Source organism: Xenia sp. Carnegie-2017, unplaced genomic scaffold (assembly GCF_021976095.1).
Source record: "Xenia sp. Carnegie-2017 unplaced genomic scaffold, XeniaSp_v1 HiC_scaffold_25, whole genome shotgun sequence".
Lineage (NCBI taxonomy): Eukaryota > Metazoa > Cnidaria > Anthozoa > Malacalcyonacea > Xeniidae > Xenia > Xenia sp. Carnegie-2017.
Genome location: NW_025813488.1, coordinates 804144 through 947899, shown reverse-complemented (window position 1 = coordinate 947899; position 143756 = coordinate 804144). Strand labels below are relative to the sequence as shown.

Sequence of the window (143756 nt, the reverse complement as noted above, 5' to 3'; positions counted from 1 at the left end):
GTTTTTAGTTGTGATGTGTGATTTAGGTGTGATGTTTTTAGTTGTAATGTGTGGGTGTCAATTGTGTATTGTCTTTGTTAATTAGTGTGAAGTGTAATGTTTTTACTTGATCGTTTATTTGTAATGTGAATAAGTCGTTTGTAAGGTGCCGGTAATTGCTGTGATCTGTTCAGGGGGGTTTGTTCCAAGTTGGTATACTAACTTTCTAATGTTGTCCATAGTCAGTACTGTAAGTAATGCATTTTCCCGAGTCCCAGTCAATGTTGTGCTTTGTGATTAGGTGCAAACTTTGCTTTTGTTAGTAAAGGTGTTTAAGAGCTGCTGAAAGACTTAAATATTGCATTTGGCTCAATGCTATAGTTTGTCAACTTTTTTTTAATCGTTATACTTATCTGGTTAAGCGTGTTACAATTAGATATTTTCACATTTAATACAAACGACAAGTTTTTTTAAAATAAACATGTTTCAACATCTCATGATGCCATATTCAGTATCGTAAGGAATATTATGTATGTGATGAATATATATATAACAGTAATATGATACTGTGATACAATTTGTACATTTATAAATAGATTATTATATTACAATGAAATAGTGGTTAGAATAGTGGAATATATATTTTCGTTGTTTAGTTGTAGTTTATTTCAACAATATAATATTTTAACTTTATGATTTGTTTTTATAATTTTTCTTTTCTATATTATATCCAGATTGTGTTTCCCTAATTTTATGAGAGAAAAAATTATTATGTTTTTGGAAAAACTGTATTGTCCGTTTTATGTATCTTGTGAGCATAAATCCTATACAAAGTATAACCTATTAAAAATATCTATTTAGATAAAAATATAAAGTCAAATTAATTTTTTTAACTTACTTAAATGAATACATTCCTTCAACTCATCATTGTATCATGCTGTTCTTTAGTGCATAGCTAATTTTTGTGATAAACGATACCAGAAAACATACAAAACAAAACAATTAGCTGGTAGATTTATATATTTTTAACTTGCTGCAAGTCATTAAGATGTGAAACCACAATCAAAAGCTTGTATTTCAAGAAAAATGATTCAACTATGTTATTACCTTGAAATTTTTACACGTTTTTCCGGAAAAAAAAGGTAGCAGTAAAATTGACCAAGAATTTTGAACATGATGTATAAATAATAAACTTTGAATTAGAGACTTCAAATTTATACTTTTCAAACATTTGGTACAATCTAAAATTACAATATATACACAGCAAATAATGATAGCGTATAATGTGTGTGTGTCTAAGGAGGGACTTTCGTATCAAATCTTGTAATAGAAAGTTCAATTTGTTTAATTTTTTTGATACACAGTCAAACCTTTATTGTATCAGGCACTGCAACTTTTGCAATTACTGCTAACCTTTGCCCATGGGTGACTAACCTCAACGTTAAAAACTTGGACACATATCTACAGTTGTATTTTTCGTTGTTTTAATAGTTCTCTCAATTTGAATATTTATCTTGTGTAACCGCATGTTTCATATGCGAAAGAATTTTATTCAAAATAACAATGACAATGATTGGGAACACACCGTAACATCATTGCAGAAATTATCATGTTGAGGAATATTAGATTTGTTATATACTTCGCTGTTTTAACAAAGACACCCTGACACATTAACAAAAACTTGACAAATGCAATGATGGTAATGTACATGTCACCGCCAAAGCTTATTGTTTCTCTAGACGTTTGAAAAAATTGAAATATTCAAATAGAAGTTTATATTTTTATACTGAAACTGAGAAATATCGAGACAAGCTATAACAAACTTTCATTCTTGGATAAACATTGTCTATGAAGACAATAAGATATATTAGGAAAAAACTTAGAAAAAGAAGAAATTTAAAAGCCCATAATACGAACGACAATGAAAAACGAACTACTTACAAAACATATAGGAATAATACTGTGCAATTAAAATAGAAAAAAGAAAGGGTGATGGCAAAGATGAGGGCATAAGTAAAATCGAATTGAAATAAGATAAGTATTTTGAGTTTTGCTAATTGCCTTCTCCTCGTAACGAATTGGCTTGTGCGAAAAATGAAAAATGGCCTTTATGGAAAGAGAAGATATTTTATTTGTGCGTTTAAAAACAAATGTAATGAACAACTTGAGATGGGCAGATGTTAAAAACAGGTGACAGGAACAACATAAGACGAGAAGGTGCTGACTTTCATAAAAACTTGTCATAGCAATGCAAGTGATAAACACACAGTTCCAACATGCTTAGCCAGACAAATTTCTTTTAAAGAATCTAAATGGGAAATTGATGTTGATTCCAAACACAACATTTCATTTTAAAATTGCAATATTATTTAGTTTATGTTATAGAGAGATAGTATGGTCGGTAGTTTTTTTTTTAAATATAGACTGTACATAAGATAAACAATAAAGTTTTTTTCAAAACGAAATAATTTTCTCACTCGTATCTCTAAGAGAACAAAATCTGCATATAATACGGAAAATACAAGTTACATAAAAGATAAAAAATGCAAATTATAAAAACAACTCATAAAATTAGAATATTGTATACTGAAATAAAATACTACCCCTAAACAAGAAAAATATACAATTGTAACACTTTTATCGAGAAAAGTATAACGATTAAAAAAATACTATAGAAATTCGATACGCTCTCACTTGAATAATATAAATATAACTGTAAATAGGTAGCATAATGATTCCTTGTACTGAAGATGGCATAAGCATGCCGAAACATGTTTACTTTAAAAAAACTTGTCGCTCACTTGAAATGCATGATATATATATAGTGTTATTAAAAAATTATGAAAATATCATAAAGTTAGAATATTATATTGTCGAAATAAAATACTGCAACTAAACAAGGATAGTATACAATTGTAACTCGTTTAACCAGATAAGTATAACGATTATAAAAAGTTAACAAACTATAGTATTGAGCCATTAAGATATTTATGTATTTTAGCAGCTCTTGAACACCTTTACAACGGAAACCAAGTTTGAGAGCAAGAGAGTCTAACTAAGCATAAGCAGTGAAGTGTGATCGATATTGTTACCTCTTTACGTTGAATGGCTAAATATAGCTTACAAAAAATGTAGCTAATTTCCTCGCTTATATACTTATGGAGCTGTAAAAACTCCTGAAAGAGTGATTTTAACTCCACTTTTGGAGTTATGCTTACTCAAGAAGCGGAGTTATATTTTTAGAGTAAAATTCACCTCCAAAAAAGGAGTCATTCTGTACCTTTTCATTTTACTCCGCTCTTGGAGTTAAACTAACTCCTTGATATAAACAGTGTGTAAATACTGCCATATATTTTTCTAAACATTTAACCTTATGCCATCACCTTGAAGATTTCGCGCGTTGCAACAAAATGTCAAAAGAGTTCTTTCATAATATTTTTATTTTACAATAGCAATTCATATATTATTGAATAAAACTGGGCATTAATGTACATTACAAGATTAAGTTTCTCATCTAGAAAGTGCATTGCATTGCCAATTAGAGAGTAAAAATGATAAATACATTATATCAATTTATTTTGCCAATTTCTGAAAACTTGACTCGGTAAAATCTTGTGCAAAAATCAAAACAAATTTATGTGAAAAGGAAAGAGTAACGAGTTAAAATTATAAAAAGCCCGTAAGGAAAAACTTGAAAGTTTTACAAAACAGATGACAAGTTCACATTAAGACACGAAAATCTTGCCTTTCGTGTACAAAAATCACATTTTGAACCAATGCAAGTAAGAAACAAACAGTTATAGTCCAACGTAAGAAAAATCTATTTACTTGGAAGTAACAAAAACTGAGGAAGGAACATTTCTATTGCCAAGGACAACATTCTAAATTGTTAACTACATTTTATAGAACACACTTATAAATTTATATGTTCGAGTGTTGTTAAATGCAAAAGAGTTCATGTTGTAAGGAACAGAGAATTGTCGTCCATAACATTGCTATAAAGCAGCTGCAATTTTTTTTCATTCTCCCTCTTTTCACCAAGAAAAAAATTCAGCGTATAATTTACACAGAAAATACAAATTTAAAAAACGTTTTAGCAAAGAAAGAATATTTTAAGACTGACAACAAGATAGTAGAACACAAAAGACAAAAGACAAGAACACGTTAAAATACAAGATATTGCCTTTCAAAAATAACTTTTTGTAGCGTGCGATCGCAAAGCACACAATTCCAGCACTTTAGCAAGATGAATTTCATTTCAAGCAACAAAGTACCTGGATGATTATTTGTAATGTCAAATATAATATTTCAATTTTCAACTAAAGTATATAGAACGCGTTGTCCCATCTATATGTTTGAGTTTACTTTAAAGGATGTAAGTATAACTATATTTCACAGCCCCTAACATCTTTGTTCTCTTTAGACAATACTCTACAAATTTCATTAAAAGTTTCGTGATGGTTCGTTCTGGTTTTCAAAAATACACGAGCATCACTGTGATCAGCAAACAATTCATTCCAGATCATTCTTTGCTTACAAAAGCATTTTTTCTTGAAAATAACTGCCAGGAAAATGACTGTTAAAAACACCCGAAATGCTACCATTACCACAATTTTCTTTGAATTCAACGATACATTTACAACAATGTGTTCCTCTTTCTTGTCATATGACTCAAACATTATACTGCTTTTATACTAGTGTGATTACAAGTATTTAGCCGACACATTACCTCTCAGTCCCATATAATGTCTTTGAGCCAGCCGCTGTACTCTATATCGCGCGCTTCATTACTTTTCCGACCGTCTATTGTTTTGAAAAGAAACAAAAAGGTGTGCACACGTTTTACATAAGAACTCTTCCCAACACTCAATAGAAACGCAATTTCTATACAAAAAGATGTTCATGGCAAATATCATATATACCGTTGTGTAATATTTACCATATACGCTTGTAGCTCGCTAACTACTTCATTATTTAAAATGACTGATGCAATTTGACCCCAAATTTTGTTCTTTTTTCCAAGTCTTACGATCTGAGTTCTTTATGTTTATTATATGATGTCTACCACTTCAGTTTTCTATATAATATAATATTTTCCAAGCAGAAAAATGTAGTAAACACTGATCGGTTGAAATTACATCTGAAACGAAAATGGGGAAAACCTTTACACTAATATTTAAATATATGGTAACAAAACTATACAAAATTTACTATTATTTTATTTATGCGCACTGGTTATTCAGTTAACATCAAATTTAAACGTTTTGAAAACATATTGATGAAAAGCTGCTCTTTCATTTTCATAGCGTTCAAACAAATCAACCGTACATTGAAGCTTCGTATACTTTAACAGCTCTTACCTTCAAAAAAGCATTAAATTGTAGCAGTTTAAACATCAAACTAAGCTCAAAAAAACAGAAAATAAAGAAGAGAGCACTTGCAATACCAACACACACACAAAAAAATAATCTGGTCCAAACCTACTTTTCATAAATCAGTAAAATAAATGTTGCTCGTAGCTAATTTTTAAAACTTTACTGACAAGCATTTTTCAGAATCAAATCAACTGCTAAAATATTTCAACAGAGCAATTAATAATGAAGTGAGTTGCTCATGTATAAAGATTATAATTTTTCTATATAACCATAAACTACTGGGCAAGAAAACTATAAAACATCAAGAAAACCATGGATACCCATCACCTTTGATGCTTGGTACATCCTCGTTTGACAGTTGAGCTTCAATCACTTGCAGTAATTTTTAGCAGAGGGAATTCTTTAGCTTTCTCTTTTTGCATTACTCACTTTTTGTATTCTAAATACTCTCTTATTTTCTGATCATCTCGAGCAGCAAACTCACTACTTGATCAGATCACTTTTTTAATACCTATTTACTATAATTGATATTTTCCGTTTTGTTTTATCTGAAGACTGGGTTATACTTTGAAAAGAATATGTGCAAATTTTCATTTGAAAACCAATTTTTTGTGTGTGATTATTTTACTTGTCTTAAAAAGCTACTATGCCAGCTTATCAAAAAAAGCATTTGTCACATAAAATTAGATAAATAAACATAAGACATTAGACCTTCCGTACAAAAGTAGGCCTTATTTAATCCGAACGATTTGACAGTGTTAGATGTTATTATAATTTATAAAATAGACTCGATGAAATGCTTGCGCTAATTGGTCTAAGGCTGTGTTTGCATTAGCCTGTGCAAAACTCATCTGAGCTCAACCAAATATATCAATCCTAACAATCAATCAGTCATAGAGTATTTGCAAATCGATCATGAATACAATTTAGAGGAGAAATTAAAAATTAAAGGTGTACTTTAAGTTTTTCTATTTCGCATTATTGTTGTTTTTAAAAGAACAAACAGATATTTTTCGTGTTTGCACTGGCGCTTATGCAAACTTCGGAGACGTTTGTAAGAACTTTCGAGTATAATCTGATGATTAAACAAATTCCAAATATTACTCTTCATATAAAATTTCTTGTTTCTTTTTCAAATAGTGAATTAAACATGAGTATTTTATTCGGAGTATGCTTCATATTATATTACTTAAAATTGTCGGCTGTTAATCGACTATACATGTTATAAATAAGATAACAATTTATAAATAAGATCATGATGAACCGTTCATTCACTTGATTTAAATTAAATCAATCAATATATTCAAGTGAAAATTGTTAATTCACATTTTGCACGTACACCACGGTTTAGTGAAGGATTTTTAAGATGAATAGAATTTACTCCATGGACTAATAGTTTATTTATTCAATACTTTCTCTCATGTAGTGATTTTCCCTTTTTTGAGCGGAGGTGCTAGATTACTGTTAAATGTCTTTAAATGTTATAACACTTAAATACCCAATGTTGTAAGCTCCATGACTTTATGCTGAATGTACTGCATTGCTTTTAATTTATGGTATAATCATATCAATTGTGCATGGGCACATAACTAAACATAATTTTCCCAACCTCTAAAGTTGCAATAAATCATTATGATCATACAATGGTAGGTGCATAGCAAAACAATTTTCTTAGTTATATCTATTACATGTTTGAATTTTTGTAAATCAGGCCAACTTTTTAGCCGGATTACAGGTGTCTCTAGTAACTTCGTAAAAGCACTATTGATAAAGCACATTTAATAAATATGACAAGTTTTTTTTTAATTAAAAAGTTTCAAAATCACATGATGCCATCTTTAGTATATAAAATAGAGTGTTATAAATGGTGAAATTGAAAAAATCACAAAAACTACAGATTCATCCCGATAAGCCTGTTTCGTCATTGCTCTCTCTTCAGGGGATTTAATGATGAATAAATACTTAATATATATAAGATGAAAGAAGTCAGAATATTAAGGTGTATGGTTACATATTACATAAGAATGTTTTTTGAATTTATGTCGACAAGAGGTAACAAGTTCGTTGCGTTTATTAAGAGATGATTTGGATGGTTGATAGAGAATGAAGAATTTTTCTTTGAGTCAAAGATTGAAAGAGTATTATGTATGTGACAAATACATATAAGAGTAATATGAGCTTGAAAATTGGTAACCCAGGCATTTAATGTATATAAATGATAGTTTCCTGCTCGCTATAAAATTACTTTATTGAGCTTTTAACTCTGTGCTTCTAGCCTTCTTCAGAATAAGGAAATTATTTATTTGCAGTTGTTTTTAGCTGTAATATGATAAAGTGATACAATTTATACAATTAGAAGTAGATTATTAAACTTGAAAATTGGTAATCCAGACATTTAACGTATAAAAATGAAAGTTTCTCCAGATTGTTGTAAAATTATTTTATTGAACTTTTGACTCGGTGCTTCGAGCCTTCTTCAGAAAGAGGAAGTTATCTATTTACAGTTGTTTTTAGCTTGTAGATGTTTAGAGCATCTAATTGGAATAGCGGATGCATTAATATGATTGGATGGAGTGAAATGCCTTGCCATGGGTTCTGGTGTATTGTGAATAGGATTGGTGTTAATATTATTAAAGTGTGTTTCTGTAGCCTTGGTGTTGTTTGTAGTTCTTCTGTTCTTTTCTTTAGTTGTGAATATATTATGGTACGTCGATATATCTGTTTATTGTGTCGTTGTCTTTCCTGTAATAAGCATCTTTGAATTCGCGTGCGTGTTTTGCTTGTGCACGTCCGAGTAGTTTAGTTTCTGTCCAGTCGAATGTGTGATTATTTGCGTGGATATTTTCTGCAGGTAGTGAGTTTGGGTTTTGTCTTTTTAGGGCGTTTTTGTGCTCTGTGAATCTTGTTTCCATTTTCTTTAATGTTTGTCCAATGTATTGTTTTGAGCAATCTTTGCATGGTATCATGTAGATTGCGTCGTTTGTACCATGGATTGTTTCTAGAGTAATTATTTTCAATAAATGTGGAGTATAAGTAGTTGCGTTCTGTTTTCTTGGCCTCTTCAGTGTTACAGTGAGTGTCGATCCTGTTAAAAAGAGTTCGTATGCAGCTTATTTTGTGTTGTGTTGGGTGATTACTGTTGAAATTGAGTATTTGGTCTGTGTGGCTAGTTTTGCGATGTACTTGTGTGTTTGTTGTACCGTCATCTGTTTTGGTCAGTAGGATGTCAAGAAAAGTAAGTTGTTTGACGTGCTCTTCGTTTTTAGTCAAGGTTATGTTCTTTGTGGTATTGTGGCGTGTACGATTTGTCCAGTTTTGTCTTTCTTAACTATGGCAAAGATATTGCTGACATATCTTTTCATGTTCTGAAGTTTGTCGTTTGTGACTTATTGTGTTTCGAGATGTTGCCGGACGACTTCTGCGAGGAAGGTGGATAGGGGTGACCTCATTGGTGAGAATTAAATATGTCTGTAGTATGAGTTTTAGAAGAAGAATTCAGTGGAGAGGCAAAGATTGAGTAAGTCTAGGATGTTATTTTTGTCTAGTTGTGTTGTAGCTTGCCAAGCTTTTTCGTCTGTGAGTAGTTCGTTTGTAATTTCTTTGGCTATGTCCAGTGGTATGGATGTGAAGAGTGATGTCACGTCGTAGGAATTCATGGTTTTGTCTGGTCGTAGTTTAATGTTGTTAATGTTAAGGACTCTACTAACCTGGACAATCTACATCCACAATTATGTAAAAAAGTTAAATTGTTTATTGAAAGACAACAGCAAATCCATTTGTTCTTCTTTCTATCTCAATTTACGTTTCCTCAAACACGAGATTTATATTTAGCTCTTATCAAAAAAAGATAAATAAAAGTCCACATAGTTGAGTTTATTTTTTGGTCGTTTAAACCCCCAAAAATATTTTTATACGTTATATTAAGATTAACATACTTAGATATAATTTTTTTTAAAAAATTCTATGTCTTGTTTTTAAAATGCAACGAAATCATTGTTAGATTCAAAATTTTTTGTTTTAATTCCTATCTCTCCTTCATAACACTTTTTTGTTTATTAGTAATCTCCTATTTAGCTGTAAACTGATACCAAAATTCTCTATGTTTTTTTATATTTACGTAATAAAATTTAAACGCTTCTTTGAATTTTTATTGCTTGCTATTAAAAGTGTTCTGTTTGTCCGTACTAACCAAAGTGGAATCTCCAAATTGTTAGTAATAGGTTAAGAGGACACTACACTAATCAAACGTGCAAGATTTTATTACTTGAAACTTAGAAAATATTTGATTAGATGTTCTCAAAAACGTTTAATTTTCTCAGACAGATTTGGTGATAATGTAAAAGCCACATAAATGGCCATTTCTGACAGAAGTGTTAAAAAGGGTATTGAATTTATAATTAATCATGTAGATTGCTATTTATTATACTGATTTTTATATGTGGCCGTCAAAAGAAGCCACTATTCTTATTCATGTTTAAAAATGGTTCATTGCAATCATTTGCTCATTATTTTTTTGTTCTCACCCTTTAAATTAGGTAGAAAGAGAAAATATATAGAATAAGGTTTAATGAAAAAGACGTATTTAATTTGTCAGAAATGTCCATTATAAAAATGTCCTATTATAAAAAAACATCCTAAGGAAAAGAAGCTTTCTTGTTAGTTGCCGCAATATTATTTAATATAAGCCTACGAATATATGTATATTATATGTATATATATATAAATTATCACGCATTTAAACTTAATCTAATGACTAACATTAATCTTAACGTATATATTACTCGATAGTATAGTGGTGAGTTATCTTGCCTGTCACGTGGGCACCGGAGCTCGATTCCCCGCCGAGGAGGCGGTCTTATGCAGCTTTTGCTTTCCAAAATGTTTCTCTGCACACAATCGAAAATTTTTTGCTACATAAATTGAAAAGTATTCAACTATCTGATGTTAGATATATTAAAATTTTTTCACAATTACTATAGGCAAAGAAATTAAACTTTAAACATCAAAATCAAATATCAAATTACGTAATTGCTTACCATATTCTTAGAAAGTTTTCGATTTGTTACAATACATATAAGAAAATATAAAAAAAGTAAAAATAGACACGTCTTTTTATAATGCTCATTAGAAGCATTGATTTGGAAATAACAAACTGTTTCAAAGAGATTACCTCACCACCTGCCATCCATTAAACTATTAAATAAAAATCCCACTCACCCATCTAGTTCAAACAAAATACTCAATGTGGAAACTTATCATCATCCTCTTCTTCATCCTTAAGGTTTATATCATCCTTTGTTTTGTTATTAGCTTTTTTTCTTCTGACACTGTGGGATCATCAACTTCAAACACGACAGCCCCTCTGGAATATTTATTAAGGTTTGTGCATTTTTGAAAAGAATAAACATCAGTGGTTTTTTTTTGAAAGAGTTCATGAAGGAGAACAAAAAAATGTGTTGCAGCCAAATATTTTTGTAAAAATAAGAAACGTAATAGTGATTAGCAGAGGACAATTAAAATGCTAAACATGAATAACCGAACAAATGCCATAAATAAGTTCAATAGTAGAATAACTAAATTAATTTTTCCAATAATTAAAAAAAAGAATTTTCATGCGTTGTATATCGTTTACATATTTCTTATAAAAATAGATATAACAGACAAGTAATAAATTGCATACTGCTATGTTCAATTTGTCAATATATATGCATAGAATGTTGGTATTGATGTAGACTGACGTTTCGACAACCTTAGCATTTGTCATCTTGAGAGTCAAGGAGAAGTAAACCGTTTACCGACATATTGAAACCATTTACAACCAAATCAGACACAACGTACAAACCACTGAAACCTTCATTAAAAACTGAACACTAGACAAAATACCCGACAACTATATAGTGGTGTCTTTAGACGTGAAATCACTGTTCATCTGTATTCCAATTTACTTGGCAATAATTTGTACAAAAACACTCATTACAAACACCATGCACGTACTTCCACTACCTACAGAAGACATTATGGCATTACTGAAGCTCTGCCTCACCTCGACTTACTTCCGGTACATTTGTACACGCTACAAACAATTCCACAGAACAGGAATTGGCTCGCCCGTTTCTGTTGTATTTGCCAAAATTGTCGTGCAAACTATTGAAGAACGGGCTCTTGCGACTACATAACATGCCCTACCTTTTTGGTTCCACTTCGTAGATGGCACAATCACAGCATTACATGCAGAGGACATTGATGACCTTCACACTCACATCAATAAACAGAACAGCCACATACAATTTACCAAAGATGTTGAAGAAAACGTAACTCTTTCTTATAAATCATCACAACACTACGACAAGTACTAACAAACATCAAGAACAAAAAACAGCCAAACGAACGACAAGGATCAGTTTACAAAATAAATTGCTCTGACTGCAACACTTCCTATTTCGGGGAGACTGGCAGGAACTTAATCATAAGACACAAACGAGCTATAAAAAAAAGACAAAACTAATAACATTGCCGAACATCACCGACCGACAAAACACAACATTGACTGGGACTCGGCAAAATGTATTGTTACAGAACTGACTATAGACAATGGCTTACATTAGAAAGTTGGTATACTAACGTAGACAAAACCCACTGAACTCATTCACAATACAAACAATCAAGCAATTAACACATTACTTGAAACTAATCCACGATGACAATACACAATTGAAACCCTCACACCCACACAATTCCTGTACATACAATGCGATGACGTAAGAAGCAGATAAGAAATACGGCTAACCTGCCGTTTACACCTCTATTGACGCTGAAGATGAATACCGCTAACGTTGTCGAAACGTCAGTCTACATCAACACCAACAGTCCTTCTTGAGACTCTAGTAACCTATACAATCTTCATCCACAAACATGTTACGATAATCCTGGGTTCAAACCATTTCAATAGGGGGTTCGGGGGCATCCTCCCCTGGAAAATTTTGAAGCCTAGAGTCCCAGAAATACGATTTCCAGCGTTTTGGAATAGCTTTACAACTAATTTTCACAGTGAATAAAATCGCCGTTTTTCAGTTTTTCTCAAAAAATATAAAGGACAAACCATTGAAATGAATATAACTGTAACGCTAGCTGTCCCTGTGACATTGAAGCCGCTTCTCCCTAGTCATTTCACGCAAAGAAGCACACGGTCAAAAAAATTTTAAATTATAAAACACATTAAAACTTTCAAGAAAAACTTCACTTTAGAAAAATATAGATCATTTTTAAAGATTATTAGCCAAGGTTAAATATTTTTGATTCTATAATTATTTAACGTTTGGAAATGCTGAAAGAAAGGTCTATTTTATTGACAAAAAAACCCTACAGAACAACACAATAGAAACTCCGTAAAAAGTAAACATTTTAATAATCTAAAAGTTTCGACAAACACGTTTCGTTGTTTTTATTTAGAGATATGAATACATACAACAGGTAAAAATTATACACATGAAAAAAATTCTGTCTGACATTTCTGCACCAACGGCGTATTACAGCAGCCGATTGCGTTTTCTGATATTTCTACAGTAACGTAGCCATTACACATTCAGCAAATTTCAAACGTGTATTGCATTCAGCAAACTTGTTGATTACTCTTCCTATGTCAAGAATAATTTCTGGGTGAATTAGCATTAAAGCCAGGCCATTTAAACGTTTTTCTATCATAGTGCTTATTTGGTAGGTTTTTAGATTCCTCACTCCTCAGTGCTCAAATTGATCTATTACATTCACATGAGGAGATTGTTAGTGTACCTAAAATGCGAAGAATAATTTGAATATTTTCAAATCCTGGAAATTTTACATGCTTCATTGTTTTCACGATGGTTTCTAGATAAGGCCCACTGTGTGTTTCCCAGTATAAATGTTATTGCCTTAATTCAGCATCTAAACCAAAGGGGTTGTGCAAGTCATCTTGAATAGGATTTTGCAACAATTTCATCAATTCTCCCCAATCAATGCCTTTGTCGTACAGTGTCCCCATATTGAGTGGAACAATAAAGATAATTCTTGACACACATTAACACTGTATAAGTTAAACCTAGTGTTTAAAGATGTTTGAAGTTGTTCTAATAAAGGAATAGTGATTGTTCAGTTATAATGCTTTTTGGAAGAATGACTGGGGGGATGGCTATATTGCATGTTCTTTGGCATTGCTTGATGTAATTCAGTCAACAATGATATAAACAAAAAAATGCAATAGAAAATTGGGGACCTAGTATTTATAAGAATCGTTAACGCGTATTCCTCACTGGAAACTTATCAATTACATCCTCCACGTCAGGAACAAATTCATAATGGATCCGCATTAGATCCAACCCATTTAAACGGTCTTCGACCATCGTACTTCTTTGACATATCTGTAGATTTCGCAGTTTTGATATGGAGCGTTCACATACACAAACGTAATAGAAAAAGTGCCTAAAATGCGAAGAACTGTTTTAATATTGTTAAATCCTGCAAAGTAAACACATTTCAATGCAGAAACAATGGTATTTGGAAATGTCCCAATGTATGATTCCCAGTAAAGAAAAGTTGTCTTAATTCCACATCCAAAAGTTTAGTTTAGTTAAACTTTTTATAGCATTTGGCATTGATAATAATTCATTACTTTATTTTTTTATATTAAAAGAAATTTTTCATTCTAAAATGCAGCAAATGTGTGCTGCTTGCACTGTTAAAAAAATTATAAATTAAAAGGAATATCTGTTTATCTTAGGGTGTTCTTGTCGTCTTTTTACGTTGTTGTTTTGAAGCTCGTCCATCTTCCTTCTTCTTGAAGAACATTTTTGATTTTACACAACTCAACTGGTTTATTTACGTTTACTTTTTTCCAAGTTATTTTTAGTTTTAATTTTAAGTGAAGATATTTTATCTTCTTTGTAAACGTTTTTCATCGATTAATGAAAGTCTTTTGTAAAAACCGACCTATATATTACTATATTTCAATAGTTTTTAACATATAAACTTTTGTTTGAAATTTTACAGTAATTTTTGTATAAATTGGGAAGGAAACAAAAATATATTTACTGCTTTCTCATTATGACTCAAAGACTATGTTTCATTTGTATGAAAGTGGAGAATATGTGGAGTGGAAGGCGTAAACATATTTCGAAAGCCCTTAAAAGTCGCCTAAAATCTTTGAAAACTAAAAAACATATGATAATTCTTTTCTATTATTATATGTTATTATTAATCTCTTTCCCATTTCTAGGATTATAAATGCCTTGTATATCTTAATGTGCTTACAACGTCTTTCGTGACTTTTGTTTTACAGCTTTTGAATTTTCCTGGCTAGTGTGATCGTAATGAGTTTTACAGTTTAATTTCTAAGGCCTTCATTTTATTTGTTTTTTTTGTGAATTTTTTGTTAATGAAGGTTGTCATAAAAATGTATTTTTTAAATAAAATGCAGTATAGTCTTAAAAGTATGCAGAAATATATTTTTTATGATGATCGAAAGCGAGGAATTAAGATAAATTTGATAAAAATTTGCAATGCCTTGTTTTCATATATGTATATCAGCACATTCTGTGTCCCAATTGCAGGAGTCACCATTTTACTATGGTGATATCCAGGATGGCACATTGTTATCAATTTATATATTGCGTTTGCTGCGCATACGCAGTTTAAGCACTCTTGGACATTGAGTTTTATAAGACCTGGAGAGGAAACGTCAACAAAATCATTATAAATTGTTAGCGCGGCCGCGTGGTCGAAAACATGGCGAATTTTTGTGGTCAAAGTCAACGGAGAGACGCGGGCTCATGAAATAAAAATTTTGTCGCCCACCCTGATTTGACCACCACGATTGGGAGTATAGAAAAAATCAAAACTATTTTCCTAACATAAACACTTTTTCAAAATTATATTTATTAAACAATCTGCAAGCTTCCGTTGTTTGCGGATGCTGAAATAGCGACAGAAAAGGAAACATTTCATGACTCCGGTAAGTAGCACAGTTGTAGTTTTACTATTTTGTTTTTGAAACGATACTTGAGTGTTTCTACTAATAAGTTTTAATTTAGAGTTATTTTGGTCCAGTCTTGTTTGTTCTTCACTTTATCGCTCGCCAGACGTGGCAAAGCTGCCAATTTTTATCGTGTTTTGCATCCATCTTGTATCATGATCAAGCTAAACTCTCCTGATTTGAATTGAGTTTACCTCCCAAAAATGGGGCAGAATTTGTTCATATTTATTTTTAAAGATGAAGAGAAAGTTTACAACAGAGTTGTGTTGAAATTGAGTGCAGTGCCATGCAAAGTTAATGAGAACTATGGTATATGCCGTATAATAAAAATAACTATTAAACTACTTGCCTGCTCAATTTGATTGACCGTATAGTGTAGACAATTATCATGGGTTTGGAAAGTTGAATTTATGCAAAAAGTTTTAAAGTACTACTTGGCGTTTCTGTAAATGGAGTATTTATTGTTATGGTAAACATTTTAATACTTCAAAACCAAGAAAAGAAGTGTGTTGAACAATGTGCTAAGATTTGTTTCTACCTTGAAATTTTTGTTCAAAGTAGCTTGTGATTATATAATTATTATGCATGAAAAATTAAACATATTATTGTCTCATCCCAACAAATCCATACTTGGTATGATTCCAGGTGATCCACAAACTCATATCGGATACATTGGTTACAATGAAGTTAAATGTAGAGGAAGCAAACATAGATGGCAAAGAAATTCTTTGTGTCTTATGAAGAATTAGTATAAATCAATAGAAAGAATTCTTTAAACATATTGTAAACAAATTTAAATTGCTCGTGGTCAAGCAACCTAGTCAAAGAAGCAAATTCTGTCTTCAACATGTGACCTTTCCAATTATGTTTAGTTTCTTTGTACAAAATACTATTTTTTAGAAACTTGATTTGTAAGTCTTTCATTAATATTTTTTATCAAGAGATAAAAGAATCAAATTCAAAAGCTTGATGGAAAATACAAAGATTTATCAAGTTGTTTATCATTTAATTCCCAATTATTACTTTGTACATATAAATAATTAGTATTGGTAGCTGTAAGTTGTTGAAGAAAACAGAAGAGTTGTAGTGCTTGGAAGGGTTAGCATTTTTGAAAAATTATATCTTGTTCTTGACATATATTACACAATTTCAAAAGACTTTAAGTAATACACAATAATATCTATAGAAATTGAAAAATTTCATCGCCTACACTGTCAATTAATTATTTTGCCTTCATGCAGCTATAGACAGAGTGTTTTGTCAAAGAAACCAATGCACTTTAGTTTCCAAGTTTGTAATTTCAATGGAAAATTAACGTAGTTCTGTTCAGTAATAGACCGAAGGTTTTGCCAAGCAGTTTACAAAATACAAATTTCCAAACAGTATCATGGTGTTTTGAATTTTTTTCTTTTTTGTAGCTCTACTAGTTCAACATATTTTCTTTATGAGTTTTCAGTGGATTTATGAAGTAATGACAATACACTTATGAACTTTTCCATGGTAAATTTTTGGTTGACTTATGTCGTAGGACTGAAGCAAACATTTTCTTGCTTCCTTAGGAGCATTTTTACGCAGAGTTATCCATTTGAAGCAAGAAAAATAGTTTCACCAAACTGTTTAAAAACAGTCAAACACACAGAAGCATAAAATAATGTATAAGTTTGACGAGATTGACAGGTCCACTAAAGAATCCCGTTTGACTTTCACTTTTAAAAGTTTAAAATGTCACAAAATAACTTAAATGTTACAGGCAAAATATGCGTTTCTCTTCCATCGATTTTTTTTATTTTGATGTGTATGTACTGTGTTTTCACGCAATGCTGAAGCATTGTTTTCACATGGTATGCTGTCGGTATCGTAATTGTTTTTTTTTCTCACTTGTTATCGTTCATATAAACAGTATTGGAAATCAGAAGAGAGTAAATATTGAAAAAAATTGTTGAAGTGGAAGTTTTGACCACCATAATCCGACATCACCACCATGTTTTTGACCACGGGGTCCAGGCCCCTTTTCCCCTCCAGGTCTTATAGTACTCAATGCTCTTGGATTGTGTAGAGAGTCTCGTAATGTGACATTCACTGCTTTCGCGTTATGCAAAGCTCACCTTTATAGGCTTGAGCACTCTAGTGACTCTACAATACAATCCATACAATGTGTACTCGCACATCCTGCGTCACAAGTGCAGAAGTCACCATTTTATTATATTAACAGCTGGAAGGGTACATTGTAATACAATTTGTATGTATGTATATATTGTTTAACAATAAACGTTTCTCCGGATTTTTTATATTTTTTATTATGCTTTCGACTCGGTGCTTCGGCCCTCTACTGAGGATAGTTCTCATACAAGGCAGAATTTCTAGGTTCAAGAAAGCGTAATACAAGAAATTATTTCTCTCGTGGCCATAAGTACGATTTAGCATTCATTCAATTGATTGTTTGCTGCCCACTTTTTTCATAATGAAAGATTCATGCACGAAGCATAACTATCATTATAATTAAAGTAATAGTAATTAGTAGATATTCTTAAAAAGTGCAACACAAGAATGGTAAAACTAGTACTAAAACTTTGTTCGTATTACTAAAAGAGCGAGATTGTTCATACTTCAGCAGCGTTACTGTGTTACACAGAACTGAGAATGTGTTATGACGACAGCATTCCGTAATTAACCAGAGTAACGAAATTCTTGAATATTCTCTATTGTCATGCGGCATAAATAAATGCTAGTGATTGTCGACAAGTGACCTTGATTTTTCCTTCTGAAAATTCTACAGCACTATTGAACTGAAAATTGAGCTTCCGATCTGTTAAGATCTTACTAGATCTTAAATAATTTCTTATATGCTTAATGTAAGATCTTAGAATTTCCCATAAAAATCTTAATAATATCTTTTGAAGAACTTACAAAATTGTCACGAGATCTTGAAGTTTTATCTTAAGATCTTGAAAAGATCCTAAATAATATCTTATAAATTTATTGTAAGATCTTAAAATTTCTTTTGCAATCTATCTAGGATTTTAAATATCTTAGTAGAAATCTATTGACAAAAGTAGTCAATAAGCTCTTGTGAAGGCTTATAGCTTACACAACACAAGAGTTTGTCATTTTACACAATGTTTCACGTTTTCATTCAACACAAGTGTTGATTCTAATGCTGAAGTCATTGAACTGCTTTACCAATTCGGAACGAGTGCTGGGCACAACATAACGAAACAAGAAAAGACCCTTGAAATATAATTTTAACCGGTATAAGTGTTCTGTTTTCGGTACAATGTCCCAAATGCTACTTCTCTTGACCTTAGAGGACAAATGAATCACATGACCAAACAATTTTTTTGGCACTTAATTTAATTTTGTAAAGGCTAGTCGATTCTTCAGTTCTTCTGGTCCGGTTTGAAATTATAAAGATGAAAAATTAATATTAACAATTTCCATGGAAAGCAATGAAATAGTGTTTCGGAAGAAAGTTGTGTTCAAGATACCAACATGCTAACAAATCCCGAGAAGAAACGAATGACAGTTATATATATTACACAAGCGAATGGAGGTTGACCGTTGGAAAGCCCACTTACTATTCCAAGTGAGGACACTTATGCTTGTGTTTTTTACGTATGTTAACCTTACAAGTGTGGACCAAGAAAATCTTAACTGATTTATTACTTTCATGTAATAAAATGAATGAATATGTGTTGAAATCACCTTTTTAGAAACCCTTAAAGGGGCATTAGTTATTGAGGGTGATATAATAAAAGAATACTAGGAAATAATTGAAGAAAAAAAGAATATGATAGATAACTGAAGTCTGAAGTACAAAAAAGCCAAATATTTATTCTAGTAAAAGAAGCATGTTTCAAAATGACATAAAGCCCAGTTGGCCACCATACATGGTTTCAAGTCTTTATGTTATGTTTACTTTTAATTTTGTAAGTCCTATTGATAATATAGGCTCTAGTTTAGTAGGTTGTAGTTATTGTTTGGCTATTTCAATTTACTTGTAGCTTTAATTTCTCAAACTACAACACTAATGTCTTTGACATGGAATGAAAATGCATTTAAAAAAGTTATTGCTTGTATTTTATAATCTTTTCCTAGATATATTATCTGGTTAATACATTGATGAAAGTTTGGGTTGTGGAAAGACAGTGCTTCCTTTTAAAAAGTGTGATTACAAAGAATTTTGCTTTTTCTAAGACCATATGTAATCTGATTCTTTGACAAGCTTCAGTTATCAGACACAAGATGCCTTATGGTTTAAAAGAAATACAAAGACAAAAGGTAGCAATATGGCATTCAAAATAAATCTTGCCCACAGAACTTTGACTCCTTTAAACCTCAATTCAACAACAAATTTAGAAGCCAACACTAACCCAGTTACAATACCAAAACTGACATCAACACCAGCTGATGATATATGGTGCTAATAGTGGGAGCTTGAGAATATAAGCGCACATAGTTCACAACGATATAATATAAAGAAAAAAGTGGAGTAAGTACTCATTAATTATTATCGATGAATCGTCAATGAATCACTTGCTCTCTTGTAAAAGAAGAAAGATTATCTATGTTAAGATTATAAAATTTTATACTTTTTCTACTAATTGAAATTCTTTTTATTTTATTTAAACAGGCATTATTTGTGGCAATAAGAAAGAGCTGTTTGAGGTCATGTCTGTTGATGAGGAGGTTAGGTTGATGTAAGTAAATTAGATCTAATGCAATGTCAATTGTTTCATTTAGTGGAATGTTGGTGAATAAGCTTTGGACGTCCAACGAAACGTGTATTTGTTTTGTGGCAACCAAACACACTTTGTACTAAACGGAATCTTTTACGATCAAATCGACGGAGTTGCAATGGGTTCTCCATTAGCACCATTACTAACCAGTATTTTTATGGGTCACCATGAAAGAAATTGGATAAAACACTACAACGGACCTTACGTACTTTTTTACAGACGCTAAATAGACGATATTTTTTGTATTTTTATCAACGAAAACGATGCCTTATCTTTTTTCAATTACCTGAATCACCAACAAAAGAATATTACATTTACTTTGGACAAAGAACAAAACAAGAAAATACTTTTCGAACAGAACAAGACAAGAAAATACTTTTCGAACAGAACAAGACAAGAAAATACTAGACGTACTTATAACTAAAAACTCTAAATCTAAAACCTTAAAGACATCAATTTTCCATAAGAAAACCTACACCGGACTTTTAATGAATTTTTTTAGCTTCACTCTACAAACCTTCAAGACAGGACTCATAAAAACTCTTCTTCATCGCATTAAAAAAATCAACAACACACAGAGGGGCTACCAACGAGACCTAAACGAATTTATCGGCATTCAGAAACGTAACTCATATCCCTTGCATTTCATCCGCCAAGGAATAAAAACATCTAACAGCGACACTAACTCCAAAACAATTAACAATGAACAAGACCACACACAAGCCAAACCCCAAATCCATTACTTCAAGCTACCTTACATTGGCCACTACTTACAAATCACAAAACGAAAACTACATAACTTGGTCAGACATTACTGCACACACTTAGACATAAAACTAGTATTCTCTTCTTTTAAAATCAAAAACTTCTTCCGCTTCAAAGACCCCATCCCTTTCCTCTTAAAATCGAATGTGCTTACGAATTCTCTTGTGCGGGATTGAATTCTCTCTACATTGCCGAAACCAGCCGCCACCTCTCCACACGGGTTAAAGAGCATATCGCTTCCGATAAAAACTCTAACATTTTCAAACACCTCCTCTCATCGCCTCACTGCAAATCTAAATACTCACAATCCTGCTTTCGTATAATAGACAGTGCCCACACTCCTTCTTTAAAACTAAAAGAAGCACTGTACATCAACAGTGCTTCTTTTAGTGCTTCGTTATCCCAGCTCTAACAAGTAGAGCGTCAGAACGACCTTGCTATCAACGTGTACGGTTGGGAAAGCGGCGTCGTTCCTTTCGTATGAGCAAAGTAGAGAGAGCTCGCAAGACTGTGAATCTCTTACTCGTCTCGGATTCGAAAAAACCCGAGAAATACCACTACACTTGGATCAAGAACTTCAACCGCCTTCTCAACCGGCAATCAAAGGATACCCACCGGCTGCACCTCTGTGAGCGTTGCCTTCACGGCTTCACCAGGCAGGATTTGCTGGAAGAGCATAAGCCTGAATGTTGAGGCATCAATCAGGCCGCGGTTGCCATCAGAATGCCAACCCCCGGGAAAAACGACAAAATCCGCTTTGAGAAATACCACAAGCAGCTCAAAGCGCCCGTCATAATCTACGCCGACTTCGAGAGTCTGGTCTGCAAAATCGAGGGCCCCGCGCTTAACCCTAAAAGAGCGGAACACAGCAAACCACCAGGCACGAGGCATGCGGCTACTCGTACATAGTCGTTCGTTCCGACGGGGAAACGCCTCCACCGCAGCTCTACCGAGGGCCCAACGCGGCCAAGCATTTCCTAGAAGCGCTCCAAGAAGAAGAGCGTAAGATCAAGACGATGTTGGCTAAACCCGAGCCTATGCACATGACAAGAAAGGACTGGGAAGCCACAAGAAAGCCACAAACTGCCACGTCTCCGGCAAGCAACTCGGAGGCGATTCCGTGCGAGACCACTGCTACATTACTGGCAAGTACCGAGGTGCGGCCCACAATCAGTGCAACCTTAAGTTGCGGCTCAGCCCGAAGACGACAACCATACCGGTTGTCTTCCACAACCTGTGGGCTACGACAGCCACCTCATCATGCAGACTATCACAGAGACTGAAGGAAGGTCACCTGCATCCCTAACAACGCTGAGAAATACATCTCGTTCAGTATCGGCCAGCTTCAATTCATCGACAGCACCCAGTTCATGCTCTCAAGCCTGGATGGCCTGGTGAAAGCCAGCGACCCGCGAGACATGCGCATCACAGTAGACTACGAGCCGAACCTCCAGAGGCGTATCCTCCTGCTCCGCAAGGAGATCTACCCCTCCGAATATATGGACGGCTGGCCCCGATTCGACGAAAGAGGCTTTCAACAGCAAGTTCTCCGGCGAAGGCATCACCGATGGGTGACTACGCCTACGGAAAAAGGGTCTGGGACGCCTTCGGCTGCACAAGCCTCGGCGACTACCACGACCTCTACCTTTGGACCGATGTCCTCCTCTACGCCGACGTTTCGAGAACTTCCGAAAGCTGTGCATCGAGCGATACCGGCTAGACACGGCCCACTATTACACGAGCCCGGGCCTAAGCTGGGACGCTCTCCTCAAGCACACAGGGGTAGAGCTCGAACTGCTCACCGACATCGACATGCATCTCTTCATCGATAAGGGCCTGCGCGGAGGCATCAGCATGGCCAGCAGGCGCTTCGCCAAGGCCAACAACCCCAAGGTGCCAGACTACGATCCGGGAAAGCTCCAAAGCTGGATCCAGTACTACGACGCCAACAACCTGTACGGCTGGGCGATGTCGCAGCTGATGCCGACAGGCGCGTTCGAGTGGGTCGCCCAAGAGGATGCGAAGGCGGTTCCGAACCAGACTGTAGATGCAGAGAATGGCTACATTCTCGAAGTCGATCTGGAGTACCCAGAAGAGCTGCATGACGAGCACAATGCATATCCGTTAGCGCCAGAACGCCTGAAGGTCGTCAACGCGTGGATGTCCAATTACCAGCAAAATCTCCTCAAACAGATGTATGGGGTGCGTCTCACGAGGTCGAAAAGCTGGTCCCCAATCTGCGCGACAAGACCCGATACGTCCTGCACTATCGGAATCTGCAGCTCTATCTGCAGCTTGGTATGCGCCTGAAAAAGATCCACAGGGCACTCCGCTTCGATCAAAGCCCATGGATGGAGCCCTACATTTGGAAAAACACCGAACTCCGGAAGAAGGCAAAGAGTGACTTTGAAGTCAACCTCTACAAGCTGCTGAACAACAGCGTCTTCAGCAAGACCATGGAGAACCTCCGAAAGCGTGTCGATGTGAAGCTGCTCGGGCCAAGAGAGACCGAGAGACTCCGAAAACTTATCGCCAAGCCGACATTCAATCAGCATCTCATCTTTGGCGATGCGGGAGACCTCGCAGCCGTTCACATGAATAAAAGCAGTCTGCTGCACAACCGGCCGGTCTTCGTGGGCATGAGCGTTCTCGACCTCTCGAAGCATCTGATGTACGACTGGTACTACAACCATGTCAAGTTTCAAGGCGCAGTACGGGTCGTCAGCAGAGCTCCTCTACACCGACACCGACAGCCTTGTGCTGGAGATCCAGACTGAGGACGTGTACGCCGACATGAGACGCAACGCCGGTCAGTACGACACCAGCAACTATCCCAAAGACCATCCGCTGTTCAGCACAGCCAACAAGAAGGTGCTTGGAAAAATGAAGGTCGATTGCGCCGGGGCGCTTATCGCTGACTTTGCGGGGCTCAGTCTCAAGATCTACTCTATCCTGAAAGCCGATGGTCAGGAGGAGCGCAAAACCAAAGGTGTTAAAAAGGCTGTTGTGAAGAAGCATATCAGTCATGCCCAGTACAAAGAGGCGCTCTTCGAAACAAAGCGCTTCCGCCACGGTAAGTATATGCTGAGCACTCGCGGGCATCAGATCTTCGGCGAGCACGTCAACAACAAGACATCGTTGAGCCCGCTGGACACGAAGCGCTGGATCGCGGCCGATGGGATCTCTACTCTAGCATACGGGCATTGGAACCTGGTGCGCACTTGAAGAAATAAATGCGTAATTATGCTATGATAATTACAGTAGAAGAGCTGCTCCACGGCTAAGCGCAAGGTAGTACCTGGTAGTGAAAGCTTTCATAAAGCGTGACAGGACCCCATCGGCTAAGCCGGCGGTGTTACGGTCCCAAAGGGCACCTCTTGGAGCTCCTCGCGCACAAACGCGCTTGGGCCCATCGCTCAAATAATACAACACGGGCTTCCCGCCCTCGACCACAGCCCGCTCGACCTGGTGGGAGGTCACACTCCAGATAGGATCGGTCGCCTTACGCCGTTTGCCCCCTTCGAGTTCGCCGGCGCATACAAATACCGCATCATATCATCCGATGGCAAGCGTTGCTCTTGAAACCAACTAGATGAAGCGCCGGCGCAGCGGGTTGACTTTAACGCTCTTCTTCCGGGAGGGCTTTTCGCCCGTCAAACGAGTAGTTTCATTATTGAGCGCTTTAACCACCTCAGGTAATCTTGATACCCATTCTTTGTTCCGAGTTCCGGGCTCAGCCAGATCGTGATGATACTGGTAACCGAACAATCGCTCCGCCAAAGTTCGGTTAAATGTTTCTACGACCCCTTGATCTCTATGAACCCCTACCTTACCCCGTCGAATCGTGACATCATTTTTATTACACGCTTTTTGCACAGCCCGCTGAACTCTGAGGCAGGTTCGACCTGTAAAACTTTAGGCCATCGAAGAGGTCCACGGGCATAAATAGACTCTAACGCCTTCTCAACCTGGGTCGCTGTCTTGTCTGCGATCGCCTGGGCCTCCTTATACCGACTTGCTACGTCGACGACCGTCAATTCGTGTTTGAATGTGCGTCTCCCAACTCGATCGTGAGGCAGATACAAGAGATCGGCCTGGTGGACCTCATTCGGGGTGCTGATGTCAATTTAGGTCGGGGAATAGCACTTTGCGCTGTTGCGGGCAAGTAGATCTGCCAGATGGCCTGTTTTGTTAGCCATTTTTGAGCCAAATCCTCGCTGACGCCAACCTCTTTAGCCAGCTTTGGGATAGCAGCACGGCCGCGCCAGTACCCCGCAGGACTGTAGTATGCCTCTGCGAGGCGTTCCTCAACGCTTCCGTCCGTAGAAACGCGACCATGCTTTGTCCGGACGACGGCTTTGACACTACGTGTCGTAGGCGACTTCTCTTTATCTTCGAAATAGTCAGGACCACCGCCAGTGGTCAGAGGTGCAAAGTCGAGCACCTTCTGATCATTGGCTAGAGTTTCTTTGCCGAACACCTCCCTTAATCGTTTTAAAAGCCCCTCTACAGAACCCTCTTATATAAACAGCCGCCCCGCCAGGACAGCATGGCGCTCGCAGACAGCCGTTGCTCGACTCTGCATTGCAAACGTATTCGTAACCATGACCCGCTCGGGAAAGGCCTCCAGAAAATATCTGCGAAGCTGAGCTCTGTATATATGCTTCCTCTATTTCAGCGAGTGCACGTCCAAAGCTATCGAAGACAAGCACATGCGTTCCAGTACAACAAACAGTTAGCCAGTGGTGCCCCCCTTCGACCGGATCATGGAGAGGGTAGATGTTGTCCGTGTTGCTGATGCAAAACTGCTCATCGTAGAGATGTGGTAGGCTGTCGTAGCTACAGACCCCAATGAACCGTCCTCGGGCTCGCTCGGCCTTCAGGAGGCGTTCGATGTCAACCCGCGCTAGAGAGCGGGTAATTCATCATCCATTCCTTATACTATAATTATGCCAGCATAATTATATATGATAGCATAGTTACAAGAAGCACAGCGGGAGTCTAAAAAGCACAAGGGTGCTGCTCGCCAGCGTTAATCAGTTCTTGATGATGCGCCTGTAAACATTCTCGAGGTGTTGGAGCGCTTTTACAGTAAGTGGGCAGCGACCGCAATGAGCAATGCCGCCTTTTTCCCTCAACGCGCACGGCAGTTTCTTTTTCCTCATGTCACAAACGCTTCCCGATACATTGCTCTCCATCCCTCCAGCAAGACATCGGCAATATCGCCGAACTCCAGAAGTGGAAAACCTTTCATTCGCCTTTCAGACCTTGACCCCAGAGATCGTGGCGAACTGCTGCAGCAACACCATGGCAGGCAACCCAAAACTTCTCCGGAAGACCCCATAATTACCTTGATACATTGTTCATATCTTTCTGATTAAAATTAATTAATATCAACGGATAATAATTGGAACAACAACTGGTTCATGATCCCGATCCATCTCAAACTGGACCCTTTCACAGACAACGCAAAAGCGCGAGGCAATCTCACAATCGATTATCAGTTCACGGCAGTGGCGAACAGTCCTATTGCGCTGCCCTCCGACGCCACCACGTCAATCAAAGTGAACCTTCTGTGCCTCGATCAGTATATGTACACAATGTCGAAAGAGAAACGCATCAGCTGGAGTGTTTTTATAGTGTAATTATGCTAGCATAATTACAAGAAGCAACATGGAAGGTGGTGATCTGAAAACGAGCAACCGCCGTTATCGCGGGGGTGACCTCGCGACGACAAACCGCCAATATGGCGGGTTTCTTCCCCTCCTACGCATATTAGGTCTGGGTACGCATCCTCGACCCCGACGAGCGCCCACATCGGCCAGTCGTTCAACAATTAGAGCGGTGCATATCTTTCCGAAATGAATTTTCGGCTGTTATTCCCGGGTCAGTCGTCCCTACGCCATCACAGGCACCAGCGCCTCCTGTTCTTCCAAGTGTTATCGTGCGCAATACCACCACTGGTGGGGGCAAATACCCCGCTATTCCCGGGCTTGAATTTAACAAAAAAGAATGGTTTGACGATCTTCTGCCTTCACTCAAAAAATAGAAGGCAGAATGTTTTGCTCTTGGGTCAGAGCAATATGGGCAAGAGCTTCTTCATGAAACGGCTCCTTGCTCACGTTAGTCCGACAAGGCTGTACGTCATTTCAAACACCTCCGTTGATCAATATATCCAACCTAACACGGTCTTGAAGCATTATTCCGTCATGCCTAAATCGATCGAGGATGCGAGTATAGAACCGGAGTCCTACGTCATCATCGACGACATCGGCGTCATGAATCTCAAATGCGGAACGCAAAGGGAATGCCGCTATAAGTTCTTTACGACGTATAGCCATCATCTGAAATTGAACGTCTTCTTCCTCTCCCAGAGCTTCGACAACATAAAGGACATGAAGGTTAACACAAACTTTCTCTATCTCTTCCGATTCACGGATGAGTCGAACGTGAAGCGGTTTCTTAATTCGCTCTTCGGCGGCACGGGCTATAAACCGGGTCTCATCTTCAAACTGTACGAGAAACTCTTGACACGCTGCGAGCGCCCGATCCTCGCTATGGATTGCACCAATCAGCGATTTCTCCATTATTGCGACGAAAAATCTATTGCGGTGGACTTTCAGTGAAAGTTTTGCTTTCTCTGTTATTACCAGAAAAATCTGAGCAAGAATTAGAGAAAGAAGTTCAGGAGGGATATCACCAGATTTTTTGGCGTATGTTTAAAGTAAATGGAACATATTCGAGTCCTGATCGTCGATGGTCTCCCACAGCGACTTGAGCGAAGGGCGGATGGTTATCTGTCGGCTTTCCTCATCCCAAAAGTGCGGCGGCTGGAGGTCCTCCAGTTTATCGAGAGCCAACCCGAGCACATTATCAAACGCGCTAAGACCTTTATGGAGGTCTTGGGTTATCTTCCCGAAGGGGCCCGAGCAAAGGGCGTTGGAGCACCAAATCGCCACCGAGATTTCATCTCCTTCCTGTGCAAAGCATTGCAGTATATACCAGCCCATCCCCTTGCTAAGTTGGGCTTGCTGTAGCTAAAAAAACCCAAGCGTAAAAGAGCTCTATGCCTTGTTCGAGGGCCACCCTGAGCTTATCAATGAAGAGTCGGTTCTGAGCGCGGTCAAATCCAGGTTGCTGAACTATTCTAAGGATACAGGCCAAGTTCGCGACAGCGTCGCTGATGTCCGTTTGAAAAACCAACTCCTGGCAGTCACTACAACCGCGCCTTCTCTCCTGACCGCGCCTTCTCTCTTTGGCCGTTTTCTGGCGGGCCAGAAGATTCCCGAGGCCTTTCTCAAAAGCAACTATTTCATTCCGCGTGCGCAGCTAATACAATTGTTTACGGAAAACCCTTAAGGGTTTAAAGAAAATCTCAGCGAGCCCCAGGCGGATCAGGATATGCGTCTTTCATCGTGGCTGACTATCGCGTACTTGTGAACAACGTAAACCAACAGTTTCTCAACAGGTATCCCTTTGAGGTGGTCGCTAACGCCGTAGTCGACTTCGGTCATCCCCAGTTTCGCCTGGCGAGGCAGAAGTTGCAGGATATCAAACACATGCTCTTGCGGTACCTGTGTCAGGGCAGAAGTTCGGTGATTTGGCTGTTTTGCTTGAGACCTACTCCAAAACACCCGAGAGCAAAATTATAAATTACCATCGTCATTTTTATGCCTGGAGTCGTCAGAGGCAAGATGACTAGCGATGCTGCCTTTATTAATGCGCTCCTCATTAACGGGAGCCGCATCACTAGCAAGTGTATTGATATATTGAACGCTCGAGGCCTTGTTTGAATGTTTCATGGACATGGCATTTTGGACGACCACTTGGGGACGACCACTTGGGATTTAACGCGCCTCTGCCTCCAATACGATGCCGTGCAAGATCCACCGAGCTCGATCTCTGTATGGGAATACGCTTTTGACTACCCCACCCGTACGCAGCTGGAGACCGTTCTCACCCAAGCTCAGGCCGCCAAGCATCGTCGTTTCGATGGCGCTGTTAGGAGGGTGGGACGCCCTCCTACGCGTATTACTCTGCAGGCAGATAGGGGGGCCAACGGATGGTCTCCGCTTGGCCTGGTTCTCAGCTCGAGTCGAGTGCCTCGCATGGGGATCGCGGCTGCTGTAAACGATGTTGCGACAGTCCGGCGAAAGGTGAACGATGTCGAGAAGACAACTTTCGAAGTGCGCAAGCCACGCGGGCAGGTTTGATCCTTCACAGTTATCGACTCTGCATTAGAGGTTGACACGGGGGCCGTTATTCGGTTTTCTTCAACAGACGCTACCATTGGTTTTATAGTGACATTGCTATTGGAGCAGTATTACCTCGTGTGAGCCCTCCGCGCCCTTCTTCACCTCCGGTGTAGACGGCGTCCCTATATCCTAAGCTGCCTATTGCGAGCGATGCCGGAAATACGTACTGATTACAGAAGATTTCAGAAGTTGAAGCTCGCTTGCACACGGAAATAGAAGCCCGCCAAACGCTCTACAAAAAGTACAAAAGAGCTGTGAACTGGTTAGACGGCGCAGGCAATGCCCTGTCTGCTATCACTGTGGGCAGCGCTGTTAGCGGCGTGGCTGTACTCAGTACCGTCGTCTTAACTCCTGTCGGTGTCGCGCTCGAAGGCTTGCAGCTGTTTGCAGCACGGCCACTTTCGCTGGTCGGATCGTGAGCCGCAGATTGGCCAAGAAAGCTGAAAAACACGATCGCATTCAGACGTCCGCTGAGACCGTGCTCCGAACAAACTCGCTGATCACGAGCCGAGCGCTTCGAGATGGGAACTGCAGCGAAAGTGAGTACCAGCTCGTTTTGGACAAAGCAGAACGCTTCGCTTCGTTGAAAAACGAAATTAGAAGCCAGACAAAGAGGGCTCTCAGTGAACAGACGCGAGAGCTAGAAGCACAAAGCTGGGCGCTGCACATGCGAGCGGACGTGAGGAGGGCATTCAGCTCGGGCGCATGGACGCTCTGAAAAAATCCAGCGTCAAGTGGCGGATGGCGATTCACGCTAGATATAAACTTTGTGCGCCATTGACAGTGTTGCATCATCTTGGTGTGACAGTTTTCATCACCCCACGCCAGGGGCTACAGATCGAAGCTGTGATCATAATAAATCACAGCGATGAACATCTCTTTTGTTTGCGAGGGAAGACCAGTAGTTGAATAAAACAGTGTGTATGAAATAGTGTCGGTGGTATGGAGTGTTTGGCATGTCAAACTGGCGCTATGAGCGTCATGAATTTAGCCAAGCATTTCAATGGTCGGCGGCATAATCGTGCGTGGTTGGCTGGCAAAGCTATGAAATTCATTTGCCACTTGTGTGACTACAGCGGCGGGGATGTGGAATAGCTATGTAAGCATGTCGAGTCGCCTGGGCACCGAGAAAAGCTAGTTGAGGAGCTGATGAGATCTGGGGGCGTCACCGCTTCCTCCTGGCCGCTCCCGAGGAAACTGCAACGGCAAGTTGTGCTTGCGATGGAGCGAGTAGACGCCCACCTCTGCATGTTGGACTGGGTCCTCGAGGGGAACTCTCTCGACGAGTACTAACTAACTATCACATCAGAAATAATTATCACATCAGAACTAATAGACCCGAGGGCCGGCCGCGCGGGCGTGAGGGGTGGCCGGCCATCTTTGGCTCCTGCCGTTGTCCAGGGTTTGGCCTTCGCTGTCTTGTGATTTTCGTGCCGATATATGTGCTTACTATGTGCTTACTATGTGCTTACTATGTGCTTACTATGTGAACCACGTACGCGAACTAGAGCTGGGATGCTTAGATTTGTGTATACTCCTTCTCAAACTAGTCTCTATACTACTGTAACACAAACATGCTACAATTATAAGGGCACCAAATTTGCTTTTATTATTTAAGTACATTTTGCACTATTTTTCGTGATTTATTTAATTATATATGATAATTGCATTTAGTAAGTTGGTTATTTCAAACAACCATTTTTGTGACAACGTGCTTTAAGTTCATTATATCGAATAACCACTTTTACTTCTTTCGATAAAAGTTGATTATATGAAATACCCACTTTTACTTCATTTGAAAAAATTTGGTTACATCAAACAACCACTTTTCGAAAAATGGTTATATCAAATAACCAAAAATTTTGATTCACTTGGCGAAGCAAAAAAAGGCAAAACTTGATAAACACACTCCCCCTTTTAGATTTTTATGTCTTCCGAGAAGTAGCGGTTTTTCCAACCGATCCCAATCTCCATTTAAAATTTAAATTTGAAATTGCTATTCGCGCTTTGTGTTAGCTGTGAACGCTATTAATTAATAAGAAAGGATTTTCCTTTTCAAAGGATTCCGCCAATTCCCAGAAAGGCTCACAAGATCATTGACTGATGTTACAGTGCAAGCCATTCGTGAAACTATTATGAATTGGCCGAGGTAAGCAGCACATTTGAATAAGTATTTTCCATTATCACCATTATGGTATATGGCGATTAAGTTATACTCGGCAACTATTGTCCGTATTATAAAAGCTCCCTCACACTCACACTAAATGAGTGCGACATAAACATTACACTTTGTCTAATCATTGAGAAAATCATATCTCCATGGACAATTTAAATCAAGCAGTCAGTTGAGTGAAGTGGGTTCTCCATTAATTCTGAAATGATTTTGTAGCACCATTTATTCAGTGTGAGTGTAAGTGAGCTTTTAGAATACGGGCGTATGAGTATAAAGTATCCGTTATCGCTTGTTGCTTTCTCACAATTTCCATAATGGTGATAATGGAAATACTTATTCAAATGTGCTGCTTACTTCGGCAGAGTTCGTAATAGTTTCACAAATGGCTACCCCTATAACATCAGTAAATGATCTTGTGAGCCTTTCGGAGGAATTGGCGTAATCCATTGGAAACCAAATTCTTTCTTTTTTAGTTAATAACGTTCACAGTTAACACGAAGCGCAAATAGTAATTTCAAATTTAAATTTTGAATGGTGATGGTGAACGGTCGGAAACCGCTACCTCTCGGAAGCGATAAAAATCCGAAGGGGAAGTGGGTTTATGAAATTTTGTCTTTTTTTGCTTCGCCAAGTGTATTAAAATTATTTTGGTTATTTTATACAACCATTTTGCGAAAAGTGGTCATTTGATATTACTAAATTTTATCAAAAGGAAATAAAAGTGGTGATTTGATATAGTGAGTTAAACACGTTGTCCCAAAAATGGTTATTTCAAATAACCAAACCACTAAATGCAATTATCAGATATAATTAGATAAATCAAGAAAAATAATGCAATAAAGTACTGAAATAACAAAAGCAATTTGAAACTTGCATACCAAATATATTGATAAAGTAAATGGTTTGAACCCGGGAGTATCGTTACATGTTTGTAGATGTACATCGTCCAGGTTAGTATAGCACTGGAGTATCGTTACATGTTTGTAGATGTACATCGTCCAGGTTAGTACAGAGTCAAAAAAAACAAAGGAAGATGACTATCGCTAAGGTTGTCGAAACGTCAGTCAACAACAACAAAAACAGTCCTTCTCAGGACTATACCAACGTGGACAATCTACAACTACAAACATGTAAATATATTGATGCCATTGATAAAAGTCATTCGAGTGGTAATCAACAGTGCTGAACAATCTTATAAATAAAAAAGCCGATTGGTTAATTATAATAAGAAATGAAAAATGTGCAAAGTCATGTGCTTACGAGATTTGATCAACCACTGTAAATTTTTAATGATGCATAAAATAAATAGTTTAACAAGTCAGAGTGTTTCTACATTAGTATTAACAGCTTGCATCAAACGTTTTGTTCTTTCATTACTCAAAGTCGGCCGTCGACGTTCCTTTTTGCATTGGATTAGTGCAAGGACACTGCTTCTATAATCTTTTAGACGTAAAGAATAAACAATTGGATTAATAACAAAATTGAGAAGAGCTATAGGCTCATAGTAATACGGAAAGTTATTTAGAAAAGTTCCAGACTGTGATTTCGACATTCTTGCAACTAATTCTATTTGTTTGGCCACAAAGTACGGAAGCGCAGTCAGTATGATTATCAAATTTAGAATTAAGACGGTCTTTGCAACATCTCTTTGTTTTTTTGTTTGAGGTGGCGAAACAATTTCCGACGAACGTTTCACATACAACTCTTTGGCAATAAAAAATTTCAAAATACTCTGAATAATAACGGCCATTTCTAGTGCTGCTATATTGGCAATGTAACAGAAATAAATCCGTTCATCTTCCAACCACGTGTAGGCGATTTCGAGCATGCCAATACCGCTGGCTATGATCCAGATGGTTAAGCAGAGACCTATAACTTTGCTGTTATATATAACAAGACGAGCTCTTATTGGATACTTAACAATAACATACATTTGTAAGTTTAGTCCAGTTAACAGAATAAAAGATGCACTCATTCCAAACATACTAAAAAAGTCTGTTGTTCCCATTAGGATTTTCATCGTGTCTTTATCCATAAAATGTGCTTCCGCAACAAATATATAGAACTTAGCGAAGAATGATGAACACGCTAGCATGTCTGCAATACCAATATTTGTTATTATAATCCAGGCTCCTTCATGAAGTTTTTTGAGTGGGTCGACAATCATAACCACGAGGAGCAAAGCGTTTAACAAAATTCCTGCACTCGCAAAAAAAATACCAACTTTTGTTGATATTTTGTCGTCCACCTTAAAGTGAAAAAAAAACGATTAGACAAAAAAACATCTAAAATCAACGTAAGTATGCGAAATGTATACCTTTCCAAAACAATATGTCTATAAATAAAATTGTAAGTTAGAAAAACCTAGTATATTTGGGAAAAATTCATGCACTTTGTTCGTTGAGGTCGGGCGCTGTTCAAGGCATTTTTGCATGACAATAAACATGATTTTCATAACTGGTGGACATCATATTATCTCATTTAAGCTCCTTTGAGAAAGTAACTATCTTGATTTCTTCGCTTTTTCGTAACACACTCTCCACCAATGAAATAGTAGGAAAAAGAACTTATATGATTAATAATGCTCTTTGTAAAACTGCAAATCGCTCACCATAAGTTTTTAAAAGTCAGCTTGAAAGAATATAAAAATGCTGGTTATTTGAAAAATAAAAACAACACCACGTGCGCGCTGATTGGTCTATAGCCGGTATGGCATTAGCATTTGCAAACTGAATTAAGCTGAATAAAATCAATCAAAGCATATTGACATTTCAATCATAATATACATGCATGTTAGAAGAAAAATATAAGCATTTTGTTTAATATTTTCTGTTTCAAATTATGTTATTTATTCAGAGAAATAAAAGATTATTTTTGTGTTTGCACTGGCTTATCAAAACTTCGGAGACGTTTGTAAGAACTTTCGATCAGGTGCAGAAACCCTCGACCTTTGAACTCCGGCAGGCGCTGATCTGATTTTGAGTTCTTTTAAAGTCTCCTCAGCTTAGATAAGCATATGCAAACGCAGTAAACGACTTTTATTTCTTAAACGCAAAGTAGTACACCTTTCTATCTTACTGCTAAGATTACAAGATATAAGAGAGAAATTAGCATTTGAAAATTTCACTCAACAGATCTTCTGTAGAACGAATAATGATGCTGATACATGATGGAGAAATTATAGTCTACGAAAAGAGACTTTGGAACTTCTCCTGCAACTTGAAAAGTATTCATTGATTTGCATATTTAAATTTTCTCTTTTTTGAAGTTCACTTCATTCAAAAAGTCTTTCTAAAAGCTTAAACAATTCCGGACTTATGGGACCAGCAAGATACTCGTACATTCAACTAGTATTAAAACAGCGACTAATACACAGATAAATCTTTATTTGAATACAATGCGTCAAACGTACAGTTTGAAACAACAGAGTGCATAGATATTGAACTGGCAAGTAGGCCTAAAGCCGTAATCATCGTTACCTCCTATTTTGACCACTAAATTCAAACATCCATGTACAAAAAATACACCACATAAATTGTGCTCAATCTCAAAAGACCCAAAAGCATAATAATTAGCATAATAATTAGCATAAGAATTAGTATAATCTAAGCCCTATTCATCTCGATCCTGCACTTTCCTTTATAGAAGGTTGCGCATGCATTTCATATTAGGCTACTGAAATATGTGTTTTTTATGTGGTTTTTCCTCTACAGGTGCCACTGACGGCATCATTTTTTATAAGACTCAACTAAAAACTAAATAATATACAATCAAAATGCTTATGAAGTTTTCAAGAAGCAAATTTTATTAAGCAGATAAAAAATAACTCTTCAAAAGGAAAAAAATCTGACAAAATGTGCGAAATCCTACTTTGCACATTGAGCAATTTCTAGCGACGTCATAATCAGATTATTTTCCATAAATATAATGTATTATGTGCAAAAAAACTCAATGGCAAATGTGTCATATGTTTATAGTAGTTTTGCTCAAGAGCGCGCTTTGTGGTGATTTTACTCTATAAGAGTTGACTTATTTATTAAACAAAGACTTGTTCAATGACCTATTTATGGCCTGAAAGCCCAGAATCAAATAAATTTTTACTTAATAAAAACCATGTGTTGCCATTACAAAACTTCAAAATGACACACATATTTGAAGCAAAAAAAAATAATACGATGTTGAATTTTACAGCACGTTGGAGCTTGTATATTGGACCCTAAAATTAGATGGACCAGATGCATGACGACCACATGGCGTTATATACCATAGGTTTAATATGTTAAAGTAGAACTAATTTAAATTTTACAACGTAAGTTTTGTCCATGATTCACGTTCAGTAGATTTTAAACATTTGTATTTTTTTTTATCTTCAAATCTACAAACACATAACTTTTCTTAAGAATTATACTTATGCCTTGCAACAAAGTTAATCAAAGTAGCCAAATATGTTATAATGCACACGACATTGACTTGCTTCTACATTGTTTTAGGAACTTACACTGATCCGTCTTACTCCGTCATGAGAAATAAGCAAAGCTTTACCCTAATTCAAGTTAACCTGTGATATATGTATGACATGTAGCATATTTACAAAGCGTTGGTATAACTAAAAAGTACGTCATTAAATTTCCTTTTCAGTTGGTGCATGTACACCATCATGGCAGCTATTGCATTAGGTGAAAGTGCTCTATCATCAATTAAGATTGTTCCTGTTTTCTAGGTAGCTAGATTCTATTCCTTTAGTGTATTCCTTTTTACAAATATATACGCACTGAAGAGTGTTGAAGAAAGTTGAATACTGTTGTGGGTAACATATGTATGTAATTTATAACCTCCAAATCAATTATTCAAAATATTTCACCTAATAATATGTTTTGTATCTTTTAAGTGCACCTATGCATTTGAATAAAATCCTTTAGAAATATCCTAATCGAAAATGTTTGAAAACATTAGCAATTAAGAACCTTGCAGACGCATTCGTATAAATTATCATGATAAATAGATGTTTGGGGAAAGTAAACTAGATGAATCATCCGTTTTAGATAAATCACCAGTTTCTAGGATAAACTAGTTTTCAACAAGCAAGGTGCATTTACTTTTATAATCTTCCTATATGTATTAAGATGCATTTAAAATTCGCATTAAAAGAAATGTATATGCTTAACATACCGGTATACGCTTTGTCGCCTTGTCGACTGTAGATTTATTTGTGCTGTTAATAACAGCTGAAGACGACTCTAAAGCAAATATTTGATCGATAGGCTGCAAGATTATTACAAAGATCACGAAAAGAGAGTAATCCATTTAACTGCACTTGTTTTGAATTCAACTTTAACGCTTTGATGCTACTTGAGAATGCCTGTTCAATGTAACAAGAATACTTCATAAGACGTCACAGTTCTGAGATAGCAGGTGGTCTTATAATGACAGGACAGGCATTTTTCTTAACTTTTAAGTAGACACAGCAAATTTAAAACCATTTACAAGTGCAAATGTGCGTGCGTGTGTGCGTTTGTGTGCTTTTTTCTTAAGTTCAACAGATAACATCTTCGGGGATGAATGTTAATAAAAAGGTCTTTCAGTTAATGTAAGTACTTGTCAAGACAAGAGTGATTAAAAAGAAAACTTTCAGTTGAATAAAAGGACACATGCTATCCATATTAGAAGCATGTAGATAAAGTCGAGGACTCATGGCTGAGAGATGGTTTGTAACACCAACAATAATAGCAATTCCTTAAAACAAAATAAGTAAAATTTGTGCAGTTAATAAATTGTATATTAGGTATTCTAGATTAGTATTTTAAAATTTTTGAGCATAATTAATTATTATGTTTATTACATAATCCTCGTTCAAGTGCAAAACGTAACATCGTTCATTCAAGTTTCTATTGATTTATCAACAGTATAGAAACAAAGATATCTTAAATTCATAAGGCACAAATGATTGTCGTAACTATTATAATGAAACTATATAGCTAAGGAATCGAAGTATTCAACTACTTTACACTTTTGTTGTCATTGTTTTACTGCTGGGCCCTAACAAAATGAGCATGATTGTCATTTTTGCAACGGAGGAATAAAGATATCAAACTGTTTCGATAATCTTTTAGACGCAATGCATAAACTATTGGATTGACGACAAAATTAACTATGGCAAAAGGCTTAAAATAATATGAAAATATTACCATTAAACCCGAAGTTCCGTCGTTTATTCTGGTTATGTATTCAATCTGTTTTGCTATAAAATATGGAAGGGCTGTAACAATGAGAATAAAATTGAGTATGATGACCGTTTTGGCGGCTTCTCTCTGCTTCTTGTTTCTTGTATCGCTAGTTAGGGTTTCTCGCGGTGCAAGAATCTCTCTTATTATAAATTTCTTCATCAAGACCTGAATAACTGTAGCCAACTCCAAAACAGACACGGTTGCCACAAAAAAATACATTCGCGTATTTTTAGAAATGTCGTCGATTTCAGGTAAGGCTAGTCCCAACGATACAACCCATCAGATCCCAATTATGAACACAACTCTTCTTCTTGTCATGAAAAATCGGCTTTTTACGGGATATTTAACTATCATGTAAGACTGGACTGTGAGAAGTGTAAGAAAAAAGAATGAGCCGATCAAACCAAATTGCCATAAGACATTTGTGTAAATTTGCCACTTTTCGGAGATTTTGATCTCCCACCATTTTGCGACAATTGAAGATGCAACCTTTGCTGAAGAAGCCATTGCGTCAGATATAGAAAGATTTATGATAGTCATCCATGCTCCACGGTGAAGGATCTTCAATGGATCACAAGGATCACCAATATTAGCAGAGTGTTAAAAAGTATTCCTAATGATCCTATAGGTATGAGTGCCATATAAGCCGATCCGTACGTCTTGTCTTGTTCTGTCTAATTTAGAAAGAGAAACCAAGTCTTGACTGGCTTTTTTAAAAAATGTTGAGTATACATTAAATAAATTTGATAAAATATCACTAATTTACCATAAAATGATTGCTTTTTAGATCGGCTTTTATTATGAAATCAATCCATTAAAACGAGGATAAACTTCATCTTATCACATCAAGTGTACTTAACGGGCAAGTAAGTTAATATGTCCGGGCCCAACATTGAAATCATAATATTATACTAACATTCTGTTTCTTATCTACATAAACTCCCATTTTATGTATTTATTTCTCAAAAAGTGTTTTAAATTAAAGTTGCAAAATCATAAATGTAGGGTGCGCTCCAACAGTTATTTGAATTGATGATAAGGTGCAAGCATCATATTGGACGAAGGTTTTCAATATTTCATTCCCAAGTGTAAAGGATACATAACCATAGTGTAAATGCACGTACTTTATGTAAACTGCAGCGAATACAATATATCAAATTAACATAAGCCTAAACAAGCGAGCTGTTTATTTGAGCACTTTTTCTTTAAATTACTAAACATACCTTTTTAAAATCATTATATACATTTGAAGGACCTGTTCTCTAAAGTCTTCACAGTGATCTGGTAATTTTTCCAACGCTGTTGAGCAACTACAGTTATAGCGTTCATAAATTTCATCAAACCTCGCGTCGCAGTTTTCACTTGGTTGAGGAAGATATGCCAATATAAATAACCAAATGAAACGCATAGCAAATATTGTTAAAAACAATTAATCGTACTCTTCTTTGGTTGACGTTCTTGCATTGACAACTCACTGTCATCAGAAAAAAAGATGTAAACATTTAAACGTTTATAATTAATAGCCGTAGCAGGTGGATGAGGAATTGCAAAGAAGCTTTTACTGTGAGAAACACGGGATCTAATTGTACATATAGCAATTGATAAATTTGTGTTTTTAAGTGTGCTTAAAAGTTTTATCAAAACGAGATGTCTATCCTGCCCAACAACCTCAAAAAACGAAGCATGTGGACACCTAAAACGCATAAGTTATTGTTTGATAAAAATAATTAAGATTAATAGCCATGCCTCGGGAACCACTGAGTACTTTAGTAAAACATATAGCAACGGTAACTCCAAATAATGTTAGCATCGATTCAACATTTCGAATTTGAAGAAAGAAGGGGAAAATTTTTAAACACGCGTTCTCCATGTCATGTTATTCTAGTTTTCTTGTGCACTTCACTTCAAATAATTTTGGCAAAGTTTTAACCCTTTTTGTGTTGAAAAACATCAGTATGACTAATTATTTGCGATGTTTCAAATAGACGCACGCTCTCGTTGTGCATCACAAGATATGACATGTGCGTTTACGTAACTATACATTTGAAAAAATATTGCTGATGTTTATCATTTATACGTTGAAAGCTAATTCAATTCAAATTATAGGTCATATAGCATGTACCTGTCAAAGACAATATGCATTTTTTTGTATTATTTAGAGTTGAAAGCTATAGGTATAACATTTGACGTGCATGTGTAATGTTGAGACACTTGCAGTCTCACACTCAACATTTCGTCGTCATATGCACAACATAACTAGCTAAATGACTGAAGTTGTTGATGCTGAATAGTTTATTTTACAGGCTAAGGGCATTGAAACCGTATTGCAGTCAGTATTTTTTCTACTCGTCGAGTTAAATGACTTAAAGTAATATTACAACGGTGAATGCTTTTCATTATCTTCAGAATCTTTCTAATTTATGAAATTATACGGAAATACGTATCATAATCATTTCATCTAATCTGCGTATATATAAAAAAAATAGCATTAGCGTACGTCATAGACCCTCACTTATTCTTTCACGATACTTCTATTTCGTGTGAGTTTTCACATAAAATATACTGATTTATTCAAACTAAATTTTTAGAACAGAGTTAGAAGCCGTTTTTGTCAGCCTTATAAAGCATAAAATTTATGCAAAGCTCAAACGCATGTAACGTTGTGGAGGCAAGCGATTCTTCAATATTGCATAAAGTTATACAACAAGTATTGGTCTGTCAGGTAGGCTAGAGAAAAATTTTGATTGACATGCTTATGTTAAGTCAACATATCTCATGTTATGTGGAGGTAGCTGTATTTCGGCACTTGATCTGTACACATTTTCTAAGCATGGCTCAATTACTGTTATGTTTTGTGTTCTTTTTCATTCAGATAGCCACCTCTGAAGATACTTTTATGTCTTTTCTCTATAAAAATATAATGAAATCATAACCAAATGCATATAAGTCCAATATTATTCCATTTTTCACCTCTACAATCAGTGAAGAAGCCAGCTCGATTTTTTACTCATATAACGCAAATGTTTCAACAATGTTGATATTCATTCCTTTACAAAACCAATTCCATTTACTGGTTTTCCAGCGATTGAACACAAAAAATATTTACATTGTAAAAGTAACAAACGGATAGCTTCGCTACTGTTCACAACAAAGTCTTGTAACTAGATGCTCGTTGATTTAAGTTGCTGTTGTTTTTGCTGTTGTTGTTGCTATTGTTGTTTTTGTTGTTGTTAACTGGCTGAAATCTTAAAACAGTGAACCATTTTTTGCACACAAGTACCAAAAGTAAATCACATTTAGTGAAATCCGTTTGTTTCTGCAATAGCTACTAATTTTGACCATATCAGAATATTTGGTAAGTCTGCTATTGAAAGGCAAGACATGCATATTTTAATTTATGCCCCCTCAATTAAATCACGTTTGACACAACATTGCCATTTAGAAGCTTTATTAGTGAATTGACAAATAAATCGTTTTGGCCCAAAATATTAATGTTGTATGAAGAGGTGATCTGTAGGAAAACTATCTTCTATCTTGTAAAATACTTCCATGCTACATCAATTAATGACATCCAAGTATTTCATAAGACCCACCAACAATTTGTATTGGGTATATTAGTATGGGCTATTTTCAAAATCTATAAGAAGCAATTAAAAATTTAAAAATTGTTGTTGCTAATGATTAAGTTTTTTTAATTCTTTAATTTCTCTCTTACATGTCTTTGTCGTTCTGTAGATGATTTACTAACATTTGCAGCCCATGCCAGTATACTCATTGGCGTAGCGTAGCTAGCTGTCCCACTTGATTCCATTATTGAGGATGAAATCAGAAAACAAATAAATGATTGCACATTTATGTGTATTCAGGTTGATGAAGCATCTGATGTTTCCACCAAAAAGCAGCTAAGTGTTTCAGCTCAGTTTGACAAAAGCAAGTGAAATTATCGAGAGGCAAATAGGATTTATGGATGTAAGTATGAACAGAAATGCCACAGCAATATCACAACTTGCCAAAGATAAGCTTTGTGAGTATTATGATATAAAAGAAAAACTGGTTTTGCCAACATATGATGGTGCTTCTGTCATGTCTGGCCTATCAATTGTGTTCAAGCATTAGCTCGACAAGAGTATCTTTGTTCATTGTGCAGCTCAAACATTGAACCTGGTCCTATGCCAGTAAGCCTCGTCAATTTCTCCTGTTAAAATCTTTTTCCTTAATATAGGTACATGTATAATTTTAATTTCTAGCTAGTTCTTTATTTTCTAGTTTCATAAAAACTGCAGTTGGCATAAGCGGGAACTTTTCTTTTTTAAAGATCTAACACACTAGCTCTCTATGTGAACTCTACACAGCTCTTTTTGTGTATGTGGGTGTGCCACATCATTTGATTTATAGCCATATTTTGACCAAATGGCCGAAGGTCTATAGGCATTTTTATTGAGAAAGTGTAACGCCAGCATCATTGAAATTATTATATTCGAGGGTTATCCATAAATGAATGAAACGCGTTGTTATTATTAACCTCTTAATAGCTGAGCACGAGGCCTTTACGGAGAAATATCGGAGTGAGGTTCTTTTGTACAGAACGAGTCCGTAAGGAGAGGTTTGTACAAGAAGACAGAGGTCCGATATTACCCATGCTGTAAAGACCAAGAAAGCGAGGTTATTAAAATGTTTCTTAAACTGCAAGTTGTTAAAAAAGTACTAAAGGTGGCTCAGTGAAACTTTACACAGGAACAATTGTCCCCTAAAACATAATGTTATTAAAGGCTTATTATTTGACCTGAAACAACGCTTGGTCTTTTTTACGTCCATGCTGTTTTGTACGGGTTGACTTTTTCATCTCTAGTTTTTGTCATTAAAAAAGGAATCGTTTCAAATTATATCGTCTCAGTAGTCAAATTGATTTCCAAGTGTTTTTCGTTCGACTCACATTTGTAAATGGTAAGGTGTTTCATTTTCTTGGCGTTTTGCTGTTTGCTTTACGAAGTTCGTTTACATTTGACTGTAAAATTACGCGTTTTTGGACCGTAATTTGTTATATTTGATACCATATCCGCGTTTTAACTTTTTGGGTAAAACATGGAAGAGCCTCAAAACACACGTTTTGTATGATATTAGCTTATCCGTCCGTCCGCGAATGTCATCCGTCCATAATTTTTCATACGCAGTTATTATCCGTCCGTCCGTATCCGCGTTTTATCTTAACCCATACTTTTTCTTTGTGTAAACCTTAAAGTTTAATTCGTACAAACAAGTTTGAATGTTTACGTCGCTGCGTCGAGCATCCGCATTGATTTGCAGCCAACAAATAGCTCCTTCTTCGGTAAATATCACATGATAATGTTTCTCTCTTGGTTTGTGATGTTGTCGTGGGTTGAGGCGAAATCAAGTGCTTTGTTTAAGAGGTCTTGGTTGATAGACGGGTAGAAGTCTACAATGTCGAAAGATATGAAATTGAGATTTTGTTTGTGTTTGATGGAGTTGAACCACTTGATGACAGATGACGAGTTTTTCCATTGGTTCAGCGAAGTGGCTTTTATGATATTGTTGTTTATTCTGTCAAGTACTTTTTTGCTAATTTTTCCAATTTCAGATTTCGTCGGGCTGATTAGTCGGCAGGTGGGTTTATTTGCGAAGTTCGGTTTGTGATCTTTGAGTGTTATGAATGCGTCTTTGTTAGCGGTGGAGTCTACTCTGTCAGATATACACAGTTGTGATGTGATATTTTTGTCTTCGGTGTGGATGGCTTGTATTGCGTCGACGTTTATTTTCTTGTATGATTTCGTGATATTTTGTTGTAGGAGGTCGTTGTATGCTGGCTTGTCTACTTTTTAGAAGTTTGTTGTTTTGTCGGTTGCGATAAGTAGCTTTTCTTCGTGTTTGATGGCTGTGGTGTTGTCTTTTATTTCGGTGAGAAATGCGTTATGTACTTTTTTAAATTGAACAATACTTGAACAATACTTGAATGTTTTGCCAAATATTTAGGCTCATTATCATGCCAAATATATGGCTCATTAGCATGTCTAGGAACGTAAAATTCATTTTACAATAATGCTATTCAAAAACAGATATAGTCTTTAAAAATTTCTACCAAGTTGTCAGGCATAGACCCCCCTAGAGACCCCCATTCAAACCTCTATGTAATGAGTTAAGTTAGAAATTTGGTACTACAAGTGACAGTTCATAGATATAAAAAAGCTCAGACTTCAAACCATGTAAGTTTATTGTAACCCTTCACCCATCTCCACATCAGTGCCAGCAAATTCACCTTATGAGAAAAAACTCAAAATTTTTTTCTGCCAAAGATTAAGTAAAAATTATCAGAGTGGAAATTTGCAGTTAAGGACAGCTTAATGCCATAAATGTTTATTAGGCATTTCACTAGACTATTATCTTCTGTAAGTATATGCAAGGTGTGCTATATAGCAATCACTTGTAGCATTGTATTTGCAAATACAAACAGAATGTAACCAACATGTCTTTAATTTTGTAATTACATGAATGTTAAAATTGGTTCATGTGTCATGCCTACTGGTTATGATAAATATCTTTTCATAAGATCAAAGCTTGTTTAAATGTAAATCTGAAATAATTTAGTTTAGAAATTATAATGATCATCAGAAAAATTACCTAGTGATCATGAAAAATACTTTGCTGTTTTGCCAAATTTCAAGGTTTATCTGCATACATAGGAAGACATTTTTACTTTATAGAAAATGCTTTTCATACATCAATAGCCCTTTGGAATTTATGGCAGACAATCTGATATGAGCCCTAGATTAACACACCTTTACATCTCTACATGTGGTGTTCAGTTAGAAAAGGGGACAATATGTGACATGGGACAGCATTTCATGTATGTGAAATACTCAGGTTTAATACCATTCCAGTCAAATTGTCAAAATAAAAAGCTTCATGGATCAGAAGACTCAAAATCACAGGTTATAGTAAACAGCTTCTCTTGTAATCAATGTTAGTTTTCTCAAATCTTAAACAATATGTAGTATAACTGTCCAATGATTGAATGATCAATGATCATAAACTGAAAAGCCCCAAACATTTGTTTATGATAAAGTAAATAATAGTATGGCGCCTTATGGCTACAGATTTTTCGTCCATTGAAATATATTTGCAGGAATGTAGGATTTCGCTGCCATACAACGTCCACGATTCCCCAAGCACTAAAGAAATCATAGCTAAAAGTCCTTCGGCAACAACAATTTTAGAAGCATCAATCTGCTTACCATACGCCATATTGACATAAATCTCATCGCACACTCGCATAAATTGACTTTGATATATTACATTCATGCATACACTTCACTTGTCCTTTACTTACGATTTTCGATGTAAATTTCTGCTGATAAAACTCAAAACAATGTTGGCTTTCTTTTGAACATCAATGACTGAAATGTCGCTCGCGAGATCGTCTTTGCCAAGCATTTACAATTTATCCATAAATTTTTCACCCTCTTGAAAACTTCACGGTTTGGACAGCAGCATTCATGTCAATATATGAATTTGTAAAAGATTTCCATAAAATCCATCTGATTGTAGTTTAGTTTCTGTCATGCTTATAAAAATTACTATAAACGATCATTCAATTCAGACAGCGAGCTTGACTATGTTAGTTCAGTTGGCTATCAGTCGAAATCCGTCAAACCAATCACAATAAAACAAAAATGCAAATGAACCAATTGTAAGATAGCAATTGGACTCCCCTTATACGTCCGGCCACCCCTATTATCAGTCGAGATCATTCCAGACTGTCCACTGATCTGGCCATTGACCAATAAAATAAGCGTTTTTGGCGTTCATAGACTCCTTTATCCGTCGAACCAGTCAAGCCACCCCGCTTATCAGTCGGTTATTCCAGGTCAATTAAAATTCAACTGATCTGGTTACCAACGAGATATTCATTGGATTAGTCATTAGTTTTCAATAATAAATAAAGCTGGATTTTTATCACGAAGTAAATGCGATAATAAAGTAAGAATAAATAATGTTTTTTATTAATATGACTAGGTAATTTTTGAATTTCAAACGTCAGTCGCGCGACGGATTTGACATACTCTAGATCCGCCCCTGGGATCATCTTCATCATGTCGTTTTCGAATTGTTTTAAGTCGTCAATCGGTGGAGGGTTTTTTGTGCTCTTGAAGCCATATGTGTCTTTAGAAGCTGCGGTGGATCTCAGGTTGAGAAAGAAATGTCTTCCAACGCATATTACTTAGGAAGGACTCAGATTTTTCGATGAGTCGTTGTAGGTATTCCTTTGATGATGGTAGAATATTCTTGATGCTGTAGTTGAAGTTTAGTTTCTCCATTGCAGATTACCATACAGTGCTCGACAAAATTTTATATTGGAGAGTAATAGGAAGTTTTGTTTATTTGAATCTCCGTAAAAACAGTGCTCGATGCTTAAGAGTAGAGTGTAAATATTGATGAGAAGAAGAAAATACACAAAAACTACAATTTCATCCCGACAAGCCTGTTTCGTGATTTCTCACTCTTCAGGGGATAATATTAAATGAATACAAAAGCATGTGCTAGATTATATATACAAGACTCAACAAACGTAACGTTCACTTAACGTTCACTCAACAAACGTAACGAACTTATCTCCTCTTGTCGCCATAGACACAAGACACTTTTATCCAATTTGTAATCGTACACCCAATATATTATGTCATTCTATCTTAATTTTCACCCTAACTTCCTCTTATATATACAATCTAGCATGCTTTTGGAGGGCACATTGTATATACACTTTGTATATTTCGCTCACTGCGTGTGCTTAGTTTGAGCACTTTAGGATTGTGTAGAGAGTCTCATATGGAGACGTTCACTGTGTTCGCGATATGCAAAGCTCACCTTTATAGTTTTGAGCACTGTGGTGACTCTACAATACAATGCATACAATGTGTAACCGTAGGTCCTGTGTCCCAAGTGCAGGAGTCACCATTTTATTATGGTGATAACCGGGAGGGCACATTGCATATACGGTATATATATATATATATATATATATATACCGTACATCTCGTGTCCCAAGTGCAGAAGTCACCATTTTACTATGGTGATAGCCGGGAGGGCACATTGTTGTACACTTTGTATAGATTTTTTTGAAAAAAAGACATTTAAATTTTAAAATAGTATTTTTTTACAATTACAAGTATTTACAAAAAAAATGGGAAGGCGACAAAGAGAGGGAAAAAGACAAAAAAGAGGGCTTATAAAGTTTTCTAGAATTCGCAATACGCTTAATTATGGATTTAAAAAAGCAATAAGTAAAAAGCATTTAGCCTTAAAATCTACAAAAGCTGCAGGTGTTTTAGCAAGGTCAGGAATACTGGGTTTTAAAGCAAAAAAAAATTGTAAATTCGCCTTTCATGGAAAAAGCATTTGAAATTGCAAATAATCAATTGGGTAAAGGTGCATTTAGAGGAAAAATATATGTAAAGGTTAAAGAAGAAGAGATCAAAGCTAGACCATTGTTAGCGCCAATACTAGGGTGAATATTTTAATTGAAATAAATTTGTGTGCTTAATTAATTCATTAAATAAAACATAATTTATGTAAAAATATTTTATTCAATAAAAATATTATTTGTATACAAAATATTTTACTTTTAACTTTTTTATTCCAATACTCTTACCATATGTAGTAAATATTTCTTGGTGTGGTTTAATATTTTTTAGATGATTTAAAAAATATTTAAATTTCCCCAAAGTAAAATCGAGTTTTTTTTTTAAGCATGAACGTTGAGCATCATTTGCATATCTTGCTGCATCATCATTTGTTTCATTAGCATTAACACGTTTTCCTTTTTTGCAGATTGCATATTCTGCTAAACCATCACCATATTTTCTAATTATTTGTCTTAAGGAAAGATGTCTTCCAGTGTAGTTAGCAACTTTTTTTGTTTTTTGAAACTGGATTTTTATATGCAAATGATCTTTTTCCAACGTTAGGAATATTTGAAGTTTTAATTCTTAAATTAACTTTTTTTTGAAGTGATTCCAACATAAATTACTCATTGAATTTTCCATGACATTGTTGTTTTCTTCTTATACTTTGTTTCATTTTTTAGTAAATTAATCTTATTGCAGCATAAAATTCAATATTTTGCTCAGAACATTCAATTAATTTCTCAATTTTAAACACATATCAGAATGTCTTGATTCGAGATTATGTTTGTCTTTTTTAAGCAAAAAATTTTGTTTTTTATTGCATTAACATCATAATATCTTACAGAATTATCATCATTATTGTCTGATCTCCAATCTTGAATTGATTGTTGAAATAAGAAAGGTGACAATAAAATAAATTTATCATTATCCTCCATTTCATAGGTACAAGTAGTACTGGTTCTTTCATTAGTATTTATTTCTTCCTTTTAACTTTTATGTGAAAAAAAATTTAACTTCTAATTGACAAAGTGTTTTCCAGCCATTTTATTAATTAATTTTTGCAATGGGTAACTCTCTGTGTAAACCATCCAACAATACACCACTTAAAAAATTAAATTTAAACTACATCTGTATAAAAGGTTCCGAAAATGAAACTGATTATCATCATATTGTAGATGGTAAAGGAAAAAAAATAAAAGATAAAGAAAAAGAAAAATCATGTCAAAAAGAAAAAATGAAGAAATTGAAGAAGAAAGAAGAGAAAAAAGAATTATTTCAAATAATGAAATAATGAAAATGCTATAATTCATACAAAAATTGGTGAAAAAATTGAATACATCAAAAAAAAATAAAAAATTAACTGATTTATAAAATATAAAAACCCTTTTTACATTAAATGGTGAACTTAAGGATCACATATATCAAAATTTTATAAAAAAACAATTTCAACAATTTACCCAATTTTTTAAAACAAATTTCAAAAATGTTACAATATTTGCTTAATATAGCAAACTTATCTGTAAATTCTGAAAATGATTTAGTTCGATTTTTTTCGAAAAAGCTCCATTAACATCTTTTTCGACAGCCTTATTACCTTAAAGGAATTCACTATAAAACGATTATTAGATTTTTCTAAACCTAAGTAATATTTCAAAATTTTTAAATAATGATTGGGAAAGTAATGTATGTATTATGATTGTGCCAAATCAATATGAAAATGAGAAAATCTCATTTAGGAAAAGGACCAATTGGGAAAACAAAACAAAAAGCTTGTTTATAACTTAAATTCTGGTGATGATAGTAGGGGGAGTGGTAAAAGAAATCGTCCATTATTGAAGCATCAAGGAGAAATTTGAAATGGTGTTTTACAAATAAAGTGTGACAAGTTACAAATTCAAATTAAGAATTGTTGTTTTGCTGTGGCTGTATTAATTGGGAAAATGTTAATTAATGATGACGATAAACTATCTAAATTTTAAGAAAATTTAAATAAATCAGTTGAAATGGTTACTGTAGACGAATTTAAAACATTCTATAAAGAAACAAAATTACCAGAAGGAAGAGTTTCCATTAACCAACTAAATATAACTTACGAGAACTATTAAAAAAACATAATTTTCGTCTGGTAATTTTTTCTGAAGATAAATTAGGTACAATCAATTATGATTCAAGAGTGGCTAATCACGAATCCTTTCACATAAGTGATAAAGTTATATTTTATGGTTAAATGATTCTCACTATGATTTAATCCTAAATTTAAAACTTTTTCTAACTTAAAAACTAGATTCATTTTGCTTTAAATGCATGCCTTATAAAAAATTTGACGAGTATGTGCACTCTCATATATGTAAAAATAAAGATCCATGTTTAAAACGCTATTTGAACTGTAAGAAAGAAAAAAAAATTTCTATTCAATGCACAGAATGTAATATAGTTTTTAAATCTACAAATTGTTTTCAAAATATCTGTTTAATAAATTGTTTAAAAATTAGAACAGTGTTAAATTCACTCCTTACCAAAAAAATTTTTTTAATACATGTAATAAATTGTTCCTATATTTTTTTTCGTTAAAAAAATGTCGTTTTTCATGATTGTCAAAAAACATATTGCACTCATTGTAGAAAATATTTGGAAAAGCAACATAATTGCCACATGAAACCTTTAGGCTTTAATAAGTATGAGCGTACACCAACATTATTTTTTTGATTTTGATACCAAAACTGATGCAAGTAATTTAATGATACCATTCTATTGTGATGTTTAGAAAATATGTTGTAAATGCGAGAAAATTCCTTCTCACAAAAATTTTGAGTATTTTTTACCCGATATCGATTATATTACTGACTTATCAATTGATCCCATTGATTGCTGTGGCTATCGTCAAATTCAATTTGATTGTAATTATAATGATGTAACATCACGATTTGTTCATTTTATGTTAGAACAAAGAAATTCTGTTTGGATTGCATATAATTGTGCTAGATTTGACATAAAATTTTTATTAAAATGGAACTCCACCTTCACATAATGTTGGTTTTAAAATTTGTCTGTCCCGTGAAAATAAATATGCGGCAATTTTTTGTTCGTTTGATTAAATATTTTCACAAAAAAATGAGTTGAAATGCTGCAACTAGGGCATCCGGTGCGTGGGAGCAGAAATATGTCAGCGGCTTGTATTTGACGTCATGTGGTAATTGCTGCTCAAAGTTTTATGTAATGTCATTGCACAGTCAAAACAAACTAGCATCAAAATAATTCTCCTAATCACAAAATGTTTCTTCTCGAAACGTCAGAGTTTTTATTCATAGGTATATACACAAGCAACTTTTATAGCTTACATGCAAGTATTGAGCTGGTTATTTGTATTCTGTTTTAATAGAACGGTTTCACATCCATAAAGACCATTATCGCACAGTTTTCGCACTACATATAGAATTTGAATGTCAATTAATACTATTTTCAAAAATACGAAGGTTTCTTTGTGTGGAAACTGTGCGGTAATGCCGTTTGCTTCGTTTGCTTCTCCTCCAAATTCAACCTTAACTAGGGTTTCTACTGATGTGAAACCATTCTATTGCCCTGAATAAACATTGAATGATAATAAACATGGTTGTGTCATTTAGATTCGTTATGGTTAGAAAATAATCCTACATAAAACCATTGTAAAAATAGCCTTTCGTACATCAAATTTAGGTGTAGTTTCCTTGACGTAAAGTATGAACTTATAGTTTCCTAATTTTTTGTACATAATTTCCCTTTTTTAAGTCAGATTTTGGACAAAAATTTATTTCCTACGCACGAAACCATTGGTATAAATAGAAGTAAAATTAGAGACTACGCAGTAGAATTGTTATTGGATAAGAAAAGTCGTAGTTCTTTCTTAATAAAAATACCATAACTAAGAATCAGAGTGCAGATCAATTTGTTGGACGAACTAAATGAATTCTGCGACAATGGTCAACTGTTGTGTTCCGAGTTGTACAAATTACTCGTCGAAGTCAAAATCTTCAGGTGTTAGCTTCCACCTTATTCCGAAAGACCCCTCACGTCAAAAGGCATAGATTACTAGAATAAGGAGAGAAAATCTACCTCCTCTCCAATACTGTTACGTTTGCAGCGAGCACTTTGCTCCCTTGGCAACCTCCTCACATAGCAACCTTTAAAAAGGCGACTGAAGCGGGATGCAGTACCACTGATCTTTCATTTGACCCTTAACCCAGTAAAAAGCGTCATTCTAGCGAGTATCGTACAGAAAATCGTCAGGCTGATTAAGACAAGGAGGAAGTTAGTAAAAGCATTTCTTGTTAAACTTTAATCAAGAAAAAATTTATACACTAAAGTATACTCTAAATATTTCTATTTTTTCTATTTTCAGCTTTCAAAAATTTTAGAACAAGTACAAATATTTTCTCAATGGTTGAGCCTGAAGCAAATGACAGTTGTGTTTTGGGTGAGTCGGACAGTCCTGAAGCATTGCTAACTAATTATTTCAAGCCAGAAACCAAAGATGCGTCAACACAGTGTTCATTTGTTGTGAGGAGTTTACATCCCATGGAAGTCCAAACTGCACTGTTGATGCAGAGGTTCAAGTTGAGGAATCTTGCTTTAAAAGCAATACCTCAATGTATAAACATTGTCATTCTTCAGACTTTGAAGAAGCATCATCACAGGTAACAGAGGAGTCTTTTGATAATGCTCATTATGACTGGTTCACTCAGGTGTCAGAAGACTCTGCAACTGATGATGAAGCAATCCAAATTGAACCCCAAGAGGAAATGAAATATATTGTGTTCAAGTCCTGCCTTATTAGTCTTCTTTCAAAGTGTCTTTCTTGAGGAGAGACAGTTATTGAATGTGAAGAAAACACTGTAGGTAGTTTGCTACAATTTAGTCTTTTTTGTACAAATGGTCATCACACAACCTGGAGATCTCAACTACACATAAGGAATGCCCCAGCTGGAAATTTGCTTTTGGCTTCATCCACTTTATTTAGTGGAAACACTCATGAAAGTATCAGCCAATTTGCATCTTTCATGAATCTCGAACTTATTGGAAAAACCAGTTTTTATAGCTTTCAAAAGAGGTATCTTTTTTCTGTTAATTATAAGGCTTGGAAAGAGGAGAAATCAGCTGTTATTTCTGAAGCTAAGACGTCTGGTAGTCTTATGTGAATGGTGATGGTCGATGCAATAGCCCAGGGCATAATGCCAAGTATGGTACTTATACAATGATTGCTGACTTGACCCATTGGATTAAGTCCATTTCTAATCATCCTTGGTGAGGCTCTGCAAGTTGTAAAAAGAATGCAGAAGAATTGGTGGAAAAACGGAAGTCTGCCCTTTACCACATTTCCAACAAGCATTTCTGGAGGGAGAACACATATTTCCATCAATGTTGCCACCAACAATTAACAGAAAGAGAAACAAAACAGAAGTGGTGATCTCCTACTTCACAAGCATATATTGCTGCAAAGAAGGCGATATGTGACAAGAGGCTTCTAAAAGACCTGCGGAAGCTATCTGAGTTTTTTTCACACAGGAGAGTAGGAGGTTTACTATTCTCTTTTACTGAAATACTGCCCAAAGAGAGAGCATTTTTCATTTCCTGGAATGGTAGCCCGCACTCAGTTAGCAGCATTAGATCACAACAACAATATTAACCGTGATAAAGCAGTCATTAAGTCATGCACAAATAAAGGGCAAGACCGTTACAAAATTATTTTTGCTAAAACAAAGAAGCAATAGTTTGTAAAAGCAATGAAAGAAAAGAAAGAGTACCAGTACATTGATAAACTACTTGCCGAGGTTGTAAATGCATGAAAAACTGAGGAGATTGAACTTGTACATCATGGGGAGAATCTTCCAAAAAACATTTCTAAATCATGTCCACCCAAGAAAGAAGTACTTGTAAAGGAACATCAGTCTAGATTTGCATAAAATTTCATGGTGATGTTAGCTATGCAATAGGTTTTGCCATGCCCATATAATATGATGTTGAATCAGTGAAGACAAATTTTGTACTACTTAAAAAATGTTCATTCTTAAATATTAACATAGCAAAACCTTTGCTATAGCTAGTTTTACCACTGCGTTATACAAACTATTTATGTAATTAATTATAGTTATATTATAACCAGTGTAATAGCCAAGCCACATTTATATTTTAAAACATAATTATTCGTTTCTTTGTAAATCAGTTTTTATTTTTGTGATAAAATACCTTTTGCATGAAAATATGACCTCAATGCTCAAGTTTTTAAATTCAATACAATATTTAGTTTATAATACGCTCGGACGCTCCCCAGTAATTTATCTTATTTCCTTTTTATTGTTTTAATTTATGTTACCATAATTTCTAATTAGCAGCAATTTTAAAAAACACTTGAGAAAAACGACGATTTTTTTGAAAGCAAACATGTTTGCTTTCAAAAAAATCGTCGTTTTTCTCAAGTGTTTTTTAATTTATGTATTATATATATAAACCTTGTATCACCTATTATTTCACTTATAATGAGGATGGCATCATGAGATGTTGAAACATGCCCATTTTTAAAAAACTTGTCGTTTATATTAAATTTGCATAGAGAGATTTGTGATGGAAAGTCCCCCATTTGATTTGCGTTTAGTGGGGAAACGACGGGATCGATTGGAAAGTGGGAACATTCATTACCTACAGAGATCAGCGTATTTGGATCATTCGTCAATCTTCAACAGGATATACAAGAATTGCAATTGCACGCATTTGGTGACGCCTATAGTCAAGAGGTTGGGGCTGCAGTATATGTGGTTATAAAACAGCGTTCTTGGACAAGAAAAACTTGTTAAGGGGAAGAGTCAACTTGCTAAGAGAGGCACGACAATTCCTAGGCTAGAATTGGTCGGGGCTCATATGGCGACAAATCTTGCAGTAAACGTACGAAACGCATTTTGCCCAAATCCAGGGCCAACAATCCACACCTGGGTTAGTAGCTTGATCATTCTTCAATCGAGTTCGAAAATTACAAGAACATCCCGAGGTTGAATGGCCTGACGTTCCCACATTGGAGAATTCTGCTGATATTGTTAGTAAAGTAGGAACCGTGGGAGGGGTAGAATTGTGGTGGTCTGGACCCGAAGGGTTATTCTAGCGTGCCCAATGGCCTGTTCTACCATTGGTTAAACCGTCGCCAGAGTTTAATTCAGAAGGTAGGAAAATCTGTGAAGTGATGTGCACGACTCAATCTGATGTTGTATCTGATAATTTTGAAAACCTTCTTGAAAAAGGGGACTACCATCAAACGTTGCTGGAGTGCGCATAGGCGTGAATAATTGCAGAAATCAGAAGAAAAAAGTTGTGCCGTTGGCGTATTAGAAAGCAAAGCAGTGAAAATTTGGTGGATCAAACGGGTGCAATAGCAGAATATATTAGGGGCCAACTACTCTAAAACGAAAGCTTCCTTGCGTCTTGAAAAAGACAAGAGGAGGATATTAATATGCATGAGAAAAATTCCAGGAAGTTTCCCAATCTATCTCCCAAATAATGCAGAGTTTACGAAGAAACTGATGCATCGTGTCCGCTCCGGAACACTCCATGGAGGAGTAGAGTTAAAAATAGCACCTCTCAGAGAACAGTATTGGGTGCCTTATCTAAGGACTCAGGTAAAGAAATTTGCAGCTACTGCTTGGGGTACAAACGGTAAAGGGCAAAGGCAACCGCACCTCTTACACCTGGCCCCTTACCCAAGGATAGAAGTAACCCAGGGACAGCCTTCAAAGTTGCTACAGTTGACTTTGCCGGTCCTGTGAGATATTTAAAATCTAGGAAATGTTCTGGAAAAGCGTACATAACAATCTTCGCTAGTAGTTTGTCAAGAGAAGTACACCTGGAACTCATAGGAAACTTGGAAACATCTACATTCATCACATTTTTAAAGAAAAACATAGCCCGACGTGGGCATCCCAGAGTCATTTATTGGGATAATGGTGGGACATTTGTAAAGGCCTCTGTATGGTTGAACAAATTAAGGAAGGACTCTTCGTGGGCTCCTCGAGACTCACAAAATACAATCGAAATTCGATTTAGCCGCGCTCCTAGGTGGAGTGGACAATTTGAACTTTAATTAGGGTGATAAAGTCAGTCATGTTTAAGGTAATTGGTGCTGGTCGTCTGAAGTGGAACGACTTCGAATAATTAATAATGGATGTTGAAATTCAAGTTAGCCGAAGACCTCTGTCTTATGTTGAGGATGACGTGGAGTTAACAGTATTTAAGCCAACAACTTTGTTGTACCAGCGGACATGTGATTTACCGGTTGAAGACAACTGGACGATTAAAGATGGTGACCTTAGAAAACGTGTCAAGTACCTTGTGACTTGCAAGATAAATCTTTAGAGACGATTTAAGAGAGATTATTTATCTGCGCTACGAGAAAGACACAATATGACACACGGATAAAGGAAGTTCGTTCCTAAAGTAGAACGCGTTGTGATGGTGTTGAGCGATAGCAAAAGCAGGAGAACGTGGCTATTTGCTGTGGTAGAAGAAATTTACCAAGGAGTTAACGCTGTTTTGCCAGGTGTAAGAGTGAGGACCAAGAATGGAGGATTGGACAGACTGATACAACACTCATATCCGTTGGAAACAAATTGTGACTGCCCCCAACCAGGAGGGAAATTATTGAACATCGATTCACCAGAGTTTGTATCTCGAGAATAGCTGCAGTAGTTGCTGGCGAACGCATACAAGAAATCGCAAGAGACGAAGCAGACTGAATTTTTACTATGTTCTTAAAACTTGATTTTGTTAAACATATACATCCTTTACGATGTATATCGGGGAGAGTAACGTAAATGGACAGCCGGAGGTAATTATTAATTCTAGATGAATCAATTGTAATACATAGGCTGAAAAACATGTTGTTGTTGTGCGATTGAGTTAATGCGAGTGAAAGTTGTAAAATGACGGTTTGTGAGATATATCGTAAACCTTACCATAGGGAGGCTGGTAGTTTGCGAAAAAACCGGTGATATTTATGGCCGTAACACAGATAGTCGTCCCAGTAAAGTAAATTTGTTTCATTGCATTAGTGGTGCATCTAGGTTTCGTCAAAATAAATTATTGCTATATGTTTGTATTATTAACCTGGACGATCATCATTTACAAACATATAACGATACTCCCGGGTTCAAACCATTTACTTTATAAATTATTGCAGCAAATTTTGGAATATATTTACATTTATAACCCCCTTAGAGACAAGTCAATTCGTAAATTCTATTCTTTAGAAATTCAAAACATATTTAGGGCTTTTCTGATAGTACTTTTAATTTTAAATCAAGCTGCTATAATTAGTTTTGACGAATGTTGGATGACTGGATCTGCTACTGCATTCCATCTTAATATTGACGGGCACATTCAACATCTTGTTGTCTATAAACACACGTAGTTAAAAAGAACTGCTGGTGTGAGCAATAATATTTTAATAAAGTAATTATTGTTAGTGCAAAGTGCATACACATTGAAAGGAGTTATAGCTAAAAATAGTTATCCTCACTAGTATATAAAATAACTGGTAGACCTCCTCTTCCTTTAGTTCCAGCTTTGCATCCGCTATACACGCTGTTTATTATTTCACTAGACTTTAGCGTGAATGATCATTAACACTTTAAAACATTACTAGACAAAGACTGAGCTGTGATATTTAAATATTTATTGTAATTTCTGTGCTTTTTTATGATTGATTATATGTTCTTGTGTTTGCTTAATTGAAAAATTATGTACATAGAAGCCATGAGCAACACTCATACTTGTTATTTAAGATAAGTATGATAATAAGTAAAACGAAAATCGAACCTCCAAGTCCAGAAGGAATGCCAATTAAAACTATACAGAAAAAATAAAAACAGTTTCAAAGTGAGATGGATTGCATCCCCATAAATTAGTTCTTATTGTGGAATGAAGTTTTGTCAGTATGTCGGCACGCGGAACGTAAAATAAAGCTAGTGATACGGGGGGGGAGAGCACAGATAAACAGAGTTTATAATTAGAGTATTCCAAATTGAAGAGCGTATTTACCATTAAAAAGCATGTTGAAATAAATTATATTATTTTCGGTATTGTTTCGTCTATGTTAGATAAGAATCTCTTGAGCTACACAACTTCTTCATAAAACAAACAAAATGACAAGGATATTCTTTAGAATTAGTCTAAAAGTGCATAGGTAAGGCCAATTTAATAAGAAAAGGGGCTAAACTGTCAAAATTGTTGAATAAACCAGTAACTGTGGGTTTGCGATGAACGGATGTAGAAGAGTCTATCAGAACTTTATAAAAGCTAAGTCCCAAAAGATTGCAAATCCGGTATTTGCATGTTTTTCCTAAACTTTGCAATTCTGATCTTTTTTATCGGCGCCATGTTGATGATTAATTTCTTTATTACTTTTCCTTATAAATTTTATGTTCCTTAGTTTTTAGATTATTTCAACTATAAAACATCTAAATATTTCTTTTAATTGCAAGACTGAAAATGAAGGCACACTCCGCTTTATAGATATTTTAACTCAGCCCTTTGATAGCCGCTTTTCTATATCCGTTTATCTTAAAGCCACATTTTCTGGTTCATTAAACAATTTTGACAGTTTTATCCTTTTTTTGAACGTGGCCTTATATGAACACTTCTAGACCGATACTTCAATATTTCCTCGTCATTTTATTATTTTCACGAGGAAGTTATCAAGCTCAAGGGATTCTTATCTAATCATGGATATCACGGTAGCGTTCATTCATAGCTACACTCGCACTTTTTAAACTGCATTTTCCCTACACCAAACACTGGCAACAACAACTCAGACGCAAACCCTACAGAAAACAACATCATTTACTTTAGCATGCTTTTAACAGGAAGCTTTGTTCGTCTACTTTCCTGCACTTCTCACTTTCCTTTATTTTACGTTCTGTGAGCGGTCTGTCTGCTTTCTTGTCCTTTAAAGACCAGACTCCAAAACTCCTGAGAGCTCACATAGCTTACAAAATTATGTTTCAATGCGGAGCATTGCATGTAAGCCGGCGCCATTTTTATACATGAATCTGAGAACATTTGTGAGTCTTGTCTTTGACGAGAGAAAAATGAAAAACAATTCCATTGTCCAATATCTATAAACATAGTCACGAAACAAGACATTTCTCCTCTTTTGAAAATTTTTCTAAACTACTTTCCCCTCATTCTACTTTAATCTCGAACTATTAGTTCGTAAAAGCTTACTTGTTTCAAATCGTAAACATTATCAAGCATGAAGAAGCATAAAAAGAAAAAGCATAGAGCACGCAATATAGTTTGAGTGTTGGTATTTGCTTACGCTTTTTTTTACTCTTCTTTACAACACCGCTTTTTTTCTCGTTCCTACCACTAACAACAACTCGACCTAAGGAAAGGGAGAATTATGTTAAATTTTTTTTGGACGATACTTGTTTTATTATTTAAATTAAACAACTAAAGTCATACCAATAATCATTAGCTTATGCAACAAATGTGAAAAGAATTATCAAATAAAAAAACTGAAAATATTTTGTTTTAAACAATAAAAGAAAATTTCTTATATTCATATCAAATCTGCATGTCTGTTTGCTATATGTACCACGTGTCTTCTTGGTCTAAGATACAACTAAAACAAATTATTTTTCTATGACTTTAGATCTTTTTAATACTTGATTTGCAAGTGTAAGGCCTGTTTCTAATGTCAAAATTTGCATGCGCAGAACGCATTAAAGACAAAAGATAATGAGATGAAATACCTCAATATTTTTTTAAATACGTTCGTCTCATGTAAAGTTTGACGTTTGAAACGGGCCGAAAGGATTAAAACATTCTTGTCAAGAGTTGTTGTTTAAGAATTTCTTGATATATCTTACAGTGTAGCAAGCTGTCAGGGTGTGCAGAAGCTGGTAGCAGTATCTCAAACAGAAATAAACACAATACGTCAAAGATGGCATATGTTAAGCCCATTATAGCTGTCCAAATTTACATTTGCTAAATGCATTAAAAACAAAAAAGTTATATTAATATTCAAAGAACATGAAAAGAGAATGCATTGAGCATAGAAAATATTAGAAATATCATGTTATTTGCTTACGTCTGCTGTTACTTCTCCTTCTTCTTTCGTTTGAAGATGTATATCACTATCACTGTCAGTGATTTTACCTGATGCAAGGAAAGAAAAAATGTTAAAATGTCAAAATGGACGATAAGGATTTTGTTTGTTAAGTAACAGAAGGCATTCTTGTCTTCAATTATTCTTTGGATATACAACTATAAAAATATTTTCTAATAAATGCAAAAGAAAATTTGGCTAAAAATAAATAGTATATAGATATATATTATTTACAGTCATGGAGGTCTGTAAGGAGAAAATCATTTTCAAGAGATCTCAAAAGCATCCCAAAGCCAAAGTGAAACTACTTTTTAAGTAGTAAAAACCAACCTTAATGGTAAATAACATTTTTTATTTTTATTATGACATAATTTATATTGTAAAATGACCGATGCGTCCTGACGTTGAAAATACAAATGGATCAATTGATTTCATTCCATCTGAACAGGGAAAATTCACTCTAGCTATGATAACAGCCATACATCGCGAAATAATATCACTTCTGCACAACGGTCAAGATGTGGTAAAAGCGCTATTCCAGACAATCAGATTGCTGGAAATAAAAAATGTTGCTTCGTATGCTCAAATAAAAAAATGAATATTCACATTTTCAACTCTTAGAATTAACAAAAGGAAAATTATTATATTTATTAGTACTTTAGATTTCCATTTATATTTTTCTTTGTGCTATTTAATGTAATAAAATCTAATTTCTATTCATGAAGCTTAATTTAAATTTTGACTTATTTATTAATTTTTCTCTTACGCCTTGCATCACTAATTTTTTTGAATGATATAAACATTCTTATGAGTTATGACAAAACTTTACATCAATAGTTGCCACTTAAGATTTTCTTACTTTTTGCCACTCGCATATAAGAATCTGAAATTTTTCTCCAAGCCAGAGCTGTCTGATGTAAACTTTACAAACATGTAAGAAAAGGACGAAGTTAAATCGATGTTTCCCGAGCAATACTTTCCCAAGCTTCTCGATGACTGAGAAGAACCATCAAATATTTCAATGGAATCACAATTACATTCTGGACACATTTCCAAATTTAGAGAGTTCATAGTAAAACGAAAATTCAATTACTACACGAAATACAAATTTTGAACTTATACTACATTTATCTGACATTTTTCTCAATTAAATTTATTTTGGAGTGTATGGTGTCAAAATCACGAGTGTATCATTACATGTTTAAAAATTTAATCATCCAGAATTGTAGAGACTTGCAGTAGCAGGTCTAGAGTAAGTCAAAATAAATTACTTCAGCACATTTTGGCAATTATTTACATTTCTAAGTGGCGAGAGACTTGCCGAGCGGAAATCGAATTCGTGTGATAAAAATTAATGCCCAACATAAAGTTCTGATTAGAGCCATAGAAATAGACCAAAAAAAGACAAATTGTAAAATTAAATTTATTGTAACGTTTCGTCTTTACTCAAGACATCTTCAGACAAATAATAAATAGGATGTTAAGACAAGATATTATATTTACAAAAAGGTGTTAAATTACTACTAAAGGAAGCGGTGTCGAATGGATATATGATAAAGAAGTTAGGAAGTAAAATATAGAGAAATTAAAAGAGGTTAAGTGGAATGGAGTTTCCTTGCACATTAAGTGAAGGCTTGTATTTATTGATTAAAAGGCTTTCATGAATGGAGAGTTCATAAGTATCGCCTCTTCACCAACTTCCACAGCTTCATCCCACTTACTTACAAACTTTCACTAGTCTCCTGCTTACTTCACCGCATCTTCAATCTTTGTTTTACTTACGAAAATTTTCATACACAACTCGAATTTACCAGAAAGTCACTCACCAAAAACGGTTTTCCTTCACGTATAATTGACCAAATCACACGTCGCTTCCTTAACAACACCTTTGCCCCTAAACCACCTGTCTTGACTGCTCACAAAATGCCCATCTATTTCTGTATTCCTTTCACCGGCATACACTCCCTTCAAATTCGCACACAAATCAATAGCCTTTGTGCTGCAGCCTTCCCACATATATCTATTAAATTTGTTTTCCGCCCTTCTCAACGTATCTCTTCTTTCTTCCCCTTTAAGGACAAAATTCCCAAACCTCTGAGATCTGGTGTAGTCTATTTATTCAAGTGTCGAAGCTGCAACGCCTCGTATGTGGGTCAAACCACACGTCATCTACACACCAGATTTTCGGAGCACTTGGGAATATCCCCCTTACAGGCAACCAAGTTTCCCACCCTGCATCATCAAGCATTCTTGCTCACATTAACGCAACTGGACACACCCCCAACTTAGACGACTTTAAAATAATCTCCTCTTCCAACGATACTTATGAACTCTCCATTCATGAAAACCTTCTAGTCAAGCCTTCACTTAATGTGCAAGGAAACTCCATTCCACTTAACCTCTTTTAATTTCTCTATATTTTACTTCCTAACTTCCTTATTATATATCCATTCGACACCGCTTCCTTTAGTAGTAATTTAACACATTTTTGTAAATATAATATCTTGTCTTAACATCCTATTTATTATTTGTGTGAAGATGTCTTGAGTAAAGACGAAACGTTACAATAAATTTAATTTTACTATTTGTCTTTTTGGTCTATTTCTATGGCTCTAATCAGAACTTTATGTTGGGCATTAATTTTTATCACACATTTCTAAGTGCCTTAGAGGCAACTCCAATGGTAAAATTATATTCTTTTGAATTTCAAAACCAACAGTGTTTTTTTAAAGTACTTTGAATTTAAAATTAAGCATCTATAATTTATTTTGACTAACGCTGGATCCGCTACTGGAGACTCGAACCGAGAAGGACAGTTGGAGTTGATGTTGACTCAATTTTCGACAACCATAGTGATAGTAATAATTAGAGGCAACAGAGTCACTTTACACTTAAGATGACTGCCGTTGTTGAAAAATTCAGTAAACATCAACAGTAACAGTCCGTCTCTGGACTTAATTTGTTCTAATATCAACTTATTTTTGTTTTATTTTTTCCTTCACTGAAGAATAATCATCAGTTGTTATTTGTATATTTTATACATATTCCTATGAACAAGTGTTTAAAAGCAAATCAACACATTATACTAGTAGTATACTGAGAAATCTTGGATTGCTGTTGCTGTTTAATATTCTAACCTTTAGCCACTCTCACGTACGAAATTGAAAACGAGTTTCCTTTTACTGCGCCATTAGAATTGAACTTTATATATAGGTAGGATGCAGATGAATTCAATGTAAAGCTCCGTGTGCAATACTTTCCTAGACTTTTAGATGACTGAGAATAGCCATCAAATACTTCAATGAAATCGCAAGTACATCGTGAGCAGCTTTCTAAATTTAGTGATGAACTAGTGAGACGGATTAGATAACTTGAAGAATAGGAGTAGGTACGCCAGCATCGTGCAATGTTATTGGAATATTTTAAAGGATGATTGGGACTGTATATTGTTCCAGAGCTGTCAGTGAGAGTTGTCGTGTAGGTACATTGTGCTGAAATTAAACAGCAAAAAACAAAATTTAACTTTGAAATTTTGTATTTTTTTTCATTCCGAAGAAATTTTCTTTAAAATTTAGCGACGGGCAATGAACATTTATCTTAATTATACTAGAGCCATATGTGTTGTTTTATTTCTAACAATATAAAACGTCATTATGTAGAATGGCGATTCAATTCTCGCTTTGTCAAATTTTACATCTTGCTGCTACCTCAGCTTTTCTACATTATTATCTGAAAATTTGAAAAACTATATCTTAAAACGAATTTTTTATTAATGCAAAACCTATTTCCGGTACTAAATAATACAATATATTTTTCATAATTCAAGATTGATAGCATATAACAACAAACCCAAATGTCTGTAACATTAAAGATGGGTTGGGATAAAACACGGATAAGGATGCGGATAAGAGGGTAATACACGGAAGGGATAAAACACGCATGAGGGGATGAAACACGGATAAAGGGATAAAAGATGGATCTTCTTCAAATTTTATGTCATTTCAAGTGGCGGTGTTTAGCAAAATTATTATGAAAATATTTTGCCTCAAAAATTATGTGCTAGTGCTTAAATTTTTCCATGTGCCAAAATTAGGAAAGTAAAACCAAAATGTTTTAGAACATCTCTCGAAAAATGCGTCGCAAAAATAAATTTTGCATGTGAATATAGTTAGCATAAACGCTCTCTGCCATAGCCATTATGTAGACATTGTTTTTCTGCCTGAGCATTGAGAAAGTCTCTCCATAATGTCTCAAGTTGCAGGTTAAATGTAGCAGGTAAAATGAAGTAGATTTGCAGTTTTAAAAGTAGATGTTCATAGAAAAAAGTTTATGGTGAATTCTCTGGGATTCTTTTTTTTCTGTACATGCACACTTGAATGTGCTCTAGGAATCAGCGTTCTCTACTGTTAACACTAAAATATATACTTAGCGCTGAAAATGAATGATTTGCGTTTGTTATACATATATCTTTACCCTATAGTTTTACACTTATCAACCCTATAGTTTTATACTTACCAACCGTATAGTTCTATACAATTATCTACCGTCTGTGAACTCAATTAGCCATTCAATAAACTATTCGCACAGAACTAGATATATTGTCAACTTGACACTTTCAATATATTATTGGATTGAAGAGCGCTGTCTATTGTAAAATACATTTGAAAATGATATACTTACAGTTTGTAATTTATACTTTGTGATACACCCATGCAGTTGTCAAATCGTACAGCAGTAGACAGCAAGTTTTTGTATCAGAGATTACTGCCAAAATTAAGATATTAGACCAAATTATGAGTATTTTTATTTGAGTAAAGTATACCGCCAGTATCGTTGAAATTCTATTATTCGACTGTTATATATAAATGAAAGTAATGCGTTGTTAAAATAACGAATTATTATTAGTTTGGAGGGCATAAAATTTTAATGCATTCGAAAATGTAAAGATCCAATTTATAAATTATAAGACATGGTTAGACAATATGTATAACTTACACTATCCCATGAGTTATACCCATGAGTAAATCTTGAATATTTAATGAAGCTTAATTGGTTCATGAATCCTGATTCAACCAGAATCAACCATGCAGTTGGAGTCTATTACAGTGGGAATTGACCATATGGGTACATCATATGGTATAAGTAACAACTTTTTAGTTCTTACTATTAAAAATGTAAGTATGGCCTGTTTTATACGTCGCATTTTACATGAGTTGAATTCATTCAAAACAAAAGATAATGAGGAATTTTATCTCATTTTCTTTTGTCTCTAAAGCATTCGCCGCATGTAAAATGCGACGTATAAAACAGGCCTATGTCATTTTCAAATGAATTGGAGAATTTTTATTATAACTTGTATTAAGCGGCACTCTTGGGGATTTCTCGTGTGACCGCTTAACTACATGCCAAATAACAACATGCCATAACAACACAATATAAAGCAATATTTTCTTAGTTTAAACTGGAAAATAGAAAATAATATAGGTGAAAATGTCATGGCTCAAACTGTTGAAAAGTAATCAATTGCAAGCCGCAAGTATGTCAAAAGAGAAGGTGGTTATAACATATAAATTCCGTGCGTTTATCTTTTTCTTGGAGATACGTTTTCTTGTCAATAGTTGAAGAGACGTAAGAAAAATTCAAATTGCTGATGTAATTGACTACACTTTTGAGTGATTACGGAAGATAAATACATTATAAATACATGTATACAATATATTTGACATGTTCCAGGATAAATATTTAGGTATATATTTTATTATGTGGTGTATTTACCTTATCTGACCATTTACTACAGTTTCAAAAAATTAAAAATTAAGTTTGCAACATTGGGAAAAGTGACCGTGTCCGCTAGAAAGAGGTGACTTAATAAAGATCTCTTTAATTGTTTTTATAATATGAAATTTTTGGGACTTTGCCATATGACCGCTTAATACGGTTCTGCTTAATACAAGTTCCATTGTGTGTGTATATAACAAACACAAATCATGAATTTTCAAAGCTCTAAGAATATATTTTAATGTTAACAGCAGAGAACGTTGATTCCTAGAGCACATTCAAGTGTGTGTATACAGAAATAAAGAGTCCCCGAGAATTCAGCTTAAACTATATTTCTACGAGCATCTACTTTTAAAACTGCAAATCTAGGCGCACAGCTCTGTTATAATGCTTTCCAATCAATACTTTGTCAATAGAGACTTCAGCAACTATTTCGCTTTGTACAACAAGTTCTCGGAGACCAGCATCGCCAAGCAAATTCCAATGACACCGATCCAAATATGATAATGTGTGAATATTCTATTATTATATCCCCTGATGAGTGAGAAATCACGAAAAAGGCTTGTCCTGATAAAATTATAGTTGTTCTTATTTAATGAATAAATACTTAAATGTTTAAAATATATATACAAGATGACGGAGGTGAGTATATTAATTAAGGTGTATAGTTACAAGTTAAATGACGGAAGTTAGCGTATTAATTAAGGTGTATAGTTACAAATTACATAGGAGTGTTTTGGATCTATGGCGACAAGAGGAAACAAGTTCGTTGCGTTTGTTGAGGGATGATTTGGATGGTTGGTAGAGGATGAAGAATTTTTCTTTGAAGCAAAGGTTACATCTTTTACTAGCGCTGTTGTAGGGTTTGCTGTTTGTAATGATGTTCCATGAGATATCGTGGTCAATGTTGCTGTCTTTAATGTTCCAAATGTGATTACTGAGTTTGGTCGAGTTTCGTAGTCTTTTGTAGCGGAAAGAGGCAGTGTGATTTCTATGCCTAGTCTTAAATTCATTTTTTGTAAGTCAATGTACGTCTCACTTGTGTTATTGTCCTTGGCTTCATAGTAGCTTGGTAAATGACGGATGATCGTAGGCAGTTTCCATTAAGTGGGCAGTTTTGTTTCTGTCGGTAGTGGCATGTTTTTGTATGTGTCTTTTTGTTCGCTGTGTTGCCTTTAGTTTTGTCTGATGTTCTCAATATATGTTTGATATGATTGTCGATTATTTGTTCCATATTGCTCATGCAGCTAGAGTTGAGTTTGATGGTGTTACGATTAATGAAAAATTCAGTAGAGAGGCAATGGTTGAGTAAGTCTGCGATGTCATTCTTGCCTAGTTGTGTTGTAGCTTGCCGAGTTTTATCGTTTGTTAGTAGTTCGTTTGTAATTTGTTTAGCAAATTATTTGTTTAGTGGTATGGATATGAACAGTAATGTAACGTCCTAGGATATCATAGTTTTTTCTGGTCTTATTTTAAAGGTGTCAATGATGGCGAGGAATGTGGTGGCGTTTTTAATGGTGTGAGGTGAATTTTTGACTCGTGGATAGAGAATTCTAGAAAGATATTTTGAAAGTTCATACGTGGGTGATCCTTGGAAGCGTTACAATAGATCAAAGCGGGTTGTTTTTTTGTGGATATTTGGTAGTACGTAGAAATTGGCAGTTGATGCGTCATTTGGTCGGATTCTTCTGGAATTGTTTTCGGTCAGTTTCTTATGTGTTTAAGTTGTTTCAGTTTCTGGTTTTGCTGGGTTCTGCGTGGAGAGGTTCGTAGGTGGTAGTGTCTTATAGGGTGGGTTTTGGCTTTGTCGATGTATTCTGATCTGTCCATGATAACTCTTTTGCGTTATTTGTCAGCTCGTAATATGATTATTTGGTCGTCGTTTTGTAGGTTTTTAATTGCTTTTAGTTCTTCGTTGTTCAGAGTGACTGGTGGTTTTTCGCCGAGGTTAGTAGTGATTTTGTGACGAATGTCTTCTATTGTTTGGTCAGGTCGGCAATGTAGTCAAATTTTATCGCATCTTTGAAGTTGAAATTTGATCCTTTGTTTAGAATTTTAGTTTGCTTTTCTGTTAGTGCTTTGCTCGAGATAATTTTGACCCATTCATTTATGTCGGGATGGAGTAGTTTGTGTCATCTTGATTCTTGTAATTTTCGATGAAGTTCATGGTGTTGTTTTTTCCTATACGTGGATGTTTCTTTTTTAATGTCTTCATTAATTGATTTGGAGTCTGATTGTGTCGTGTATCTTGTTACGGTTAAAATCCTACGCACCATAAACAATACCACAAAAAACATAACCTTCACTAAAGACAAAGACCACGACAAACAACTTACTTTCTTCCATATCCTACTGACCAGAACAGATGAAGGTACACAAAACACACAAGTATACCGCAAAACTACTCACACAGACCAAATACTTGATTTCAACAGCAATCACCAAGCACAACACAAAATAAGCTGCATACGAACACTTTTTAACAAAATCAAGACCTATTGTAACACCGAAATAGCCAAGAAAACAGAACGCAATTACTTATACTACACATTTATAAAAACAATTACCTAGAAACTTTATAAACAAAACTATAAACAGATTACAAAACAAAACACAAACCAATAAAAGTAACAAGAAACCCGACGAAACAGTAAAAATCATCACATTACCATACATAAATGGAACATCAGAAATGACTGCCAGTCTTCTTTACCATTTAATATTAACGTCGCCAATAAACCTACACAAAAACTAAAATCATGTTTCACCAAACGTAAAGTCAAAACAACGATTCATGATACAACTGACGCGATCTACATGATACCATGCAAAGACTGTTCAAAGCAAGGCATATGACAAACCTCAGAGAAAATCGAAAAATCGAAACAAGATTCACAGAAATCTTATCTTGTTGAAAAGAAAGAGAATGAATACAATTATTTAATAGTCACCCCTGATAGACGGAAGGCAAAACAACTTTGTCACGTAAATATGTTAAAACTGTATTATGAAAGAGAATGTACCGAGGTAAAGAATGATGTAGGCATGGTAACCACATTTGAGACACAAACAAATAATAGTTTAAACAATAACAATAATGATGGAATAGAACTCTACAATCTGTCTGAGTTGATCAAACTACACAATTTTGATGTACTACAAAATATGAAATTACAACTTGGTCATCTTGACAAAGGAAAACGAAAAGACATTGAATCTCTTGTTGAAAAATTCCCAAATTTGTTTCCTGACATACCTTCACGAACCAATAAAATTGCCCACGACGTAGACATCGGTGACGCAACTCTCATGAAGGAGCATCCTTATCGCCTTAACCCAACAAAGCAGAAATATCTTGGTACAGAAATTTCCTGCCTTTCTGAGAATGACTTCATTGAACCTAATCAAAGTAGTTGGAGCTCACTATGTATTCTTGTTCCCAAACCTGATGGAAGTTACCGCATATGTACTGACTACCGAAAACTAAATCACGTGACTAAACCTGACAATTACCCCATTCCACGGATGGATGATTGTATTGACTGAATTGGAAATGCTAAATATGTTTCTAAATTTGATTTACTAAAAGGATTTTGGCAAATTCCTCTTACTGAACGTGCTAAAGAAGTTTCAGCTTTTGTTACACCACATGGTCGCTTTCAATACAACGTTATGACATTTGGCATGCTTAATTCTCCTGCAATTTTTCAACGGCTTATCACCAGTCTCATTGCTGACATTGACGGCTGCGATGGTTACATTTAATGATTACACACAAATTCTTCCAACGTTTAAGTGAAGCTAATCTAACAGTCAATTTGTTAAAAAGTGAATTTAGTTGCGTCCAAGTTACTTATTTAAGACATATCGTGGGTCAAGGTAAAGTTAAACCAGTTGATGTTAAGGTACAAGCTATAGCCAACTTTCCAGAATCAACTACCAAGAAACATGTCATGCGTTTTCTCGATATGGCAGGATACTACCGCAAGTTTTGCCTAAATTTGTTTTCATTCACTGAACCATTGACTAAATTGTTACAAAAGAACGTTAAATTCTCCTGGACAGAACAGTGTGAGTTAGCTTTTGATCAGTTGAAAGCAATGTTGCAAAGCTCACCCATACTATCTGCCCCAAACTTTTCACGTTTGTTTAAACTAGCCGTTGATGCCAGTGATACAGCTGCCGGAGCAGTGTTACTACAAGAAGATGACGAGGGAATAGATCATCCAGTTTGCTACTTTTCCCGAAAATTTAATAAAAGCCAACGAAATTATTCCACCATCGAAAAAGAATGTTTAGCTCTTGTCCTTGCACTTCAACATTTCACCGTTTACGTCTCCTCCACCGACACAACCCTGATTGTATACAGCGACCATAACCCATAAGTATTTCTGCATAAATTACGTCAAAAGAATGAACGATTTTTACGCTGATGTCTTATACTGTCGTAGTACAACACAGAAATCCGTCAAATCAAGGGACATGACAATCTCATTGCAGATTGCTTTCACGACCGTAGAACATTATTACATTTCGGTTTTAAAAGAAAGCCCTTTTAAAATGGGAAGGCCATAAAGTTTGTGTCTATGTAAAGATTTGTACTGATACTAATGATGACTCGATGCAGATGTGAAGCTTCAAACTGCATAAACCATTAGGTTTTATATAACTTAATGTTTAAATCATGTCATACTTTATCAATATATTTAAGTTGAGTGTTGTTTGAATGTTACTAATATCTAATGCACTATACTGAAGAATTGAAGATTCAGATATGAAACCTTTAAAGTTACTGTACTGTATATTTCTTCATTATAACAGTTTTTGCTTTAACAAACAGTTTGAGCTTATTTACCTATTAAAGTAGAGAAGGGAGATTTATCATATGCATTATTGCTGCTTTTTTTAAAAAAACGTTTTTTCACTTTTCAAAGCTTTTCTACAATTTTTTATTTCTTATTTCTTGATGATATAGAGGTAATATAATCCAATAACTTTATAATTTCTAAAAAGATTTTAAGCTTCTAGCATAAAAGTACACTAAAGATATTTAATTCATTTGGTTTTATTGCCTTGCTATAACATATCTACTTGCACTTCATCATTCTTGTATGAACAAAACACCAGATGTGGATACTCTGAGAACAAAATGCACTACCAACTGCTTATGAAATTTATTATTGAGGTGAAAACTGGGTTAATCATTAAAATTGTGCACTTATATTGCAAATATAGGAAAAACAAAACAAAGTGAAAAAGAAGGGTAGAAGTTTTAAAACTACAATTGAATTATAAACACCATTGGAAGCATAAGTGTTTTGATGATTATTTGCATTTTGCCCAATTCATATATCAATACAACAAAATCAAAATGTGCTAAAACTTTACAGGTATTTGATGCAGTTTCACTTCAGAACATCACAAAAAGGTTACTTAAAATAATCGCCAAAGCGCAGCTTGGTAGTTTGACCAACGAATAAGTTGAAGCAAACTGTCACACGTTGGTGGTAGTTGCTCATCTGAACACTTTCCTGTCTTGAACAACGAGAACCAACATTGTTGACGTCTTTAGAATTCTTGTCACCGTACAATTAAAAAAAAATCTATTTAGTTGAAACACACAAGTTCTTCTGACAGGGGAAATGCACTTTTTAAGGAACAAAATGAGATCAAATATATGCAGTTACGTAGAAGAATGTTCCACGCTGTCTTTTTGCCCTTACCAAAAAAAGAAAGAACTAGTGCTGTCACATACTTAAAATAAAATTTTGAAAGTATTGATTACAGTATGCTATTCTTTCACTTATTATTATAGCAACATTGGGACGGGGCGAGTGGCTGAATGGCTAATTGCGTGAGCTGTAAGCCAGATGGCGCGGGTTCAATCCCGGCTCGTGGCACATCTGGTAATGTGTCTGTAAACCTAGCCCGGGTTGACCAAAGCCATGTGAGGGAAATTTGGTAGAGGAAACTATGTCCTCGGATGGACTGTATCTGCATCTGCAATGTTGCAGCCTTGTCACACTGTGTCACGCTGATATCAGCATTGTAGTTGCGTGAAAGGTACGAGTGATTGTAGTCTGGTCAGCTACTTTCACTATAATTTCAGTAACCAGGATGTTCCACTTTGTGGAACCCTCATACGTCGAAATCGACGGAGTCCATTATTATAGAAACAAAAGAAAAGTAGTGAAAACATTGGTGTTATAGAATTACCAGTAAAGACATGTAAACCTAGACTAAGATTTCATCTCTTTCTTCTACAATAGCTTGTATAGAAACCAAGCGATAGTTGTTTCCCGTTACAGTCATGAAGCATATTTCTTTGTTAATTTTTCATTGCATGGCGATCGACAACACAAAAACGTCTGTATCTGGGCTTTTGATTATGATTCTTTCGTTGGTTTCTTTAGCACGATTTTCATGTAGTAAGAGCCGAGTATCAGCTTCCTCGTGATTACACTCCAATTCATGCATTTTCCTGAAATCCACTTTATCCTCATCTGATCTAATTCAAGTAATGTGACAGTATTTCCTTTTGACGTTACATACAAAGATGACAGATATCCGAGAAAGATATTGTTTGCTTGTACTTTAAACTTGTACATTAAAATTCAATAAAGTACTTATGTCTTACTCTGCGTATAACTGAAAATCATGACGCCGTAGGGCATGGCTATGTATCCAATACGGTGACCAATTCTTTTTGCAAGATACGCCACTGTGCCAATATATATTAGCAATCCATGCATAAGCTTCTCTAAAACTATGTTCTGCATCGGAAATACAAATATTTACTCTTGCCCACGACTAGAAATCTTTTTTTAACTTCAAACCAACCTGTGTTTCCTAATTGCTGCCATTTTTCATTCACTTCCATAGTAAAACCACATATAAGCAAACGGAACAAGTTTTTTTTATTATATCGAATCGAAAACAGTTCAGAAGACTGCATGAAGATCATCAAAAATAAACTTACGTGCTTTTAATATGCTCGTTCTCTCTGCAACTGCGGTTGTAAACAATTATTTTCTAACGAACACGTTCTTGATATGTGTTAAATGATTTCTACGCTTTGAGTTTGGACTAGAAATACTATGTTCAAAATATCGTCACCTGTAAAATAACGTCCCAAAGGCAAGTATATTTGAAATCAAGGACCTGGTTTGCAGCCAGCGAAACAAAGTCTATTTCTGTATATAGTTTAACTTAACTTTCTTTAACATGCTTACGAAGAAAACAAATTTCTTCAACTTTTTCCTAGCTCTTTTATTCAGTGTTTCATCAGCATTTTTTAAGTATAACAAAAATCAATGAAAGTATTGTCATTCAAAACTTTTCAAAACTCAAAAAGATGAATCGTTGTATTTAGTTACAATTAATAGCGATTGTCACTAAATGTACTGACGTGTGTGGATGGCGAGGTGCAGACGGGGATTACGGCCAGTTTGTTTTTGGCAAACTTGGAGTTCAGGTTAGTAAGTAATTCCAATCATTGAGAGCCTGACTACTCCCGAGTGCACCTTATCAACAACGGTTTAAGGTTTTAACGCTGATGGGAAATTATTTTTGGATGATTTCAAACTAGAGCTTGCATGATCAAAACCCAAACGGAAACCTTTGCAGAAGCCATTTAAAACATAATAAGCTTTGTTGCGATCTGGATGATTTGAAAGCTGTACTGCAAACTGTTCCGTTTTTACAGGATTTACAATATAAACTGTAGAAAATAAAATGTCAAAAAAGTTTAGATTAGGATTAACTAACAGAGACTGCTCGGAATCACTCTCGCTGATCGCGCCTTTCATGGTCATTTGAAATTTGGGTGTGGGGATTTCGGTCCCGTTTACGATTTGTTTCTTGGCAATGCACTCGTATACGTGACCCTCCAAAGTGGTTTCTATCCCATTAGTGGCAAAATCTACAGCAATCAAGGCAACTGTTGCAAAGACCTTGATTTCACGGTTAAACAAAAACGAAAAATCGCCTTTTGAAAATTTTGCTTCGTCAAGTCCGAATGTCTTAGGAAATTTTGACAAGGGTATTTCGAAGAAATTTAATGAATCGATGATCCGAATTTGATAATCTTTAGCTACAGTGTATATAACATAACAGAAGGCCAATCACTCAAAATTTCGACACATTTTTCCATTGCGTATTTGTGACTTCGGCTTGACTCCAGCAGGATTTTTTACAAAATATATATGGAGTTTTATCGCAAGAGAATGTTGTTTTGCTAAAAATTCACGTTCAAAGGGAACTTTTGCCGAAATTTTTACCAGGAGTGGTCATCTTGTGAAGGAAATAAGGTACAAATCTTTTGTAGTACAAAACAAATAGCTAAATAATATTTTCACGCGATTTTATTTCATAAATTTTGGAGTATGGACTAGTGTCCTCTATGTAATGGTAGTTTATTTTACATTTTGTACACCATTACTTTACTGTTTGTATCATACTTATGACGCAAGTTTTCCATTCCTATGATAAGTAAAACATAACAAGATCCATGGTATACGAGATGAATTTATTTCGAAATACTTGAATGCGCTTTACTGCTCCATGTCTCAGTCTTGGAGACTTTGGAAGGAGAAATTACAAATGCTAAACATATCTTGCTTTTTTCGTATCTATGATTTAATGATACTTCTTATATTTGTAGAAATAAAGAATGGTGCTAGATATCCGCAATTTCATTTGAAAAGTACAATTTGAAAATGTTGTGTACAAACTAACAAACAGTACTTTGGACTGTTTAACTTAATAAAATCGAAATGATAATGTTTAAATGATTATCGATTCTGAATAAAAGAATATCTGTTAAATATACACATTTGTACATGTATAATCCAGCAAAGTGCGAAGATCGTATCTACATTTAATTTCAAACACCGCACTGCATATAACATTCTTGCATATGACATTCCTTTCACGGGAAAGCATCAGCCCAACATAATGACCTGCTCTCCACTGTGTGACTTCATAGCTCAGTTGGTTAGAGCAGAGCCCTCTATAGAATAAGAGTTGGGACAAACGGTCTGGGGCGAGCGCGGAGCCGCCATTTTGGTTCCTACTTGCAAAGTGAAACTATAAGAATACTATTGGAAATTGGGTTTATATGCAAAAGAAGAAAGCAATTTAAGCTTATTCCATGGTAGTATCAAATATATTAGGAATAATAGCAAGCTCTTTGCGTTTTTTAACGATTTGCGGCAGACCTGATTTAATTTCATTGGTTTGAGCTTCGCTTGCGGTTTACTATTTCGTGCTTCAAATTGATCGTGACCCATTGTAAGAAGTATTTTTCGTACGTGAACGTGTTTTCTCGGCTTATGTTCCGACTCTGTAACAAGTTTTCAAGATCTTTAAGCTTGGGGGCAAGTGGCAATGTTATCCTGGCATCAGTGTTATCAAATACTTGGACAAGACTTTGTTCGAAACTTTGAATCATAGTAATCATGCAGTTTTGGTCCGGAGAGATTTGTGTTCAAGATTTGTAACAATTTAATGGTAATGAGTGGTTTATACCCCCCAATTTAATCCAAGCATGATATTTTTTATTCTGAAAGATCACAAAATATTCTTGTTCAGCAGAAAATGGCAGACTTTACTTTTTAGTTATTGAAATATGCAATAATTTGACCAAGATGCATTGGCCTTAAACGTTTTATTCCTTTATATGAAGTTATTTTGCCTTTATCACTTTGTAAAGTATTAAAGTTTATTTCTAATAAAGTTTGTTAGGGATTCTGCTGAAAATTTTGGTGAAGCATTTCTTTAAAATGAATATATTATTTCTATAACATGAAATTTTCTGTTGTTGAAGAACAGTCTGTTTGCTATAAATGCTACTGTTTGTAGTCTTTTATACAGCATATGAGTCTGATCCAATCTTTAATTTAGCAAAGAGTTAATTTGTTGGTTGAGGAATGACAAAACTTCTGTATGTGTTTAATGATCACACAGGGGTGTGTTGGGGGCTCAGCCCCGTTTGCTCAAATTCTATGCCTTGTATTGCCAGTGAAATATACCATGACCTCTGCGGTGCCGGTGCAGTGCTCTGACCAACTGAGCTATGAAGTCACACAGTGATGAGCAGGTCAATTTTGTTGGGTTCATGTTTTCTCGTGAAAGGAATGTCATACGAAAGAATGTTTTTATGCAGTGCGGTTTTTGAAATTAAATGTAGATATGATCTTCGCACTTTGTTGGACAATTTAAGCAATTGTCTCATAAACCTGAAAAATTCAGGTGACTCAACGGGATTCGAACCCATAACCTCTGCGGTGCTGGTGCAGTGCTCTGACCAACTGAGCTATGAAGTCACACAGTGGTGAGCAGGTCAATTTTGTTGGGTTCATGTTTTCTCGTGAAAGGATTGTCATACGAAAGGAATGTCATACGAAAGAATGAATTCGTTGCCTTGGCTTTTGGTGGATTGTGGATGTGATTGGTGTTGATATTATTCGAGTGTGTTTTTGTAGTCTTTGTGTTGTTTGTAGCTATTTTGTCTTTTTTCTTTAGTTGTGAATATATGATGGTATGTCGATATGTCTGTTTATTATGTCTTTGTCTTTACTGTACCAATCCTCTTTTAATTCGCGTGCATGTTTCGTTTGTGCGCGTCCGATTACTTTAGTTTCTGTCCAGTCGAATGTGTGGTTGTTTGCGTGGGTATGTTCTGCCGATGGTGAGTTTGGGTCTCGTCGTTTAATGGCGTTTTTGTGTTCTGTGAGTCTTGTTTCGATTTTCTTTAATGTTTGTCTTATGTATTGTTTTGAGCGATCTTTGCATGGTATCATTTAGATAAAGACAAGACCCTGAAATCCAATAAAATGTATTTATCAATATTTATGCCTGGATTACCAATTTTCAAAATTAGATAATAGTCCTACAATTATGGACGGGTTTGAAAACAAATCAAAAAACAGCGATATTTGCCAGATTTTCTAAAAAACGTGAAAGGTTTGAAACGAAAAGGATGCAGAAACACTAAAAAAGCCGCGAACCTGGCTTTGACCACATATAAAACACATTTGAACGAGACTAACTTGAATAACCTGTCTGACAAAATAGATTAGCGAAGAAGTGAACAATGTTTCATATTGATATGTTTTAATAATACTACAATTTGTGAAATTAAAAAATAAAACAATTATTGAATTTGTTTTTCGCATGATATCAAGAATTATTCTGTCCTCGCTCAATGTTATCTGCAAACGTTGACCTTGGTCTGAATAGCTCTTGATATCATGCTCAACCTAATCCAATAATTGCATATTGTATTGGCTTGAGCTGAAGTGTAGATACACTCTTCACATCACTGAAAATTTTGGAGTCAACATATTTTAAAACGGGCATGTGGATATCGCAAGATAATATGCGATACAGTGATGCTCTTGCTTCTATTGTAATACTGCATGAACTGCATAAGCCGTGCAGATGATGCTACTTACTTGACATTTTACTCTCGCTCACTTAATTTGTCTGGATACCTGAAGTATAACTTTGGTAAAACTCCATGATATTGTAATTAGACTTTGAATAATGTAAAGCAATTAAAATCATATAATCGTAGTGGAAAACAATGTGATGTTGATGAATATTTCGATGCGGCGAGTTTGGAGAGAATTAGACAGTTCTAGTTACATAGGAAGTTACAAAACTATGCGTCTCACTTTATGGCTTGAAGTTATAAGTGTTGGAAGGCATGTAGTATACAGCAAATGATTAAGAGATCAAGACAAAGAACCTTCTTCTTCCGCAAATCAATTTCTGGTAGTTTATCAATGGATATGACAAACTGAAGCCTAATAATTTGTTCATTTATAGAGGTATTGATGGTTACTGTTGCAAAATTTGATTGCTAAAAGCAGCTACGTCTAACAATAATTCGAGTGTCGTTGTTAAATATTATTTTGAAATTTGTTCGTAAGTAGGGCGGTTGTCCTTACACTGTTCGTAATGACTGTGGTGCTGAGAATGTGATTGCTGCGACATTAAAAAGCTATTTTTTAGATAGCAAATCTGCACATGCTTATTACAGTTGTTCCCACAACCAAAAAGTCTAGGGTTGGGGGTCATATTTTTGAAGGAAGAGTACATCGTTGGAAAGTAAACTTCTTCAAGAATACATGTATGATGCAATTTACAGAGCTCATAGATAGATAGATAAATTTATTGAACTACGCTGGTATCGTCTGAAAAAGCTTATTTCTACAATAGGCGTGTAAAATATAAAATACAGAAATTGTAATTGTAACCATAAGTGCAATACGTAACTGAAATATAAGATGATGTATATACTAAATAATACTACAAAATAATTATATAAAAACTGGAAGATGAGATATTTTAAAATATAAAGCAATATTTACAACCGACGAGTAGCAATTTTTTTCTAAAGAGAAACGCGTTTTACACTCTCTCAAGTCAGTAGGCAAAGAATAACATAGAGCAGCTCCATCAAACATAAAACTTTTTTCATATTATTAGTTCGTGGTCTAGGCAAACGAACTAAGTTGTGGCTCCGAAAAAAATTATAGTTTAAAAGCTCATTTTTGAAAGTAAATAAGCTTTGGACGAAATTTGGCCCTGTGTTATTTAGCGTTTAGAACATCATTTTTGCTTTCCTATTAAACCACCGTTCTTTTAAAGGTTCCAAATCTAAAGCATTTAAGGCAGTTTCTTGACTACATTCATTAGGCAAATTTGCCATTAAACGTACTGCTCTACTTTGAAGTTTTTGTAAACGTCCAGATTGAGTTTCCTCCAAAATACTCCAAAAATTTGCAACAATAATTGAAATATGGATGTACCAATGCGTTACATAAACATTTAACAATGTTTTGATTAGGAAATTGCTTTATTTGTTTAAAAGCATAAGACCAGATGAAACCTTTTAGCAGATAATTTCTGTATTCATTTTCCAAGATAAATTTTCATCTTCAGTAACACACAAAGCCCTATATTGGGTAACTTGTTTCATTGAATTGTTGACAATATTAAATTTTTTTTGAAAATCACGGATTTTACTAATCATGGGTCTAGATCCAGTTACAATAAATTCTGTTTTTGACACACATAAGCTCAGTTTATTTGCTGCTAGCCATTCTCTTAAATTTACCAAATCTGAATTTTCTACATATTCGACATCTCTAATTGACTCCACTACGGCCGTGATGTTTGTATCGTTTTGGTATTGTTTTTATCAAATCCTAGCAAAATATCTTCTAAATTCCATTAGAAAAATCGTTATATAAGAGAATTCAGCATTTCTAATGTTTCTGAGAGACTTATTGAGAGTGCTACATTGTTGAGGAATGCCTTTCTTTTGTGAGTATGCATTTCATTGAAGATATTGACACAATTGAGATCAATGATTACCAAGGTTATTTTCTAAAGTGGTAGAGGTAAATATTTTGCAACTGCTTACAGACCGATGCTTTTGCTTTATACCATCAGTCCAAACAGCTTGCAATTAAAGATAAACGATATATTTTGTTCAAAAAGTATTTCTATGAGGCTTTTTTATTTTGGGCCTTGCAACTAAACAGTGAAAATATAACTTTATCAAATATGTATAAAATTAAAACTGATATTTTGAGAGCTTCAAACAACTCATTTAGTGACAAAGTCTTGGTAAGTTTTGACCATTTACAGTTGAACACCAGTACAAATCCAACATTACTAGAGATTTTTACATCAGCGATTTCGTTACCGTTGACTGCAAGTATTGTGATTGCAGTGCTTATTTGGTTTTTAAGTAATGCATATGACATTCTAGAGGAAACCTAACAGGCTAAAAGTAAGGACAAATCTATGATAAAATAAAAACCAAGAAAAGCAATAAAGGTTTTAAAAGGTTTTTAGTAAAATTTGGTCTAGCTTTTATCGCATTATGCAGCCATGTACGTATACCTCCATTTTGCAATTAAGTTGTGTTTAGGAAATGTTTAATGCTGTGCTTTAAACAAGTTTTGAACTTGAGATATAGTGAATCAAAAAGTATCTACATTTGTGTTAGCAGAGGGAGTAATAGGCAATTTGCAGATGTGACAGTTAAACTTTGAACCTTTAAGGCACAATAAGAACGTGCTAGTTGCGTGTAAATTTTAAAATAAAGTAGTCCATGAACCATGTTAATACTTTGTAGACCTAAGAGACACAACGCTTACATCTTGTTAGTTTCTGTGCATAAGATTTGTATGAATCATTATATCAATCATTATCTTGCGAATATTTTTAGCTAAGCCATTGTGTTGAAAACTTCTGGCCATGATGTTTGTTCAAATGCAGAGCAAGCAGCTCACATATAATTTCCAAACACTAGCAATGTACAGGAATTTGTAGAATTAGGTCATAAATTAACGACTTTGGAAAACACTTGCAATCCATTGATAAACATGATCTTAAATACTAATTAAAGAGTTTGTGGCGTTGACAAAGTTAAAAACTGTTTTTAAAATTTCAATTTTCATGGTGAATGGCCAAAAACCAGTGAATTTTAAAAAGAGCTCTTTTACAACTAAAATATCACCGAAATAGCTCTAAATAACCCTTTATAAAAACTGGAAGGCATGATGCATTTCGGCACAGTATTCATTAGGTGTCAACGCCTGCTAAATGAATCAAACGATTTATAATGGCAACAAAAAGAGAACATTATCTCCCAATTAGAAACTTCATCGCTTCACTGATCAGCTTTCAGGTTCTCCCAAAGGTCTCTTCGGTTTGCATAAGCCTGTGGAAATACAGTAAACATCTCTTATTTCTTAAGTCATGCATGAGAACTTTTGTCTCGCAGGAATTTCTCTGGCTGTGTGGTTTTTGCGGATTTTTAATAGGGAAAATATGAAAAATATGTTATTATTCTTTCGAGAGCTATTTATGTTGCTTTGAAAAAGCCATTTTACAATAGAAATAGAAAACAGATTTTCTTGTTTCTATGTAGCAAAAGAAATAGTTGTGAATGTTTAAAATTACGGTGAAATCTCTGGGAAAAACCTCGACTTCGTGCTTCTGCTATGCATAACATAGAAAATATTTTGTGTGTAGTTATAAAATGAAATATAGACATACTACATGAAATTAATTGCAAAAATACGTTCAACTGTCAAGAATGGTAAATGGAGCTACTTATATTGTTGTATTAGATATTATAATATTTCATTCCATTCAATAGAGAATCAAAAGAAATGGCACATATAAATGAAAGAAGAACTAGAAAACTTCATTCATATGTTTGCTTGCATCAACTGAAAACAATAATAAGAATGTGTTCTCCCTTACTGTAATATTACAGTATGAATTTAATGATCAGCAGGCGCAAGCACGCATGCGCAATGTTACGTTTTGCTACGATACGTTACGATACGTGGCTAGTGGGAAACCAGATTATACGTCCATTTGGAATCTTAACATAATAATAACCAATTAATTTTTAATTAGCCATCCAAAGCGACATTTTTCCTAATTTCCAGCAATTTGATAGGCTGTCTGAGCTGGCAACTTTTTACAATAACTACCCGTAAGCAGAAGCGATATCTTTTTCGTTATGTATTTGTTCACAAAGTGAAATGTAAGTTTTGAAAATTGGTTTAAATGATGAAAAGCGATGTAAATTGATGAACAAGTAGGGGAAGTGTTGTCAGATGAAAGTGTGCAAAAGCGAATTTTACTTTGAAATTTACATCATACCAAGATTGAATAGGGAGTTTTAGCAAGAGTACGACTACGACAACGAGCACGAAGTTTGACCGTGCAAGAGAATGGCACGAGGAAGTTTGTTGTCGTTGTCGCTTCGTCAAAATTTTGCTTTAGTTGTAAACAACAGAACGAGCCTTTTTATTGTGTAAAACACCGACGTTTGCGAAGCAGCTACGGCTCTATTTGTCAATAATCATATCAAAGAATCGATAATACTGCTTTTTCGAGAATATAAGACTCTTTAGACTGAAAAATCTTCCTTATTTTAAGTTTTATGTGCGATATATTTGTACTAATTTATTCTTTGTTTACCTTTCACTTTGCGTACGAAATACATGAAAGTTTTGCAGGTCATATTTTCCTTTTTAATGTACATCTTTGCTCAAAATGGGTTCTAAATTAAAGCCTGGATGCTCAAAAATAGTACTGTAAACTAATTTCTTACAGAATGAAGAAATATACCTACTTTCTTTGCTTAAAAAGACATCGTAGTTGCGACTACGAATTTTTTACAAAACGTACTCAGATTGATGATAGTAGCAGATAGTGTTTTTGTTGTCGCAACAATTTTGTCGCGCCAAAATGACGTAATCGTACTCGTAGTCATACTCGTAGTCTTTGTTAAAGCTCCCTAATGTCACTATCCAGACGAAGCAAAGTTTGAAGAAAACAATCCATATTTAGGCTCATCATATCTTTTTCGCAATATATTTGTTTGCGAAGTGAAATGTAAATTTTCAAATATGATTTAAAAGCGATGTAATTAATTTGTTCTACGAGAAAGCAAAGTATATTCAGATGAATGTTATCACAGCAAGAATGAATTTTACTATCCAGACGAAGCGAGGTTTGTAGACAACAATCCAATTTTAGTCTCAACATCAGGTTGCATCGGGCCATCAGCCATTTTACAAAGCGGATTTCTTCATCATAAAAATAAAAAGTAAAGTTTGGCCTTGAGACTTTGTGAAAATATTTTTCCGTACGGACCTCCCATCCGTTAAATAACATATATATATCGCCAACTATTTTGTCAAAAAGTAACGATTTTAGCGTTTGAACATTTCATTTGCAACGACATTTTGCAAAAACAATCCGTCACGCAAGTAAAAAAAGTCCACGCGGGACACACGCGATTCAGCATAGCAGCTTCAAATTGGCTTCAGTAAAGTGTAGGCATTTTAGGTGTAAGAGTTATGGTTCCAGTCTACTTACAGCTCATTGACCAAAACTTAACGTGCACGCCTTAGCAATAATGAGTTAACGGTTAGTAACATCAAGTTTTAAAACTATAACAAACGTTAAATTATGCACACCAGACAGTCAATTACAAATGGCTGTAAAGTTGTCAACTTTAATGGCATGTTGTTTATATTTTCACCATAAAAATTCCCGCATCACTTTGGTCTTGGGCTTGCACTGATCAGCTCTCGAGTTCTTCCAAAGATCTCCAAGGTTTTACTTGCTATAACTTGAACAAGATGTCGGCATAATGCCATAGAAACATAAGCGTAGGAAGCGGTAAGCAAGGGTGTTTTAGAGCCCTAAGTTTCGTAATTGGAGAGGCTCAGCCCCTCCCCTAGAATGAAGGTTAACATTATCCAAATCTATAGTTCCTGACATTGTAGTAGAATACATATCTTGCAATAAGCACAACCACTCGTTAGATCCGGTTATTATCCTTTTTTTTTTCGGAAATGTATTAATTGTGCTATACTTGCTTGTTGCATATTGCTCGTACTATATATGTTTTGTAATGAACTACCACTAAATAATAAAGATTTTTCAACTTGGTCAAAGTGCTACATTATTACAGGATTCCAGAATATTTGGAAGTTACAGAGCCCTTTATAACTTAAAAGAATAAGGGTCAGGTCAACTAATAGTCAACTTCGGCCCTCCCCTAAAATTTAAATTTACTATGCCAATGCATAAAAACGCTATGTCTTTTGTCGCACTTAAATACAAAGGTGAAGGGGAGCAGGTGAAAATGAGACTTCAGCGTTAAGCTATGAAAAATAGTTGTCAGAGGAACTTAACAAACAGTGATATTGCAGTTTAATTACGGCTTTGAATGCCAACGATAAATGTTAAACAGGGGCGGATCCAACTATACTAAACACCTGCAGCAAAATTTTGTCGTATAAAAATTTTCTTTGTCAAAACAATCAAACCAATGAAGTTCTTTGTTAGATTCGAACTAACTAATAATAGCTCTCGTTTGAAAGCCAATTGGAGATTGCTAGACTTGGAAACAAAGCAAACCATCTAAAAATTAGCAGGAAATGCAGAACGCAGCAAAATGGCCGAAACGCAGCAAAAATTGTAATAACTGCTGAAATTCTCGTATCGACTGCTTTTTATTCAATATTTATTGTAAAATCAGGAATCAGAGTTCACAACTGGGAAAAAATAACGTAACTCTCATAATGAATATGAAATTTGCATTAGTTAACCATTGCCAAATATCATTTTAATGACACATGAAATATGCATAAATTTTGAAAATCTTACGTGCAGCGTTTGCCCTTTTTGCTGGACCCTAAATCCGCCACTGATGTCAAACTTAAAATTGAGAGGTGCAGTTCAATATTGAAATAACTAAACCCATAAACAAAATAACAGTTCATGAATGTTAATAAATTATATATCACAAACAGAAAGCCACCTAGCAACGACTTTTTTCATTAATTTGCACGTTTCTTTACGTGTGAACGCAGCTTTTTCTTCGATGGTGGCAATATATGTATAATTTTGAAAGATGGAGGATTCTTAATGGAGGCGTGTTTATTCGTTTCTGCACTAACTTCAACGAAAAACTTTCCATTCAAAGTTCCTTCTTCTTAAGCTTGGTTCGTAGTGCATGGAGATCATAAATTTGAATTGAAATTCGCTATGTCTTTATAGAAAATCAAATCTCACTTTAAATATTACTAATTAAACATTGTATTGACTTAAATCTGCTAACTGTCCAAATTTGCCTCTTGGTTACTGAGCAAGCAAGTGCTTACTAACCGCCATAAAGTTTCTCTTTGATGTTGGTCTGTTTTGTTCTTTCTTTCCCTGTATATTTATTCTATGCTAACAACTTGTCACTGCAGCTTTACAAATTTATCAAATTTTGTTAAGATACAACACGCAAAATTTTGAGTTATATTTTCATACACGCTGTAACTATAAACATTGCGCATAATAATTTATGTTAATATTTGTTTGCCATCTTCAGCCTTCTTCGCAAAATAAGAAATTTATAACGACGTTTCCATAGCGCGAGTCTATGAAACTTGGCAAAAATTTATGTTCTTAAACTCATTATAAAGATAATACCATGTATGTCTTTAATGACCAGAAGTGTCACATTGGTTGGAGATTTTTAATGGCTATTTTATTACCTGTCTAATCTCTAAAGACGCCATTCATTTACCCAAGACATGTAATTTTTTCCTTGAACTTCCTCGAATGGGAATCAGTTCAAATCTCACAAGTGTAAGCCGAATCGCAGTTTTTTCTTGCTTCTACTCAACTTACCTTAGCATACGCATTATACTGTTCAATAATCTGTTTTCTTATCTCTGTATAGTTTTCTGGTGGTTCGTTGGTTGGTATAGAGTAATTGCAGTTATATAGTGTATAAACGACATCAAATATCGCGTCGCAGTTTTCACTTAGTTCAGGAAAATTCAGCAATACAAATAATAAATTGAGACTAGTAGACACCATCGTCACAAATCATTTAATCTCTTCTCTAGTAAACGTTCTTACAAAGACAAGGTCGACAATAGACTGCCATATGAAAGAAAAATGTTTTTACATTAATTCTTGATACTCATTATGGGTGGTTGACAGCCAAAAGACTATTACCAGTAACCAAATCGATGGCATGCATGGCATTCAACAAATTTGTGTTTTTTATGTTAAATTATGAAAACAAGATGTTTTGCTTAAAGTAAAACTCACACCCAAATTTTATTTTTCTTTTTAAATTTTGCACTATTTATGGAACACAAAACTTGAAGAGTTTTTTATTCGGATAAAACATCGCTTTTTATAAGCTCGCAAAGTAAATACATATTTCTCCTATGCATGACGTCACGAAGTGAACACAAATTTAAAAAAAATAACGTTTTAATAGAGACAACCAAGAGACTTATTGTGTATAGTCCCCGCCAATGTGTTTGTTGTACGCCAGTCGTTTGTTCTTGTGTGTGTGCCTCCACTCCCATTCTACAAGATGTGTTTCTTCCACAAATATATTTGGCAGTATACATTTCATATTTTTTCCTCTAAGATATGGTCTTTACCATCAGTGAATGTTTGATGCGTAATTTTTTGAAGTACAAAATTTCATATGATGGTACCAAGTCAATGCTCAAAGGGTTCTTTTGCACGAATTTGCTGATGTTTTCATACGATTGCTTATCTATTTTAGCTCATTGTTATTATTTATTATACTCGTGTAAAAGTTATCTAGCCTCGAAAAGGGGTGAAATGGAATTCGTTTTCTGAGCATTTTCTCCATGCTCATTCTACGGCCTATAATTTATTACCGAACTGTTTCATTCAGGGCTGGGTTACAGTGCTATTAACACTGCTTGGTCAGCCTTATCTTCGGTGATCATTCAAAACGCTAGAATCTCATTCGGTAAAGATCCTTTGGTTTGCAGATTTCTAAAAGGAGTATTGAACTAAAACCATGTTTACCAAAATACTCTAAAATACGAGATGTGAAGAAAGTTCTCAATTACCTAACACAATTTCGTCCCGTTGACCAAATTAAATTTAAAGATCCCACAATGAGCTTAGCCTCATTGCTTTGCTTATTGGCGGGACAGCGATGTCAAACTGTTAACCGAATTGATGTTAATTTTATTCGGTTTACCGATGATCGATGTGTTACTACCATCAACCACGTACTTAAACAGACCAAGGCAGAGAAACACCAAGCTCCTCTGTACTTACGAGAATACCCGGATGACAAGAGACTGCGTCATAAGTTACCTTCAAGAATATATTAACCGCATAAGTACTTTGCGAAAAGAAAAATACCGTTATAATTTTTAATAAACAACATAAGGTAGTGACCAAAGATACTGTTGCTTGTTGGATAAAACCTATTTTCAAATAATCCTGAATTGACACAGACGAATTTTCATGACACAGCACTCGTACCGCTTCAACTTCTTGTGCTAAGGCAGCTGGCTTATGTTTACATATAATATCGTGCAATCAGCAGGATGGTCCAATTCTGGTACATTCGCAATGTTTTATTATATACACATAGTTAGTGATGATTTCAGTCCAGTTATCCTGAATAGCATTTGGTAAATGCTACTAAATGTTGAGTTGGATTCATACGCTGATACGCACATAGTAAACAGCTGCAGGACTTTGAAATCGCATGTGACTCCGTAGTGACGTCGACTGATGACGTAGTATAATTCTTAAATTAAACGAGTTTTACCTGTGAGTTGAAGTTTGATTGGGATTCTAATAATCATCAGTGGGGAACGAAGGAGTCACATGCCCTTATATTTTATTCACACCCTCCCCTCCCGTCACTCTTCGTTCTTTCTAAATAGTATGTTACAGTGCTTTGTTTTTCGTGAGTAGGGTTGGGCTTTCTTAATGATTTGCCATTTATTGTCATAAAGTTTGTCGGAGTCTTTAAGTTTCGATTTATATGTGTTTGCTCAGTTCTGTAGCGTATTGTTTTGATTTGTTGCGGAATGAAATGGTGTGGTTTAAATACAGAGTTTCGAAGGTGTTTTCTGAAAGGACCGATGTAAGTTTCTTCCTCGTTGGCTAGTGTGTTTGTCAAAATGGTTTGGTAAATTACTCCTTTTGTATAGAATTACACAAATTCAAATTATTAAATTTTATTTCGCGTCGTCTTACACAATGAACAATATCCTCCGTTTGAAATTCTCATTGTTGCCTGAAGTTTTAGCTTGGCATTGTTGTAGTTTGGCAATTCTAGTGGGCAGTTTGTAGTTGCCAGTTTGTAATGGGCAGTTTGCAATTGTGGTTTGTAATTGTAGAATTTAGCTTTCTCCTTGTTATGGAAAAGGGCTGCTATTTACTAAGTTACTGTGACAACTGTTACTGTTACTAAAGTAAATGGTTTGAGCGCGGGAGTATCATTACATGTTTGTAAATGTAGATCGTCCAGGTTGGTATAGTCCTGAGAAGGATTGTTTTTGTTGTTGTTTGACTGGCGTTTCGACAACCTTGGCGGCAGTCATCTTCTGAGTCAAATGAGGAATAAACGTCAGGTTAGCCGTATTTGTTATCTGGTTCTTACGTCATTGTATTGTGTGTACAGGAAATGTGTATTGTCATTGTGAATTAGTGTGAAGTGAAATATTTTTATTTTTAGTTGTGATGTGTGGTTTAGGTGTGATGTTTTTATTTTTAGGTGTGATGGCTCTTGGCGCTCGTAAAAATTTTTAATTTTATTGAAGCGCTTGTCAATAAATGGATAGTTTTCAAAAATGTAAATGATGCAGAATTGATAATTTTAAAAAATTAATGATGAATTAGCTACGATTGATTGATTTGCAAATTCTCTTTAATTGGTTTTAATGATTGAAGTCAGATCAGTTTGCCACATTTGCATGGGGCTATCTAAGCTCAGCTACCGCGACCAATCATCTCATTTTTTAAATAAAGTGTTGTCAATTTATTGCTATGTTGACAAAATGCAGATATTTTTGGACTACGGTTTATTTAAACTCTTGTTCGTTTACGTAAATCAAAGAAATCGAATATCTTGCAAATCTCTAAAAAGTATTTAAACTACTTAAACTAAAGCTGAATGTAAAGAAATGATTAATCAAATACTTCAACTACTTTACACTTTCGTCGACACAGTTTTACTGGTATCTCTGGTTAGAGTAAGTTGATTGGCTTTTTTATGGTAGATGAAAATATAAAATAAACTTTTGCGATAATCTTTCAGACGTAATGAATAAACTATTGGATTCACGACAAAATTCATCATGGCAATGGGCTCATAGTAGTAAGCAAACTTGACTGTCAAATCATAATTTCCATCACAAATTCTTGTTATATACTCGATTTTTTTGGCAATAAAATATGGTAGGGCTGTAACAATGAGAACAAAAATCATTATGATGATGGTTTTAGCGACCTCTTTCTGCTGCTTGTTTCTGGTATTGTTTAATAAGGGGTCTCGGGGAAGAAAAATTTCTCTAATTATGAATATCTTCATAATTATCTGAATGATTGTGGCCAACTCTAAAACGGAGATGTTTGCAATCCAAAAATACATTCTTTTATCTTTAGAAATGTCGTTGATTTCAAGTAAGGCGAGCACCAACGATACAGTCCACACAGTTCCAATCATGAACACAACTCTCTTTTTTGTCGTGGCAAGGCGGCTTCTTATGGGATATTTAATTATCACGTAAGTCTGGACTGTTAGGAGCGTAAGAAACAAAAATGAACTAATTACCCCAAATTGCCAGAAAAATTCTGTATATTTTTTCGAGTTGTCGGTAACTTCAATTTCGAACCATTTTACGATAACTGAAGATGCCACTCTTGATAAGCATGCAACTGTGTCAGATACAGAAAGATTTAGGATCGTCATCCATGCTCCACGTTGAAGGATCTTCATGGGATCAGAAAGGATCACCAATATCAGCAAAAAGTTGAAAAGGATTCCTACGGATCCTACAGGTATGGTTGCTACATAAACCCATCCGTAAGTCTTTTCTCGTTCATCCTGATTTAAAAAGAAAAAGGCATGTCTTCAGTGGTTTTAGTGAAGTGGCTTCCATGCCCTGACTGAACAATAAACTTCCACATGGCTTCAAGGAGATTGGCTTTGAAAACTGTCTTTGAAGAAAATATGAATATCAACAATGTTTTTTCAAGCGAATATTTACATGAAGATGCGCGGAATATTTTATTAATGTCCTATTATGCACGAAGCCAACACATGTTTACGTAGAAAATGGCATGTTTGCTCTCGAAGACCTTTTTTAAAATGTAAACATTTCGTAAAAATGTTAGCTGACATTCACATTGTAAACCACAGTAAAATAGTCGTATGTATGTGTTTCATTGACAAACTGAATCACAATGTACACATTAGTTCCTACTTTCCAATGTTTCTTTTTTGTCGAGCAGTGAATTCATGAACTGAAAAATTGCCTTAGTTTATTGAATCAATCAAAACTGTATGAGTTTAAACTATACTTGCTCTTAATTTCTTTTTCTTTCAAATATTAAACTTACCTTAGCATAAGCATTAAACAGTTCAATTATGTCTTTTCTTATATCTGTGCAGTTTTCTGGTAGTTCGTTGGTCGGTATAGAGCAAACACAGTTATATTTTTTATAAATGCGGTTAAACGCAGTGTTGCAGTTCTCACTTGGTTGAGGAAAATTCACCAATACATATAGAGCAACGAGACTGACGGTGAGCATCATGGCTGAAATTTTCGCTTACTCTTCTGGACTGAGAAAGATGTTTTCGCAATAACAACAGGCTGTCTTCTGAAAGAAAAACGTATAAGCATATATAATTATATTTGTTTCGTACGTGTGATTAAATTTAAAATTCTTACATTTCAAGCACAGCTTGCAGACTGATTTAAATTAGCCAATCCAAGAGCTCGAAAATAAAGTATTTGATGAGCTATAGTTTTTCTGACAAATTTTTAACGATGAAATTTTTAACCGAAGAATCTTTATAATAATATATTATTATAAGAATATAAATATTTGCCTCAACCATACAAAAACAAGTTATATAGACGATGTAAGTTCTTCTTTTCCTAGTAAAAACTAATTATTATTGCTTTGTAAGTAAACTTTCACTTTCAATTAAACATAATATAACGTATTATTTGCTCAATTTCATCAAACAGATCCCATGCATAATGTTTGCATGAAGTTTTCGTTGAATACATCGATTCAAACAAAATATTTTCGGCCTTTTAATTCCTTTTTCGTTGTGAACTTGTAGTGTATTCTTTATAACGTATTTACATGATTATTTAATTTATAAAATGCCATTGCTCTGTGTTAGTTTTATGAGCTAAAAATACATAAGTTTAGAAAGATAGCAGAGTAAATAGATAACAAACAATATAGCTAAGGAATAAAAAATTTAACTATATTTTTCTGATATACAAACAAAACTTTTGAAATTACGTTCTTATAAATTGATAACTTTTTCTTTTCTCAATGTTTAACATGATCGTGCCACTATCATTTATGGAGGATGTGTATTTTTTCAACAGAATATCTTAGGTTAAAACTTACACGAAGCACGTTGGATAGCTGCTTTGAGTTGCGTGGGAGCAGGTATCCAATAAGTAATTACTTACTATAAAAGGTGGTTATCAGATCATTAGCTGCGTTATTTTGGGAGACTATCACTACTGTTTTAGAATGATAGTAATGTAATATTAGAGTAATAGTATTCAGTATACAATAATGCATAATGTCATGATGTTTTAACTTTTAATATGCTTATCCTCGTCATAGTGTGTTATGACTGTGCGTAAATCTATTTTAAACATTTATTAAAATAGTGGTCATTACTTGTAAGATTTTGAGTTATGATCTGTCATCTACAAATCATTTCAGTTCAACATTGTGAACATCTATGTTACTTTCATAAGATGACGTTACGTATTTCTTACGATTTTATGGCTTCAGCCCTTTCAATAGAGCTCCCCCTTCCTCCCAGGACACCTCTGATAAATTTAATTCTACAGCACTTGGCACTTATTTATTATGACTTAAACCAAAATGGAATTTCTTATAGACGTTACACGAATTTGTTTTGCTGTCAATTACATAAGGTCTCCAGATAAATTGTTGATCGGTTAATTGAATGACGACAGTTGTCATATATTTTGCATAAAAACTATAGTTTAAAATTTCTTGACAGTTCCATGCACCTGCTTCTGAAAATTTAATAATAAAACGAAGCAGTGAACGTATTAGTCAAATATTTTCCCTTACTTGGTTCTGATTGATGTTTTTTGTACATTGGCAGCAGACCATTTTCTGAAAAAAAGAAATAATTAAATTAACGTTTGAAAATTTAAAAGATACCTTAAACCAATTGTTCTAGCAAACTTAATGAAATTGTATATATTTTATTTTCTACAAGGAATAGAAAAGCAATGCCTTGCATGTTATTACTAAAAGGAGCATATTTAAAGACGTTTTTAACGACCCTTCGATGTGTATGTATTTAATATTAGAGCTACGATCAGTGACTCTAAATTGACCAAACGATTAACCTCTTGCAAAGCAGATTCTTCGGCAAACAAAATAACTCATTAGAATGTTAATTTAATTCCTTGCAGCAGCCAAATATCGTGCTGTTTCGCAACTGGAGAACACGATTTAGGATATTATGCTTCAAGTTTTTATTTATATAGCGGCGTAAGGCGACCATGTTTGTCAAACATCATTAACCTTAAGGATCTTACCTAAGGTTTCGTAAAAACTCTATATCCGCAATTTTTCCTAGAAATTTCGCACACAGAAAATTTGGGCAATATTTTGGGTAATCGTAGTCAATGGGGAAATTATGCTCACTGTGTTTGCACATGCCCTTTAATCAACTGTTAAAAATATGTTTTCTGAGCTGGGCATGTTGTGTGTGTGAACAAGATTATTATCCAATACCTTTGCCAATAATGGGAATGTGAAAAGATCACTTAAATATCTTTCAATAAAGAACAGATCTCTGGTGGGTCTAAGCAGTCTGAATCCACAGAAAAAAAATTTTCCCTTTGAATTAAGAGGATTAAGTAAACATGCTGCATTAGCTACAAGTGCATCGATCTACCGACCTTTCTTTATTTGAGACAATTCATGAAACCTTATTAGCAAGGAATTTAACAACATTTGCTCTGTCAACCAATATGGAACAACTAAATGATGTTTTATTTCCAAACTAGATTAAATTAAGAGAATTTAACTCATACAGACGTAAAGGTTTGTTTTCATAGCTACAACTTTTCACTAGATGACATCTCTTTCTTAAATTATGACATCAACAATAAGTCAATTAAGTCAAAGAGCTTTAAAAAAATTAAAAGTCTTTTGTTTGTTTACTTAGCCATTCTGCGTGGGAAGAAAACTTGTTTATGAATCAGACTAATTGCAGTTTTTAACTAAAAATGGTGGAAGACATCAACAATCGCTAGATTAATAGATGAAATGGAACCGTCAGCAATACTCAACTCAAAGGCAACAACAATTGGAGCAATGAAGTAGCTAATAAAGAACATTGATTAGTCTATTTTCTCCAGAGCCACCCAAAACAAAGATAGCGACTAAGTATTTCAAATTTTGAGCTAAAATAACGAGAAAAGAAGGATAGGAGAGATCAAATTATGTTCGAATTATGTGCATGCACAACTCTTCTATTTGTTATGACAAGGCGACTTCTAATGGGATAATTAACTATATGTTTGTAAATGTAGAGCGTCCAGGTTAGTATAGTCCTGGGAAGGATTGTTTTTGTTGTTGTTGACTGACGTTTTGACAACCTTAGCGGTAGTCATCTTCAGAGTCAAATGAGGAGTAAACGTCAGGTTAGCCGTATTTGTTACGTCATTGTTTTGTGTGTACAGGAAATGTGTGGGTGTCAATTGTGTATTGTCATTGTGAATTAGTGTGAAGTGTAATGTTTTTAGTTGTGATGTGTGATTTAGTTGTGATGTGTGATTTAGTTGTGATGTGTGATTTAGTTGTGATATTTTAGTTGTAATATCAGGGTGTCAATTGTGTTTTGTCATTTTGAATTAGTGTGAGGTGTAATGTTTATAGTTGATCGTTTGTTTGTATTGCGAATAAGTCATTTGTAAAGTGCCAGGAATTGCTGTGTTCTGTTCAGGGGGGTTTGTTCCAAGTTGGTATACCAACTTTCTAATGTAAGCCGTTTTCTATAGTCAGTACTGTAAGTAACGCATTCTACCGAGTCCCAGTCAATGTTGTGTTTTGTGATTAGGTGATGTTCGGCAATGTGATTAGTTTTGTCTTGTTTTTTTTTGTAGCTCGTTTGTGTTCAGTAAGTTTTATGTTTAAGTTCCTGCCATTTTCCCCGATATAGGAGGCGTGGCAGTCGGAGCAGTTTATTTTGTAAACTGCACCTTGTCGTTCTTTGGGTTGTTTTTTTTCCTTTATGTTCGTTAGTACTTGGCGTAACGTTGTGATTGGTTTATGTGCGACACGTATGTTGTATGGTCGTAAAATACGCGAAATAGTCTCAGACGTACTTTTGATGCAATGTAACGTTGCTGTTGTCACTGAGTTCTTCGTTTCGTTGGGTTCGTTGGGCTTGTAAGTGTTGCGTTTGATGAAGTCAGAGTTAAAATTGTTTTTTGTCAAAAACACGTTTGAGATAGTTGTTTTCAATGTGTAGAGCGTCCGGTGAATCAAATATGATTTGTGCACGTCTTGTTAATGTTCTGAATGTGGTAGCTTTGTGCGATGTAGGGTTGTAAGATGATTGATCTAGTAGTCGGTCAGTGTGTGTTGGTTTGCGATAAACTGTTATTTTTAGTTTTTGACTGTTCTGTTTTACCAAACAGTCGAGAAAAGGAAGAGTTCCGTTTTCTTCGACATCTTTGGTAAATTGTATGTGGCTATTTTGTTTGTTAATGTGAGTGTGAAAGTCATCAATTTTGTCTGCATGTAGTGCTGTGATTGGGGAACCAAAAAGGTAGTGCATGTTTGTAAGTCGTGAGCGCCCGTTCCTCTATAGATTGCATTACTATTTCAGCAACTACAACAGAAACGCGGGTGAGCCCATTGCTGTTTTATGTAATTGTTTGTAGTGAGTACCTTTGTACTGGAAGTAAGTCGAGGTAAGACAGAGCTCCAGTAGCTCCATAATGTCTTCTGTCGGTAACGGCGGTGCGTCCATGGTGTTTGGACTAATTATAGTCCATGTTTTTGTATGTGTCTTATTGTTCGCGGAGTTGTCGTCAGTTTTGTCTGATGTTCTCAGTTTGTTATGATTGTTGATTATTTGTTCGATATTGTTCCATCAGCTGTAGCTGAGTTTGATAGTGTTACGGTTGAATATTTTCCTGAGTTTATGGTCTATGGGTAAGTGTTTGTCGATTAATAAAAGGAATTTGTGGCCAATGTTCGTGTGGACGTTTTTGCTAAATGGAGGGTTGTACCAAAGTATATTTTGTCAAAGTCTGTTTTCCGTTTGGTAGTAGCGTATGGGTCAAGTTTTAGTGTGTATCGGTATCCGTTTTCGTTAAATCCCCTGAAGAGTGAGCAATCACGAAACAGGCTTGTCGGGATGAATCTGTAGTTTTGTGATTTTTCTCTACACCACTACACATATTAAAAAAGCGTATATACCATGTGCCCTCCCGGCTATCACCATAGTGAAATGGTGACTCCTGCACTTGGGACACAGGACGTACGGTTACACATTGTATGGATTGTATTGTAGAGTCACCAGAGTACTCAAACCTATAAAGGTGAGCTTTGCATATCGCGAACACGGTGAACGTCTCCGTATTAGACTCTATACACAATCCTAAAGTGCTCAAACTACGCCCATGCAGGGGGCGTAATTGGTTTTTTAGTAAATTATGCTTGAATTATGCCAGTTTTCACAATCTATGCTAGTTTTTTTAAAAATTGTGCCAGTGAAAAATAATACGCTCAAAATGAAAAAATGTACATTATTTGTAAACAAAAAAGTTATAATATTCAACAATCACGTGTTTTTGCCTAAATTCTTCTATTAACACGACCTATATTCTTCTGTTAACACGACCTATATTCTTATGTTAACACGACCTATATTCTTCTATTAACACGACCTATATTCTTATGTTAACACGACCTATATTCTTATGTTTCAATCGGACTATATAGATATATTTCTCAAGTTTGATGCTTCATTCATCAAACAAGGCTTTCTGTATAAAAATGTTGTCTTTTGTTTACGTTTTAATACAACACAAGGGATTTTAAATTTTCCCGCCATTACGCTAAATACAACAATGTAATTTATACCAACCAACCCATCCCGAAATAAAATGGCCAGCTTGAAATAACCGAATATGTGTTTATATGCTTAACAAAACGATTCTATTAATTTAAGTTTTGATGATTTGTTTGTATAATGGAAAAATATACAGTAAAACAAAAAACGTAATTCGTTTTCATCTTTTCATTGTGCTATGTTTTTTTAACGTTTTTCAAATAAAGGGAGTAATTCATCTAACTTGAGCACTTTGGTGGAAACCAATGAAGAAGATGAGGGTGGTGAGAACATGGAATTAGGCAAGACTCCAATACCAACAACATCCACCCTATAACAATGTGAGCATTTAATTGTGTTTATATCCATTTTTGTATTCATAGCTTATAAAGTCTATTTGTGCATTGTGTTGAACTTAATTCACAGGCGAAGAATCAAGAACATTAAAAAAAATGACCAAAGACTCAAGGAGAGATGAAAAATGATGTTCAACAACTTCATGTTGAGGTTATCCAACTGGAAGAACGTAGTTTCACTGTCGTATGGTTTTACAAAAAGAGCCAATGTTTGGATTAAATTTAAGTAAATGTAACTTAAATCATATTTGCTTGAGTAAGTTGTTATGAAATTTAGGTAAATATCCATATTATGCTTTCAGAGCTTTTTAATTAAAAATTGGAAAAATTATGCTCGTTTTCTACAAACTATGTTAAAAAAAGAATTAAGTAAGTCCTATTAAAAAGTCCTATTTAAAAGCACAGATTCAATAGTGCGTATACTGATATTTTCCTGTTTTGCTAGTATACTTTTCTACTTATTTGTCAGACCGTGTGAAACCGTAAATTTGCCTATCTACTTGCGAAATAGTTTCACTCACTGGTTTTACTGGACACTGACAAGGATGTCTTTATCCAGTGGTCAGGGGACAGTACGTCATTGCTGGTTGGTGACCGCATTCCATCACAACGTCGGCTCAAAAACATAATCTTATTCCTTTCCTGTCAGATGTTTATTCATATATCTGCTTCACTATCACAAACATGGAAAATAATATCGAATGAATTTTAATTTCAAAAGCTACTGCTCCAATAAATAAGATGTCTAATCAACATGAAAGAGGTTTGAGTCTTTTTGTTGGAAATATTACTACGTCAATTTTTATCACAATTTCCACATCAAATTTTCCAATGCTAATTAACCGATTCAATCAAAACATTCCATTTATTCTTATGATCGTGTTATTTTAAATCAATTTATTTCTCTCACCCCTTCTTGATTTGTGTCGCCGATTTTAGTGTGTTTCTTGTAGACTGCCTATTGCTGATTATTAATTATTCCTTAATCAGAATTTTCGAGAACTTATTTTGTTTGTTACTTGATCCTTTGGCGAACGAATTTTATTGGTTTAAAATATAATTTGAACCAGCCAATTTTTACTTGAAACCATGTTCGAGGCCATGTATGTGTATAGACTCTAGTTCAATGCCTGAGTGGTAATCTTTTGAGAGCAGCATGTGAGATTCTAATTTCAATAATTCAAGTTGCTCAGTGGACTGTGCAGTCGAATTGTACTCTTAAATATTATACACAAATACATTTCTTTTAGCTTTGTCAAAGTCGTCAAATGACGACATCAACCTTTCCATTGAATCTGGAAGTCTTGAGCAATTGATTAAAATTGCACTAAAAGAGTTTGGTAAGTTGACAAGTTCGCAGTAACATCTACACAATTGAATGAAGGAGTTTTCTAGAAATAACTTTCCCCCTTTCTTCTTGAGTTACTAATTCATAATGCTATAATTCAATAGATGAAAATGGTTGTGTGGTGTCTCCTCCATCTGTAACAATTGTTCTTCTTACCATGCATGGTTGGTATGTGACACCAAAAGAATTCCTTGCAAAGATTATCAAAATGTATCCAACTTAGTGAGATGTGATTCACATTTACATAAAATAAGATTAATATAGAATCCCTGTCTGCTTTATGTTTTCAAGCTACTCAAAATATTTCACTTTTATTTGATGCAATTATGGTTGGGTTTCACTTAATTTTACAGTCAAACTTCCTGTAAGCAGACACCCCTGGGATGTGACCAGGTGTCAGCTCAGGGGAGATGTCTCTTTATTAGAGGTAATAGCATCCATTTCCGAGAAGTGTCTGGAAGTAGGGGTTCGACTATATAGTTTGAAACTTAGATTTGCAGTCAAAAGAACATATCAAACCTCTTTTCATGGGAAGTAATTTCTAGAAACCCATAGTTAATACCTTGTTTGGAATGTTTTGCTACATCTGATTTCATGAAGTAAAAACTATATCCGATTGATTTGCATAGCTTAAGCAAAAATAAACATCGGCCAATCTTTTGCATTAAAATGGCTCATTTTAACAGGAGAAGAACACTTTTTCCATCACTAAGCATTCAGATTTCTGAAGAAATGAATATATTATGGTAATTCTTAAATATTTACTCAAACATAATAGTTGCAACTAACGTTACGCCTTTAGTAAAGAACTAAAATGAAAAATATATTTTATATTCTTGATGAAAATGCTCAAGTTATTCTGCCCTCGTGAACAAATTCTTTAACTGTGACAAGATATGAGTCACAATTTGGTTCAAGCGACGTGCTTTCAAATGATGACGAGTTGAGTGATGACTCAGATGTATTTGGCTCTTCTCAGCTGTTAGAAATTCCAGAAAATTCTCCTAGGTTGACAAGCATTGTTGAAACCAATGAACTGAATGATGATAACGATCAGTCAATCACTCCTGAAGTTCCTGTAAACGATGCAGAAGATACGATGAAGGATGAATATGTAACAAAGCCTGAGGGCTTGCTTCAAGAGGTCACATCACAAATCACTTCCACTGATGCAACACAAGTTAAAACTTGTGTGGCTGATCATGTGAAAGTCGGATACAGCGATGCTGTTTCGGAAATACCAAAATTGAAAGTTACGTTCGATGACAAAGAATCGCCAGAGGAACAAGACTCTCCTATTCTTGATGATCATTCCGTTCACAAGTCGGATGATGAATCTAGTAAAGTAATATCTTCCTCAGCTAATGACTCGGAGGATCCTCCTGTGAATATGTGGATACTTTGTCAGTTTTTGCAGTAAGTCGTTCGCTCTCACGACTGCATTCTTAAAGTCACTCACACTCATTGAGGACGACTTAGAAATTGCGCCCTCACTGATCAATGACAAAGTCGTTTTTCCATGTATAGCAAGACGTTTGCTGGAATAAATACCGTCTTGAAATACTTGAGGGACGATTTTAAAGTCCCATTTAGTGAGTTTCAGTATAAACGAGCTTTTAGTACAGGTGTTAGTCTCATTGAGCTACTTAGAGCTACTTAGAGTAGGGTTTCATACTTATTTGCAACTATGTTAATTCAAAAGGAACTGTAATATCTTTTCAAAAGTAATGCAAAGTCGGAATACAAGAAAATAGAAATGAAAATAGAAAATATACTATTCTTCAATATCGGGTTTTTCAGAAAGCATTTTGTGACATGGCTATTCATGTGTTTGTAGTTATTGGTTGTCAAAGTTTTCAAGCCAGCTTCGTGCTGAGGACAGCATCCTTAGAGATATTGCGCAGCTTAAGAAACGTCTCATTCGTCAGAATCCTCGTTGCGAGAAAGGAATAAAGAAATTGATTGGAAGGACAGCTCTGTGAGTAATTTTCGTCTTGGGTGGATTTGGTGGGGTAGGGGCGACTAATATACGAAACAACTCAGCAAAAGCAAATGTGATGATGGCTTAAATAAACGGACCTCCTAAAATCTCTCAGTTATTATGTAAATTTAACAGATTTTAATGAAAAAAATACTCGGACATGCTATGCCCAACGAGTAGCCACTGAAATTTAATCCAAACAAGAGCACAGCCCCCTTTACAAAGCATTCGTAGATCCATCCACGATTTTCTTTTCTTAGAATGCTTTTATTTAGCAGAATCTAAAGACCAATAGTAACGATTTTGTTGTAACGATGGGCTTTTTAGGCCACTGGAGGGGGTGGGGGAGTTATTGAAGTAATTTTGAACCTTATTTTGAAAAAAAAAAGAAATTTAGCAAAATTTATATTAATCTATGTAATTCTTACTTTGGCGAATCTAGCTTTGGTAATTGGAGGGAGGGATGGCGTATTTATAGGTGCATGCTATAATATGTAGAAAACACTCAAATTCATTTTAACTTATTGAGTAGAACATTTATACATGAACAACCCCCACCCCTTCCTTTTCTTTGATCGAGCTAAGCAGGCTACGTAACTGAGTTTCGCAGCATCTATCTACGTTTTAAACTAAAATAAACTACATATTTTAACATGAGAATGATCAAGTGCATTGTACGTTTATGTGCTTGATCATTCTATTGTATCAATGTAAGTTGTTTTTTCTTTTGTTTTTAACCTAGCTTACTTAAAACGATCGTGTCACTTACCACTATTCAAGATTGCTTCCTTCCCTCACGGTAGTTAGATATCTAGGGGCTTAAATTCCAAATTGTCGTTATTCATTGCTAAATTGCAATAGGTTGGGTGTCGTACTCTATTTTATTCATTCCAAGTCGAATTTATCCTTTTTAAACGTTTTTTGCAGGGGTGCAGCTGATCATATTCACTCAACAAGATTGATAAGACAGAAAGAAGTAGCGAGAACAAAGTCTCTGGCATTTAATGATCTCACACCTAAAGATATAGCAGATCAGTTGACACATATCGACTGCAGATCTCTGAAGAAAATTCCTGTATGTTCTCAATATTGTATTTTTTGGTGTGCATTTGCCTATATAGAAATTTTAGTCTGTTTGAGATGTCACAGAGATTTATCTTATAACATTTGTTAAAAGAGATGACGTCATTGAAATGTCAGTCAACAGGAGTGATAAATGAAGATATATCACAACCCCGATATTGCAAACAAACAAATGAGCGTAGCGAACGAGTTTTTTTTTCAATCCTTCACATTTGCAACGAGTGCATAATAAAATTCGTACAAACAAACCAACCATGAAGTAATCTTTTTACAGTAACAGAAATAATCCTGAGAAGGATTGTTTTTGTTGTTGTTGACTGACGTTTCGACAACCTTAGCGGTAGTCATCTTCAGAGTCAAATGAGGAGTAAACGTCAGGTTAGCCGTATTTGTTATCTGGTTCTTACGTCATTGTATTGTGTGTACAGGAAATGTGTATTGTCATTGTGAATTAGTGTGAAGTGAAATGTTTTTAGTTGTGAAGTGTGATTTAGGTGTGATATTTTTAGTTGTAATGTGAGGGTGTCAATTGTGTATTGTCATTGTGAATTAGTGTGAAGTGTAATGTTTTTAGTTGGTCGTTTGTTTGTATTGTGAATAAGTCGTTTGTAAGGTGCCGGTAATTGCTGTGATCTGTTCAGGGGGTTTGTTCCAAGTTGGTATACCAACTTTCTAATGTAAGCCGTTGTCTATAGTCAGTACTGTAAGTAATGCATTTTGCCGAGTCCCAGTCAATGTTGTGCTTTGTGATTCGGTGATGTTCGGCAATGTGATTAGTTTTGTCTTGTTTTTTTTTTTGTAGCTCGTTTGTGTTCAGTAAGTTTTATGTTTAAGTTCCTGTCAGTTTCCCCGATATAGGAGGCGTGGCAGTCGGAGCAGTTTATTTTGTAAACTGCACCATGTCGTTCATTGGGTTGTTCTTTGTCCTTTATGTTCGTTAGTACTTGTCGTTAAATTAAATGAAGATATGATCTTCGCACTTTGCTGGACAATTTAAGCAATCGTCTCAGGACCTGAAAAAATCAGGTGACTCAACGGGATTCGAACCCATGACCTCTGCGGTGCCGGTGCAGTGCTCTGACCACTGAGCTATGAAGTCACACAGTGGTGAGCAGGTCAATATTGTTGGGCTCATGGGTTCGAATCCCGTTGAGTCACCTGATTTTTTCAGGTCCTGAGACGATTGCTTAAATTGTCCAGCAAAGTGCGAAGATCATATCTTCATTTAATTTCAAAACACCGCACTGCATAAAAAACATTCATAGTACTTGTCGTAACGTTGTGATTGGTTTATGTGCGACACGTATGTTGTATGGTCGTAAGATACGCGAGATAGTCTCAGACGTACCTTTGATGTAAGGTATCGTTGCTGTTCTCACTGAGTTGTTCGTTTCGTTGGGTTTGTTGGGTTTGTAAGTGTTGCGTTTGATAAAGTCAGAGTTATAGTTGTTTTTTTGTCAAAAACACGTTTAAGATAGTTGTTTTCGTTGTGTAGAGCGTCCGGTGAATCACATATGATTTGTGCACGTCTTGTTCATGTTCTGATTGTGGTGGCTTTGTGTGATGTAGGGTTGTAAGATGATTGGTCTAGTAGTCGGTCTGTATGTGTTGGCTTGCGATAAATTGTTGTTCGTAGTTTTTGATTGTCATGTTTTACCAAACAGTCGAGAAAAGGAAGAGTTCCGTTTCCTTCGACATCTTTAGTAAATTGTATGTGGCTGTTCTGTTTGTTGATGTGAGTGTGAAAGTCATCAATTTTGTCTGCATGTAGTGCTGTGATTGTGTCATCTACGTAGCGGAACCAAAAAGATAGTTCATGTTTGTAAGTCGTGAGCGCCCGTTACTCTATAGATTGCATTACAATTTCAGCAACTACAACAGAAACGGTTGAGCCCATTGCTGTTCCATGTAATTATTTGTAGTGTGTACCTTTGTACTGGAAGTAAGTCGAGGTGAGGCAGAGCTCCAGTAGCTCCATAATGTCTTCTGTCGGTAATGGCAGTACGTCCATGGTGTTTGTAATGAGGGTTTTTGTACAAATAAGTGCCAGATTAAGTGGAATACTGGTGAACAATGATTTCACGTCAAAAGACACTAGTATATAGTTGTCCGGTATTTGTATAGTGCTCAATTTTTTAATGAAAGTTTCAGTGGATTGTAGCTTGTGTTTTGATTTTTTTGTAAGTTGTTGCAGTATGTCAGTCAAGTACTTTGAGAGTTCGTAAGTAGGCGAACCACAGAATGAAACAATTGGTCGCATGGGTATTTGTGAATTGTGAAGTGTTGGTAGTCCGTATAGTCTGGGTGGTCGTGGTACTGAGCATCTGAGTCGATAGTAAATACTTTCAGATATAATGTTAGATTTTCTCATAGAGAAGATCTTGCTGTTAAGTTTGCGTACTAGTGATGGTGTTGGGTCTCGTTTGAGTTGTTCGTACGTTTGTCTGTCGTTAACAAGGGTGTTCATTTTGTTAAAGTAATCATTCCTGTCCATGACCACAGTCACGCGTCCTTTGTCTGCTGGTAAAATGACGATGTTGTTATCGTGTTTTAGTCGTTTGGGTGCTTGTTGCTCGTCTTTTGTCAAGTTGTTGTCTCGTATAGAGGACGATTGTAAAGTGGAGGCTATCATGCTTCTGATATCGTCTTTGGTTGTCTCTGACAAGTCTCTTTGATACGCTAGGACAGCCTCGACACTTGATACTATCGTCTCAGTCGGGATTCGTCTAGGTGTTATGGAATGTTTTAGTCCGTAAGATAGTAGTCGCGTTTCAGTTTCGTCTAATGAGCGGGAAAAAATATTCCTCACCCAGTTACCGTCATGTTTATGTCTTGTACGTGTTTTAGTTTGTTTTAAACGTTCAGGTTTTTGTTGTTGTTTGATTTGGTGTTGTGTCTCTGTCTTGTTTGCTCGTTTCTCTGCAATAGTTTGTATCGTAGAAAGTAAAGTATCACTTACTTTCGTTGGTATGAGTTCCTTTAGTTTGTTCAGTCTTTGTTCTTGTTGTTGGATGTAGTCGTATAGTAACTTGTAATATAAGGTTGAAATAAGGGCAGATACTGTAATTTTTAATATTATCTATGAAAATATTTTCTACCACCTGAAAAGGAGTCACTTTTTCTTTAGAAAGTAAGAACTTATTTTAGAACGTGTTTAACTTAATTTCACGGGCACTGTTTCATGAGAAGAGGTCTGTTTAGGTTAACTTGAATAATGAAAGCTCTTATATGCAGGGGTTTACTGTATTGTAAAAAAGATCTCGTTATAAGTTTTGTTGATGGAAGTTTTACCAATAGAAGTGGTACAAGCTACAATTAATGGTTTAAAAAATCCCTTTCTTTGCAGATGTCTGAATGGAAGACTTACGCTCGAAAACCGAAATTAAGTACCGTTCCTTGCCTTCAGAAATACGTCGGTGTTTTTAATGGTTTATCACGTTGGATTGAAGCGATGGTATTAAAAGGGGAGAATCCTGCGATGCGAGCGCATATTATAGAAAAATTTCTGAATGTTGCCCAGGTATGACAGTTGGTTATTTACATGACGAACTGTCTTTTATTTAAGGAATAAAACTTGTTTACTGTGTTTGCGCAGGCTTACGTATGCAAACCGAGGACACCTTCGGGAGAACTTGAGAGCTAATCAGTGCAAGCCCGAGACCTAATGTCGAGGGCTGCATCTGCTCGAGAGCTCTCTTTAGTGTCTTTAAGGTTTGCGTTAGCCAGTGCCAACACGAAAAACATCTTCCATTTTTTTTATAAAATAACAATAATATGAGACAGACAAATTGAAAACAAACGTTTTAATTTTTCCTCTTAAATGTATTCATGATTGATCTGCAAATTCTCTTTGAAAGATTGATTGAATGATTGATTAATTGATTAATTTATTAATTGGTTGATTGATTGATTGATTGATTGATTGATTGATTTATTAATTGGTTGATTGAATGACTGATTACTGATTGAGTGATTGATTACTGAATGATTGATTGATTTGTTTGGTTGAGCTAATTCAAAAACATCTATACATCAATCAGCGCACGCGATGAATTTATTTTATTTATTTTATAATGATTAATGTTGAAGCATTTCTTTGTGTAGTGTTTACGAAGTCATCAAAATTTCAATAGTCTGATGGCAGTAGTCGGTGCTTTGAACCACAGTGCTTTGCGGAGGTTACACGACACCATGGCAGTGCTCAGTGAGAACAAAAGGAAGGTAATTTTCATTTTCACAGAGCGAGAACTTGATCTTTAACCATTCATTGAATAAATAACAATTAGTTTCTAGAGGAAATGACAGAATTCTTGTCCTCAGAAGGAAACTACTCCAAATACAGACGCGAACTTATGAAATGCAGTGGATTTTATGTACCTATACTGTAAGAAAATCTTTTTACATTTCACGAGGAGTAAAAGGGATTGATGTACTAACCACCGCTTTCTTTCTTATCTTATATGTTGCCATGGAAACTATAGAGGTATCATAATTACCATGACATTTTATGGGTTTAAGTAGTCAAGCTACAACGTCTTATTTTATTAAGGTGTACATTTAAAAGATCTCGTTGCCGTGGATGCTGCCCTGCCTGATTACGTCACTGAAGAGAAACTAATCAATTTTCAAAAGATGGTGAAATTCTACGCGGTCATTGCCACATTAATGAACTTCAAAAATATGCTCCCCCCTGCTCCATCTAAGTATGAACTCATCAATATGCTGCGGGTGAGTTGTCTCTGTATTTAAGTTATGTTAACTGTTCGATACCTTTTGTACCTCGTTTGCGCCACTTTTATTTGATACACATCAAGACAGATGTATGAATCGTCCCAGTTTTCTATCCCTGTAGAATGCAAAACATGTCATTTAGCTATCTACTGAAATTCGTGTGCTGCGGCGGGAAAATGTATTGGATGGATTAACTCCTCTCAGTTACATAAGAAAGATATTTAACAACGTTTATACGCACAGATACTGCAATATAAGTAAAGTAAGGATAAGATTAAGTAGTTATAGTGTTGTATAGTAGCATAAAGTTTAACATATATACTCAGAATATGATGTCCATCATTAAATGAATATTTGAGGTGAAAGAGAGGAGACTATAATTTAGTGATTTATCAAATCTATTACCAATTCATTGTCAGACTAAGTGACAAGCCAACACTAGTTATATACTATAGGTTAATTCGCTTATGAGGTTAATTATTAAGCGGATATTAATCAATATATTTTATATGTTATACGATATATGTTATGTTCTATGTTCTATGTTATATGTTATGTTATGAAAGTTTGAATCGTATATTCGTCCCGTAAAAACAGGTATTGCAATGCAAGACTTTATTTAAAAATTATATTACGAGCTCGAAATTTCTATGAGTGACGAGGGCAAAGCGCGAATGAAGTATTAGCTACCTTATTGAAATCGAGAAAAGTTGTCTGCTTGTTTCTGTAGAATCTTACTATCCACCAAGGTTTGTTGTCTCAGCTACTCACAGGTAGCGGTCAGTTTCTGCTCGTGTAGCTTTAACTATACGAATAAATTTGAAAACACACGGCCTATGAAACAGTTCTACTTATTTGTTTAGTCAGCTTTCGACTGTTCTTCGATTGGAGTGTTAAATTAGTCTTGACTTGTTAACTATTCACAAGGAAAATTGATATTATAGTTCTCCTTAATTCGTTGTTTTATATATTTTTTGACATATTTATTAAAAAAAAGGACTACTCTTATATAAGGCATATGTAGTTAGTGTAATTAAACTAAAGTTTAATGTAAATAACTTCTCTCGTGGTAAAAATCAAATGAACTATCTAGTAAATTGTCAGAAACATGAGAAAAACGCAAGACAGAAGCCATGTTTTTTTAGCTACCGCTGTCTTTTGAGAATCAGATAGCGAGTGAAGTAACCAATCAAATTCAAGCATTTGCATTAGAATACCAGCATAATTGTCTCGATAAGATTAAAATTTTGGTCTTCTATAGGTGTCTATTCAAATGACCATCTCAGAAGATGAGTTGTATGAGCTATCATATGCGAAAGAACCGAGGAAATCTACTACAGTGAGTTTTTGATACATAGCTGCCACGTTTTGACTTGATGTTTGTTATCATTTTGAAGAAATGGAGTATTATGGCTTTCTATTAGCTACCTCGAGTCACCACGACAGCCAATTCTGAACTGTTTGCTGATTGGGCATCAGGTCGCGTAGCATCTCCCGATTCGAAGACCATCGACAAACACGTGGCCTCTATGGTCGAGGTTTGTCAAACTTCAACTCTTCGAATAACTTTACTTATTCTTGAGGTCAGTAAGTTTATTGGAAAAGTCAAAACATTTTTCGTCTTACCTATTTCAGGCTGTTTTCAAATTTTACGATCGAGACAGCGATGGGAGACTAACTACTGAAGATTTTGAGGCGATCTCCACTAACTTTCCTTTTATTGACGCATTTGGTGTTGTCGATGCCAACAGGTATGTACGATGTATACATTAGGTCCTTCATTTAACAAAACATAGTCGTTCATGCGGTTACTGAATCAGTTTGAGGATTCATCTCTATGTCTGGATGTAATTTTTTGATCAATACATTTATTGTTTCGTTTGTCTATAACCTTGACCATCTGCTTAAATTAAATAGTTAAAAATAGAATAAATCAAGATATCATGCAATTGTAAGCGCTCAAAGCTATCACAAACATCAATAATATTTTGTTTTGTCGAACAACACGAGAAAGCTGAAGCACTATACTTGTATTTACTCCAGTTAAGTTCTCTCTGGTCACACTGTCACTGTGCTTTAATAATTAAAAGGTAAAGCAAAAAGCGAATAAATGTGTTTTAATTTATTCCAAAGCCATCGTCAGAGTCATCAGAGAATAAATACACGCTTGTAAATACACTTGAGTTGCCAGTTATCATTTATTATATACGGATGAAATAAGCGGATGTAAACACGAACTCAATTTATCAGTCGTGTCAACAAAATATCGTACTAAAGTAAACGGTTTGAACCCGGGAGTTTCGTTACATGTCTGTAAATGATGATGGTCCAGGTTGGTATAGTCCTGAGAAGAACTGTTTTTGTTGTTGTTGACTGACGTTTCGACAACCTTAGCGGTAGTCCTCTTCAGAGTCAAATCAAGAGTAAACGTCAGGTTAGCTGTATTTGTTATCTGGTTCTTACGTCATTGTATTGTGTGTACAGGAAATGTGTATTGTCATTTTGAATTAGTGTGAAGTATACAAACATTAAAAAATATCCTACTGTTCATAAAACACTACGAATGATTTAAAAAGTTGTCTTAGCAAAAAAGCTCTGAATATTTTACAAATGCAAGCTTAGCAGATGATCACACATATCAATTATATTTCGTTTTTTTGAACGTCACTACCACACATTTTGAAAGATTTATGTTTGTAATGTTTGTGTAATACACGAACCTTTGAATATATAATGTAATTTAAACCATACGCATCAATCTACTAATATATAGCTGTCAAGCTACCTGCATGTACGCTCTACACACTGTTATAACGTTATTGCTTGCACGTATCTTTGAACTGAATATAATTGGAAGGCTATCTTTAGATAAACATGCCTTGTACTTGCATTAAGCCAAATTTTACCTGCAGACAGGCTTGTAAAACCCGAGTTTTTGCTCAGCCGAGAGATTGCTCAAATAAGTTTTTTGTTGTGAGTTTTTTAATCCTTTCCATTTGCAAAAATGATTTAACGCTTTGCTCAATCCCGACTACCGGGCTCATATAATCAGGGCCTTAGCTAACTGTCGTAAATAAACCATAAATGAACTTTCTTTGGGCCGTGCTTGGAAAGATTGTGACTAGTTACACTTGTGGGTTCGTATTTTGGTGGGAAATAGCCTTCCTGTTATATTCAGGTAAATGACACGAACACGCATTATATTTGGACAGACACCATAGCAATCATTTACAGATTAAAATTCTCAAAAATTTAGCATTTAACTTAATGTTTCAGTGACGGTGTTGTAACTAAGGAAGAAATGAAAGCCTACTTTTTGAAGGCCAACTTTCGAGCTTTAGGAAGAGATTTTGTTCATAATTTTCAAGAGACGACCTATCTTACCCGCAGTTATTGTGAACACTGTGGAGGTGTGGTAAGTAAACTTTACTCGATTAAATTTAACGAAGAACACGTTTTATGGCATTAATTAGCCTTTAATAACCAAGCTCGAGGTCTTTACGGAGAAATATTGGACCGAAGTTTGTTATATGACATTATTTGATTTTTAACGAAGCTTGCTTTCTTTGTCGTTTTTGCTGTTTTGTACGGGTTGGCTTTCACGTTTCTAATTTTCGTCAGTAAAAGAGAAATCGTTTCAAATTGTATCTTCAGGAAAGTTAAACTGTATTCCGAGTGTTTTTCCTTCGACTCACATTCGCAAATGTTTTTTGTTTCGTTTTTTTGCGTTGTTTTGATTGCTTTACGAAGTTTGTTTACATTTAATTGTGCAATTACGCGTATTGGACCGTGGTCCATTAAGGAAAATATTGGACCCATAAAAATGTTTCTGAGCCGATCAAAGCTTACTATTTCTTACGAAGTGGCGCTTGCCATATAATGAAATATTTTAACGGCTGGGTATTTGCTGAGTTGACCTTACCTCCAAGATGTTTACATTGTATAACATGCTGAACCCCCGTGAAAATTGTTCGAGATAATAACCAAGTTAGTTGCTAAGTTAATCTTCACTTACATTAATTCATTGAAGAACGTTTTGAACTTCACTAGAGTGTTGTATCGGTGGAATAGTACCAAGTATCCACCTCCCCCCACCCCCCCATAGTCAATGGGCTCGTAGCTTTTTGGAGAAATGTATAAAATGGGAAAAAATTCTGTTGAAGAATTAATGATTCAAAAATGTGTTAATCGATCAATTAGGAAGAAAATTAAATGTTAACTGAAGTAGCATGAATAATATTGCGGAAAATGCATCATTTTTGTTGCAGGATATCCATCTACCAGTTGTGTTGCAAAGTAGCTTTGTTGATTTTTTTATTCCATCTATTTCCATGCATTTGAAAAAACTCGTTACGTCATTTGAAGGTTTTCACTTTCTTTTCACGCCTTTCATTCTGCCTGTACGATTTCCATTATGCTCAATTCTGGTGAAGGGCTTTACCATTACATCCATGAACGTATTTATTTTCGAGATCCTTTGAAGCAACCCCATTTGTGTGTTCATGGTGAATGTCATGTTGAACTTACATTGAAATATTTTGCTTGTAAGTTTTCATTTTAAAGATTATGTGCAGAATTATGTAAATAAATCAAATTCCTCATCATCAAGTAATCTATTGATACGTAATTTTTATACGAAGCTCTTTTTTTATCAGCGTATTGTGTACGACAATGTCCAACGTTACGCTGTATTTGTTTTTAGTTATGGGGTCTGATAAGACAAGGACTCAAATGTAAAGGTAAATGGTTCGACTTTGCATTCTTATATTTAACGTTTCTTTACTCTTTTAACTCAATACTTGAGAAACAAACAAGACAATTTTTGTATTAACTGTAATATTTTGATTACAAATTCATCGTGAGATTCCATTTACAATTTAACTGTGGCTTTACTTATATGTGCGTTAAAACAACGTTTCAACGGAAATACGGAAGTGTGAATTGGATGAGAAGGATTAGTTGATTGGGTGGATGTGAAATCAAATAGTGACAGTTCCTTGCTGGCTTTAAAATAAAAACTGTCTTGTTTGTTTCTCAAATATTGAGTTCAATATGATCTTTTTATTCGGAATATGTTTCATATTATACAACTTTGCTACCGCTTTCTCATAGTTAGGTGCTTATAGGGTTTCTTTATTCGTCTTGCCTATCCTCGCTTTTTTTTTAAATTCATAGCATCTTTTTTAAAACTGCTTTCTTCATTGTATAATTCAAACATTATATTGTTTTGTTTATTTTACCACATTTTCTTCCAAATTGACTTCTTCATTGTGTAATTCAATTCCTGTTTCGCTTAATAAATTACGTTTTCTAAAAAGCGTGTCCGATTTAGTTTCCCATGACATTATTTTGGACTTGATCACTCCTCTCCTCGACTTTTTCTAACTCTTTATAGATTGTGGCATTACCGTGCACAAATCTTGCAAAGATCAAGTGGTAGTCGATTGTCACACAAGAAGGTCATCTGTTCTCTCCAATTCTTCCGGTAAATTTGCTCGATAACTGAAAATTTTCCTTTCATCTGATATTAAAGGTCTTTATCTCTCTATTTCTCTTCAGCAACTGCCGCAAAAGCAGAAGCAGTCAGAAATCGTTTAAAAAATAAGAGGAAATCTCGTCTAATTGTTGAAGAAACTGAAAACTTGCTACCAAGAAGAAGCATTTCTGTAGATGATGTTGATGCTGTCAACGATGAACCAAAGAAAAATGGCGAGGTGGGTCTTGTTGGTAGTATTCTTTTCTTTAGTGCCCATGTTGCGCGCATAGGTGATTGTGCACTTATATTGTCATTGTGTAGGTAAAGTATCAGTTATGAGTTCGTATGTTGCATTGTTTTGAGGGGTAAAGGTGTATGACTTTGTTGTGGTGTTCATTGGAAACATGTTCATTTCGCAGTGTTTATCGTTTCATTTTGTAGTCATGTGCATGAATCTCCATTATGTGTTATTGACCGTATTTCATATATTTCAGCCGGCATTTTGATGTTTGCCTTGTTTCATGTTGTAGTCTTGTAATTCGTTGGTCTCCATTAGGTATTGGTGCATAAGGCTGTGTCAGTGAGCAAATATGTTCACTTTGTTATTGTCGTTGTAAAAAGTGTATATGTTTGATTGTAGTAACCATTAATGTCGCCATACGTGAGGTTATTAAAACTGTTTATGTCTCCATAATATCTTCAGACGAACCAAGGCAACTTGGAGCTGATAGAAGAGAACAAAAGGTTGAAAAGGGAAAACGAAAAATTAAACAATGATCTGAACGAAGAAGTAGAGAAAGTACGGAATCTCGAGTCACAATTGAAATCTGTGAGACAAGAGACAATGATGTATGTACTTGCGCAGTTAGATGCTCTTCAACTCAGACGGAATACAGCTGTTTAGCCAATGTTCATCGTTTTCACTTTGGATGAAGAAAATGTTTCATGCGATGTTAAATTCACCTCCTTCTAAATTCATTTCTCATTCGTAATTGAAGAAAAACTTTTCGTTGTAAATTACCTTACAATATTGACTTGAATAAAATCTAGAACGCACTTTATCTCTTCGTGTCAATTTTTTCGTTACATGCTTTTTGATGTAAATCGTCCAAGTTAGGGAAATGTTGAAAAGAATTGTGTTGATATTAATTGATGACGTTTCGACTCCCTTTGCTGTAAGGACTTAAGTCGTCGTAACGTTAGTCAATACTGGCTGGAGCTTAGCCACTGCAAGTCTTGGTCCTGCTATGTAACTAAGGACCTTTATCATTATTCATTTCTATAGAAATCTAGTGTTTTCACATTAAGTGAATACAGAAAAACTTACGTAGCAGGATCAATTTTGCGGGCTGGCTACGCCACTGAATACTGAGAAACAGCAAAAGAGAAAACTTAGGAACGAAGAAAAAGCTTCTGGAATTGCCCCAGACCACTGTGAAACTGAAATTAGCATAGAGGATATTATAGAGCGCTTCAAAAACAAAGGAAGCTAGAAAAAAGGAAAAAGCTGCGTTGGAAACAGCAAAAGCTGTTGAAATGAGGAATTTATCCATTGAAACAGCTGCTAGCCAAGAAAAAAAAGCTGAAACCAACTATGAAGGGGAGAAACCTAAAAGAAGGGTATCTTGTAGTTGCAGTGAGACTATTGCTTATTTGAAAGGAAAAGCTGAAGTAGATGCAGAGCTCAAAAGAGAGAAACTGAACTTAAAAAAGCCGAAGCAGAGGAAAGGAGAATCCAGCAGCAAAATTCATTTGCCCAGCAGGAAGCTTTGACAAATGCTCTAAATAATGCTAAGGCAACCAGCAAAGACAACAAGAGCAGCTTATGCAACAAATGCAAGTCCAAAATGCTTCTCTGCTTACATTAATGCAAAACTTTGCTAAAAATAATAACTGATTCAACTGTTAACATTTAAGAGTTTAAAGCCAAATGTTTATTGCTTACAAAATATTTATTAGGAAGTGTTTATTAGGAAGTTATTTTTGTTGGAATGAACCATTGATGAAAGGTTTCATAAATTCATGTACTGATAAATTCTTTAAGTTTTTTTTTGTATGGACATATAAATCAATTTTGATTCAGTCAGTGAATAATAGACCAGTTGAAGATGAGGGTGCAACTAAACAAAAAAAGAAACAACTTATGCAATCTCTTTGGTTTTGTCTTGGTCGACAAACTAGGCGAACAGTTCCATCAATGAAACCAAAGCAGTTTAACAAAGCACCACTTTTCTGATACACAGCTTCACAATATTTTTTCAGCTGGTTAACAGATAACCATGGCTGATTGAAATTTGACAGCAATTGATGCCATTCTGTATGAATGTGATTCATTACTGCATTACTCACCATGCATAGTTGTGGGACCGATCTGCCAAATCTAGGAATCATGTCCAAGTAACGGCAAAGATATGCAAAACAACTTAGTACCATACACAAAGCCTCAAGGAGATTTACTTTCAGCCCATTGTGGCACTTGAAATTCGCTTTATTTCCAATATGGCAGGTCAGGACTTTTGCCGTATGCAAGTCGTACAAAAAAAGAAACTCTTTGTCGTTAATCAAACCCTGTTTGTGTTTTGTCAATGATTTTCACCTCCACTTTTCTTTATTTCAAGACTTTCTTTGGCAGACTAAAAAGTAGCAGAAGCTTATTTTGTTCGATAACAAATTAACATGACGATCAAAACAACACAATTTGTGTTGAGGTTTATTAAATTAGTAAAATGTGTAGTCCTGTATCAAAGGAAAAATACAAAACGAAAACTCAATGAATCATGTAATTATTCCTTTAGTTTCAAATTTTATGGTTTGTCAACTATTTATATAACGTAAGACTATAACATAAACATATCACCATTACCTACACTTCAGGTATAGTAAAAAACTGCATAATAATATAATGGGAAAATATCCAGCTAGTTATTATTTAGGTGCAACAATTCTCAGCAAAAATAAAAAAGGTTGACCATAGAATCTAGATGGCTGAAAAAGAAAGTAGACAATACGACTATCATATAAGGAGCAATAGGGATTCGTCAAAGCTGAAAAACGTCAAAGCATAGACAAAAATTACCAAAAGTCTGTGGGATTTTTTTTTGCTTTTTCTGCGTTTTTGAAAGTTCCAGGCATACCTAAACGCTCAATCCACCAGTATATTGTAGTTCCATGTTAAGTACACAATCCTACCAAGTTTCGTAAAAATTGAGCAACTTTCCCAGTAGAAAAATGTGTTTTAAAGAGCATTTTTCATACCATGAAAATATACACAACTGCAAATATATATATACAGCTCAGTGTCATAAAAAAAGTTCAAGATCCTTGGAAAAGGATTCTTAAAAAACTATTTTCTCGAGTGAAATGTGTAAAAATCAAGTTTATTTTTCAAATACATAACACCCTATTCTTGTGCTGTTCGTATAAAGCATATAAAGAGAGAAAAAAATTAACTCATTGCATATAACGGACCGATTAACTTGGTATAATGTATTAATTGTTAAAAGCAATCGTCCACGATTCTTGCCGATTATGTTTCTCCTCGAATTATCTTGCTGAGGCATACGCTAAGTACGGTAGATACAATTTTAAAGCACAAAATGTGTCTAAAAACGACAACAAATCATTTTTTCACTGTTTTCAACTGCCAACAAGCCAAAACAAACGTCGGTCGCGAAGAAAACACGCATTGTTTCAGGGGGGAGTTTGGCTTCAAACAATCATGGGAAAACTATTGGAGTTATCGTTCCAGTTGTTATTAAGGTTCACTGGTCAGTAGTTGTTGGTGTTGACAACATCTTTATGCAATTCAATATACGTACGTACCCTATTAAAAATAAAGATTTTTAACTAAATTTGGCTAATACAACAAGCCAGTTCTTAGCATATACTGAACAGAAAGGAAAACTCAACCGATTTCTAGCATTTCATACTTTATTTAATGGCATCATCGAGTAATTTGAATGAAGCAATGTCGGTGGACAATATGGAGGAAATTCTTGCTGGTGTCGGCAGACAAGAAGCTTTAAAACGTAGAGCTTTTAAGAAGCGCCGCAAAAGAAATCAAACGAAAATTTTTTACCTGTTGGAAAATGCGGGCAAAATAAGCGAAGAAAGCGATACGACTGATGAAGCTTTGAGGGATTATATGGAAAACATCGCAGCACAAAGTGACTCAGATTTGGAAAATTCTATTGCTAAACGTCTTTCTTCGTTGCGTTGCCAGCTAAATAATCTAACGAACGGCTGTTCTGACGCTTATCCGAATACAGAGAAAGCGGAGAGCGACTCATGTGCCGAAATTAACTATCACAAAAAGAGAAGAAAGCGAAAACGTAAACTGAAGAAAATGTGTAATGGCAGCAGTATAAGTAATAATTATGGAGGCTCGTCTGTAACTCTACAACCTAGCATGCTGAAGATGCCTTTTTCGATGAACGTTGATACCACTGAAGCTCGAGATATTAACAGCAGTAAGCACATCATTCTTAGAGCTCATCGTAGCAGGTTGAATGATGACGACTTCTTGGCAGATGCTGAAAATGGACACACAAGCAGTTGGGGTGAAAATTTAAACAACTTGCCAATGTCTATATCACGTTCCATGGAATGTTCAACATGGCCTGAATTACCAGACATGGAGGCCTGTCATGCAATGGATAGGCAATCAGAGTCTTGTAACGAGAGCATGCATGTTGTGAAGAATAGCATGTCATCGAGCAGTGATGAAGATGTTTTTACCAACGATGAAGGTCAGTTTGGTGATGATGAAAGAGAAGAAAGTTGTTATGAAACAGATTCCCAATGCAATTGGCTGCATACTGCTGCAAACAGTGATGATGATGAACAGAAATTTCATAAACTATATCGAGAAACTTTGGAATATCTTAAATCAAAACCTTTTTTTCTAGATGAAGACCAAGGTAGTGCCATTGTTGTTATTTCTTTTCCAAAAAGTGATGCTTAATATAGTGTAAGACTAGTACACTAAGGGGGGGAGGGATGTGGAGATATTCAGCTTTTCCCAACTGATTTTTCATGGGCAGAATTTCTGAGGGGTGCGGGGGGTGCTGTCTCCAGACATCAAATTTCATGCCTTTGAATAAATTCAACCCTCTGAGAAACATTTTAACCCAAAGTTTTCAGCAAACAAAACTGGTACAGTTTCAACTTTCTACACTGCCTTTGGTTACTGCATGGCTAGACCACCCCTACGATATAGACCCTCACTTTGCCTTATGTCACTTCCTTATCAGCTTGCCCTTCTAAAATTTTTAGATCCACTCAGTAAAAAGTATGTAAATTTGTTCATGCCCCAATTAGAATTCTAATTTTGCTCCTGAGTTAATGTTGACTTTTTTGTATTTCAGTTTCAAATCCACGAACATCTGGGTCCAGTTTTTTAAGATCTGAGGTAAATGAAGGAAAGGCTTTGCCTATGATTGAGTGTTTATTATTTATTGTAACTCTGCTGTTTTAGATGGGGCCTTTAACAATGCTCGAGGTTAATAAACGAATAAAGAAATTCCTGCAAGATCCTACTAAAGTGGAGTAAGTCTAATTGACATACAATTTTCGTGTTATACATTATGTTAGTAGTCAATACTAAAGAGTTTTCTTTTTATTGGAGGTTACGTCTTGCACATGTCAAAAGGAAAGATAAAGAGGAGGTATGTTTTCTTTTTGATGTCACCACTTCACTCCAACGTTTACTTTGCTAAGGTTCTTGAAATGGCAACCAACACTCAACATCAACAACAAGAGTCCTTTTCAGGAATCTACTAACCTTGATGATCTATATGTACGAATATCTTATTCATTATGTAAATGTAACTTTTTCTGTTGTATGGCTTATGTGAAAAAGAAGCAGGACCTGTGTTTTTTCTTTGGTTTTTGTTCTTTGTTACTTGGTTTTCATCTTTGTTAAAGCATGAAACAATAGACACTGTAAATACTAGATGATAAACTCATAACAATTGGTATAGAAAATCTTTTTTTAAACATCAGCTCACCACTATTTGTACATTTGGCTATAAGCATGTTCTATCTTTAGTCTATGTTCATCACTAACTGCTCCACAAAATTATAGCTCAATGCTTTTCCTAAGCTTAGTCAATAAAATTTGTATAAGAAACTATGTCCGGTTAAAAAATTTTAAGAACAAAAGAAGAAGCAGATTCTGAAGAATATAGCCATCTCAAAATTTGATATTTGAATAAGAATAAGAGCCGTAAAATTGAGTGTTGATTGTCGACTTAAGTTAAATGCCTTCATGTGATGCAATGAAACAATACTTAACACACTAATGGGATATATATATACACATATACAGATAAACATTTATATGTAAGATTTTTTAAATTCTTTCTTCTTCAGTTATCTCAGCTGGCAGAACTCTACTCTCTTCACTGTAAGATGGAAGATTCACCAAGAAGGGGAACAGTGATACTTATAAAAACCAGGTGAATGAAATGAATATACCTGTATTACAAGATTTTTACATCGCTTTATTTATTTATTTATTGCTTTAGATTTTAAAGCACAATTTTAAAATGAAGTTAACAACTACCAGTATAAGTCCGGTTTTTTATGAAAGTGGTGTGAAACTAAAATAATTCATCAGAAGTCCTGTGTATGTTGGTTTGTGATATGTAGATGTTGTACAGCTGTCATGGGATTTTGTTAGTAAAATGTCAAGAAATGGCAGTTGATCTTGTTGTTCAGTTTCAAATAAAAATCTAATGTTTGCGTGCTGTGTGTTAATGTAGTTATAAAACTTCATGGCCCAGTTTCGTTGGTAAAAACACAAAAATTATCGTCAACGTATCTGCTGCAATAAAATAGTGGTTTAGTGTCGTTGTAATTGTTTAGCCAATTTCGTTCATGTGAGCCCATAGAAATGTCAGCCAGTATGGGTGCTAAGGGAGAGCCCATCGCAACACCGTCCGTCTGGTCATAAAATTTTCCATTAAATAAAAAATGCATCTGTGCTGTTGCTATTAAAAACAGTTATGTGAGGTCTGTCCTGTTTATACTCAACTAGGGGTTGTGAGTGAATATTACGTCAATTACTATGTTGATGGTTTCATTAAATAATATGTTAGTGAATAGGCTTTCAACGTCGTAGGAGATGAAGAGTTTGTGACAAGAAGTTAATGAGTTGAAAGATGAGAAGTTGTCGAGGAAAGTGAAAGAATCTTTAGTGGAGTGGTCATCTCGTATGAGTGGTGTTCATAGAGAACTAAGATACGTCGCTAAATTATTGTTGTATGCGTTAATTGATGAAACTATCGGTCGTAGTGAAGGTGATTGTTCTGGTTCTTGTTTCTTGTGGAGTTTTGGTAAGCCATAGAAGCGTGAAGGTTGAGAACCTCTGTGGAAGATTTCATTGTAAACTTTGTTGTTAATGGAGTCATTCTTTATTCTTTACATCTTTAGAAGCTTCCTTAACAGTCGTTGTAGTTTGGCTTCACGTGATAGTGTGTGTTGTTGTTAACTTTGCTGTATTGTTAATGATTTGAAGGCAGGAGTTACGATACATTTGACGATCCATAATTACGACTATCCATTTTACTCATGTAAAACCAACTATTCACCCTCTTGCTTCAAAATCATTGACACTGCCGACACCTCATTCTCCCTTAAAATCAAAGAAGCACTCTACATTAAAAAAACTAACGCTGACCTCAATGTTCAAGTTTTTAAATTCAATACAATATTTAGTTTATAATAAGCTCGGACGCTCCCCATTAAGTTATATTATTTTCTTATTATTGCTGTAATTTATGTATTATATTACTTTTGTATAAACCTTGTATTATTTATTTCACTTATGCTGAAGATGGCGTCATGAGATGTCGAAACATGTCTATTTTAAAAAAATTTGTCGTTTTTATTAAAAATGCGCAAAACAGCAGAATTAATGTGACTTGTACCCTTCATAAACAATTACAATTGCAACAAATGGTGATAACCTTTTTTATCATTAAAGGAGCACAAGTAAACCAGCTCAGTCAGCTTTGTGTCATTTACTGGGCAGACCATTCAGAGAAATGTACAAGTATTTTATTATTGTCGATTTTCATTATGAAATCTTGTTAAAACATTATACGTACGAATGTTAATCACTTTGGTTGTACGTATGTTGTATAGGCACGATTCTCACGTTTGTAGCCCTGGAATCGATGTCAAAAGACGAAAGAAGGCATCATCCTTTGTTCATGGTGAGAGTTTTTTGTGTGACTTTTTGTGAGGGTATTTTTATTGTAGCAAATAGTCTCATTTTAGTAAGTATTAAAAATTACCATACCCTGATAATCAAGCGCCGGCTAAGTAAGCGGAAAATTACCGTAAATGACTCCTGCCATACAATAACTGTTACACCTGGATGCGAAACAATAGAAAGGGATGAAGTGAACTGTTGATGTTGAAATATAACACTTCAAATAAGTATCATATTTGATGCTTTGGCCAACCAAGCTTTTACTGTATATTGATGGACCAGATTTGGTTGCAGAAGTAGACTTTTCTTATTGTTTAACTTAAAATGCCCCCATTGTAATGTGCACCCAAAATGGCTATCTAACTACGTATGGCTGCTAAGCTTTCAAAGCATTACCGTAAAATTTATTGTATGAGAAGGATTAACCCTCTAATGCCCCATGTGACAAATGTGTGACAATCAGGATGCCAAATAAAATCGAAAAGAGAAAAAGTCCGGTCTCTTTCCTTTGAGGTCCTATGGTTGTCAGTGATTTTGATGGGAGATTTTTCATAATTTTTATATGCTGTTTTCTTATTGTAGGTTTAGTCGGTGAAAGTGCTCCACCTTTGAGTGCAAATAATACTGGTTATAGAATGTTGCAGACCATGGGTTGGGCACTGGGTCAAGGTTTGGGACCCACCAGCTCGGGGATACGCGAGCCTGTAGAAGCATTTAAACGGCCCGGGCGTATTGGCCTGGGACACTCTGGTGCATCGTGAATTGAATAATAACAAAGACATGCAATCAAAGAAATTTTATCGAACAATTGTGTACAGTCGAATTAACTTGAAATTTTAGCCATCTTTTAGATTTACTCGCAGTGTGTAACGCTGTTACTGTATCCACCCTTTTTGTATGGGCAAATCATGAATTTAAGATTCTCTTATTAAACAAAAGAAATTCCCCATTTCAGGAAGCTCTCGTTTTCTTTCACAGTGCATTAATCTTTGCCTTTTACTTAACGTCCAATTTTTCATAAAAAAGACGCCATTCATATTTTGTATTTTCGCTAATGCTAATACAAAACTAAAGCAAGTTAGTTTGACAATCAAAATCGAGCAATCCTTTAGATACGCATGCCTCAAAAACGTTTTATTACGTATGCTTTTTGCAACCGCATTTCATGAACAGGAACATCTTCGTATTAAACGATGAAATTGCGTCAGTTAGGTTAACTCAGACTCTCCTTCGCATCGCACAAATTTTCCGTGGAGGAGAACAACAGAATGAGTTTACAGACTAATTTTCTCCCCTCTTCTTCAAGGCGTGGTCACAGAATATGGAATATACCGAAGGGCTACTCGTGTCTGACTCTTTGATGTTTTTGTCCTCACGCATGTTGTGCTGCGCATATCAGATGCCATTATCCAGAAAGATATTTAGGGCTTTTCACTTGTTCCCAACCACTAAAATGACCCGACGTCATTTCTTATATTGAAATATTTTTCATTACGAAGAAATGACGTCATGTTATTGCAGTGGTTGGAAAAAAAAAGTAAAAAACCATATCTACGTATCTTGTTGTAATAATGGCGGCCGTGTGGACGCGGTGCAGAGTTGAGTGGCCCTTCTGTATGATTATTATTCTGTGGCCGGGTCCTATCCACGACTTTCAAATAACAGTAAACTTCTCTCTCGTTTTCACTTGTGCTTATAAAACCTGAAGCACACGAGAGCTATCAGCTGAGCTAAGAACTCGTGCCCTTAAGCTCGGGCGATAGCTCACTGTGTGTGGAAGAATTTTACAGAATTTTACTGCTCGTACAACCTTTTCTCGCATATCAAGCAAGTTTGATTCATTTTTTTTTGCCACGCAAGGCAAGAATCACACCATTTGTGCTGAATGTGAGTTAGATACTCACATTTAACTTAAAGCTCTACGCTTGATTAATTAAATTTTTAATTAGTTACTCGGGCTACTGTACGTAAGCCCAGTACTCTTGTAAGATTACGTAAATCACGCGTGACTAACACAAGTCTTTGAACCAATCAAAATCCTTGTGTCACTAATGACACGAATAACAAAACTCGTTTTAAATACGATATTAGTAAGGGTTAGAGCATGGTCACGCATGTTCTATGAGATGTAAAATCCTGAGCTTTCGTATATCGATACGATATAAGCACATACTTTGATTCTGAGGTTAGTTGTAGGTACGAAGAGCTTCAAAAGCACGCACGTTTGGCAATTGACCCTCGTGGCTTCGGCCATATTCTAAAAGAATAAGAATGTGCAATAGCAAATATTTATTCATGACGTATGGGAGACTCCATCATAATTTTACCCAACCAATCGCCGTACGCTTTTTTTTGTGAAACAGGTGATGAAGATAAATTTTCAATTCGGTATGCCCATTAATTCAGGCAGACTATAGCGATGAACATTATTATTTGTTCTTTCTTGTCTTATCGTTTCTGTATCGGTATAGCCTGTTGCACTTGATTCATATTATTGATCGTAAATCCTGACCATGTTCAATATAGCTAACACATCTTTACCTATCAGATTATACCAGTGAAATTAGCTGTGACAGATCTCTCTCTTATGACTTCCCTGTCAAAATTGGACAATGAAATTAGATTGATAGAAACTGTAAATAAATAAATAAATAAATGAATTGGTTTTACTCAAAGAAAGCACATTGCAGTTAAATACAACTGAATTGCGTGCGATTTTACATCAATATTAAACAATAAAAAGGAGCAATCAAATTCAGATCGTAAAAAGTATGGATAAAACTGACAAATATTTACAGGAAAAACTATTTCAAAAATCTATCAGTTTTTATTAGAGGCAGTGTGCACCGTAATTCCTTGTTGATGAAACAGCGTTCTGGGAAAAATTTAACAGTTTAAGATAAGGATTTTTAGTATTAATATTATATAATTTGAAACAGGCATGTCTTCGACGATCGCTTATAAGAGTCAAATTTGCTTTATCTAATTGGTCGCTATAAAATAAACCAGAATAGATTATTGATGTAATTCTTCTTTGTACTCTTTTAATATTGTCACTAAGATATTTTGGCAAAGAAAAGTGGAATGCTTCACAACCAAATTCCAGGACGGGTCTAACACAGCAAACGAGGAAACGAGGTGATGGTATCTATCTGATAGTAGGGGTATAAGTTTGTTAATAATAAATCAAGTGTATTTGCACCTCTTGTTGGTATCCACTCGAACTAAAGTTGAATTTAATACTTCAAATTTCATTGTTATTTGATAAAGGAGGATGGTAAATAGTAGCTGTAATTAGGCAAGGAATACCTCTGGGTAATCTGGAGTAACGTACATATGAACCCATATTAGCTCTGAATTAGAGCTTTCCAGGTTGTATAATCGACAAGTTTTATACTTCGAGTTAATAAACATGCAAACTCCCCCATGTCGTCTTGAAAGGCGATCCAATCTTTCATTATTATAGCCAGGAATGTTGATTTGGTTGTTATCAATAAAACTTTTAAGCTATGTTTCTCTTGTAATAAAACAAGTCAGGACCATTCATTTTAGTAAAAACGCAAATTTGTCAATTTTAGGTAAAGGTGACATAAAATTGGTCACTGCTATAATGGGTGAAAAAACACGAATCTAAGTTTGTTTCTTAAAAGGAGGTCTGAGAGATGTTTTTTGCTCTGTTCTAATGGATGTGAATTACATTATGCATGAATTGTCGAGATTTACTTATCGAATTTTGAGTCAAAATTTGGTGAGTTATTTTCACAGGGATGTTTGCTACCAAAGGGAGTTGGTTCCTTGGTTGTCATTGTCTTGTTATCCTGTAAGTAGACCGTATCGAGGTATTACAGCCACTTCAAAAAGTAGAGGTGATGTGCTGTGCGATATGAAGGAGTTTTTGTAACCCAGCGCTTCCAAAAAGGACTTCAAATCGACATGTGATGTTTAATTTCTTTCACCACATAAAATTCCTGGTTGTGATGTTGATTATTGTGGTTCTTATTATTAAGCTCAAAAGCTTCCTGATCGGGGACTGATATCACTTGTGAGCCCACATCAATGTGAGTTTTTTATGCTTTTCCCAATATTTCTCTATTTGTTTGTTGAAACAATAGAGCCCCCTGTTCAGTACAGATACAGTTTTTAGATAAGCTTGGCATTCCTTTTAGTTGACTTTGACTGACTAAGCGAGGGAATGGATGGTCGACTGAGAATGTTTCTTTACATGCTCTTTCATGCTTTTTTTTATTACTCTAATTGTTTGTTAATGAAAGGAACAGTGTTTCTTGTATTAAGTTCAGAAGAATGTTTGAAAGGGCTTGATTTTCTTGTTTGGCGTTGGGTTTTCCGGCTTTTGATTTTAATTGTTGGTGAAGATGAAGTTTTTTCTTCCCGAAAATTGGAATAGGCTGTAGTAGTGCGATGGACATGTTATCAAAAGACGTGAAAAATACTGATATATAGGCTATAGCCATTCTCTTTATCAACAATTATAGTCATAATAGCAAGGCTTATTACGGTGTCACAGTGATATAAGTATCCCCGTGTTTTGGGTATCCACGTACTTATGTTTCGGGTATCCCCTGCGAATATGGCTGCCGTGTTTAAGTATGTCTGCCCGACCACCCAACGTTCACAAATCACTAGCGATATAGGAAATAGTTTCCCTATTCTTGTTCCACTATTATGTTAATTTCAGGAATGTCCAAACAATGGATTATGACAGACTTAGCAGGAACAAACTTAGTTACATGTTTGTAAATGAAGATCGTCCAGGTAGGTATAGTCCTGAGAAGGACTGTTTTTGTTGTTGTTGACTGACGTTTCGACAGCCTTAGCGGTAGTCATCTTCAGAGTCAAATGAGGAGTAAACGTCTGGTTAGCCGTATTTGTTATCTGGTTCTTACGTCATTGTATTGTTTGTACAGGAAATGTGTATTGTCATTGCGGATTAGTGTGAAGTGAAATGTTTTTAGTTGATCGTTTGTTTGTATTGTGAATAAGTCGTTGGTAAGGTGCCAGTAATTGCTGTGATCTGTTCAGGGGGGTTTGTTCCAAGTTGGTGTACAAACATTCTAATGTAAGCCGTTGTCTATAGTCAGTACTGTAAGTGATGCATTTTGCCGAGTCCCAGTCAATGTTGTGCTTTGTGATTCGGTGATGTTCGGCAATGTGATTAGTTTTGTCTTGTTTTTTTTGTAGCTCGTTTGTGTTCAGTAAGTCTTATGTTTAAGTTCCTGCCAGTTTCCCCGATATAGGAGGCGTGGCAGTCGGAGTAGTTTATTTTGTAAACTGCACCTTGTCGTTCGTTGGGTTGTTCTTTGTCCTTTATGTTCGTTAGTACTTGTCGTAACGTTGTGATTGGTTTATGTGCGACACGTATGTTGTATGGTTGTAAGATACGCGATATAGTCTCAGACGTGCCTTTGATATAAGGTATCGTTGCTTTTGTTACTGAGTTGTTCGTCTCGTTGGGTTCGTTGGGTTTGTAAGTGTTGCGTTTGATAAAGTAAGAGTTATAGTTCTTTTTGTCAGAAACACGTTTGAGATAGTTGTTTTCGTTGTGTAGAGTGTCCGGTGAATCACATATAATTTGTGCACGTCTTGTTAATGTTCTGATTGTGGTGGCTTTGTGTGATATAGGGTTGTAAGATAATTGGTCTAGTAGTCGGTCAGTATGTGTTGGCTTGCGATAAACTGTTGTTCGTAGTTTTTGATAGTCATGTTTTACCAAACAGTCGAGAAAAGGAAGAGTTCCGCTTTCTTAGACATCTTTGGTAAATTATATATTGATGTGAGTGTGAAAGTCATCTATCTCGTCTTCATGTAGTGCTGTGATTGTGTCATCTACGTAGCGAAACCAAAAAGGTAGTGCATGTTTGTAAGTCGTGAGCACCCTTTCCTCTATAGATTGCATTACAATTTCAGCAACTACAACAGAAACGGGTGAGCCCATTGCTGTTCCATGTAATTGTTTGTTGTGTGTACCTTTCTACTGGAAGTAAGTCGCGGTGCGGCAGAGCTCCAGTAGCTCCATAATGTTTTCTGTCGGTAATGGCAGTACGTCCGTGGTGTTTGTGATGAGGGTTTTTGTACAAGTAAGTGCCAGGTTAAGTGAAATACTGGTGAACAGTGATTTCACATCAAAAGACACTAGTATATAGTTGTCTGGTATTTGTATAGTGCTCAGTTATTTAATGAAAGTTTCAGTGGATTGTAGCTTGTGTTTTGATTTAGTTGCAATGGTTGCAGTATGTCAGTCAAGTACTTTGAGAGTCCGTAAGTAGGCGAACCACAAAATGATACAATTGGTTGCATGGGTATTTGTGGTTTGTGAAGTTTTGGTAGTCCGTATAGTCTGGGTGGTCGTGGTACTGAACATCTAAGTCGATAGTAAATACGTTGTGATATAATGTTAGATTTTCTCATAGAGAAGATCTCGCTGTTAAGTTTGCGTACTAGTGATGGTGTTGGGTCTCGTTTTGAGTTGTTCGTACGTTTGTCTGTCGTTAACAAGGGTGTCCGTTTTGTTGAAGTAATCATTCCTGTCCATGACCACAGTTACGCGTCCTTTGTCTGCTGGTAAAATGACGATGTTGTTGTCGTGTTTTTAGTCGTTTGAGTGCTTGTTGTTCGTCCTTTGTGAAGTTGTTGCCGGGTGGGGATTACGAAAACCCTAGTGATTTTAAGGCAGATTTCCATTCAGTGCAAATTGTCGCGCGATCGACTTTTTGCGATCACTTTCGTTTGAATTGTGTGCAGCAGTGTGAAATTCTTCCGGTCGAGAGCTTACAATTGAAAAGAAGTGATCGGAAAAAGTCAATCGCGCGACAATTTGCGCTGGATGGAAATCAGCCTTAAGTACGAAGATACCAAAACAAGGATTACCCATATCACTGTATATACATAATATATTAATCCTATTAGGATTAATTTATTATATATATACTCTCATATCACTGTGACAACGGTAATACATGTATATATGTATAACCCTCCCTACGTAACGCAACTAGCAATCTGCATAGTTCAATTTGGCAGAAGTTTGATCCACATTGAGCTGAAACCGTATTTTGTCAAATCTCGTTAACATGCAAAATTCAAACGTCGGGTGATTTTAAAAACGCCTTGAATCAGCGGTCCAGCGAGTCGGCGGTTTCTTTCATGATTCAAGATGGCAGACAGTAGCAAAGAAAAAGTTGAAATAACAGAAGACCGAATACAAGAAGCAGAAGAAGTAAAAATCAAGGCAAACGAATTTTTTAAAGGTAATTGTCTTTTTCTTGTTGCTTTGTGTCTAGAATGATTATCAAATTTTGCGAATTGTAGATGGACACTATCAAACGGCGTTCGAACTATACAGTTACGCCATAACGTTGAATCCCACGTGTGCAGTTTATCATGGAAACCGAAGCTTCTGCTCTATAAAACTAGAGAACTATGGTGATGCCTTAAATGATGCTAACAAAGCCTTGGAAATCGATAGAACTTATATCAAGGTATAAATTGTGATGTGAGTGAATTTCATTATAAAGTTGCTGTGGTTTGGTTTGAGTACGACGAGAGAATAGAGTACGTTGTATCTTCATGATTAACATGAGTGAAAAATTTGTTTTCCGCCTTTGTACCTAAGAGCAGGTTAGGTTCAGAAACACCTTAACTACTGCAGACATCCTGAAATATAGTCTGGCTTCATCCTTCAGGCTTGTAAGGGAGAGCGTCGCTCCTTTTCAATACCGCTAGAATAGTTGCATGTGTTTAAAAAAAACGACATTTTTGACAAATCATTCATGATATCTGCAGTGTGCCCATGAAACCATGTTATTTACTTTAACTACATCATTGATTTCTATCATAAGCTCAATACATCAGCCCAACATATTGACCTGCTCTCCACTGTGTGACTTCATAGCTCAGTTGGTTAGAGCACTGTACCAGCATCGCAGAGGTCATGGGTTCAAATCCTGTTGAGTCACCTGAATTTTTCAGGTTCTTGAGACAATTGCTTAAATTGTCCAGCAAAGTGCGAAGATCATATCTACATTTAATTTCAAACACCGCACTGCATATAACATTCTTGCATAAGCTCAATACAGTAGACCAAAAACCATTTCCAGTCAACAATTTGAAAAAGTAAAGAAAATCTGACTAGACAAGTCATCTTGATATACTAAAATATGTATCAGTAGAACATTCAAATAATACCATGAATTTTCGACTTTATTTCAAAGCCATCCTTAATTTTTTCTGCTTTACTCAACATAGTACATTTCAATAGTGACATCTCACCATTTTGTTGTTGATAATATTACATAATATTGTGATGAATTCAAGAAAAGTAGATTACTGGTGGAGAATGTTAAAACTGAGAAGTGAATCACACTTAAGATATCTTTGCTACAGCGGTTAGTCATACTAAGTTAAGGACTAAATCTTATTTCATGAATTTCTAAGTCCTATTGTGCATGACGAGCTAAACCACTAGCTTTGCCACTGCCTGCAATGAATGGTTTAACCATTTGTTATATTGTATTGTTTGCTATCTATGTTTAGGTCTTATACAATTCATGTGTGTCTGACTAAAATAATTTTGAACAAAACTTACCATAATTACAGAAGAATAGATCCATGATACCAGAAAGTTTAATTCTTTCCACTGTGATTAAACATTTTTGCTATATAAAAAATGCCAATTATTAAAATGCCATTTAATCTTAAATTACCATTCATCTTATCAACATGTTCGTCTGCCAACTATAATAGCATGAAACTATTTAGCGTTGGTAACCCTGTTGAAACAGACTATGAGTGTTGTTGTGTTGTAAAAGATGATGTGTGTAGTCCTTTTGTAACAGATTATGTGTGTTGTTCTTTTGTAACAGATGTGTGTTGTCCTTTGGTAACAAATGTCTATTGTCTGTTGTAACAAATGTGTTGTGCTATTGTAACAGATGTTGTGTATTGTCTTTTTGTGAGAGATGATGTGTGTTGTCCTATTGTAACAGATGTTGTGTATTGTCCTGTTGTAGCAGATGTTGTGTATTGTCCTGTTGTAGCAGATGTTGTGTATTGTCCTGTTGTAGCAGATGTTGTGTATTGTCCTGTTGTAGCAGATGTTATGTATTGTCTTCTTGTGAGAGATGATGTGTGTTGTCCTGTTGTAACAGATGTTGTGTATTGTCCTGTTGTAGCAGATGTTGTGTATTGTCCTGTTTTAGCAGATGTTGTGTATTGTCTTGTGAGAGATGATGTGTGTTGTCCTGTTGTAGCAGATGTTGTGTATTGTCCTGTTGTAGCAGATGTTGTGTATTGTCCTGTTGTAGCAGATGTTGTGTATTGTCCTGTTGTAGCAGATGTTGTGTATTGTCCTGTTGTAGCAGATGTTGTGTATTGTCCTATTGTAGCAGATGTTGTGTATTGTCCTGTTGTAGCAGATGTTGTGTATTGTCCTGTTGTAGCAGATGTTGTGTATTGTCCTGTTGTAGCAGATGTTGTGTATTGTCCTGTTGTAGCAGATGTTGTGTGTTGTCCTGTTGTAACAGATGTTGTGTATTGTCCTGTTGTAACATCATGTGTAATTTGTATTGTCATGTTGTAACAGATGTGTGTCCTGTTGTGATGGATACTTTGTGATGTCCTCTTGTAATGAATGCTATGTGATGTCCTTTTATAACAGATGATGCGTAATCCAGTTTTAACGAATGCAACGGGTTGTCCTGTTATCGAACATTATAATGGTAATCCTTTTTAAGCTTCAATCATTCTTTAGTATTTTTTTATTTTCTTTCACTGCTATTCAGGCATATTATAGACGTGCTTCAGCCAATATGGTATTGGGAAAATTTAAAGCCAGTCTTAAAGATTACGAAACGGTAATTCATAATTTATTCCCTCAATCCATTAAAATGAGCTGTGTCCATCTGTTTGAATTGCTAACGGAGGGGTTTCTTCGTTTTTAGGTTGTGAAATTCCGCCCTAAAGATAAAGATGCTAGGTTGAAGTATACGGAATGCAAAAAAATTGTTCAAAAACAAGCATTTGAAAAAGCAATTGCTGTCGATCACAATAAAAAATCATTTTCGGAAACGCTTGATGTCGACTCCATAGGTTTGTTCAAATATTTGTTTGCCTGAGCAACGCTTGGCATTCTTAGAAACTAGCTTTGAGATAAATGTTGTATTAGCTATATGCGTGGACAGATCTTTGAAATCAATATTTTATGCTCGATCTTACACTTTAAATGATTACAGATATATATTAAAAGACGTTCCAAATGCAATGAAGAATAGAAAAGTTCTTAACTATTTCTTCCCCTCCCTTGTCATACATATAGCAACAACAACAAAACTGTCTTAAACTCTACAAACAAAATAACTTGTGAAGTAAAGTTTAAAAGAGCTGTTTAGAAACCATGCGTAACTTCTCAGGTTTTTTGAAATAACTTATTGCAATTTTGAGTCAATTTTTAAGCCAATATTTTTGTAAAAGACAAGAATGACGTCACTAGTTATGGGTTTGTTACCAATAAAGGTTTGCGAAAATGCGTCGTTTACAGTAGCACTTATTTTCTATGCAGTTCTTTTAAGAACCGTTCTATTCACCATCGTTTCTGTGACGTCTTTTAAAAGTAAGTTTAAGTTATTTAGTATGATTATGATTTATATATAATTGACCAGACGACAATTTCGTTTAACATAAAATAAAACATAATCAGAGAAAGGACTTAAATAAAAGTAAACTTAAATAGAAGTTATAAAAGTTCTTGTTTCATTACTTCAATTTAAGTTTACAAGATGTCCTTTTTCTGATTGTGTTTTATTTTATGTTAGATCTTTTTACGCATGCGTCTGTTGTCCCACATTAGGTTGCTCAAGTCATCTTAATAAAACTACCTGCATGATCGGTATGCAATGCGGGAGTAATTCAGATACATGACAAGTCTCGAAAAATGACGGTGTCATCACTCTACTCCCTACATTGATGATGCTTTCTGATGACTACAAGATTATAAGGCGATCTTGTGGACAGATACGGAGCACATATTCTCAAATACTCTCATGCTGTTTAGTTGCCTAAAACTCGTGCTACCGAATGTTGAGGCCCGAGTTTGAAGATTGAGTCTCACGGTTATGCTCTGTGCATTGGTGTTTACTTCTTTTACTGAAATTCCGCTATCGAATGCAGAGTTGCATTATTAATTAACTGAAATATTGCATAAAAATGCCTGAATTTAAATAAAATCCATATTTGACTGTGCCGCGTTATGAAGATGAAGATGATTTGAGTTCAACAACCTGATCATGAAGAACAGGCTGTAGTGCAAACTGCTACGAACCAACTCTACCCTCGTAAAAACCTTCGTACATCGATGGACAAACGAACTCAAGGATTGTTTTCTGGCCAATCAAATATGAATAAATCTTTATTTAATTCATTTCTTGTTATTTCTTTTTCATTTCTTGGCCGACCGCGCTTAGGCGTCGATTTACCAAACTTATTAGTCGAAGTAGACATATCCCTGCATTGAAAACCTAATCTGGCGCCGTTTTAGAGAACCAATCAAAATCTTTGTTAGATCGTTTCACTCTTGAGCGTCACTAACGATGCGTATAATAAAGCACGATTTACACCTATAAAATATTACTACATGCGAGATTATACATGCTGTAAATTTTGTTGTGCTGTTTGGTTACTTTTTAATACGCAAATAAAACAAAACACAGTTCACCAGTACCCCGAGTGAACGCCTGATAGGTCTCTTGTTTTTGTTAAAAGGCATCGCTATGTATTTAAAAAAGAGATACAAATGACATGAAGTTTAGATGCAAATTTTTTTTTCATTACACAAGGCACTCCTTTACGCATTCTAGTTTCAAATTCAAATTTATTGGTTATCCCCACGATAGCCAATAATCGCTACAATATTAATCATGTTTCGCCGCCTCTTTAAATTTAGCATGTCAATGAAGATAAGACTTCTTGGTTGTTTTGTAGTTGTTGAAAGTAGTTATGATGGCCCACACTTGGAGGATGGCAAAGTGACGCTAAAGTTTTTACAGGAACTTCTCGAGAGATTCAAGAACCAAAAGAAAATTCATAGAAAATATGCATACACGGTAGATTCTAGAATGTTGCCAGAGATATGTTGTTATGTGGTGGCAGTGGCGAAGCCAGCCTGATTTTTTACTCCTACAATGCAAATTTGTTGGCAAAATTATTACTCATTTCTTAAGAAAGTTATTTCCATTCATCGTTTTTCCAGTGATTGAACACAAAAATATTTACATTGTAACAGTAAACAACGTGCTGGCTTCGCAACTGTTTGCTTGTGGAATGGGGAAGTGAGCGTTAAGAGAACGCCATGAAAATGATTCTTTCTTAAAAAGGTGTATTACTTTTGTTTTCATCAAATCATCTCTAAAATTGTAAAACGGAACCCTTTGGGGCCTAACCCTTACCCCAGTCCTTAATCTGAATACACCCCACAAGTAATTAATTTACTCTGACGCAGTTAAACTGGTGCAATACATCTATGAAAGTTGCATAGATCTTCTTCTTATTTCATAAAGATTTTGATAAATATAAAGAACTATTTCCGTGAAGTCGATACTTTATGTGATATTTTTATACCGAAGGTACGTGAGGAGATCGTTTGCCGTTGATCACATTGTCACAAAGTAACAACATTGAAGATTTCTTCCTTTAGGATAAAAGATTTACAGTCTGCGGAGACATCCATGGTCAATTTTACGATTTGTTAAATATTTTTGAATTAAATGGTCTGCCTTCGGAGAACAACCCATATGTATCCTTGAAATGAATATATGTTATTTACAAAACAAAACAAAACAAAACAACTATTCGCTCAAGTATTCACTCTATAAGATTCCGGATTCCGTTCAAATATCGTAAAACTTCGCAAGCAGCCACACCCAATCAGATTGCAGGAAAGGCAAGGATTCCGCCCGCTGCTGTTTTGTAAAAAAACAAAAGGTTGTTATTTTTTTACAAATCAGCAGCGAGAGGAACGTAGGTTTTTCTGCAATCTGATTTGTTGTAGCTGCCAGTAGAAGTTTACGATATGTTTAGGGTAAGTAGTCGAGGGAAGGGCTGTTTTGTTTTGTGTTTCTTTGCAAAAGAAGTTGTCAGCCAACTATTGATTGGAATAATCTGTCTTAAGCGAAATTTGAGTTCTCCAAAGTAAAGTGAATTGCAAGTTTTGATTGTTTACTTTTCCGCCATTTGTTGAATCTAACTACGCAATCTAACAAGACTGTTGCCTTGAGCAAAAAAATATAAATCGTTTTTTTTCCGTTTGGGTCAGTTGGGATGGAAAAATATTTTCCTTTGGTCTCAAAAAGTCCCTTGATCTGCGGTCTCGGGTGCTCTTTTATACATTGGACGAATATTTTTTCCATCCGAACCTCCCAGCCGGTAAATAACGTATATTTTTTGACGGTACTATTATGTCCTAAAACCTTTTCTTAACTAGTCTTTAGCTATTTAACGGAGATTTTGTAGACAGAGGCTCATTCTCATGTGAAGTTATCTTTTCTTTGTTCAGTTTAAAACTTTTGTATCCCGACTGTTTTTTTATGTCTCGAGGTACGATGAAAACAACCCAAACATTTTGATAGTAAATAAATACATAGCGCTTCGAAAACTGCAGAGAATGAGGGTGCGACCTAAGTTCGTAATGGATTGTGGTACTGTTTTGTGGCATGCCTTCTTTTTGAAACAAACATATATTACATTGCAAATGCTCTAATTACAAACAAACAGCAAGTTTGAGCATATAACAAAGAGCTTTTTCTCATTTCAAACATTTTTTCATACTGTAACAAGACGCTCATTTGAGCGTTAGTCGAATGGCCGAACCACTGATCTGAAAATAGACTGAATAACACGCTCCGCTATTCGCTATTTTCTATGAAGTCGGAGCCACCATATTGGAAGGTCCCTCTTGATACGAAAAAGTAATTATAATGTTAATCATAATCACGTTCCCACAAAATCTGCTATGTTTATACATGGCTTTAAGTTCTAAAAATAACAGAAATACGTCGTTAAGAAAGCTTTGTGGTATATTAAAGTTAGGTTTCACTCATCGAATGGGACCTACCAATCAGGTGATAACAATGTAAGCACCCGATTACTTTGGCTTCAACTTTTTATTGGCGTTGTATTGCAATGTGCTATCTAGTTTATTTTACATATCTATGGGCCGAACTAGCCGAAGTCAAGAGGCCGCCGGAAAGGCACGCACAGGATACTTGTGGATAACTATTGATATCCGTGGGATAATTAGGGGCAAAACAGTCTCACGCAACATAGTTAAAATCGGCCTCTATGTTTTTAGTACTTTTATTTTGACAAGGGTTTCGCAAAAACATTGTAGATATAATAATTTTATGGCTTTTGGGGGTTAATTTTCTTTTTTTTGTACAATTTAAATACAAAATTATCCATTTTACATGTCTTTCACATCGTCGCCATCTTTGACTTTTTGTTGTGTTTACATGAAGTATTTTAATTTGTGAACATTGACAAAGATCGTACATCCGACAAAAATGCGTGCCGAAAGTTATAGTCGCCTGCCCTGCGACTAATAATAAACTTCGAAACTGGCGTCCCCCAATACGGTACCGTGATGCTTCACGAGTTATAACTGGCACCCGGACTCCCTTTTTTTGTTTTTCAAATTGTTCATCATATCTTTTATAGGTAATCATGAAACTGTTTCAATGAATCAGATGTATGGGTTTCAAGGAGAAGTCAAATCAAAATATCCTTTTAAACAATCTTCGTTATTATAGATTGTCTTGTATATTCAGTATTTTAAATAATATCAGCAGTGTTAAGTATTACATAGTACTAAATGCTAGAACTATATTCCTTCCCCTTCTCACAAAGCTTATAGATTATTTTCTTAGTTCGAAGCACAGCATAAGGAATATACTGAAGAGCCACTTCGCTGTGCAACTGACTGTTGTTACCTACTTTATCATTCCTATTGGTCAAAAACGATAATTGACTGGCTGCTATTATGGTAATCACATACGCATAGCACAAATGATTTCAATCAAGTGACCCTTCTGTGTATTCCTATTCGTGTGACTGAATTGCTGAAAGTCGCTGAACATTCCTCGAGGAATGTTGTGGAATTAGAGGTGTAGCTAGCCCGAGAATTTCTCCTGTTTTGCAAATTTAGTTTTGTTATGTGTATGCAAACAATAGATTTCTAAAAGTACTTAATTATGCTAATGTTGTGAAATAGCATAATCAAATTTGTCGGCTGGCTGCACCACTGACTGGAATGACGGCAATCAATGGCGTTTCAATTTGGGGGAAGTCTGATGGGTGCCGGGCCCCCAAAAAACAGAGACTTCACTTGGCTTCTGACCGCAATATGGGTTGGTTAATATCGTATAAGGATTGAGGTAATGCATCATTACTAAAAGCACACGCATTCATTCTTAACTTCTCTAACATATTCAGCCGATATGGTCGAACTTTTTACAGAAGTGTACAACTGGCTTCCATTGGCTCATCTCATCAATAATAAAGTGATGGTAAGTGACATCGAACATAGGACAGGAGTGTAGAGGGGGTGCGTACCTCTCCTGACCTTGACTAGAAAGGATGCATGAGTGGTGCAAGTTTCCCCACAAAGTACTACACCATTTGCTCATCATTAGACCACATTGGACATTCAATTACACTCTATGACTTATCAATAGCGATGTAGAATATTCATTAACGCGAAGGAACAATCAAGAGCAGTTGTCGAAAATCAATGGCATTGATTTATGCCGCAAAACAAACGGGAATATTCTAGTAGCATTAACTGGCATTCAATAAAATTAAAGGAAAAATCATTGAGAGAAAACAGATATTCAAATAAACATGTATGTACTTTGTACGAAAGATATCTGCCCCAACAGAAATAGTCTGTGCCTACGCAACTGCAACACCGCTCTCCTCTGTCATACAAAGTACGTTTAAGGTTATTTGAATGTCTGCTTTATTTAAGCGATCTCTCCTTTGATTTTATTGAATGCACATTAATGCTACGTAAATATTTCCGATTGTTATGCGATATATATCAACGCTATTGATTGTTTCTTTGTGTTAATGAATATTCTACTGCGCTATTGACAAGTCAAAGCGTTAATTGAGTTTCCTTTAGTGTCTACTTAGCAAATGATGAAATAAACCAAACATTTAAACAAAAGTCGATGATATGTGTTGAGATATGTTTTGAATGAAGAACAGTTCAAAAATCCTCCCAAACAAAAAAGATAATTAAACTGAACAAGAAGAGTCTGGAATGGCACGGCAATAACTAGCCAACGAAATCTAATCCAGACACGGATACTTCCCTACATGTCTATCGTGGATACATGCCTTACGTTAGGATGAGCGCTTACATCGTTATTTTCAACATGATATGTTCTTATATTCTCAGGTAATGCACGGTGGATTATTTTCTCGTGATGATGTAACTCTTGAGGAAATAAGAAAAATTGATCGAAATAGACAACCCCCAGAGCAAGGCAGGTGACTATAGTTCCATGTGGCATGACTATGTACATTCCCCCGAAGCAAAGCACGTGACTGAAATCCCATGAGGTATGACTATGTACATTCCCGCAGAGCAAAGCAGGTGACTGAAATTCCATGAGGTATGACTATGTACGTTCTCTTAAAGCAAAGCAGGTGACTGAAATTCCATGAGGTATGACTATGTACATTCCCCCAGAGCAAAGCAGGTGACTGTAATTCCATGAGGCATGACTATGTACATTCCCCAAAGCAAAGCAGGTGACTGTAATTCCATGAGGCATGACTATGTACATCCACCCAAAGCAAAGCAGGTGACTGTAATTCCATGAGGTATGTCTATGTACATTCCCCCAAAGCAAAGCAGGTGATTGTAATTCCATGAGGCATGACTATGTACGTTCCCCCAAAGCATAGCTAGTGACCGAAATTCCATGAGGCATTACTGTGTAATGGAAAATTTTTGCAAATAACAATTCTTTTGATGAATGTACAAGGTGACATTGACTGCACATGATCACTGTATAATGGGAACTAACAGCAGCATGTTGCTCAGTGTTTTTACTGCGTCACGATGGTCACAATGTCTGTACATGTTTGTCACATTGACCTTAAAAAATTAATATATACATGATGACCTGACTGTATATGATGACATATTCTGTCATTGGTGACATTGACTTCCTACGGTGGTATTGACTGCTCCGGATGACATTGACTTCCTACGGTGACAATGACTGTTCATGGGGACAATGACTGTCCATGGTATGTTGACTTACCTTGGTGACATTGGCTTTCCATGGTGACTTTGACTTCCCATGGTGAAATTAGCTGCCCATGGAGACATCATCTGTACGTAGTGATACGGGCATTATATGCTGACTTGTAGACTGTACTTGGTAATTTAGACCGTACTTAGGAGCATGACCCTACATGGTGATATGGTCTGTACATGGCATTAATACATATCATTAATTGTGTAATCCTCTTTCATAAGGCTTAATGTGTGAGTTACTCTGGTCAGATCCACAGGCGCAAGTAAGATCCTGTATTATGCATGACTATTTTTTTAGTACTTAGGGTCATGCTTGTTTTCTTAGGATGGTAGATCTCCTAGTAAGAGAGGTGTTGCTATTCAATTTGGACCAGATGTTACTGAGAAATTCTGTTCTCACAATAATTTAGGTAACTTGAATGGTATTTGTGTTTGTATTTTTAATTCTATTTGTTTTAGGGGTATTTATGCCTTGACAAACCTTGTCTTGTTCTTCTAGATTACATTATCCGAAGTCATGAGGTGAAACCTGATGGATATGAGGTGGCACATGGTGGTAAATGCATCACTGTTTTCTCTGCTCCCAATTACTGGTAAAATATGACCTATTGCAACACATAACAAAGAAGTAAATTACGCGCTTAGTCGTCATACAAGTTGTTCCTTGTTGACGAAGACAGATTTAAATGTTTGTATTTTTTGCATTACTTTAGTGAAAATTCTCAGACAAGCGTGTTCCTTTAGTACCACTCAGTAATTCTCGTTACCATTCGGTGCCCTATATTATCACTCGGTGCCCTATGTTACCAATTATTCTGCATAAATGAATGATCGTAGACTCATTGCTTCCATTTATGTAGCTCGCGATATTTTTAAAGACATTGGAAATTATTTTACAAATGATTTGAAACGTCTCTGTTTTCATTTATGTGCCTGTCTGAGTGTGTAAGATAGTCCTTATAATTTCCTTAGTTGTTAGTTTCAGGCTTATGAAGAACAAGGTGTCTCATAAAAACCGTTACCCGTATAAATTATGTACCCGCTAAAATTATTATGCACAATAATGTAATTAGCATTTGTACCTGTTTAATGAGCTTAACAGCTCTGGACAACGACCTAGAACCCAATCTACTAGATATCTGACTCCTCAAAAACTCTATAGTTACGAGTGAGACAAGCCGCCATCTTGAAAGGTGGCAATCCTGAGTTCATATACTGTTGCAAAGTTAGTAGTCTAGGTTTAATTTTTCAAATGTTTGATTAAATTGGGTTTTTAAACCTTCTTTTAACTTATTTTTAATTTTGCTTTTTGCTTTTTGCCACATTTCAAGATGGCGTCCTTTCCTGAACTTGTCACGGTAGTTAGAAATCTAAGGATTGGGTTCTAAATCATTGGTTCTGCACCTCTGGGATTTCATAGGGTTTGTAAAGTTTTAAAAGGTCATAGTTAAAGCAAAACAAGTAAAATACTGTCATGCACTTATTTTCGTCCCAAATGTATTTTGCAAAAGCTTTATAAATTCAAAGTGACACTAACTGAGTCATCAGTCATTAACACAGCCACAAAAACGCAATCATATTTTCCATGAATTGCAACGAACATGGACAAGCGTGTAACTTAACCGTGCAGATTTAATTTTAATGCACGCATAATTATTTGTGCAGGTTCTGTTTTTGGGGGGAGACACCCTGCAATTGCAATTCCGCGTGGCTAATATAAGAATCGTAATTTTTCAATTCATTTTTAGCGATCAGATGGGTAATAAAGGAGCATTTATAACCATGGGTAGTGATCTGAAACCTCAATTTACCACCTATAATGCTGTGGTACGTATTCCACTATTTATTTTCTATTTTTCATTCTATACATCTTCCTGTCGCCTGTCATTTCTTAATATCAATGATTTAAAACCCAATCCCTTAGCAGGCACGTAGACAGAACGATAATTTGGGGTGAGGGCATATTCATATATTTATTTTATAATCCGTAAAAAAACATTAAATTTCAAAAGAAACTAATACGGCATATCATTCATACATGAATTTGAGCCTCCCTCCCCAATTATCGTTCTGGCTTCGTGCCTGTCCCCTAGATCTCTTACTACAAGTGAAGAAGGTGAGGCAAGGACGTCATTTTGAAAGGTGGCAAGAAGCTAAACTCTTAATAAAAAATATTGGTTAAAAGTTGAAAGAAAAGTTTAAGAAAACAATCCAATCAGACATTTCAAAAACAAATCATATATGATATTAACTCAGGAAGAGTATAACATCGCTGAAGAAGCAGATTTTATTTATCAGTTTAACCACCTTTCTATATGGCAACCTAACTCACTCGTAACTATTTAATTCCAGCGGATTCATGTATCTTCACCATTTGCTCATCATTAGCGCATATATGACTATCAATTACACGCTTCGATTCATCAAAGCGCTGTACAATATTCATGAACACGAAGGAACAATCAAGAGCACTAGTCAAAAATCAATAGTAGGGAAACATGTAGCATAACATTAGGGAATATTCAAGTAGCAGTAACGTGCATTCAATAAAATCGAAGAAGGGAATATTAAGATAAAGCAAATATTTCAACCTTAGCGGTAGTCATCTTCAGAGTCAAAAGAGGATTACCGCTAAGGTTGTCGAAACGTCAGTCAACAACAACAAAAACAGTCCTTCTCAGGACTATACCAACCTGTAGGATCTACATTTACAAACATGTAACGATACTCCAGGGTTCAAACCATTGACTTTAATTTATTTATATACTTTGTACGAAAGATGTCTGCCTTTACAGAAATAGTCTATCGCAGATAGTCTGTTGCAACTGCAACATCGCACTTCTCTTTCATACAAAGTATGTTTAAGTTTATTTAAATGTTGCTTTATCTTAATGATCCATCCTTTAATTTTATTGCTACGTAATTGCTACTTGAATATTCCCAATTGTTATGCGGGTTAAATAAATGGTATTGATTGTCAACAAGTCTTTCTTGTTAATGAATATTTTACAGCGCTATTGATAAGTCAAAGCGTGTAATTGAATGACCACTATGTTCTAATGATGAGCAAATTGTGTGGTAGATTGAATTCTAGATCATTGTTACACATCCACTGGTATTCTGTTTTTAGCCTCACCCTGATGTGAAACCAATGGCGTATGCTAATTCGCTCATGTCTATGTTTGGCTTTGCATAATTTGTTAATAACTGGTTTATAGTTAACTGCTGAATCATACATAGATGCGACATGATTTTCTATAACTAAAATATCATATCCAGCATACCATCTCAATTCCTATGAAAAGTAATCTGAAAAACCTTTTAAGATTAGCTCAACCTAATTGCGCGTGGGAAAGACAGATGTAAAGTATTAAAGGGAACGAATTTATTTTCTAAAATGTCAAGTTTAATAATGCGTGTAAATATTTTTCGTTTTATTGTATGTAGCTAATTCATCTATTTTTGTAAAACGATCAATTTTCATGGTAAAAAATTCAAAGTACTTAAATTATGGAAGTTTTCGTTTAGCAGTTCTTTCAAATTTTATTTACTGTAGAAAACCAAATCAGGGAAGCAGGACGATAGAAAATTGGGGGTGTTAAATTATATTTGATTGATTGATTTATTGATTGATTGATTGAATGATTGATTTGTTGATTTGTTTATTGATTGATTGATTGATTGATTGATTGATTGATTGATTGATTGATTGATTGATTGATTGATTGATTGATTGATTGATTGATTGATTGATTGATTGATTGATTGATTGATGGAATTAACACACGATTTTCAAGTCTCCTGTTTTCAATGGATTAAAGCATGCATATATGAATATGAGCTCCCAAATATTGATCTTCCTACGTTCTTGTAGTTAATTGGATAATTTAATACGCAACAAGAACTTAAGGAGTATTACATTTACACATAAGCCCAACATTAAATTCGAACATGAATTCACTTATCAAAAAAGCAATAGACATTCCTGATAAATATACCAAGATAGTACTTTTATAGCGTTCACATCGTAAATGACAAAGCACAAAAGTGCAATTTGATCAGAAGAAACGCAATAAATACCAGCAATGTACGTCGAAACAAACTATCATACATTTTGATTCCAAACAAAGTTCAAAGAAGGATAGCAAGAGACTTGCCAGGCGGGAAATGGATTCGCAAATTTCGCATTAAAAAACAACTGCCCAACATAAAATTTCAGGTATAGCCTTTGAGTAAGAAACAACAATTTATTCAAAGTAACGTTTCATCTTTACACAAGACATATTCAAAACATCAAATAATTAAAATGGTCAAGATGTGCTTTCATACAAAGATTTACATATTAGGAATGTAGCTACAAAAGTTAAACTACATTGAATTTATTGTGTGATGAATAGGATTAGTTTAAGTATGAGTGAGGATACAGATATACATTGTAGTTCATATGAGCACAAAACGTAGTGGGATACTTAAAAGAGATAATGTAATGTAAAAAAGACAATTGGAATTTTATGCTAGTTATTCGATTTTTTTGTTACAAGCTCAAAGAAGAATAGCGCAATGCCAGCATACACAATAAAGCTAAAAAAGACACATAGACTTACCCTCTGGATTCGAACATTCATAACGGATGGACCCTAACCACATTAAAATTTTTATTTGAAATTGGGGGAGGGGGACGGAAACACGGGAGTTATGCTTTCTTAGATTACTTTTAGTCCACACACATTGGGCTCTACGGTGGCCCAGGGGGGTCACGGCAAAAACAAAAACCTCAGGCAAAAATAAAACAAACTATCAAAGCAGAAACAAAAACCTCATTTAAACTATCCAAAAAATGTCACGGCACGGCTAAAATATGGTACGAGTGCCGTTTTTACACCTTATTGAAGTCAGTATAGGAAAAGACGTCATCATTGGGGTCAAAGACCGTTCAATAAAACGTAAATGCGTTGATTTGTGACAATTAGACAATAGAACGAAAAGTTTATTCAATAAAGAAATTTGAATATTCTCAAGCATTCATTAACGTTTTTAGGAATTCAATGCAGAAAAATAAGCGTACTATAGCATCGATTTTCTATTCATGTGCTGTTAGAACTTATGTAAATAAACTAGAAGTTGCTATCGCAAGGGGGGGGAGTGCTGCCCCGACCCCTTATCTGGAAAAAATTGCACGGTTCAGACCGTAGTCACAGCGATTGGAACCACCTTCGTGTACAGCATTCTAAGTGGTTTCATACATAAGTTATGATTGGGCGATTTGAATGATAGACAAAGAAATTTTACATGCGTGTCTCTTTACTTTTAGCTTTGCGTTGGCAAGTTTTATTTCGCCATGTTTAGAGTTTTCTTTCTATTTGAAGGCCGGTTTGCACGTTCCGATTTGTCAGATCCCATTGTTTCGGTTCCGTCTTTTGATTGCTTGTTCAGACGGTCAGATAGTTTTGTTGATATTTAGATACGTTTAGATATTTATAATCTTGAGAGCAGCCATTTGTTTGTCCAGTAGTTTAACGATATATTTGCGTACTTTTCTTCTTATTTCCAAGTCTTTTTCAAATATATATAATTTGGCTTGTCGGCTTCCTCTGATCTTGTTGGTCAGATGAGAATAGAACAAGTTCGGTTTCTATCCTCTTAGATTGACGGATCCGACTGTCGGAGACTAACTTTATTTGTGCTCACACGATCCGTTTTTAGGATCCAACAAAATCGGATCCGACAAATCGGATCGAGTGAACGGGCCTTAATCGAACGTGCCATACCTTATTTGGAATACATGAAAACAAAGGCACGCGTTCTGAAAGTCGACGGTTGATCTGCAACAGTGCATCTGCAACAAATCCAGCGTGGCTCGCCGGTGCCGGTCCCATGTCGGGGTTGTGGTATCAGCACGCAGGCAGAGGCGCAACGATGCGCAGATTGTGGCCAGCAAGCCGGAAAAGCTCGCCTTCGTAGAAAAGAGGCCCGAGCACGAAGGCAGTTTAGCCTGGTCCTCGGCGAGGTGGATGCCGGGAATTTCCATTTAAAGAAGGGCGTATGGTAGGTTATATTCACTGAATTTCATTGTATGCTAGGCTACATCCATTAGAGAAGAGCGTACGATAGGTTATATTCACTGATATGGATACTGTCAACAAACTTCTGCAACTACATGACCAAGGTGTAATCAGCGGACATGCGCTGAACGACTCTCTTGAGGCTCTTCAACCGCCCGCTGCCCCAACACCCACGCCAAGAAAGCGCCAGAATGCCACTCCGCCTATCCCCCAAACCGCGCAAGCGCAGGCCCGCCAAGTCTACCGATGATGAAATGGACGCGTACATCGATGAGCTTCCTGCTGAAATGCCATTGAGGCGCAAACCACGACATCCCCCAACACCCACGCCAAGAGAGCGCCAGAATGTCACTCCACCTATCCCAAAACCACGCAAGCGCTGGCCCGCCAAGTCTACCGATGATAAAAAGGACGCATACATCGACGAGCTTCTGGCTGAAATGCCATTGAGGTGCAAACCACGACGTCCCACAAGGGCTCCTCCCCAACCACCCATGGAAATTAAGTGGGATGAAACGAAGGCTTTAAGCTATCATCTGAGATCCTGGAAAATGCAGGTGCCGAAGGAACACCCCTCCGAACGCGACTTGATGGCTTTCCTCAAAAGTGCCCAGCCCCACATCGAACGCAAACTCGTCGAGGAGCTATTAGCTCTACGAGGAGTTAAGTTCCAGTTGGCTGTAGAGGTTGAGCTTCGGAAGGATGAAGCAAATGGTACTCAAGTGCTTCAAGCACCAGTGTTCCGGACAAAGCAGATCACGCTGCTACAGGCGCATGAAATTCCGCAAGCCCTACATGAAGCCTTCCGAACAATCCTGGAGAGATTGGAAAAGTTTACTCGGGAAGGGTCTGTGTGGATAGTGGATCGTGTCAAAGCACTCTGGCTTGACATCGCTCACTACCAGCCTTTACGCGGAGGCTCATACCTTCCTCTCCACACCGCCGTCAGGAATAGGAAGGAAATCGTCAACGTGAAAAACAAAGGCGACGACTGCCTCCGCTGGTCTCTAAGATCTGCGCTGTTTCCCGCAGCTAAAGACCCGCAACGGCCGGGTAAGTATGAAGATGAATAATAAAAACCTTTAATCAATCAAATCAATCTAATCAATCAACGTGTACGGTTGGGAAATCGGCGTCGTTCCTTTCCGTCTGAGCAAAGTAGAGGGAGCTTGCAAGACTGTGAATCTCTTCCTCGTCTCGGATTCGAAAAATCCCGAGAAACACCACTACACTTGGATCAAGGACTTGAACTTCCTTCTCAACCGGGAATCGAAGGATGGTTGCACTTCTGTGAGCGTTGCTTTCACGGCTTCACCAGACAGGATTTGTTGGACCCTGTCACAGACAACGCAAAAGCGTAAGGCAATCTCACAATCGATTATCAGTTCACGGCAGTGACGGACAGTCCTATTGCGCTCCCCTCCGACACCACCACGTCAATCAGAGTGAACCTTCTGTGCCTCGATCAGTATATGTACACGATGTCGAAAGAGAAAGGCCTCAGCAGGAGTGTCGTCCTTCGCCCTCGGTGCGCTCAGCTCGCACAACGTCAGAGACAACGTCGTTGACAGTATCTTCGGTGCGGGTATTCTAAACGGCAACATGTCTCACCACTCTGACGACTACCGGGTGGAATATGTGCCATCCCGCAAGCGGATGACGGGCAGTGCAAAAAGATCGAGGGCCGGAAAGCCTCGCAAGACGACGGGAACAGTTCGAAGAACACGCGCAGCGTCAAAATCGACAACAAGACGGAAGACGGGGGTGTTGAAGCGCGCAGCGCCTAGAACAGCAGGCACACGACGGAAGAACACAGGGCGAGCGAAGAATAGCGGTTTGGATAAATTCAAGAGCATGCTCCTGGATGCTGCAAAGAGCACGGGCAAGAGAGCAGCGAATCGCGCAAAATCGAGGGCCATTTCTAGGTTGAAATCGTCAACAACAAGTTTGGCGTGGCCGTACTCAGTACCGTCGTCTTAAGTCCTGTCGGGATCGCGCTCGAAGGCCTAGCAGCTGTTTGCGGCGCGGCCACTATTGCTGGTCGGATCGTGAGCCCCAGATTGAACAATAAAGCTAAAAAGCACGATCGCATTCGGACGTCCGCAGAGACCGTGCTCGGAACAATCTCGTTGATCACTAGCGGAACGCTTCGAGATGGCAACTGCAGCGAAAGCGAGTACCAGCTAGTTTTGGAGGAATAAGAGCGCTTCGCTTCGTTGAAAGACGACATTTGAAGCCAGACAAAGAGAGCTCTCCGCGAACAGACGCGAGAGATAGAAGCACAGCTGGACGCTGCACGTGCGAGCGGGCGTGAGGAGGGCATTCAGCTCGGGCGCATGGACGTTCTGAAAAAAATCCAGCGTCAAGTGGCGGATGGCGATTCACGCTAAATATAATTTTTGTGCGCCATTGACTGTGTTACACCCCCCGATTGTGTCATCTTGGTATGACAGTTTTCGTCACCCACCCACGCCGGGGACTACAGACCCAAGTTGTCGTAGAAACTGCTCGAATATTGCCTCACCGCGTGCACAATGATGTTATGGAGTTTTTTGTTTACGGAGATTTTTCTCAGCGTTTTTCAGGAGCTATGATCATATAAATAAATCATTGCGGTGA

At 35.6% G+C, this 143756-nt stretch overlaps 4 protein-coding genes, 3 long non-coding RNA genes and 2 other non-coding genes across 11 annotated transcripts; 6 read left to right on the top strand and 3 right to left on the bottom strand.

Moving 5' to 3' along the window:
• The first annotated feature begins 15241 nt into the window (after window positions 1–15241).
• On the top strand, window positions 15242–16108 carry LOC124452924. Its single transcript, XR_006950910.1, has 2 exons — window positions 15242–15336; window positions 16003–16108. It is a non-coding gene; the product is annotated as an uncharacterized LOC124452924 (long non-coding RNA).
• Window positions 16109–75079: 58971 nt separating this feature from the next.
• On the bottom strand, window positions 75080–75154 carry Trnaa-agc. Its single transcript has one exon. It is a non-coding gene; the product is annotated as a tRNA-Ala (tRNA).
• An 11932-nt stretch (window positions 75155–87086) lies between these two features.
• On the bottom strand, window positions 87087–89047 carry LOC124452911 (galanin receptor 2b-like). Its single transcript, XM_047003547.1, has 2 exons — window positions 88799–89047; window positions 87087–88283 (listed from the first exon to the last, which is right to left on the bottom strand). The coding sequence occupies exons 1-2, from the start codon at window positions 88991–88993 to the stop codon at window positions 87387–87389; spliced, it is 1092 nt and encodes a 363-aa protein (XP_046859503.1). The 5' UTR covers window positions 88994–89047; the 3' UTR covers window positions 87087–87386.
• A 5619-nt stretch (window positions 89048–94666) lies between these two features.
• Window positions 94667–95234, top strand: LOC124453614. The gene is made up of 2 exons (XR_006951152.1): window positions 94667–94888; window positions 94974–95234. It is a non-coding gene; the product is annotated as an uncharacterized LOC124453614 (long non-coding RNA).
• A 302-nt stretch (window positions 95235–95536) lies between these two features.
• LOC124453099 (ras guanyl-releasing protein 3-like) lies at window positions 95537–110583 on the top strand. 2 transcript variants are annotated; one of them, XM_047003850.1, is made up of 18 exons: window positions 95537–95666; window positions 96154–96243; window positions 96356–96461; window positions 97146–97667; window positions 98089–98229; window positions 99160–99307; window positions 102662–102835; window positions 103420–103536; window positions 103602–103699; window positions 103863–104043; window positions 105308–105385; window positions 105471–105584; window positions 105682–105797; window positions 107323–107461; window positions 108749–108785; window positions 109442–109531; window positions 109606–109760; window positions 110226–110583. In XM_047003850.1, the coding sequence occupies exons 1-18, from the start codon at window positions 95645–95647 to the stop codon at window positions 110424–110426; spliced, it is 2529 nt and encodes an 842-aa protein (XP_046859806.1). In that variant the 5' UTR covers window positions 95537–95644; the 3' UTR covers window positions 110427–110583. The 2 variants fall into 2 exon arrangements, 1 of the variants encoding a protein (XP_046859806.1); XR_006950995.1 differs by lacking the exons at window positions 109606–109760; window positions 110226–110583 and adding an exon at window positions 108519–108590 and having other exon boundaries at window positions 109442–109480.
• An 850-nt stretch (window positions 110584–111433) lies between these two features.
• Window positions 111434–113970, bottom strand: LOC124453343. Its single transcript, XR_006951055.1, has 3 exons — window positions 113958–113970; window positions 111872–112311; window positions 111434–111642 (listed from the first exon to the last, which is right to left on the bottom strand). It is a non-coding gene; the product is annotated as an uncharacterized LOC124453343 (long non-coding RNA).
• On the top strand, window positions 113288–118694 carry LOC124453342 (G patch domain-containing protein 2-like). 2 transcript variants are annotated; one of them, XM_047004152.1, is made up of 8 exons: window positions 113288–114441; window positions 114889–114932; window positions 114999–115069; window positions 115149–115188; window positions 115895–115980; window positions 117510–117572; window positions 117671–117741; window positions 118323–118694. In XM_047004152.1, exons 1-8 carry the CDS (start codon window positions 113460–113462, stop codon window positions 118499–118501), a joined length of 1536 nt encoding a protein of 511 aa, XP_046860108.1. In that variant the 5' UTR covers window positions 113288–113459; the 3' UTR covers window positions 118502–118694. The 2 variants fall into 2 exon arrangements, with proteins under 2 accessions (XP_046860108.1, XP_046860107.1); XM_047004151.1 differs by having other exon boundaries at window positions 117510–117578.
• A 6099-nt stretch (window positions 118695–124793) lies between these two features.
• Window positions 124794–138583, top strand: LOC124453231 (serine/threonine-protein phosphatase 5-like). Its single transcript, XM_047004004.1, has 16 exons — window positions 124794–125005; window positions 125067–125236; window positions 127538–127609; window positions 127697–127844; window positions 129732–129853; window positions 130307–130372; window positions 130444–130542; window positions 131237–131342; window positions 132462–132522; window positions 133228–133309; window positions 134206–134293; window positions 135298–135338; window positions 135401–135485; window positions 135575–135668; window positions 136824–136902; window positions 138206–138583. Exons 1-16 carry the CDS (start codon window positions 124912–124914, stop codon window positions 138269–138271), a joined length of 1473 nt encoding a protein of 490 aa, XP_046859960.1. The 5' UTR covers window positions 124794–124911; the 3' UTR covers window positions 138272–138583.
• LOC124453789 lies at window positions 128651–128782 on the top strand. Its single transcript, XR_006951192.1, has one exon. It is a non-coding gene; the product is annotated as a small Cajal body-specific RNA 8 (non-coding RNA).
• Window positions 138584–143756: the final 5173 nt, after the last annotated feature.

What these genes read in the sequence shown, in the direction of transcription:
- LOC124452911 (XM_047003547.1), bottom strand. Translation starts at nt 88,993, where the DNA reads ATGATGCTCACCGTCAGTCTCGTTGCTCTATATGTATTGGTGAATTTT. An exon ending in TGTTTAATGCTTATGCTAAG is followed by an intron (nt 88,284 to 88,798) that starts GTAAGTTTAATA and finishes TTTTTAAATCAG; the next exon opens with GATGAACGAGAAAAGACTTA.
- LOC124453099 (XM_047003850.1), top strand. Translation starts at nt 95,645, where the DNA reads ATGTCTAATCAACATGAAAGAG. An exon ending in GTCTAATCAACATGAAAGAG is followed by an intron (nt 95,667 to 96,153) that starts GTTTGAGTCTTT and finishes CATTTCTTTTAG; the next exon opens with CTTTGTCAAAGTCGTCAAAT. An exon ending in TCAGTGAGAACAAAAGGAAG is followed by an intron (nt 103,537 to 103,601) that starts GTAATTTTCATT and finishes AATAACAATTAG; the next exon opens with TTTCTAGAGGAAATGACAGA.
- LOC124453342 (XM_047004151.1), top strand. Translation starts at nt 113,460, where the DNA reads ATGGCATCATCGAGTAATTTGAATGAAGCAATGTCGGTGGACAATATG. An exon ending in AAAGGAAAGATAAAGAGGAG is followed by an intron (nt 115,189 to 115,894) that starts GTATGTTTTCTT and finishes TTTCTTCTTCAG; the next exon opens with TTATCTCAGCTGGCAGAACT. An exon ending in CCATTCAGAGAAATGTACAA is followed by an intron (nt 117,579 to 117,670) that starts GTATTTTATTAT and finishes TATGTTGTATAG; the next exon opens with GCACGATTCTCACGTTTGTA.
- LOC124453231 (XM_047004004.1), top strand. Translation starts at nt 124,912, where the DNA reads ATGGCAGACAGTAGCAAAGAAAAAGTTGAAATAACAGAAGACCGAATA. An exon ending in GTGATATTTTTATACCGAAG is followed by an intron (nt 130,373 to 130,443) that starts GTACGTGAGGAG and finishes TTCTTCCTTTAG; the next exon opens with GATAAAAGATTTACAGTCTG. An exon ending in CTGTTTTTTTATGTCTCGAG is followed by an intron (nt 131,343 to 132,461) that starts GTACGATGAAAA and finishes TATCTTTTATAG; the next exon opens with GTAATCATGAAACTGTTTCA.